Genomic DNA, 144,179 nt, shown 5'->3' with positions numbered 1-144,179 from the left:
CAGCGGGTAACGTCCGACTTCTCAGAGGCAAGCCAGAAAGAAACTATATGTATATATACCCTCGTCTCGAGAGCGTTTGTCTTATCGCGTCGAAGACGTCGCGCGCGGATCTCTATTTACCTGCGTCGCACGTGAACGTACGGCGTGATTCAAACGACACACACGGTTCGAGAGATGCGCGAGAGGTCCGAATTTCAGGAGGATGGCACGTTTTTATCGATCCCATAAACGCACCGCGTGGGCAGGTACCTCCTGACGTCCGCGATTCGTTGCCACGTTGGAGATGGAAATAGAGAGGCGCCCAGATAGAATCCGGGGTGACAATGAATTCGCCATGGCGACCGCCCGCGCCGCCGTCGTCGCCGCCGCAAGTCGCAAGGTGGTGGAGGAGGGTAGAGCGCCAGCGCGGGATGATACCCTTCCTGCCGTCCCTCGTGAGGGAAGCTTGGGCCCCACCAAGCGGCCGTCATCCGTTCGCGTGTTGGACATGGTGTGTGTGTGTGTGTGTCGCGATTTGTGTTGCACGAAAGTCATTCACTCCCTTTTCTCGCGGGAGTCACACGCCGCTTCCCGCCGGTTTTTACCGGATGACACCGGTGAAGCGAAAACGAGGCGAGGGCGAGCGCGGATAAGACGCGGTCCCTCCCCCAAAAATCGCCGAAAGAGAAAGGCACGCGCGCGACCTCCGCCGCCGACGGTCTTCTCTCCTTATTTGAGGACATTTGTGTGCGCGCACGCACGCACGCACGCACGCGCGCGCGCGCGCGTGTATTCAGCATGATTTTTTGCCTCATCCCGTCACGTCGATTTATCTCACTCCCTCTTCCTCGTCCGCGCTTTCCCGTCCCGCCAACACCACCCTTCTCTCGCGCGCTTTTCGAACGCGCGTGGTACGAACGTCGCACACACGCGCACGCGGATCTCCTAGCCGTCCACACCGCGCTATAAAGAAGCAACTTTACGCTGCGCCGCCACAGTCTCGCGATCGTCGCCGCGCCGCGCGCAGAAACGAGATCCTCGTTATCCAGGAGCGCGACCCGATCGCGACACCGACGTACGTATTAAATACGCACGCATATATATATGTCCGTCCGTTTATTCGCTCACGTTCGTTCGTTCATTCGTATACGTCCGTGTCCGCACGGCACGCAGGCCGACCAGTTGCGCGGACGTAATCGTTGTCGCTTGGTGTTGTCACTTCAACCGTGCGCCGAGCGTTTTGCGACGCCGTTCGACGCGATGACACTTAGGGTGCGTTCCGCTTCACGGAACGTGAGGCGCGTGTAAATGTGTTTATATATATTTTTTTTTTATCCTTCTTTCATTTTCGGTGGACGACCCCGATCTGGGGGGTTTTTTTTTTTTTTTCATTTCTACACTATGCCTTGCTCGCTTTTCGACAAAGATACATCTATCTTCTATTATATTCGAGTTCCAAAACTGTACACTAATTCAGAATAATATGCGCATCATGCGTGAACGCACTTTCGTAGATATACGCGCTCGGTCCGCGATACGTAACGTCAGATAAATGAAAGGGTGCCCTTTTACCATTCGGTCGACACTAATGTCATTCTGTCTCTATTAGATCCTTGTTAATTCCTGGAGAAAATATTAAGAATAAATGTTAAGATTTTAACTTTCCCCCCGATAGATTAAAATCTTAATATTCCTGATTCTCATATTTCTCTCTCTTTCATCGCGCGCAGCCTCGTACTCATTCAATGACAGAATGATGTCTGTGTCTCATCTCGTGTCACTAATAGCGAATTCGGTTGGACGTACTGTATGTATAGTGCGCTCTAGTATATATGAAAGCCGATATACACTAATCTAATTTGTGTAAAAGTAAAATGCAAATATTACAAAAAAAAACAGATTTTATTGAACAAACGTAATAAAATGTATTAAGGATTTTATGGTGTTCAGTTAAGCGTATATTTATGCATCTATATATTTGTTTTACGTCAATTTGTGTACGACATTTAAATGTGTATTAGTGCATCCAATCGAATTCGCTATAAAGCCTAATTGCAACGTTACTTTGACTTTAAGCTCTTTAAAGCCGAATGAGTGAGTGAGTGAGTGAGTGAGTGAATATGTGTGTGAGAGCGAGAAAGGTTTTAAAATCGCTTTAGGTCATTACTTAAAGTCATTGGCGCAATCAGGCCTAAGAAAAGCACTCAAATCGGCTGATAGAGAATTTTCTACAGTGGAAATGTGAGAAAAGGTTAGGAAGTTGTATTTCTTTAAAATTATGTACGAGACATGTAACGGTGAGCCACGCTTATGCATGGTGCGTGTATTGTCTTGATTACTCTCTTGCCTCTCATATGTGAGCTCGTATCGATTCGTGAAAAGATCCCACATGTCTAGTCGCGTTAAATCAAGTTATCATCCGAGCGGCCTTAATTTACTTCGAGCTTAGTTACACACAGGTGTTTTTGCAGTAATTGAGTGTCGTTTATCACTCAAGAAACGACTAACAGTTCAGCACAACCGTCTCATTAAAATTCTTCGCTAAGTAGATACATATCTTGTATGAAGATATCGCTGATGGTATCTCGCTTTTATCTATATTTTTTACACAATTCAAAGTTCTTTTTTATACATTCATCTTTTTTTCCGAGGGAAAATATAAATGACAAAAAGTTCACGAAGGCCGTGCAAACGTTATGTACAGTTCGGTACCTCGATTAACGAATGCTCGTGCAAACGATTATGAGATCCGAAGGTCGTCGGAATTAATCGACAACGAGGCAGCATCGAAAAGCTTAAATTTGGAACGAGGGCACCGTAAGGTACTACTTAGGCCCTTCCGTTCGTCCCGCGCTCGATTGCACGCCGCGTCAAAGCGGTAATGTTCTATTCTGCAGTAGCGTCCTAAAACGTAAGAAATATGTATACCAATCGCGGTCGAATATCAAAAAAATAATCGACCATGATTGGTCAATTTTTTAAGGCTTACGTAAAGATCCTATAACGGAATCTGGTTACGAGTAATTTTGACGAAACGAGAGTGATAAAGAAGGATATACTGTCTCTTTCTATATATACTATCTCATTTTAACTTATCGAAGTTAATACAATTTACGGAGCAATCAAAAGTTCGTTATCTCGTGGATAAACTCTGTTAAGCGGCGTCTACAATGAGATTTTAAGACATAAAACTTTTATGCTTTAAATAATAAGAAATTGATTAATCACAGTCAAATAATCAACTATAATTGGTCAACTTAATGACTTAAGATTTAAAGATTAGTGGATTGTAGAAAACATGAAAATAATCGACAACAGCTGGTGGCTTTTGAAGCTTAAATAATGGCTTATTGAAGAAAGCCTCACATCCGACTATGATTGGTTAATTTCTTGCAGCTCGATACTTTAAAGCTTTTTCGCCTTAAAATCTCATTGTAAACGTTTCTTTATAGGGTTTCTAAGCTTTATGGCTTGCGACCTTATTGTAGAACAGGCAGTCAGGCACAACACCGAATCGACGAAACGTTGATTGTTGGTTCGTGAAACGAAGCTATTTCGTGCGATTAACTCACGAGTCAATCTTTTCTATGTATTTAACCATAATTAAAGCTGTCAAACCACTCAACGCGCCTTGCAATCGTCAGGTCCCCAAGCCTCTTCCGCTTCTACGCCGTCGATGCTAATCAAATTGGATGTATACGATACGCAAACTTGCTCAATAACAACGATCGCGAATAAATTACATCATGCCTGAAGCGTTGGGCGTTTTATAATCTAATGCGATAAATATCACGTTCTAAGCAACTATCAGTTAATTGTAATTGTTGAAATTGTACTACACTGAAGAAAAGCTCTACCAAATTTTAATAAATCATATGTTTAAATAGTACGAACTAAATATTTACTAAATATAAAGATATTTATTTCGTATAAGAGCCATTAATTTAATTTAACTATTTTTGTTGAGAAAATATTTCTTTATTATAAGTAAATACCTATAGTTGACACTATATTCAAATAAACATTAATTAAAATCTAGTACATTTTTTTCAATGTACAATGTTACTAACAATTCGATGGAGAGGGAGAGAAAGCGTATATTTTTATTTTAAACGTCTTGAGATATGATATTTTTCCAAGCATATAAAATAATATATGAGATATAAAGACAATAAAACATAGCAATAAATGTTCAAAGATAATCAAGAAAATTGAAATATGATATAAAAAAACTCGTTTAAATCACAATAAAATTGATGTAGATTTTGTTACAATTAATTTACGATATTGTCTTATATCAACAGCTATTTAACTTTTTTACGATAAGTGTAACATGTTATGTAACAGATTACACGCCGCGCACGTGTTGCATCAGTTGCGTTGGCTAGAATTCATCGATCGATTCGTTCAAAGGGAGAGGGAGAAAAGAAGAGAGGGAGAGAGAGGATGGAGAAGTCTCTCTTAAAGTAATACTAAGATATGATGAGAAATTGGAAAGGAAAGGAAAGAGATGTTAAATCTGATGGGCACGACACTTCTCATTGACGGGATGACAAGTGTGACAGCTTAATGACCGACATCTGTTTGCTAAGCGCGCATACCGAAAAGAGTAAACATCAATGAGACCGGATTACGTATTCAAACAGATTTATTTGCACTCGCAAAGAACACTCGTTCCCCGATGCGCGTTACGTAAAAACACGATCGGCGATTATTGCTCATTAATATCGTGCGTCCGATCACAAGGTGATCATCCGTACTCGCGGCGGTGTTAAAAATAAATGCTAAAACACGTCGATAGACAGAGAGTCCTATAGTGCGGATTTTGAAAAGAGCTTTAGGGATATCAATTCTCTAAATTCTTTGGAGTGGAAAATCTCATTGCGGATTCGATTGGACGTACTCAGTGCGCACTGCTGGTGCATATTGAAGTTACACAAATTGATGTAAAAAAAACTATGTATTTGATACACTGTGTACTGGAGTGGAATCTCACTTTAAAAAAGAGTAAGAATTGAGTCAATCCTGAAAAAGAATGGCTCAATTTTCAGTATTTAAGATCGGTATTCATATAGTCGATTCTTATCTTTGAGACTGTCTTAAATACAGTCTTAAGATGTCATAAGCCAATTACAGGACTGTATTAGCATCTTAAGGCATTACTTAATAAGACGATCCTAAAATAAGAATGGATTATGAATGCTACTGTAAGAGTGAGATTTCACTCTCCAGAGTGAGGTCCACTCTAAAAGTTTTAGAGGGAAAATTTAGCGCGTTATATTAATATTACAATGCATTGTAAATGTTCTGTTGCAGATAACAACAAAGGCGACTGTTTGCTCATCGATCGACGCGATATCGTCCTGCGAATCTTAAAGTGCACTCGCGGTTATTGCATTCCCGAGTCTCTCGCCACTTCCGAGGGCTACCTCTGTCGTTATTTGTCAGAGTAGCTAAAACGATTCTCGTGTCGTCGAAGGGTTAACAACGGGAGCGAGATTCGCATCGGACGAGAGAGAGAGAGAGACAGAGAGACTAGAAGTTAGCGCTGAGAAGTCATTCTCGGACGAGGAAAGGTTTCAAACTTTCAGAGCAAAGAGCACGTCGAGTGCAAGCCTAAACGAGTGAAGAATTCGCCCTGCCGTGTGCGGTACCGGTGGATCATCACAATCGAGTGGACAAACCGCCGACAAACAATAGGGACCTGGCCGGTGGCTTTCGATGGGGTCGTAGTCGCCGTACACAGCGCTCGCGTATTCGTGACAGCGATGATAGACTAGCCGGTAGCGGCAGGAAGAGATCGCCGTAGGGGGAGATCGCCATAGCTAATCGTACCACCCAAGGTGGCACAGATTGAGAGCCCCATCAGCATACATCCTCTCTTGGCTAACGAGATACCCAGCGTCCATCCAGTTCGCGCGCGCCGTTAAGCCGCTCTCGCGTCGACGACGTCATCGTGCGTCAGCTTCCGATCGGCCTGAACCGATTCCACGAATTCTATATTTGTGAACACAGAGAGAATTCCGTTTGTCACTTAAGTGGGAGAGAGAGGAAGGTCTGAGGAACAGACTTGGGATTAGCGCTAATCGACGTTGGAGCATTTAATCCTTCATCCCCGTCATCCACGCGCGCGTCCTCGACCTCTTTTATCTTCGTCCTCCATCCGCGTCTCATCCCTCTCGGCTTAAATCGCGCCGTGAGCGTCACCACTTGAACGTGCCGTTTTATTCACGAAGAAAAAAAAAACCGGCGACGTGAGAGGGACAGAGGGGAGAAGAGAGACAGGCAAATTCGCTCTTAGTGCCCCTCGACGATCCAGCTCCGGCGATTCTCCTCCCCATCGGGACGTCCGCCGCTTCCGGCTAACTGGAAGTGAACGCTCTATGTAAACGATTGCCGAGCGCGGTTCTCATTGAAACACGCAGGAAGCGCATCATGGAAGTGGCAAGCGAGCTGTAAGTACGATCTCTCTTATCGCGCGAGATATCGCTATTTCTGTTTATTCTCAGGTTTTAATAATAATCCACATATATTTGTAAATAATCAAATGGTTAATGAACGGCCAAATCCCGATCGAGTCTGCATTCGTGTGCAGACATAGAACATCTTAAGATGCCTAAAAGATGTCTTAAAAGACACTTTTTTAAAATAAGACATCTTAAAGACGTCTAAAAGATTTTGGACTCTTGTTATCTAGGCAAATACTCTTCTCGACGATTTGTCCTTATTTCGACGCAATTAGTTGGTCATTTGTTTGTACTAAACTTTTTATGATAATGAACTAACATCATTAGATTGCTGATAATCAATGTAAGATACGTATATCGAATAAACTTTGCCCTCTGCCATCTTCTGACACAATTGTTTTTGGCATTTGGTGTCTGATGTCATAAGTGTGCAATTTTTGATAACAATTCTAAGAACCAATTCAAAAGACAGTTTCTTAATTCACATAAACATGTTATTTATTCGAATGTATTTTTTAATATTTAGAATATAAACACGCTCTAATTTTGTAAAATGTTTTTTTTTTTCAAATTTGTTGATTGATATTATTTTTTCATTTCCTTAAGTACTCTTTATATAACTTATAATTCTAAGAATTATTATTGTTTTGAGCGTGCATACATTTGCATGGCAAAACAGCAAAAAATCATTCATATTGATTTACATTTGTTGCATGTTCACATTATTTTGTTAATAAATTATTATATGTTATGTAGGAGGAACAACCTCAATGTTTCCATTCCATAATAATACCGCGTGGATTGCATGTCTTTTTTCTTCTCTCAAATTTTATTTTTTAATTTCCGCGGTATGTTTTGCTCACGCGACAATCGTGTGATAAAATATGCGTCAGTTACGACAATTTTAATCGCCTTTGAGCTAATTATGGATTAATATATCATGTACTTCCGTATATGGATAGGTTGTAACTTTTTATTTGCAGTTTTGTGATTAAATCGTAATGAAGAGTTATGATCTAATCATGGTAGAGGCTAATGATATACAAATTATATATCACATAATGATTATAATTTAACTGAAACATGTAAATGTCAAGCATTGAAGCGATTAAAATCGTTGTAACGCATACTTTATAACTTTATCACAAGATACTTTTAAACTTCTAATAACAATCATTCAGACGTTTTTATACTCGTACATAAATCTAATAATCTAGTCAATTTAATACTGAAAGATGGATTATTTATTTGAAGTATGAAAAGTACTGTTTTTATACTTAAAATATATATATATATATAAATAACTAATTACTGTCTTTCAATATTAAATGGGGAGACAATTCTGTAAGTTTTCATAGCAAAAATGTCGCAGCGAATAGAAAATAAACATTTTAAGATAGGAAGAGAGGCATGTAATCGCGTTTATCTCATAAAATAAACCGTGAGCTTCTCAATACAAATACACAGTGTATCAACAGTTCGATTTACATTTGTAAAGTTTTAGTCAGAAAATTAAGATGAAATAGTTTACTTAATTTAATCATCGTGACCTTATCGCGCTTCGCCATTAAAAATCGCAAGTCGTATTTCTACGGCTGGTATACTCGCGTCGTGAATGGAAGTCACTCTGCGTGTGTATGCGTGTATCTATATGTATGCGGTTGATCCATTATACGCCGCGTCATATCGTATTCAGCGGTAGCGAGATTCATTGGCACAGAATTCCATAATGGCAACAGCGGGTACTCGGCGGCTGCTCATTAAATCATTGTTAAACCCGTTCTTTGTGATAAGGAACAGCGGGGAGAAGACGACGGTATGCGACCACGCGCGCAGCGCATAAGTAATCATTGTCAATTATAATGAGAATTGCAGGCTGTAGATGCAGCTTCTGCAGCGGTGTCGCCCGTTGACGAGCTTCTTGTTTCGAAGGGATGTGCCTCGCGATTCTTTTAGACAATTACAATTCGCAGCAAAATTTTATTTATAGTACATCGTTTATTTTTATACGTACACGTAGACTGCGTACGTGTTCTGTTTTTTCAACTCTTCTTGCGTTATATGCCGTAAAGATAATAAGATTATGAAAGATTCCGTTGTGTGAATATATCCAAGCAGAATATAAGTCATTGACATTAAAATGTGACGTTAAAATGTGGCCCCAAAATAATTACTAAAGATCATCATTTAGTAAATGGTATATTTTAACGTCATTTTGACGTGAGTCGTCCTGCTTGGATCATTTAAGTTGTATCTTCAGAAAAGTCTAATGATGAAGACAGTGTTGGAACAGATATCGTTTGAAAGATATCTAGATATAGATATAGTATTGTGTGGGAAAAATATTTAGATATGAGTATAGATACATTTTTTTTATTACCTAGGCATAGATACAGATATAAATAAAAAGTATCTGAAAATTTAGATACTTTTTAGGTACTTCAACAAAAACAAGGGGAAAATAGGGGAAAATAGGAAAACGGAAAGTAATAAGTAAATTAAATATCACATTTAGTTGCTTATTTTAACGTATTAAAAAATGTCTCGATATTTAAAAAATGTCTCGATATAATGTAAAAAAATAGAGACTACAAAACATAACTTTACAATGTTGTACATCGCAAAACAATTTATAGGAAGATCTACATAATGTTACAAATATTTTGAAGTCTTTCCCACGTTTTTTTTTAAATTAATAAAGTTTCAAACATTGTGTCGAACAATCGATTTCTTGTTGGAGTTAAAATTTGGCCACCTGCACTGAACAGCCTTTCAACAGGTGCTGAGGACGTCAGAATAGTATTATACTGTCTAAATACCCCTTTTGAATAAGATTGTAATTAAGTAACGAATCAACAGTCTTGCTTTTATCCTGAAAGTAGCGTAAACATTCCATTTGTCCAACGTTTTGCCTTTCTATTGAATTATTTGCATTGGAATTCTTGATGAAACTATGAAAGAAATTTTCATCATCATTATTCGTTGAAGACTATTTTACCCCTTCAAACCGCAACTGTTTTCTAAATTCATCCCTTTATTATGTAAGCTGCAAGTTCACAAAGTTTCATTAAAATCAGAATTTGACACCTCGAGAAGTTCCCTTGTTAGTGAATTTATAGTATTGATTTTAATTTGAAGTAAGGTAGGAATTACGTAAATAGCAAATGTCCTCACAGGCAATCTAAAAATTTTGCGATCGGTCCCATTACTGTGACATATTCAACTCAATTTCAGTGCTTTTTAATTTAGGTTTCTGGAGTTTCTTGCAAATTACTGATAAATGATCTCTTAATAATAGCACTCTGTTAATACTATCATAGAATGAATTCCAGTTTTACATGCATATGCATATCCACAAAATTCATAAAATTAAATCATAAAATTAATACTACGTTATTAATTTCTCACCCTTAATTATATAAATTTTTAGTTTTAAAGAACAGTTTTAACCGTAAGAATATCGGTCTTTAATTATTATATGTAATATATTAGCGCATAGGTACTAGTACTAGATTACTAACTTCTGAATTGATTTAGTGTGCCTTTCAACAAGCGACACAGATGACACGGTGTGAGGCACAGTGTACCATTACGTCCTTGTTGTTCGTCAATGTTAAACAAGAATAAGATGATCACTGTGTTGTACTCTCTTGTTGGAAGACACACTTAATGGCAGTGACAGTATTTGTGTATAAATATCTTGTATCTATGTATCTAAAACTTAAAAGAGAGATACCGTATTAAAAAATAGATACACATATATAAGGATCTAGGTAAAATGCACTTAGCTAAAATATCCAGGTACTGTATCTAGATACTTTTACCTAGATACGTTCCAACACCGGATGAAGACTTCTCAATCACAAAAACATGAAACAGAAGAGAAAATCCCCCTCTTTAAAAATATAAATTTCCAAAGAAATACACTTTTAAAAAATTTACTAAATCAGTACATATTTCTTTGAATGGTAAACATTACTTACAGTAAACAAATATTTACTCAATAAATTATTCAATAAAAAAAATCAAACTAATGATTTTGCATTAAATAAAAATATGTTTAAATTTAGTAAATATTTACTTATTTAAAACGATTCAAACAAATATTTATGAAAATTTAGTTTTTTTCAGTGTATAGAGACAACGAAATATTTGATTAACAAAATTTATATACTATTTATTATAGATTTATAATTAATAAAAAATGGAAACTTGAGACATATCCGGTGGGAATACACCAATGAAATGTTACTACATTATCACGAATGCGAAGCTGTACGACAGAGAGATTGCATACGTTTATCCTTATTGCTGATAAGAAAATGCATGCTTCGTCTTTATCGCACTGAAACGTTATAATTGCAAATTTATTCCTAGTATCTCATGTGATCACCGCTGTCGCGATAGAATTTGATTCAGCAGACTAGGCGTGTGTCGTTTACGCTTATTTTCACATCGCGTGAGCAATCTTACGCAGAATTACCATTGCTTTTAATAAGCTTCGCATTCGTATCGTTATTAATCCGAAATAACAGATACCATAGGTGAACAATTTTTTCAATAATTCGCGAGATTAACGAGAAAGAAATTCTTTCACTTCTATGATCTCACCTTCGTCGTTTCTCAACGAAGCCTTGTGTCTTCCGATTGTGCGTAAAGATGTCGGTCACAATGTACACGCGTAATACGTGCAAAACCGGTTATCGTAGTTTACCTGTTAATTATTCAAATATAGAAGGTTAGGCGGTAAAGACAAAAGACGTTTTTACGGGGGTTTTTATCTGTCGACCGCATAACATCTGAAGTCAGAGATGCTATTTTGACACGCGTTTAAGCTTTTTGCACGACAGTTAAGGCGCAATAATCACACCGAAGCGTCAAAATTCGAAACAAATATTTGCGAAACCACAAACTCTATCTTTGTTCATGTCTTTCCCTAATTCTATGTATTCTCTTTCTCTTTTCCTGTCAATGAAATATTATGCATCAAGAGAGATTGATATAAAGAATCCTTTCAGACTCACATCCAATGACGTAAAATTTTCAAAATAAACAGGAAAGAGAAAGAGAGAGAGAAAAGAAGAGAGATCTATCTGCATCGTAAATTTTGCATCAATGTGCAATTTCTTACGTAAGCGTATTCAACAAGTGTTTGCCGAAGATAATTTTGGAACTTTTAGCCGAGCCAACGACGTGGCATTGAGTATTTAGCACGATGCCACGTGCTATTCTGCGACAGCTCGAATCTAATTAATGTTTACCTTATTGATTTATTTATCCATTCATTGCTCCGCTTTATATTCGGAACAAATAAAAACTGGAGCATGAGAATGGCAGTACAATCGGTCTATTATTCCCGTTTCTAATTATATGCTTAATTCCCTCTTTCACGCTGATCTCATCTAACAAATTGCAGCTACTTATTATTTCCACTTATAACCGCGCCTAATCCTTTCGCGCTAATTCATTTTAATCGGTCGCGGTTACCTTAACAGCGTAGACTTCGCAAATATTCTTGGCTCTGCGAGCCGATCGCGGATTTTAAGTTTTTCTCGAAATTCGTATGGTGTAGCATTTGGTGTTCAAGAATTGTAAAAATTTTCATTTCCGTCATTCGTTAAATTAAAAAGGTTCCAATTGCACGTTATTCGAGACGAGCGCGGCAAGGCGATACTCTTTGACGGCTTTAACTTGGTATTCAATGTAATTTGTGAGCGCCGTCGATTAACTGTAATATAAAACTGCGCAAAAAAAAAAAATGTACAATGCAAAAGTATACATGTATAGAACCGCCGGAAACGGATGGCGCGAGTTTTATCGTTATATAGTCCGGTATTAATTTTCACGGACGATATTTTCTCATCTGTCGCCGCGGCTACGGATTGTTTTTCAACGATCACGTGAGACCAATCGTGTCACCCGGCATCTGCGAGTGACGTTATCCTCCGAGTGTTGCGCGCTATTGACGGATTAACTGGGACAATTAATATGTCGTCGCCGTCGTTCGTTTACCTCGAAGTTCTCATTCATTGCAGAACTTAATTACGCTCTCGCTGCGATGAATATATCACGTTGCGAAATCTAATGGAAAAATCCCGGTCCAGTACAGTTTGAAGTATTTACAGAATTCTGGACGATAAGATAAAAATATCGGTCAGTTTGTCAGTGAAGACGCGAAAGTAGGCCAAGATCTTCCCTCCTCTCCCTCTCTCTCTCTCTCTCTCTCCTCCCTGATATATCCGTATCGGCGCGGGTTCGCGCCGGAACTTCGGTATGAGAGATGGAATTAATGGAAACATCCGCGAAACGATCCATGACGAACACCCACGTCGCGTGCACACTATCGTTACTCTCCATCGTTACCACACAGCCGAAGGTTTCGTTAGTTTGGGAATTTGACATGACACTCCTCCTCCTCGTGTTAACTCATGTAAATTACTCGTGTTTTTTAAACGTTATTTTTCTAACGTAATTCATCACATGGGGTGTTCTCGACACAGTATATCTCTCAAATTCCATTTTTTTCTTTAATTGTTACAAATACAATTAGAACTGCAGTAAATAGAAACCAAGACACTACTCCGGATTGATAATATTCAATATATCTTTTAAATTTAGATGGAGATACAAATTTTTTTAATTGTGAATCAAATTTTGTACTAAATATATAATATTGTGTGTAGCATTCGTATATATATATATATATATATCATATATTTAACGAATAAAATCGACGTGTCCTGAATACTCCACGCTAGTAATAAGTTATGGAGAGATGGTTTCGATAGGCACAAACCGCGACGGACTTTATACACAATTGTAAAGCAAAGACAATAGAAACAAGGAATACGGAATTTTATTCTACCAGAAATCGTGCATTCTTCTATACTTTACGATTGCCGATTGATGATTCTACTTTAGCCAATCACGATGCAACGAGTACGGAGAAGTTGCATCGTGATAGGTTAAAATAGAATTAACAACTAGGAATCGCAACTAACAACACCAGTAGTGTGATTACGGCTTTACGTTTTCCGCTGTGATTGACCGATTCGCTTACTGTTTACCTCTTACTGCCTTACTTGCCGTTTTTCTATATATTTCTAGCTTTACGACCGCGCGTTATATCTACATATAACACACTTCACGACTCGTGCATCCGGAAGATCTTCGAGGTGCTCAGAAGAACTTGGCAAAGGGAACTAATCACCGAGTATATATACATACAACATTGATTTACACTGCAAGTCCGAACATTGCTCTTGTGAAATTTCAGTAATCTGACACTCGTTCCACATCAACAAATTTGTCGAAATCAAGTTTTAAGGCCGGACCACCAGTCCTTTGCATAACGCATAAGAAAATCAACCAATCAATCAGTCTTTTTTATTTCATGGAAAGCGAAGGAAATAAAAAACTTAATTCATTTTCTCATGCATTATGCGTTGTACGTTATGCAAGACTTTGTGCTCCCGCCCTTATCAGTGTTATGTTACATTAACTGTGATGACATCATGGCAATCATTAGCATGAGGATCATTAGCATTAGGACGCAATAGTGTCCTTCTACGATAGTATTAGATACATACGAGCCGCGTCCTTGATCGATGACGCAACCGCGGATAAAAAAATTCACGCTGGCGAGTGTATCTCTGACCGGTTTTCTGAGTGGCACGTGCGAGACGCTCGTCACCGAGGGTCGGTGACATTTTACAACGATAATAATTTTGTTTGTAAGCCCATAGCAGACGATTGACAGAGATTTTATGCGTTATGTGTTCTAATTACTTCTTTTAGCCATACGCAAATAAACTCGCGCTTCATCTCTTTTGCCTTTGTCACCTTTTATGCCGTCACGCATATAACCGCGTGGAACAAATTTTGTATTGAAATGGCACCATAAAAAAACTGCCGCACACTTAAGTTATTACTAAAGTCACGAGTTATTACGAAAGTGATTGCAGAGCGAGGCGTATTTATTTCTGCCACGTGGAAACACTCGATGAATACCGCGCGTAACGTGGTCATCTATAAATAATCAACGATTCCGCATTCCAATTTATTACGCGTTCTCCAAAAATATTATATAGGATAGAATAGAAATTAGCAATTTAAAAGAGAGTTTTGACTTTTAAGGGGGAAAAAAAAAAAAAAGAATAGTGAAAAGCGTATGCACGTTAATGCGACAAATTAATTTGTTTCCCACGTGTACTTTCGTAAAGCACCTGCGTTATGTTATCGAATAAGCAATAAGCGGAAAACAAAGCCTTCGCTTGTTCCGCTTAATTCCATAACAGCTTTGCACGAGTAAGCGCGTAATAAAGTAATAATAAAAATACATTTCTTAGCACACAAATGTACAGCGTTATCCAATGGGAAACCGACGTATCGTTATCCGTCAGTTGCAATGCTGTCAGTTGCAACTTGCAATATTAAAGGAGTCCTTGCGATAACAATTCGCAGTATAATTCTCTGTCTCTTACCAGCTGCATACGAATGCAGCTTGTGGATGCTGTCAATACTTCCGTGTATCTACTGGTACATTTACTGTATCGCGATAAAGGCGGTTCGTCGTAAAAGCGAATTTCCAGAGATTTTTTGCTGTCCAAATCGTTATCGAATTCTAATCGATCGTCATACTTTTCGTATTACTTTTCCAATTTCAAATCGAGGATATCTTGCATTGTTTCCTTACACTTACATGTGTATTGAGAAAAAGACTTTTTTAGACACGAGAATTCTATTTGCATTTGTTTCATTGAAACAAATTTACCTTTTTGAATAAAATATATTTTATTTAATAAAAAAATTAAGTTTTAATGCAAATAATCACATTCTTAATTTAAACATTTATTTGGTTGGACTATTCCAATGCATGAATTTGTTTAATTTAAAGAAACTTTTCCTCTGTGTACGATGAGCAGACTTTTTTATGCAATTAGGCTCTTATAGGTACCTCATGGATTCTGCTGAAATTACGTTTCGTGTGCTTCAGAGAATTGGAGGATTGGAACGTTGTCAGCTTGAAATAGTATGGTTTAGTTCACAGTTAACTGCAGAAGAGACCGGTGATCTCCGAAAAGTGCCAGATGCAATAAATCTCTTTGAAAAAAAATGTGTTATGGCAACGTTGTCGTGCGAAGTGCCGTTGCCAACAATTGAGAAATGTGCAAACTGAGCGTTAATCTTAGATCTACATACTGTAACGAAGTGTTAACTATTGAAATAAACAGTACGTTGTTCTGAAATTGAAAGAAGTGCAATGAAAATATTTTGAATGTCATTCGCAATACTTAACAATATTATAAGATATTAATTTCCTTAAATAACTAATACGAATACGAAGCCTATAACAGTCTAGCTGGATCTTAATTGCTTATATATAATTTCGCGTGAATGTATATAATATAATAATATATGTAGTCTTTCTAAACTGCGCGCCGAATAATTGTTGGTCTTGAAACGCAACTCTAATAAACTACCGCAGTATTATCACGAATTGAATTGATTGACAATTTAATAATTAATTGATGCTTTTTTGGCATCTTATATCGATAGTAAACTATATTAAAATCTGAAAATAATAATTCTTAATGAGAAAAATTTTACCTCGATGGCCGGATCGCTTGCTTTACCCGCAAGTGTCCTAACCAATTAGATTACCGAGGCTTTAGTAACATTTCTCGCAATATTTGGTATATATGAAGTGACGTTTTCTTTCAGGCACGTTAATAAACAATATTAAATTTTAAAGACCGTCTTTTTAAAGTTTAATTTTTGAAAATTTATTTCTTAAATAAATTCTAATAACTTTTATTTTATAAATCGTTTTATATATTCCTGGCGCGAGTATTATGAATGCTGACAGAATAGGGTAAGCAAAATTTATTTATGATTTTGATTTCATGCGCGAAAATAAAAATTCTTATGAGATAATTTATAGTAAAATCGAGATAAGAGTAAATAAATTCCGCATAAAGTGGATTTAAATTTTTAAAACTTACATTACTTTTTGTTTATTATTTTTTGCTTTGATTTTTGGAACATTGAGATAATTTCGATAAAAAACAAGGATTATATGGCCATAAAAGACTTATCAATTTATCTTCCATTGATTATAAATAAGCATACAATTTAGAAACAAAAATCTTATGTTTTCAAATCTGACGATAAGACTGATATTAATTGGAAATTTCTGTAAATATTTCGTAAATAACTGCACGATTACTTTGTATTACGAATAAGAGCAGAGCGATAAGCCAAAGAAACGTGTATCTAAAGTAATCTATATCTACTAATTGTGTAGAAAATGAGATTCCACAGAGAAAGAACGATTTTACTAAAAATTTCTGGGAGATTATATTATACGATCCTGTTAATATAATTTGGAAGAAATATGGCCTATATAACAGATGAAAAATTGACTCATTTGTATTCATAGTTACATTGTCTGTTGACATATATATAAGCGTATAGACATAAATTACGAAGAATTTACGTCATATTGTCTTATAATTTTCAAGGTTTAGAATAAACGTAAAAAAGTCACGTTCACTGCGAAAAATCTCGAAGCATAAATCTGGGAGCATCTGTTGCTGTTTGTTACAGTGATTGTCTCGAAGTCGACACGTTTACATGTCGCCTGTGCATGCAAAGTATCTATCTTTTAAATTAAATGTGTGTATACGTATATATATATCAAACAATCTTATCTTTTCGTGAGATACTGTTCTGTGTTCAAAACTCAGAATTAGCAAGTACGACAGAAATAATTTGTATGTTGATTTAAAAAATATATTAAGGCTTATATTTTTCAAAACCGATTCGTTATATCAATGAGTTATTCGAAATAAATTGAGACTACGGCGCAATATTTTTATGAACGTTTGTAATGGAATAAATTATCAAATCTAGAAAAGGAAAAAGAGTTTCATAAAGAGGAGAATAAAATGTTACCAATTTGTTCCAGGTCGCCGCTATCGGGGACGGAGAATCAGGGCAAGATCAAGGAGAGGAGTTCGTACTATCCCCAAGAACCCTCGAAAAGGCCGCAGACTGCAGGGCAGAGGGTGCGAGTTTGTCTGAGCCATAATGCGCTAACTATATTGACAGTCTCCGGCGTGGTCGGTGGAGTGATACTCGGCATCATCTTGCGAAGCACACGTGATAAATGGACGCCTCGCGAGATCATGTACATCAATTACCTCGGCGACCTATTCCTACGGATGCTCAAGAGCTTGATCCTGCCTTTAATCATCTCGAGTCTGATATCGGCCATCGGCTCGCTCGATCTGTCGCTCAGTGGCAAAATCGGTGCGCGTGCGATTGGTTATTACATGGTCACGACGATCTGTGCGGTTATTCTAGGTCAGTGAAAGTCCAATTTAGCTCGTCACGCTACAATCGGTACAATTATTTATTAACCGCGGCATGTCGCGTTTACTTCATATTACGAATAAGAGCAGAGCGATAAACCAAAGAAACGTGCGTCCGGAGTAATGGGATTTCACAGAGAGAAAGAACGATTTTACTGAAGTCTAAAAATTTAGCTAGACACTGATCTCCAAATCATTTTGTTGGTTTATCAAAATAATTATGTATAGAATGCTTAAGCATTGATGACAATGCTGCAAACAGTTTCAACATTTTAGTAAACTCATAATTCGAGCGTCCTACATAATTGTTTTAATTAGTTTAAATAAAATTATTTTTAGAGATCTCTGTATTTAGAAATCTATATTTTTTAGACTTTTCATCAAAATCATTTTTTTTGTGCAGTAAAATGTATTAATTTGTATGTATTGTATAATGTAACTTATAATGTGAACAAAAGATGTCACTCAATATTGGATAGTCTTCGAGCTGATCATTAAAAAATGTAAAATTTGTATTTATAGAGATATCTTCGATACATATCATAGCTGAACAATTATCTAATAGATAATTGTTGAGCTATGATATGTATCGAAGGTGAATCTTTGTAAATACAAGTTTTATATTTTTAATACTCCTTGTAAATTAGTCATTATTAAGTCTTGTCATCTTCATGTCAAGGTTCAATAATGACACATTATAATCGCTGTATCATCGCCGGTATTCATAGTCAATATTTATATTTAAATTACATTATGATTGGTATATTTATAGTTAATTTTTATTAAGAATTTTTTTTATATTTAAGTTTTGTATAATTATAAGATGTCCTAAGCCAATCACACTGCGTTGCATTAATATCTTAAGATATCACTTAAATTATGTATTTAAAACGATCTTAAAATAAGAACCGACTGTGTGAATACGAATCTATGGGTAAAAACAATAATTTATTTTACCGTGACCGAATTTTTCACATAATTAATGCGGAGTCTTTTAATTGGTACTTAAATTAAGTATGATTGCATATCTTTACGCACAGCTGGATGCATTTAACGTTTTAAATAACGTATCAAAAGGTTAAATGATTGCTCGCATCAACGGCGCAAATCGCGATTAAAGAATCGTGGCATCTCGGTCATCCCTACAGCGCGGGCTGCGCGGCCAATGAAACATTTCGCAGAATTGGTGAATGTAATGGCACAAGTGACAGATGCTACACAATAGTATCCGCCGCATTTACATATATCTGTTCGCGCGGAGGGAATGCGTCTGATAGCTCTGAATTCTCGTGACTCATCTCGGTTAATTAACGCGACCAAGCAGAGAATCAAGCGCGAACGACGTATCAGACAACACAAATTAGCGACAGATTACTCGGAGGCGTTATCGCGTAGAGTTCGCGCCATTTAACCATATTTTCCAACAACACAAATATGACGTTCTGTATTGCGTTAGAACGGAGATTATAGACCGGTTATAACTCGAAACTTTGCTTACGTATCGTACATCTAAAAATCGTCTTGGTCTTTTCTTTGCAGCATTATCGCTCCAGCTGAATTTCTATTTCTTGTCATAGTGTCATCGTGCTTATCTCGCCGGTTTTTTCTTTATTCCGATCGACGTATAACGTTTTTCTCGTGCGCTTTTTGTTTGCTTCCACGATTAACTTAAATTAAAATCGAACGAAAAAACAATATGGAATGTCTAATTGCTGATAGCGAGTAATGGTTGTCTGTTAAACTTTGACCTTAGGCATAATTCTGGTTGTCTCGATCAAACCTGGTTTCGGTAGTTCCGCCTCGGAGAGCAAAAGGCCAGCGCAAAACGTTTCTACCGTCGACACATTAATGGACCTAGTCAGAAACATGTTTCCGCCAAATCTCGTGGAGGCCTGTATCGCCCAAAGTCGAACGGAGCCTAAGCTACCTGAGAATGCCAGTGGTAATAACTTTTTTCTTTTTATAGAAAATTGTTTTTAATTCCTCGTTACTCGCATGGGATGTTTGAGACATTTAGCTTTATAAATTTATTAAATAGCTCTAAAACTTTTAGAATGAATTTTATTCTCAAAAGTGAAGTTTCTTTCTTATGCCTGTTCCCACCAATGCAGATTAACTTTAATCTCGGTTTAACTTACTGTTCTCATCTTTAAAATTTAAAAAATTAGAAAAAGATAAAGAGGAAATTGAACCGAGATTAAAGTTAATCTGCATTGGTGAAAATGGACATTGAAGATTCAAAATTGAACTACTCTTTTTCAAGAGGCTGGCTCAATTTTCAAAAGTTCCACTTCAAAAAATTTAGAAAATGTAAATGCCATTTTATACTAAAAGAACGATTTTGTTAAACTGTCTAAAAATTTAGATAGATACAGAACTGAAAATAAATTTTGTTGTACTGTTAAAATAATTATGTAAAAAATTCAAACTTGGTGAAAAATCCAGCAAATAGTTTTGACATTCTAGCAGTTAGTTTTTGCGATCTGTATAATTATATTTTGGTAATCCAATAACATTTATTTTCAGATCTGTTATAGCTATTATTAAATTATAATAGCTATAAATCTTTAAATATTTTAATAAAACCGTTTTTTTCATGTATATGTGTTATATTAAGCACAAATTGTTTCACTACTTTTGAATAAAAAGGTTTGTATTTATTTTTATCTAAGAAATATGTAAAAATATTATCAACCTTTATTTAATTATTAATCATTAAAGGAAAAGAGAGAGAGAGAGAGAGAAATCAAAGAAAATTGAGACATAATTCTAGAGTGTCAGAAACTTCTCAACATATACTTTCAGAATTAGTCATGTTAAAAATCCATGCAAGTAATATAGAATTAAATCACACAGCATCAATTAATTTTTTATTTTAATCAGTTCAAATTAGTGTATATTCTGCTTGTTTTTAGTTCCTATGGAGGAATGGGAACTGAAGGAGAGTATGGTCTCGGGTTCAAATATTCTTGGACTCGTTGTGTTTGCGACGGTGATGGGCATCACTCTCGGTAAAATGGGACCGCAGGCGAAGCCACTATTAAGCTTCTTTGACTCGCTATCCGGCGCTATGATGCTGATTACCAACTGGGTTATATGGTAAGACTCGCAAGTAATAATTGAGTGTCTGCCCCTTGTGACGCATATAATTTTCTCAAGGAAAACTCGCAGAACGTCAACCGTTGCATAACCATTGATCATGTAATTTTGTCGTGATAATTCTATCGTACTGTCTCGACTCGCATCGCATCTTCGTCGAATTACGAAGCCTTCGAATTAAAAATCTCAAGAATATTTTCGTGTGTTACATATGCAGGTTGTCGCCGATCGGCGTGCTCTCTCTGGTCGCTTCAAAGATCACAGAGATGAAATCGCTCGACGAGGTAGTCGGTCAACTCGGAATGTACTTCGTGACCGTGTTGATCGCCTTGATGATACATGGCTTCCTAGTGTTACCTGGGATATACTTTGCTCTCACAAAGAAAAACCCTTATGTGTATATATCGAATATGGCGGAGGCGCTTGTCACTGCCTTCGGCACGTCTTCGAGCTCGGCGACGCTACCACTCGCCATCAGCTGTCTCGAAGGAAAAAACGGCATTGATCCCCGTGTCACAAGATTCGTTATGCCAATAGGTGCTACCGTAAACATGGACGGTACCGCTTTATACGAAGCTATAGCTGCCATTTTCATCTCTCAAGTGCGTAAGGTTCCTCTTTCCTTTGGACAGCTGGTAGCAGTAAGGTGAGCTTTCCCATCTCTTTCTATTTATTACTATTCATTTCACAAAAAGAAATGTATTTCTACACGAAAAGTGTTTTGCTGAAGTGTTTAAAAATTTTCTGGATACAGATTTGTATATTCATATTGGACCATCAAAATAATTATGTAGGGAATTCAAACAATGAACAACGTTGCAAAAAATTCTAGCAATCATCTTGAGAATTCTATACATAATTATTTAATATTCTCTAAATTTTTAAAATAAAATCTCACTCAGTGAAAATTGAGCTACTTCAATGCTGGCTCAATTTATACTCATTAAAATAAGATTTTAATTTCAAAAATTTTGGACAATATGTGTACAATTATTGATTGAGTCCAATGAAATTATTTTAACATCTGTATCTAGCAAAATTTAATTTTATATACTTCAGCAAAATCGTTTATTTCACGTATCCAATTGCATCTATAATATCTTGTTCTAGTATCACGGCGACGGCTGCCAGTATCGGCGCGGCTGGAATTCCGCAGGCCGGCCTAGTGACCATGGTAATGGTATTAGACACAGTACGACTTCCGGCGAACGATGTCTTTTTAATCATCGCGGTCGATTGGTTACTGTAAGTTGCGTTCTTCCTTTCTTTACATTAAATTAAAAAAAACATATCTGTAGTGTTAAACGTGATGCGCTTGCATAATTTGCAGAGATCGATGTAGAACAACCATCAATGTCATCGGCGACTCGCTCGGCGCGGGAATCGTTCAACATCTCAGCAGGAACGAGCTCGCGACATTACCGCACAACACACAGCAAACGCAAAATGGAGCCGATTGTCACGCGACCACGTCGATATGAGCTGGGGTGTTTATCAATAGTTAAATCTCGCATCCTTTAAGAGCTTCGTGATCGAAAGATCGATCACCTACGGCAAACATATCGGCAAACTTATTACGCGGCTTATCGTTAAAATATTGCCATATAACTTCTTGAACTTGCGAGAGTTCGAGAAATCAAGAATATATATATACAAGAGAATAAATTAAATTTAAGGATTAGGATTAAAAGTATGAATAAATTTATAGACGACAACATGATGTTACTTGTTATAGCCGTGTCATGTATGAGACTTCTAATTTTTGAGTTTTTATATATATAAGTTATCATAGAATTTTGAAAAATATTATACGCCGTTGACGCGGGTATCTCTCGTACATTTTCAATCGTACAATATGGCAAAACGTTCGCGAGATGCGATCCTGACAAAGTGTTCTTGCGTACTCAGAGTAAGTGTTCTGTTTCTATCTTAGCCAAATAATCAGTTTAGTTATTAATTATCCTACATGAACCAGACTACGAACGAAGGGAGCAATCGACACTGTATATCATCATATCGTAATGCCATATCTGCAATACATGCACGCGGAATGCGACGAGTGCGCGAATATTTCCTTTCAGTTATCTGTATACGCAAGTACTGTAAAAGAAAAGAGGATTATTTTGGTAGTCACTTATTTGACATCCATTCCGCGATACAAAATATAAATGTACGTAATTGTAGGACACTGAAATATCGGTTATCAATGTGCAGCTCGCGGTGCGAGCGACAAGTTCTTTAGATGATTTTGGAATATATTATAATGATATGCTTGAAACACTAAATACTTCCTAACTTTAGTCATCGTAGGCCCCACTAAGCGAATTTGCTTGTAAAATGTATAAGTATATAGAACATATATACAACAATGCATATTTGTCTTCCATTTTTGCGTTTTACAAGAATTACGCTTACATGATACTGCAACGTGTATAGTACGTTACATTTCGTTTCAGCCGCAATTTGTAGTCCAGTTTTTCCTTGCGAGTTATCTCTATACGTTTTCTTTTTTTTTTGTTTCCTTTTCAGAAAATTGCATTTATGATTGCGAAACTCGTAAAAGATTCACGAAAAGCAAACTGTATTTTGAGAAATTGACTTCATTATTATTTTATGATGAAGAGTCTCAAAGTGTTTATTGTTATTTTTTTTTTTGTATGACAATAGAAGCGAGGATTACGTATGTAATTTTTGCTCGCGCATTATTCCGCGGCGATACATGTTAGAAAATAATATATCGTTGTACAGTTCGTGCCATAGATTATTGCCATCATATTTCGAGGGTAGCTTTTACACCTACTTGATATCCAGTGAATAAAAGCAGACTTAATAAGTTCGATGCCATTAGCAACAGTCAACCGCGGAACTTCACCCTTAAGTATGAAGCAAACATTGATCATTTCACAATCCCATGATTCCTCGATTGAGAAAACGGATATGCAATTTTCCACATTTTACATGCGTTTCTTCACGCGATGGAAAAACAATTCGGTTAATCGTAACACATGCTTGGCGAGAATAAAAGTCGAAGTGTGCATAAAGTTGTCCTTGTAGAAATTTATAATATTAATACTGTGAACAATTAATCACACATTTTGAGTATTGAGCACATTATTCACTTTGAATAGTACTTTTAATATATAAAATAAGAAAAACTGACAGAAAGTCTCTAACAAAGTAAACAAAGCCTTTAAGAGGCGAAAACTGAGACAACGAAAAAAAGTATGTCTTTCACGTTTTCGTTGTCTTAATTCTCGTCTTCTATGATAGAAACTCTGTTTACGCTTTTGTCACTTTTTCCATATATTCAATTTACGTTTCAATTATTATCTTTGCCAAGAAAGAAGATAAATTTTCGAAAAATATACTTCAAGTTCAACTGTGTTGAGCATATAACAAAATGACGAAAAGCAAAATCCGTACTTAAGGGTTGAAAGGTACCTTTCCTTTTTTTACAACTTTTGTCTTTCGGCACAACAAAAAGGACCATTGCTAAATCGTAATGTCTTCGCGTGATATGTAAAAGAATTATATGTGGAGAAAATAACAAAAACAAAAATTAATAAACATATCGTCTTTTATTCACGTAAATCCTTTACTTGAAGATCCTTTTGTTATTTTTCTATACAAAAACTTTCTAAGTTTCTGATTCTGCTACATAAACATTGATTTAAAAAATGCAAAAATTTATTAACTAACTCAAAGTATAGAAACTTTACATAAAAGCTTTACACACAACACGCATAAAATATTTATATAAATTATTATTTTAAAAAATTTATAGTAATAAATATTTATCAATTTAAATATTCTGTGCTGTATAGAATATAAACTAACAAAAAGTAATAGTTTTATAGAAAAAGTACGGATTTTTTAATGAAACAAAAATTTTGGATATCTATCTAGCTTTTTGGATGTCTACTTTATCAATTGTTACTCCATATTCTTCTATCTAACATGATATTTTCTTTCTATTTGAATTAAAATAGCGTATCAAAAAACAATAACTTTTTAACTGTGTGAGATTGTGATTGCAACACGTTCTTTTTGACACAAGTTAATTATATGTACAACATTTCATCAATTTAATAATAGTAATGAAAATATAGCGAATTTTGCGCATAAAAGGATCACTTCCCACATTCTAACACAATAAACCGCAACCACTTTAAAATGGTTGAGATCGAAGATTTTCTTCAAAGCATGGATACTTCACTATAAAGCGAAACCAAAATCGGAGTTTTATCCTGCAATTAAAATGACACATATTCCAAAAAATACACCGATAAGTTAAGAAAAAGTCAATGACGTACTTCGACGTTAAAATGACGATTTTGGATACTTACAAAATTTGACTGTTCAATTAATTTGAAGCATTAAAATAAAATCATTTTTAACATCATTTTGATTTTTTGTTGGAACAAAAATTAATCACATTAGAAAATTTATTACGACAATTATGAAGCTGCTTTTTCCGTTGAACACAATCGATTTCGACATAAAATTCGATCGCGTTGACTGTTTTGCTGCGTTAATCGTCGTTTGATTTTGTTATGTTTTCAACGGAAAGAAAAACAGGATTCTTATTTGATTGAGAATATCTTTAATGATGGGAATTATTTATGAGTGTGTTTCAAGAGACATAATCTAACAATAATTAGTTGGTTGCTAAGCAACTTGTGGCTTGTGGCTTCGTTCATGTCATAGACGTCGGTAACAGATTTGAACGCGCACAGCGCGCTTGCGTAGCCGCCATGTTTGCTTCGTCGCAGAACTGCGCATTGCATTGCGCAGAACGAGAGAACGTCGCAACAGTCGATCGGTCGGAATGGCGCCGAATTGCGCTGAATTCATTTCACTTTGTATTTTTTTCGCCGTTCCGTACGCGGGTGAATATCGCTCATTCAAATATGAACTGAATTGAACATTTGAAGTGAACATCGAATTGATACAAGTCGCGATATGCGAGGATCTTGAATTGAGTGAAAGTTGCAATCGTCGGAATGGCCATTGGCCAGCAAGATGAGCAGCGGATGGTGAGTCAATTCATTCATATTATTATCTTTATATATCTATCATAATCATGTCATTTATTCGCAGTTTCGTGTCCCGATTACGCTCAAGCGAGTTATCACTTATTTGTAAATGTAAAATTGTTCTTACTTGCGCGGCGCGATCAAGGCGATTGAATCGCACGAAAGTAGTTATAACAGGAACGATTTGAAGTTTACTACGCGTACGCGCGCGAAGTGCTCGCAATGAACGTCACGGCTTTCCAGGCGTGCCAATCCTTGGGCGACAAACTTTCCGAACTATAACCTCAATTCCAATGGAATAAAAAAATTGACAGTTAATTACATTGGACTCTAATCAACTCTAATCACTCTAATCATGTAAATATTCAGTACATCATATATCATTTTCCAACTTACCGACGTAAAAAAAAAACTTTGAAATTAAATAATTAAAAAACGAGACTTGAGCGACGATTTTTCTTTTCGGAATATATTATTCTATGAAAAAACACAAATATACAAAATTACAGGAAAATCGGAAGAGGGGCATTATTTCAATAGAAATACTGTGCTTCGATTGTGTATCTTGAAATGAGGTGAAAATAACAAAGAAACTTGCGCGCTTTTTGCTGAGGTCCAAAGTGATTGGTTATCATTTTGTGTTCTCCACTCTTATGCACCTTTTTTATTCTAACCTACTCCGAAGATACGTTTCACTTCTTTTTCTCTGGTAATTCTGGTATTAGCATTATTAGCAATCGTTTCGCCGGCTTGCTGCGGAGCCACACAGCCCACGTCACAGCTCACAGCTGCTCACAGCCCGACGGAAGGAACATTAGTTTATCTTACAGCGGAATGATTGGTTAGGTTAGCCGAAGTGTCACCGAAGTGTATCAGTCGTGAAGATGCTTGATGTGGCATTTTTATCACAATTTGAGTATTTGGATACGCTTTTGAAACAACCATGGATATTTTATCAGTATTGACTAGGGGCGGTCACTGGATAATTACCAAAACAATCAAGTGTCTCAAAGAATTCACAGCTTTGAATTACTCAAGACCATACAATGTGTATAATGAGATTAAGCAAATCTTGTTTCTCACATTTTTTTTGAGCATTGACTTTCTTTCCTGGTATTTGAATAATATCCAACAGGAATATTACATCGATGAGGCTTTCCACATACCTCAGACGATACAATATTGTGCGTGGAATTTTACAGAGGTAAACATTACAGGGACAATTTATTTTAATATCCTGTTGAGTGTACAAGTTGCCTATTATCTTCAACATGGTTTTTATGTAGGAGTAAGTCTTAAATTATTTTCAGTGGGATCCTAAAATCACTACGTTACCGGGCTTGTACCTTATTACTGGTGTGATAATATGTCCTTTACAACTTTTTCATCGTATCTCTTACATAAGAAAAATGCATGCATATGGGGCTTTCTTGACCTTCTATCTTTTGTTTAAAATTATAAAGAAGAATTGGAAGTCCCAGACGGATTGGTGGAATAAATGGTCAATTATTGGATTGACATATAATCTTATCCTTTTTCCACCATTGTATTTTTATTTCTTTTTTTACTATACGGACGTTACGTCTGTAAACATGGTGCTTTTAATGTTTTATCTGCACCAATGTAAGCACACGATGATGACAGCCTTCGCAGGTAATTATTCTGCAGTTATTTAAGTTATGTGAGGAATTACTATACAAATAAAGTAATAAATCATGCAGGTCTATTAGCCGTGCTCGTTCGTCAGACGAATATTGTTTGGCTCGGTTTCTTCACTATAGAACATGCATTAGACATATTTGATAAAAGGATAAACGAACCCTCTGAAAAACTGTGCACTTCATTGCACTTTCTTGTAAGTAACATTATATATTACCTATGAAAAGAAAGAGAGAGAGAGAATGCTTATATTAAACTAAAAATGGGATTAAGTTTAATCGATTGAAGTAAAGTTCACTAAATTTAGATTAGTTTTTTTTTCCTGATTGCTTTCCAGCAATGAAACAGCTATACACTGTATGACATAGTAATAATGTCAAATCATAGCTGAATATATTGCTTAGTTTTTTATTTCACCATCAAGGTAAAATAAAGAAAAAGCTCTCATATTATGTTGGTATATGAGATTCTTCTTTTTATTTCACTTTGATAGAAGAGCTAATCAACACTAATATATCTGGATATAATTTTGAAATCTGTTATTGGGCTATGATGGTTTTTTTATATGCAATTCTTATTCTACACGTTTCATACAAACATTGAACTCCTTCATATGTATCACTTTCAAAAATAATTAGTAATGAAATATTAAAATTTGGTATTTGTAAAGTAATGTAAAATGACGACACAGTTGAGCATGATTGTGTCAATTTGTATTATATTTGTATTGCATTATACTTAGAAATTATACTATATGTTATTATATTACATATTGTCACCTGTGTATATTGCTGAAAAGCATCCTTAATCTCAGTCTTATTTATATAGTCAAGTCTTAAATATTTAAGGCCTTCTTAAATTAATCTTCAGATACTCTATAGATTATTTTATTAGCTACAGATCATCTAAAGATGAATTTAAGGAAGCTTTAAATATAAGGCCTGACTAGGAATACGAGTGTTAGTCTTTAGTTTGATACGAGTATTATAGACAAATTAATCTAACAAGCTTCTTGAATCACTTTTAGTTAATTTGGAGGCAACTAATGTCCGAATTGCGCAAAGGTCCGCTGTCCTTCGTCAAGTTCGTTGCGCAGATATGTGATAACTTACTTCCTTACTTAACAGTATGTGTCATGTTCGTTGCTTTTGTCATATGGAACGGAGGCATAGTGGTCGGTGATCGTAGTGCCCATGTTGCAACAATCCACGTTTGTCAGATATTTTATTTCTCTGCTTTCGTTTCTCTGTTCTCATGGCCGTATGTTATACCTCATTGGCAAACGTGTTTGCGATTTCTTCGTCAGCATTGGATTTTCGCGAGCGGTGCTATTGCATTAATGGCCATGACGATATGTTTCAATACACTCGTTCATCCGTACATTTTGGCTGATAATCGACATTACTCGTTTTACGTGTGGAATCGATATATGGGCCGATACGCGGTATTCAAGTACCTACTGATACCGATTTACTGCGCTAGCCTGTTCGCCATGTCACGGAACATTGCTCATTTGAGATTTCTCACACAGATTAATTATGTTATTTGCGTGTGCATAGTGCTAATACCTCAATTACTAGTAGAACCACGTTATTTCATTTTGCCGTACATATTTTACCGTTTAAATATGAAAAGGCCAGAAAGGTGGCAGATTATTTGTGAAGCTTTCACGATTATCGTTATCAATTTCTTGCAATTTATGATTTTTTCCATTAAAGTATTTTATTGGAAGGATCAGCCTTATGCCCAACGAATTTCTTGGTGAAATTTACGACGTTAAATGTACAAAATAAATAAGAACTCCTTTTTAAATATAAAAAAAACTATTTACTATCGTGTCTATTTCTACGAATGGTAATGTCGATTTAGAAAGACAAAATTAAAGGGAAAATATTAAAAGAGATAATTTCTTGAAACAATAGTTTATTGTTCTTAACTGAAATTTCTGGCAAAACTGCTAGATTTTTGTACAGCAACAGCTTGTCAATTTATAATTTTACGGTACGATATTATCGTCAGCGCACAATATATTAAACGTATTCAATCGACGACTGAAAACTTTTTATACTTCCTATTACGTTTTTTTTCGTTATTTTGCTATTTATTATTGTTTCCTTATTGAATATAGATGTTGCGCGTAACGTTACATTGTAGTAAGAGGTACTGAGATGCAATTTGAGAATCTTCACTTATTCTAAATTTCTTTTTTCATTGACAGTAAGCATTATGTCTTGAAAAAATTAGACTTGATACAAAAATATCCTTGTAAGTAGATTCCATAAAAATGGAGAAAAGAATATTATATATGCATCAGAACAGTTTTGAGTATGTACTCCGAATTTGCAAAAATACTGAATTGAAAAAAAATACGAATTAAATAATTCTTATTATAAGACACAAAATAACGAGGGAAACATGTGTGCACTGTAATTTTTATTCCATCAAAGAGTACTCTTATCCTCTTCAATTCTTTCGAACCTGGGTGTGATATGAATATATGTGTGTGTTTGTGCGAGTGCACACGTGTGTGTATAACAAAAGATTGATTTTGTTAGAATGTTTAAAATTATTTAGAAAATAAAGATTTATATCTTCGTTTATAGAAATAAGGATTTATATATACAATTTCCGGCTTACGCAAACACACTCAGCCTCTGGATTGCCGGAAATTTGAGCATTACTCGCGATGGAGGCATCTTTATCCGCCTATATCACGTAGAACTGATATTATAAAACAACATAATCGTATATACAAACCATCTGAAATCAATGCGCTAAGTACTTTCTATAATGTCACAAAATCAAAACTCAGACGTGTCTTCCTACATATTGTGATAAAATAAAAATAAAATCGTTCACCTATCTATTTTTCTTCCTCTCTCTCTCTCTCTCTTTTTCTCTCTCTTTCTCTCTCTCTCGCACGCGCGTTCTCTTTCTTTCTCTCTTTACAATCTAACTGTGCGAGATTTGCACATATTGCTTATCGTAAGTTTATTGCGGACTGTATCCGTATAAATCAATTTAAAACTTGAATAACATATCTTCTGTACACAAATCTCCGCACATTTTGGCAGGATATGTGAATGAGGAAAAATTTAATGCCATTTCATTTTTTCGACATTTGATCAATTTCTAAATAGTGCAATTATATCCTATAGATATTTTATGTATATATATATATACTGTAATTTTTTGAGTATAGTGCCGTAGCAATAATATACATATACATATATTTATATATAAATATATGTACATTTATATTAGAACATAAATAATAATAAATTATTCATACGGTAGAATCACGCTTCTACGGGTTAAAGCGTCACACGTTAGATAAAAGTAGAGCACTTTCGGAAATTAATGTGTCGTAAGAAATTATTGGAAATTAAAAAAATATGTTACCCTGGGGGTCAATCATTTGCATAATTTCACGTGAAACTTTTCACGCATAGCGTGCTTGAATGCGCTGGCTTCTGGACCGATATTCATAGTCTGATCTTATTTTAACATGATAATTTATGTCCCGAAATAATCTATTGGCTGAACTACACTTCTTTTATAAATTTTTCAAAGTATAATGATTAATTTCCTTTCCGCCTTTTTTTTTCGCCACCACGGCGAAAAGATTCGCGTGAACAATTTCACATCTTTATGGTTGGAAATGTTACATGATCGATCTCTAGATTTAATTGATAATATTTAATGTTCTAATATTGATGTTAAAGATGTATACTCGAAAATATTACTAAATATACATATAATATACAAGAATAAAAAAAAATTTTATTATTTTTCCGCAGTTTTCCGAGCGTTCGTACAGCAGAACTCCTAATGCCCGAATTAAGCTGAGTGATAATTAATTAATACTTTTTTTTTGTTCCACACGGTTAATTACTTTATGTAACTCATTTTTAGCTTCGTCTTTTTTAAATACATAAGTTGCACAATTGAAATAACTACGTTATTCTCCGATCAAAGAAATAATGGTAACGTACGAAATATGTGTATACATATGAAGTAAGATCATAGAAAATTATACATAATATTTGATCCAATATTGGTCGAATTTTTAGCGATATGTTATTAGAGTAATGAAGACGTTCGGAATTATCAAGGTTCCACTGTACAATCCTGATTCGATACTATTCTGTCGATGTCATCGGCATTCAATCGAAACAGATTCTTTGGATTTCGCACACCTTTCTTATTTCCTATCTTTTTGTAGTACTACTCAACTTGCGCGAATCGTGCAAGAGGAATCAAACGTGGCATTAAATATTATATCTTTCTAGGAAGTACATATTTTCTACGCACGCAAGTACATTGGTAACAGAAACGCTCTATTTGATTATAATTCGCTATTTTGCTTATAATTTCGACATTATTTGATGAAATAAATGGATTATGCTGAATGAAATGAAAGAGCAGCGACGAGCGCAACTCGAGAAAATCAAAAGTATCTCTGTTCAGTCAGAAGAGGATGCTTGTTTCGGTGAATGCTACTAGTACAATATAGGCATTCCACGATATTCAGTGGTAAAAACAATTTTTCAGATTCTTTGGAAAACCTGAAAAATTTATTCGGACTAAGTTACGATAATTATGCGCATACTGCATGTTCAGCATTTTTTAAATGCTGATTTATGTTGATTTATGTTGAAGACTAAATAAGTCAAAGGTGCATTTCTACTCAATATTCTTCGATCGAAAATACCTGTCGAAGAAAATTTCAAATTTTAATCAGAAATCCCCGCGTAAATAATAATTTCTCTATTGTCGACAGAGCTAAACTTCGATTTTCGTGCTTCGACTTTCCGACATTTAATTTTGTCATTCGAAATCCTTTGAAGCTACGAGGAATTCTTATTAAGGACTTGCTCTAATTCTTTATCTTGCAATCACCTATACTTGCTAATCGCATTAAGAGGCAGGACAGGATTAAACGACGATCGTTAAACATTATACTTGGTAATTAGATTGACAAGCAATGTCAGGTTCATGATTGAAAGATCGATCGGCGTGAATTAAAGCGTAAAATCGCCCGGATATTTTCACTTTTCGATCGAATCATTTGTGACTTTGCGTCATACTAGAGCAAGTTTAGGAATAAAACTTCGCTATGGAATAGATTGGAATAGAATAGAGTATCTATTTATAGAATTCGGGACGTATCCCTCAGGTAGAGTAAAGTGTAAGAGTTTAACGTTACAGCGAGTGACTCATTTGTTTTCTTTGGTCGTTGATCTGCACAGTGCGCGACTTTAATATTTATACGCGTAAAGATGCTTCAAAACCTCGCCTCCATTTTCGCTTAACGGACATCATTATCTCACTATATGTATATCAATTGGTATATTATTAACAAGGAATTCATTTTCCTTTTCGCATTTATAGACAATATTGCTGAAGCAAAAAATTTAACTACACACAGATTTGAAAATAATTTGTTGAAGACTATCAAAATAATCATGTAAAACCTTGAGGATAATGCTGTAAATTAACATTGTAACCATCAGTTTAAATGTCTTGCATAATTATTTTGATGTGTGCGTGTGAGATTCAAGTAAAATTATCTTTAAATCTGTATCTTACAGCTAAATTTTTAGGTTTAGCAAAACTGTTCATTCCGTGCATCACTTCACAAAAGTGGGAATGCCAAAAAGTAAACGGTAATACGGTTTCGGACTCTACGCGTAAATTTTCTGCACTGTATCGAGTCATATAGCATTACCCCGAGAATCTTACTTTATTCTCTTTTCCCACCGCGGTATTCTTTCTCGGAGCAAGGGCGTCTTCGGAGCGACCTACTTGTTGCGGATGTGTAAAAGCTGATAAAAAAACGATTCGTTTTACCAACTATGCTTAAAGGTAACAACGATTTTCCCGCTCTCGCCGTGAGAGAGAAGGTAGATATACTTTTAGGCACTGAATCGCACAGTTTTCCGCACCTAGGAATTCCCCTGGAGTGACACCGATGAACTAGTGCGAAGGAGGGGCGGGATTACACACAAGATTCAGGTTCGAGTTCACGCATCTTCGTTGTCCCGGCCGACATCATACTATCTGTTGCTTGAGCTTCACCAGATTCGTCGCGCCATAAAGCTTCATGTCCAACGGCGCGCTCGGCTCATTCTTCTTCGTCTGTGTGTGCCAGGCTAGCACCTTGGTGCAATTGTCCGCCAGCAGTTGGGCTTCCCGCGGCTCGAATGGTGCCAGGCTCTTCAAGAATCCGTCCTCCTCAAATCCTGCGCGGAACGGCATGGTGGCGTTCGGCCGCTGATGCAGAAACTTGACGTTCACGGCGAACCCGGCCATGTCCACCGGGAACTTCCGTCCAGCTACCCAACCATCGTAGAACCCTGCGAATTTTCCGTTCTTCAAGATCGGCGAGCTCAGTCCGAACTTGGTGCATAATCCCACCGGAAACATCGACACTGTCTTTGTCTTGCGAATCTGAAAGAAAAAAAAAAACATGTTAAAGAATCTTTTAGAAACACATCTCAGATCTTCAGCGAAGTAAATACTTGTAATCACACACAATCGTACCTCGTCGAAAAGTTCAATATCGTAAGTATTGTCGTCGTCGGCGAAGTAGAACACACCTTTCGTGGCATTCGCCCTGATCCACCGTAAACCGCGATTTCTGTTCGACACCCCTCGCGGCTTGGCGCCCTTCTTGAGTTTGTATTTCTCCGGCATCGGAGCTGCGCAAATATAACACACAAACCATTCATATACCGAGAAAAATGTCTGAATTGTTTAATTGAAACGGTTGAAGACGAATCAGAATTTTCTAGATTATTTTAGTTGAGATAACTAGAATTCTGATGGATGTAATAAGAATCCTTTATTCATCAACCAGAACATTTTTTTTAGGCCGATATTCATAGAAGACTCTTATATATTTGACGATTGTCTTAAGTACGGTCTTAAATCCTATAAGAAACAAATCAGAGGGCCGTATTGTTATCTTAAAACATTATACTTAAGACAGTTTCAAAATAAGAACAGACTATGAATATCATACTTCGTGCATTGCTACCGCATCACAGTTATCACTTGCGATTTTGCAGCACATTTATAACTGAAATTCACTTACCGATTAAATGATCGAACTTCAAGCCTGTCCTTTCCAATAATGTGGTGACTTGCTTGGTAGCGACGCTAGCATCTTCGATGACGAGCCAATGTATATTTTTGATCAGCATTAAGGTATGGGCCATCCTCGTGAGTTCAGGGATCTGTTCGGGTCTTCGATATGTGGGCGTGATGATGTACAGGGGTTCTTCGGACGATTCCTCGGAAGGGAGCGACGGACGAGGCGTTACCGTCCTGTGTATCGCCGTCGCTGGGGGTTGCGATTGCGGCGGAGACTTGAAATTATTTCTCGAGGCCACCGAGGCGTTTTTGCTTAACTGATTGATGAGTTCCTGCACGAGCATCGAGCTTATTTCCGGACTCAGGCCGTTCGTGATTTGTACTCGGTAGACGGCGTATCGAATCTGCAAAAAAAAAAAAATTATAACTCGTCTGACAAAGTATCGTGTATAACAAATGTGTAAAATAAAAGACAATCGAACCTAATGGACGTGTACTCAAAACACCCAACATTCGCTGCTTGTAGGTAATTAAATATCTACAAATAATTCAATAAATAGCAGTAATAGCTTATACAGGTTGTCCATCTAATTTGATTGCATTTTATTATTCAATTTGTTCATTGTTAATAAAACAAAATATAAACTGTCGTGGTCATGATATGTAATATTTCGTAAATAAATAATTGTTTTCTGTAACTACCAAAAGATGGTTATTAATTTCAGTAATTCATGTTATTGTAGCCTTTGTATTCATATTTTACAATATTATGCATTTAGTTTATATTTTTGTCAGAATGTTTCGTTTATAATCAAAGAGAGAAATTTTTTGTAAGATAAACTCAATATGGCCAACCTGTAGACATACTGGACACATCGATTGTAATATTCTTTTTGTACTTTTGTTATTTCAAATTATGGATTCTTCACTTGTTAAACATCGTGGAAATAATGCAGATAAATAAATATTTTAGTAGTTATGCACTCCCCAAAAATGGACTTTGGTGGCTCGGAATAAGAGACTTGTAGTGTCTTTCAGTTTTTGAACATGGCCGGAGACACTATCGCGTCTCCTGATAAGTAGATAAGTTTATTGTTTGGAAAATAATTTTTTTGAGTCGTATTGAGCATATATGATACGATGTACCCAGTATACGGAATGTTACTTCTTTTTATCTTTATAGCATGTATATAAATATTTGAAAGTATCTCATATTTTATTAATATTCAGAGATGATTCTTTTTTAAATGTAACCACCAAAATTTCCAGTCTTTGAGCTCAACAAAGAATTAGAAAAAAATCGCAAAGCTCAGTAAGGACATACAGGATTGATATATATGGCACAATAAATATTAATAATTATTTTTTACCATTTCTTCGGCGAGCCTTGGGGTTCTACTGTCACCCTCCTCACCGATCGGCAAATCCCCGGCATCGTCCGCGGAAGTATCGGCATTGAAGGCCGTTACTTGGTCGAAAGTAACGCCGGTGGACAGGTGATATTGATAAAAGACTACGCAGATCCCTATCAAGGCGATCACTCCCATTTTCATGGACGGCTTCATTATACTGATGCCTGAGGTTAGAAAAAGGAACATTCACAGAAATAATAGCAAGAAGAAGAATAAATAATATATATTATCAATTTTAACGGAGTGTGTGACACGATAAAAAAGAAAACGAATGATTTTCGATTAAATTTTTTAAACCGCGCATTAAGCTATATATATTTAATGTTTTTAATCTCACTCGGAGAACGGGAGTGGAAGATGAATCGGACTGTAGATTAAAAATGTACTACATCTCAACTTGCTCCACCAAGTTTCCTGCTTGGTGGGAAAGCAGTTACTCTCTCACGTTCTATTCTCATATCTCCTACGCGGACTGTGAGTTTCCAATTTTAATCTGATTCACAGTTCAATCCCATTCCGGGAGAGATGGGCACTGCATTTGCCGAGCATTAGCGTTGTATAAATGTATATCATGCGAATTTTATACGCGTATAAAATATAAGTTTAACGGCGAACGAAACGAAACGCGAAGATTAACCGTTGGAGAGCTCCGTGAATTAAAACCCGATGTTACATTGGAACGCATTTCCCGCCTGTCCGTATATTAAAGCCCGACGCGCAGATGATCCCGTTTCCGCGTGATCTCGAGCAGAAAACGTCGGAGCTGTCATAATAGCCCGCCGGGTGCAGAAGGTTGAAACAAAGATGTGCTCACTCACCCGAATGCTACATGTGTCTGCTGTTCCGTCGTTTCCTCTGCCTCTCCTGAATCGCGAGCTGCTTCTTTCCCTGTCATAAAAGTAATTAGCTGTCGTAACGTTCTGATATTTCATGAGATTTTTATCTATGCAACCGCTGTAATACGCACTTAAATATTTGCTTTGATGAGAATTCACGACGTGCGTGAATGAACTTTTCGATCACTGTCTGCGTATACCAATAGTCACGATTATAATTGCGGCTATCTATGAGGATTTAATTATTATATATATGTAATTCCGTGACGCGCGCGTCCGCTTTTCGCAAACATGCTCAACACGGCTCCCGACCGGGCCGATTCTCGTATGCGATCGAAAGGGACGATCCTGCCGAGGTTTAATTATTTTCGTGGGTCATGTGGCATTTCCCGAAGGCCCGGATTCGCTCGGGGATAGCGAGGGAGGAAGAAGAAGAAGAAGAAGAGGAAGAGGAGGAGGGCGCAGGCGTAGCGACTAAGCTGATAGCGCGGTCGCCGGAAGAACATCCGTCAGGATCCCGCGGACTTTGGCGATAAAGCGAGCGACGTTTAAAGCGAAGGACCGTCGCCGTCGCTAACGAGCGACGATATAACGCGTTCGAGATTTATTTAACGAACGAGACGTGAGATACGTGGGTGTTCGCGGCTGTCCCCCGGGATGCGCGTGAAACCGGTGAATCCCGTGGGATAGAGTCGTAATTTCAGCCTGTCTTTCTAGCAAAACTCGTCTCTCTCACGATTACTGGACTCGTATTCTGCGAGAAAGATATAGAAGTGCAATCAATTGCCTCGCACTATTTCTTCTCCCCTTATATCAAACGGCCGGTAGTAACCGCGTCTATCATTAATAACCGCGTTGTCTTCCACCCGACGCGCGACGTATCGTCCCCTCGCGATTTTATAGCCTCTTTAGCGCGAAGAAACAATAGGATGTTCAACAGTGTTTACGACGTATGATAACGTGTTAGGAGCAACTCGTTTAATCCTTATCTCTGATATTTTTCAGGGGATCCTTTCTTTTGAGTATATAAATTTTATCTCTCTCTCTCTTTATCACCTTTCTTTATATTCAGCACTTCGTTAAACGAAGAATGCTACAGTAAAAGTATGCTCTTTGAAAGTTGATAATGACAGTCTTTTGAACGTTACACAACATACAGCTCGAAAATGCTCCCTTTTCTAATTTACTTTCAACGCGTTGCTATCGCAACGTTCTTACGTAAGCCACGTCATATGCAGGACGGCCGCTCTAAATTACACGACACCAAGAATTTAACGCCGTCTCTCCTATATCGTCCATCACAAACGCGCTCTTTCTCGCCTCGCCTGGCGACGTCAGCAGCAGAAAAAAAATAAAACCGACACTGATAAGATCTACCGTCCTTGTCTTGCGCAACACAAAACGGTGTTTTGCAGCAACTATAGGAATGGCGAAGAATGGCGGAAATTCGCCAATTAAGAATCGATTTATGTCACGGCGTTACTGATCGTAGAATCGATTACTAATGTGAAACCAATCTGGTCTTGATTCTATTCGTTGGGCTTTTTGGCATTACTCTGACATTTCTATTGTGGAACTTGAATAGAATGCATCCTTACTACGTACTATTCTAAGAATGTTGGAGTAATGTTGGAACGAATTGAATATTCATTTCGATGAAAAAAGATACCGTGAAATGTTTTCTTTCCTTTTTACATTAATGATAAGATGTTGAAAAATCTATTTAAATGTAAATTTCACTTCGCTCTCCTTTCTCTCTTACTCGAAGTCCTCTCAAACTTATCTGTCAATTTTCTAGATAAGATTTCTGATCGTCTGAAAATTTCGTGTAATCGATGTGAAACGACTTTCCATCACCGGTAATGATAGCTCTGCCAAAAGAAACGCGAGAGAATGATTACCTTTCGCAACCAGTAAAAACGGTAGATCGAATTGGTAAATATTAGACATGCAGTCAGATGAAAAGAGCAAACAGTTACATTTCAATTTAACTAAATAGCGGGAGGAGTGATGATCCGTCACTGATCGATCAACGTAATTAAGTGCCGCGGCAAATGCGTCTAATTCAGCGTGATATGGCTTCCTCTATAAATCATGAGGCGCCAGTAAGGTTTCTTAAACGCATCTATTTTACAGAGATACAATGTTTGATTGCTGCTAATTGTGAACGAATAGTCCAATATAAATGAAATTCACAGTATCATTAATATATAATAATAGGATTTACTCACGTCTCGATTATTTGAATTTCAATCTTCTACGTAAAAATATTTCACTACAGATGCCATTCAGATGTGTGTCAAGTTTTTTAAAGACATTTCTATTGTAAAGTGCCAACAAGGTCGTAAAGTGACAAGTGGCATGCAGTAACGTAAAAGCGTATCGATTGTGCCATCTACATAGTTTTAAAAGAATAGAGTCATTGTGTACTCTCATCCTAGTTCTATTAATATTTTTTTTTATTTAAATCTCAAATTATATCGCAACATTCACATATCATTTTCCAGAAGGGTAGTGTACAGTTTTGAAAATTAATACCAATTTGTTATTGATTTTAGTAAAAATAAATTGTCGTTTGTAATTACCCTGTTCGCGATATGCGATTTCGATGAAATAATAATTGATTTATGAGGAAAATAATTAAATATGCAGCTGTGTTGGAGAAAGAAAGAGAGAAAAGTAGAACAGATATTATATATTTTATTCAGCCCTAACGATTTCTTTTCGAGCATCCAATGCGACGATCGTCACGCAAGAAATTTCGCAATTGATTGATCTCCGCTTAGAATTGTTTTCGATTGGTCGTTGATCTCGTTGATTAATAGATGCAAGGCTATCTTATTCGTCAGAAATTTTCGTATTGTTACGCAAGTTTTCGAGATCAGAATTTCCATCACGGATGTGACAGATGCCATCGCGCCACGGAGAGAGTCGTATAAATTATTAATTAAAATGCGAGAAACGAGTGGCCCAGCTCGGGCATTCTTCTCACTTCGTTTCCATGCTTCGCTCGCATGAGAATTTCATGGTTGATCAGCTTGCACTAATTATACCGCTAGATAATCTAGATAGGATCATCGGTTTCTAAATCTAAATCAGTTTACAAATCGGTGCGGCATCGATCAACGAGGCAATTTGCCATTTGATTTAATCAGAGGCATTTATGTTATTGAATGTTCTTATACACCGATTGTAAGAATAATATTCTGGTTGTACTAATAAGAAGTACAAACGAAACTTTGATTAGGTATATGAATTAGAATTCTGGTTATCGTAATTGTCTCTTTGGTTATCTCGATTAAAATTTAATTTAATTATAGATTTAATTATAAGCATCTAACTTGTCTTTTTAGTTGAATTTACCCGAATTCCAATTAATGCAACATGACTTTTTCCAGTATAAAAACGAACGCAGCGTATGTTTCAGACTTGCATATAGAGGGTGTTCCATTTTAACTTTGTGATATTATTATAAAATATCTTGAGAAGATACGGAAAAATTCCAGGATATTCAAATAAAGTAATATTTTTTAAATCCTGACTAATATCTTTCGTAAATAAAATTATCTACAAATTTTAAGATGTAAGAACATCAGGTTATGAATATCTTTCTAAGATATCTGCCTACAAGAAAAATATATATTGTATGTAAATAATTATTTGTTTCATGTATTTCAAAAGATTATATATCCACAAATTTATCATAAATTTACAAGCATCAAATTTATTCAAAATATAAATATTTTAAATCCAAGTAATACATTAACATCAAGATGGAATTAAAATAAATTTGCTTATTATATAAAATCACGTTTTCGTCTAATTTTATAAAATATTTTTTGAAAGAAAATAAATTCTTCTTTTTAGTACTTTTTATATTAATGAGTTTTTCTAAAATTTGTAATAAGTATATATTTTAAGATTATTATCAAGGAAAAAAATTCTTTGTTAAAGATAACTGTTACTTAAAAGGAAGAAAATAAATTGAGAGTAATCAATTTTCTTAGTAGAATGATATTTTTTTCTGTATATGAGTATCAATATTATTAAATTGCTTGTCAATTTAATTTGTGATATTACTATTCTGTTCTATTAGAATTGCGTTTTAAGACTGAAAATTAAATTCGGCGCGGTCTTTGTAGGATTAGATATGTAAATATAAATTCACACACACACAAAATTATTTAAGCACTAAAAAATCCAGCTTGACCATTTTAAGGCTTTTATTTCCTAGTTGTTATGTGTGTATTCACATTTACGGTCTCAAAAGATACTTTGTCATTTAATATCATTTAAATGAAAAATGTTTCAAACAAAAATGATATGATTTGAAAGAGAACAAATAACTATTAAAATCAATGTTCGGAAAAATTGGTTTTTTTAAAATTAATTTTATCATTATTTGTTCTTTTTCAGACCGTACAATTTTTGCCTGAAATATTTTTCCATATTTTTTATATTTTTCGAGATATTTCGATGTTAGTATTAAAATGGAACACCCCGTATAAAAAGTCGTGACGTTAATAGGGCAAAACATTTATATTTCGAATCAGTTCGGTAATCCTTACTTTACGTTTCGTGCAAAGGCTATCCCATTATTAAGATTAAGGGTGCTCTCGCGCGCTATTAATGAGAAATGAGCTTAGTCAGCAAATCCCTCATTTGAATCCAAGTCACGATTATTATGCGGCGTTTTTTTCCTCTGTTCAAGGTACACGCGGCCAACACAAACGGCAGTGTGTAATGACATTGTGTTCACGTATCCCAGTAGAAACGCCGCGATATCGCCAGACCACGCCAACTCGGTCGGAACTTTTATATCGCGCACTTCCTACGGCATTTCACATCCTTTCAACTTCGATTAATTAAATCACTATACTTTAGAGTCAAGGAACCGAACTAACCGAAATTTTAACGGTTTCGACAGGAACGCGAACATTCATTATCGAGTTAATGCCCCGAGTTCTCGTTTGCAGCAATCTCGTTTGCATTAAACCGGAAAACTGGCTTTATAGCTACACTGAGAAAAATGCTCTGATTGTACAATAAGAAGTACAAACGAAACGAACTTTAATCATGTAAATCAGAATTCTGGTTATCTATCATATAAATCAGAATTCTTGTAATTGAACTTGTAGTTGTTTCGACTGAAATATTTGATACATGGGAAGAACAATTTTGCTAAAAGATATGTAAAAATTTAGCTAGATTCAAAACTGAAAATAATTTTGTTGGATCATTCAAATAATTATATACAATAATTATACACATATATTGTATAATATATGTATAAGCGTTGTTGACAATACTGCAAAATATTTTGATGATCCAACCAAATTATTTTCTGCATATCTAGCTAAACTTTTAAATACTACAACAAAATCATTCCTTCCGTGTAGATTTAATTATACAAAAAGAACTACAAAGATTTTCTAAATTAAAATATCTAAAAATTTAGCTAGATACAGATCTGAAAATAATTTTATAGGACCATCAAAATACACTATCAATTAAATGATAAAATGCTAATTTTAACTTAAAGACGTATAATGAACCTTCTGAGACATGCAAAAATGTTTTAACATCTTTATATTAAGTTTAACGTTTTACGTGTTCAGAAAGTTTATTATACGTCTTAAGTTGAAATTAATATTTTATTTTTAGCAATATAATTATATAGAACGTTCAAGCGTTCATAATGCTTCAAAATATAACATTCTAGTAATTACTTTTGAGCAAGCTACTTATTATTTTGATGGTTTAAATAAAATTATTTTTTCAAATTTGTATCTAGCTAAATTTTTACGGGTAAATATTACAGCGAAATCGTTTTTTTGTGATAGATTTAATTACACAAATAGGACGGTTTTGCTGAAGTATCATATCCAAAAATTTAACTGGATGATCTAACAAAATTATTTTCATATTTGTATATTTATATAAAATTATTAATAATTCAGCAAAATCGTCCTTTCTATAAGTGATTGGTATACCTTTCTAGTTGAATCTAAAATTCCAATTTCAACAAGACTTTTTCCAGTGCATGTATCTTCCTTTCCAAGTCTCACGCGTGTATTTAAACGTGTGATACATTTACACGCTTTATCGCGGTCTGCAACTTTACAACTATGGTTTTATTTGTGTTTCACCTATCTTGCGAATCTCCACGAGCTGTCGGTGCAATTTTGCCGTATTATTCTCTTACATGTGAAAATATCCAGGTGCGAATCACGGAATCAGTTTTTCGCAAGTAATAAACATGCCCATTACGAAGATATATATAGGTACGCGACTTTGGAATTACAATAATATGTGTGTTTGTTGTTATCGATAATTCCTTAACGTGACATTCTTGGAATATATATTTGAAATATATTTAAACTATCTGTTATGCGCATAATTGCCTGCGCATTTTCTTCAAGGTATAGAAATTAGCTTTAGAATACCGATTGCAATTTCAGTAAACGTTTCAGCCCGTAAATATATCGCACGCGGTAATCGCTTATATATTCAATCGTTTATACCAACCGGCTCGACTCGGTGGAGCACGATAAATGCATCGATTAATGCAGCTTCCTTAACGAGAAGCACTTATCACCCGTATATAGGTTTTTGCGTAGACAAATTAACGCACTCATCGTCGTGGCGCGATCAATTTTTCACCGCGACCCGATCCGCGCGCGCCTCTTCTAATTGCTCGCGGCTAAAAGAGGAGCACTCCGTTTCCGGAACCGGTGTCTTCGAGGCATTAATCAGGCCGCTCCGCTTCGTTTTCGGCGCTTGACCCAGTTGATCCACGGGAGATCTCGTGAAATCGGACGGGACGATTGGTGCGCGCATCTCGAGAACGTGTCTCAATGACGCCGTCCCATCAGAATCACGCGACGGAGACGACAATGACGACAATGACGACAATGAAAACGAGGCCGATGAAGACGAGGACGGCGAAACGGCGACGCAATCACGGCTGACTCGACACTGAAACGTTTCCTCCGATTTCCTCCTACTCGCGTGGCCACTTCTGTGTAACGTCGTTCGTATAACGTATGCCCCACCACACTGATCGAAGAACTGATCGTCGTACGAGAGAGAGAGAGAGAGAGAGACGCGTGTACCCACATGTGCGTGCTGCGCACGGTCCATGGATCCGATCACGTGAATCTATTAGCAGATTGCGGTAATTCGGCGCTCAGTAGCAGCGCAGTAGCACAGTTTTCAGGCTGGCGGACACTTAACTCGCCGCCCGACTTGCCGACGTCGATTTTCCACCTTGTTCGCGAGAGGTGTAGACATACGCGAAGGATTACCACGGAAAGAACAGTTGTTTTTTTTTCTTTTTTTCGAGAATCTGAAAATTTAACTACTTACAGATATACTGTTTTCACTCTCATATTTATAATTTTTCAATTTTATAATTTCACTCTCATATTTTTTGGCACAAATTTCAATTTTTATCAAACAAAAGTTTTAACATTTCAGTTAAGTAACTGTGTGGCAATGTAACAGAGATGTTGCAAGGTAATTCTGATTTTTTCTAAATTTTTTGATAGCCTGGAACAGTAAAAAATTTGGACTGGACAAAAAAGATTCAATGTACCTAACGAGTGGATAATTTTCTTTGGCTCATCAAAATAATTATATAGAACCGGTGGTTGGAGTGTTAAAACTTTTTTGCAGTTCACACACAAGCTTGAATGCTTCCTTACGTAATTGGGTTGGCTAAAAAGTCTTTTCGTTTTTTATTTGTGCAAGTGAATTTAGACACTCGGCTTGGATATATTCTAAGCTCTACTGCGATATCTCAAGTGATCTGATTATAGTGCGGATTATTTTTGATCAAGGCCTTGATTCGCTCATCATTCTATTCAACTGTACTTGGCCTACCAGAAGGTGGCCTGTCTTCAACGGAGAAATTCTCAACACGGAACTTTCCAAACCAAAATTAGCACATGAGATCATCCATACTATCTTCATTATACACTGCACATTTTTTTCGAGTTTACACAGCGTTTTTGCCTTTATGACGATACAGCATAATATGGCAAAAATGTGTCCTTTGATTTTTTATCCTTTACAACAAATGGTAAATTCTGTTAATCTTGATACATTTTTGTTGATTTATAAATCGTTAAGTTATAAATGCATTTGCTAAAACAAAAGAAAATATGTTGTAAGACTATATGTATATATAAAACGACGTTAATGTTACTTACTGGAAAACACGAGAAAACTTTTTGGTCGACCAATATTTTAATGATCCAACAAAATTATTTTCACATCTGTATGTAGCTAAAACTTTTAATACTTCGACAAAATCGTTTTTCTCCGTGCATAACCGGGTTAAGCGAACGTCGTTTCTAATTAGAGTTATTGGAAATAAGAAAAACCAGAGACACAAAATTTGCACGAAGTACATGGTTTTTCCATCCCGTACGATATTTATATCTGGTTGCTGCGCGAAGCTTTTCGTAAAAATATAAATGGCATATATTATTCGATGCAGTCTATTCCGTTTGCGACTACAAACGCTGAATATTTCTGAGCGTCGCGTTTTACAATAGAATTCAGATCGAAGCCGGACATCTTCGGAGAACTTCGCGAATAATACATGCGACCCACTCGCTCATATCAATGTTTCCAATCTCTCGAATGTTGGACGATTAGCCTCTCAAAAATACGGCCGCCTACGCACGATACTTAATATAGGAAATATGTCAAACAGCGACGCATGAATAATTCAATCCGAGAATTTTATTTTAGGAATTACTTCTATTGATGTTGCTTTTTTAAAAGTTGGATCGAAGAATATAGCTAATACCCACCGGGCACATTTCTAAAAATAGAAGTTCGAAAGTATTTCAGGATCCCCACGCGACGTTACTGTCGAGCTTTTTATCGGTTCTGTCACAAACGTACATGTATCACTTACGTTTGTACACGTCGTCGCCGGCAAATAAAGCAAATGTAGGAATAGCTCCTATACGTCTTTATTTTACAAAGCAAGCTTTACTTCCTCCAATGTCAAGCTCGCTCCGACATTCTCTTTTGCATGAAAGAGTATAACATGTGAAATATTACGTGCGAGAAATGTCGCAACGTGTGTAGTATAACGTCGCGCGTAAAGTTCTCGCGTATCGAATCGCGGAGTTTGCGCGAAATCGTGCGTTTCTCACGTCGCGGACGCGTTAAAAGCGCATTGTCAGCGATCTCGTTGAACGCGGAATATCGCGCGGGAACACACGAGTAGCCCCCCCCCCTCCCCCCTCGAAGGGGGGGGGGCGGAGGCGAGCAATTTTCGTCGTGACTGAAACGCGATTAGACGCAGCGCGCGCGCGGTTAATCTACCGAAATCGCGCGGAAAAAATTCATAAATTCCTCCTATTATTAATCTTTCAATTAGCTCTATAAATGCGCGACGTGCCGTGGCAAATGTATTCCACCCGCGTTTTGCGTTACGACGTTATCGGGTAACGTTGCAACTTGCATTCGCGTTGCCTCGGAAGCTTACGCTAGCAGCGAAAATGATACGATACCGTGCATGGCGGCACGTGCTTGCGATTGCCGGCATATGAAAGAGAGAGAGAGAGAGGTGAGGCGCATACAACGTATACCTCGTTGTATAATGATCAATAACACGAGGTAGAAGTGAGGCAGAGTGGTCGATGACGAAGGACGATGAGAGACCGTTCCCGAATAGATAAGGCGCCGAGTTTATGTAGTTTAATGCGGGCAATCGAGTTCTTACCCGATGCGTGATCCGAATAAGTAATTAGCCGGCATGTAAAATCACATTCGTCACCGGTCGTCGCGATCGATTGGTCAAATATTAACAACATGAGGAAATCCAGGATTGTTTTACGCGAATTCGTAAAATAATTTCTCTCTAATGTCCAGATAAAATTTCATGATTTTCCCTGATGATCAATAACATTTTGAAATTTTTTTGTAAATTCGTCTTGATTTTTGGAAATCGTCAAATATATTTTACCGAGGGAGTTTAACGTAGCAATGTAAATTGCTATCCCTTCGTAAGCCCTCTGGGTCTTTTTTGTCCGCGGTTCAAATTTTTTTACTGTTTTAAACTGTTTTTTCAAAAAATGTAGAAAAATTTAGGATTGCTTTTCAATATCCGTTCTACATTGCCAAATAGTTATTTAACTTAAATATTAAAACTTTTATCTAATAAAAATTGAAATTCGTGCCAAAAAATTTGAAAGCGAAATTTCGTCATTGGCTCGAAAAAGAACCAGTGTATCTACAAAAGTATTAACGTTGCTGACATTGCTTGCATTTGAGTTAAATTAATACGCATATTAAACTTTTTCAAAGTCAAGAATATTTATTTTTCATAAAATTTTGTAAAAATGACTGATTTTTCCCTTATTTCTCTGTTTTTAATTTTTCTTACGTATATCCTCGATCTTTCCGAGTTCCAATTTTAGAGCAAGCCTGAAAATTAGAGCTATTCCTTATAATGTAACGCCCTAATTTCCTCATATTGAGTTGTTAAACACGAGAAATTCAAATTGTCTTTAAATTGTTGATTAAATATTAATTGCTCCTGCCGCAAAGAGGATAACCCGAGGCGGCGGCGGTTTAATTTCATTAAAATTTCCGGTATTACGGATCGAGCTCAAGTGGATTGCAAATATCTGAATCATATCAATATATACGCACTGTGAATACTGTGCATATATATAGACAGCTTTACATAGCGATGTTAACAAACGGATGCTAATAAGCGAGGCTGCATCTATATAGTTATATAGATTGCGTTCGTTCGAGGTACGCAAAGTATTCGAAATGTTAGACTATGTCTGTAGTACTTATTCGATAATCATCCGAAAGAAAGTTTCGATGCCAGTTGGCTTCAAGCACAAAGTATCGCTGACATTTCCGGAGCACGTAGCTATATACCAGAAGTTATAAAGCACGAGTCTTGATTCGAATAAAAATCACGCGAATACAACACGACATTTCAATACTACCTAATCCGGTCCCTTTTTTTTTTTTTTTCCAATGTAATCCCCTACTGTGTAAACAACGATCGTGTTGCAGACGATGCGGGGAAGGATACAGTGCGGAAGTTTGATCGATTCGCATTCAAGCCGGGGAAATTTCGGGGTGGATATTTGCGCAAGCTACCCCCTTCTGCATTCACTTTCCGAGCACGTTGCCGGTCCAGACGGGATTCTCGAAGGCGCAATCTCGCGAGGTCGTGTAATTTGTAACGCAACTTTTCGGTAACGGGGTCCAACAACTAATAAGAAGTTCTTTCGCGCCGACCGGTGTGCACGGCTGTACCTCCTATGGCGCCCTTTGATTTGGAGGGCACATGGCCACCCTTCTGCTGGTCGATAACCGCTCGGCAGACAACCATGTGATTCTGTCTCTTCCCTCTCTCTCTCTCTCTCTCTCTCTCTCTCTCTCTCTCTCTCTCTCTCTCTCTCTCTTTCAGTTTTGATACCCCTTTACCTTCCCTCAATACCTCTTACCTACAGCGACCCATGGGCGTCGGCAGAATTTTTCACGCGAACGATAAGATAACGATAGTAATAGTGTTGAGTGCAATAAATAAATAAAATGTATTTGTCATGTTTGATGAAAAAAAAAAAAAAAGATAGATACGTATACTTAGAAAAGCAATAGCGAGATATTATAGTCTTTTAATTATATGGAAAGAACAATTTTGCTGAAGTATCTATGAATTTAGCTTATCAGATATGCAGATCTGAAAATAATTTTGTCGGACTATAAATAATTAAGTAAGAATCTGAAGCATGATGAGCTGCCAAAAATTCTGATATTTTAGCAACCAGCTTAAGCGATTTACGTAATTACACTTTGATGGTTCAACAAAATTATTTTCAGATTATATTTAACTTAGCAAAACCGTTTTTTTTTCCAGGAAAAAAAAGGGATTTATATATTTTAAAATTAAATAAAGTCGAAACAAAATTGCCGTCATTTTTAATATATTTTTTTTTAATTTAAAAAGAGATTTTTCAGTTTGTCTTCTTTCAAAAAATGCGAGAGAAAAAGAGATTTCTTCTTACTTTACTTTATCAAGATTTTTTCCACACACACAGGAAAAAAAGGGTTTTATATATTTTAAAATTTCAATAAAGTCGAAACAAAATTGCCGTCATTTTTAATATATTTTTTTTAATTTAAAAAGAGATTTTTCAGCTTGTCTTCTTTCAAAAAACGCGAGAAGAAGAGATTTCTTCTTACTTTACTTTATCAAGATTTGATGGAAAAACGATAAATTTTTTGCATCAATTTAAGTACACACGTATATATAATAATCGTGTGATGTAACCATACGTGTAACTCGCAATGAAGTCACGAATCGTACGAACTAAGTGAGGATAATTAGCGGTAGCAACGTAATAATTAAGTAAAACGTGCAATAACGTGGAGTGCGAGACGGCAATTCACCGAAGAAAACGGGGGTAATGGGTAGGGCGGATGTTAACGCATCAGGGTACTTGAATAGGAGAAACTTCGGTATGCTTGAATAGCAGGAACTTCGTTTAAACACGTTTATGCGCGTTATCGATTAGAGCACCTGCGGTCTGTCTAACAAAATAGTGCCTTTTAATGAAACTTTTCTTCACTCCTCGCCTTGATCGCGGAGAAGGGGTTGCTGCAAGGTGCATCCCCTTGGATTCCGCTCACGGCGCCCATGTGTCTCCCTATCTTCTCGTTTCCTCCTACTCACACACTCTCTCTCTTTCTCTCTCTCTCTCTCTCTCTCTCTCTTTCACTGCCATTCTCCATCCATTTCCGTCCGTCCTACCTCCGTCGTTATATTGATCGTGACTTATAATACTAACGTATGATGTATAATATTGTAAATCGGATATCTTGCCTGCTATCTCTCGACAGAAGCTTTCTATGACCGATCTCTCACGGGAGGGACGCAATGTGAAGATTACGTGGGATTATCAATAAGGAACAGTTGGCATAGTGCCCGCAAACGTGTACTCGGATAAGCTAACTTCCGATCGATCAAGGTCGTGGTCGATTGCATCTGTCCGACCGAACCGTTCGATCGAACGTCACCACTGCGTTTTTCTTCACGTCGTTATCTCTTCTATGGAAGAAAAAAGAATACCATAAACTGATACCATATACCGATAAACGTATTGAATCACGTTAAATGATATACTTATCAAAATACCTTTTTACGATGCCAAGGTCTACAGATTGATGATGATATAATACGCTTTGTACATTGTAGATCAGGCTATATTGCATGTATTTTTGTAATTCAATTCGTTCAATCCAATCCAATTACCCTTCAATACCCATCGCGCCCGAATACGTGGGTTCGTTCTTACGTAACGCCTGTAATTTCCTGGGGGAATTCTTTCTTCAGATTTCCACGACCTACTCTACTATTTATCGCAAAGGAAAAACGATCAATCTCTACTTTTCGCTAATTGCGATTATAGAGAGAGCTTCTCACTCGCCTCTCATCTAACTTTCCCTTATCTATCCCTCCCCTCTGCCCCCTCCCCCATAAATCTTTAGTTCAAATGAACCAAATGGCGATTTATTCGTTCTCCTTAGGACACCTCGACCGATGTCCTTACCGGCGCTCTCCAGGAGTTTCCGATAAGTTAAGCCGACTAAATACATTTCCACTTCCTTTATTGACCTTCCGGTATCATCCACCCCCGGCAACCCCACTCTCAGTAATCGGCACCACGTAAAGGTAGCGCTACGGTCGCGGTTGAAGACCATTCACCATCGCAAACGGATTTGGATGGATATTAAGGGTTATTCCAAATGGTTGGTACCGAACGCGATTGCCAAACACGCCGGTTGTCATTCTGTCGATTCCCATATCGAATCTCGTTCTCCCAGGTTTGAGATATCTAGCTGGGACAATTCGCTCTTGGAAACTGTGGTTGAGGTTAAGCCATCGGATCATTAATCCAAATTAATCCCGGCAATCTGTCAGAGTAATCAACCTTGAAACGCAAGACGTTGGCGCGCATCTATCTACCCTTAATAACGTTTCTCTTAAGAGGCTTTTTCGCGCGAGAAGATATACGAGTTTCTACCTAAATTATGGAATATATACTGCTAAATAATACAACCGTACGAGTCTAGCGCTGCAATGTAACGTGCAACATCGCGCGAATACGTTGTAAATAATTAAGACTCAATGTTGAACTTTGCGAAGAATTAAATGTGACATGGCCTGCGAAACAATATCGAGCACAACATGCACATCTGCATTTAGCGAGACGTGAATACCGTGCTCTGTCTCTGGGAAATGCAGCGCGCGAATCCGTCAGTCTCTCCGCGCGGGTTAATCGCGAGCAGATGTTCCTCAGCTTAACCCGCATTCAGCGTCGCATCCACTCGCCTAGCAAATGACACGCACCCTCGTGCATATGGTAAAATCGCGAATCATAAAATAGGGCATTTCCGATGAGAAAAGATAGAACACCGCGGTAAGAGTCTAGACACAATGCAAAGTACAGGGGAGTACAGAGGCGATAAGAACAGGGAGAATAACAGAGATGTCCCACTACAATTCTCCCAGGGACGTTTTAATACCATATCCAAAGAACGTACAGTACATCCTAATAATGACGTTCTCAGAACATTCCTTGAATAAGGTGTGCTGTATGAGTTCAGTCTATCAATATCCGATAAAAAAGGATTCTAGTAGATTGTAATCTATTACTCCCTCTGTGCTCCTCATTTCGTCCAGATCCTCTGAGAGAGATGATAGAGTCACGGGGGTGTTTGTCTCAGGGAGCTTCGCCTCTGGCTCAGTCTGGCTCAGTGCGGATGAATTCTTGTGTCGCGTCTCGGTGAATTTTCGCTTTCCGTGGCATGGAAACTTATCTATACAACGACAACGGCATTGCAGTACTCACCATAGTAACGGGGGTGTCCGTTCGCTGACCGCTTTTCGCCGTCGAGCCAGCCCGTCGATCGGCTACCGCGACAGCCACCACACTGCGGAGGAAGGCGCACTGCTAGGGGAACGCTACTACTGCCTGCTGCTGCTGCTGCTATCGCGGCCACCGCTGCTGCTGTTGCTGGTGCGTCCTGAAAAAGCGGGAGGGGGCAAATCCACCGTCGTTCCATGCTGCGGCATGCGAAATTCGCGCATGTACCCTGGATGGCAAAGGCGCCGAGCCGCGCCGCGCAGCCCGACTAGATATATATATATATATGTGTGTGATCGCGTACACACGCATATACACAACGCGCGCGCACGCCCGACATTTCGGCCGGCCCGTTCGCCGCGGCTGCAGGCTGATCGAAAGAGCTGCTGCTCTGACCCTTCGTCCGCTTACGGACGCTCGCTACCTTAGCCCTTTAGTATACCTAGTTCCGTATACACGGGGGTGTTCCATTAGAACTCCACGGTTAATCCTTCCTGCATTACTGCAAATCCCGTAGCAACACGCGGACGCAATTAGAAAATTGTATTCTTGAAGTCTCTACGTGGAAAGGATGATTTTGCTGTTTATTTCAACAGAATTGTTCTCAGATGGCATTTATCTAAGAGTTTAGCTAGATACTGATCTGAAAGTAATTACGTAGGACACTCAAACTGGTTACTAGAATATGTCCAAATTTTTCACTGTATTGCTCGTCTAGTTTGAAATTTCTGCATAATTATTTTGATGGTTCAACGAAATCAATCAGGTTTGTAAATTTTTAGCTAAATTTTTAGATAGTTCAAGTAAAAGCTTTCTATCTACGTATATCACGAAATTCTTTTACAAAAGAAAAAATACAGAAATTAATTGTGCAATGCAAGCAAGAATTTTTCGTTTCTGGATCGCTAAAAAAATTGATTCGTTACGAGATTGGTTTGAGATCTCTTATTGAAAAAGAGGCGATTTAAAAAAAACGGTTTGAATAATTCCTTTTGCTTGGAAAAATCAATTGTTCGCAAAAAAAAATCGATTTAAAATCGCCCTTTCCGTTTGGAAAATTTACATTTTAATTTTCTTTTAAAGTCAGAACATCTCTTAAAAAGCTGCGTTTTGAAAGAATATGGAAGTATTATAGAATGATTGTTAGAATCAGGATATGAAAAGCTTAAGACCGATCTATTCGTCATCGATCATTTCGCAGAAAAGAGATAGCATCTGAATAATATAAGAGATGAATACAGGTCTCGATACATACATTTATTGTCTCGTATATTGGTTTTCCGACCGGTAGGCACATGACCCTCCAAATACAATTAAGTGTATTTTGCACGTAAATCAATACGTTAGTATTGCATCGCTGGTCACCGCAAGCAAAGTGTACTTTAGACGATTTGTAATTCGTTTCAGGTGTCAGGATAGAATTCTAGCATTCACTGTTTCATGTTATTTTATGTTGTTTATTTTATGATACATATACGTTTGTTTATTTTATAATGTACACTCTATATTTGTTTGTATATATATTTATTAGCAGAGAAAAGCGTTTATATTCATATTATTTCATGAAATGCATCTTTTATTCTTTTTTATTTTACTCTACCGTTATAATCGAAAAAATTTATATTCTCTCTCAATACATCAGCATCGATCATTCAAATATCGACTTGTTGAAAAAGAACAATGGTTTATTTTTAGAGCATTCTTCTTCCTGTAAAGGACAAGTTGGAGTACCTTGTTCAATAAAAGAATAAACTTTATATACGAAAAAATATATATGGTATTATAACAAACTGTGTTATAATGTTTTTGAATATTTTTTGAATACTGTATTTTGAATATTTTATACACCTACATATATTTTAAAATATTATATTTTTGTGTGTATACGTCGCATTTTGAGTTTTCATTTGCTACAATAATATAACACGACTGAAAAAATCAAGTTTTCCAGAAAATAAATTTGAAATTATTAAAATAATATTAACTTTAAAATGCAATATATTTTGATATAACAACTGATTGTAGAAGAATAAAATAATATTCTTTTGAAATACGCGTTTTTTCTTTATATATATTTCCATACATTTTTTTGCATGCAATTAAAAAGTAACAATTTTTTAGTTAATGTAACAAATGAGCAACGAAATGCTGCTTGCATTGCGTGGTATACAAGATTGCAAATAGAATTTTATTCTGAATTTCGTTACGAATTATATATTGGCTGAATCAGGTTTCAGGCACTCCGGAAAATATCGAGCAGATCGGTGGCATGCCGAATAAGGATCGTTGATGGTCCTTTGGATCGTACTTGTTCTAAGCGTCGTGCGGTCGAGAGAGGTTGAGATTCGGTGAGGTTCAGATTCGAATACCACCGTTTCAATCTTCAATAAGCTGACTGAGCGAGGCGCAACGCGACCGCGTTTAGAAAGTTGCTTTGATCGGTCGAGCGTGCACGAGCCCCGCGATTTTCGACGCTTATCAACGCGATACGCATGTAGCAGTGAGGCGGATGCGACGATAACGGAGCTCAATTCATCCAGTGTTATCGCCATAGCACGAACGAAGATAATATCATTGCATTGAATTCATCTTTTGTATTTCGCGATTCATATACATACACATCTATATCTGCTGCCTATTCTTATGGAATATCGCGATGTATCTTTCGTGCTCGTTTCACAACGTACATTATTAATTTTAATCTCAGTACAATTTACTCTTGTGCCCGTTTCTAGCGATGTAGATTAAGCTCAATATTAGTTCAAAATTTACTTTTATTTACTTTTTATCTTTTTCTACTTCTAAGAAAAAATTGTAAAATTCGAGGATTGCGCGCGCTAATTTCAACAATAAGATTAGAAATTCGAAGAATTAGAAAAAGATAAAAAATAAAGCTTTTTCTAATTCTAGAAGAGTAAATTAATCAAGATTAAAATTAATCTTACGTTGGAATAGAACCGGGCTTAAGTAATTAATCCAGATAAAGGTATCTCTTGTCTGTGCGCACAGGATCGCGCTTGTTTCTCATTTCTCTGGACATTTCAGTTTGGAATAGAGATTCTAATTTCGCGAAAGTTTTAGATTAAAGGGCTGATGATTTACTTTGAAAGCTTTGACATTCGAATTTCGAAACTTCAAACATTCGAAGCTTTCGGCATTAAAATCTTTGAAAATCGAAGTTTCGAAACTTTGATACTTCAATCTTTGAAGCTTCAAAGAGTTAGATTATACAATTATTAATTTAATATAGTTAATAATAACGAATATATTTTAATAAAAGGAAAATACGAACATATTTACATTAAAATCTTCGAGGATCAAAGTTTTGAAGATTCGAAACTTTGATACTTTAATCTTTGGAAATCTTCAAATTAAAATTATATTAAAAGTATAATGAAACTCGACAATTAAAAATTATAGAAATTAAATGGGCTGAGTCTAAGCTAGGAGGTTGAGATGTTTTTTTGATATAAATAAAATGTAAAATATATGAATATAAATTAAAAAGACAAATTAAGAGTCAAACATTAAAAATTTCTTTAATCACATAGTAAAAAGATAAAATTAATTAATATAAATTAACATGAAAAACAAGACTAAATACGAAAGTATAAAAATATATACATAAATATGAAAAAACAAGAACGAACTTAATACAAAAATAAAAAAGGCTTAATCAAACTTTACATGTTTCGACTCATGGATTGAATCTTCTTCAGAAGTAACAAAACGAAAAAACATCGTATAGATAAATCATTGGTGAAATAATGATGCATCCGACATCAAGGTAGAATATATGTATTTTATATGTTTAAATGTTGTTTAAACTGATGATGACTCAATGAAGGTAGAAACGTTTGTAATTTTTGTATTTTATATTTTATTATATTAAATATCATCTCGCATCCTTAGATAGTCTATTTAATTTCTATCTTCAAATTAATATTTATAATTACATCTAAAAGAAAAACTAATTATATAATCATTAATTAATTTAATATAATTAATATTAACGAATTATCAAGAATGAAGAAAGATACGGCGATAACCCGCAAACCTTCTGGTATAATTAAAGATAATATCCGTGAAAGCCTCAAATGCGTAATATTAACGAATATATTTTCGTAAAAAAATATGCAAACATATTTACAAATATTTATTACGAATATATTTTTACTTTTTTTTTTATTCACATATAAATAGCTTCAAAGTACAGTCTTAAAATGTTATAAACTAATCACAAACCGGTATTTATAATAGATTTTTATATTTGAGACTGTACTTAAGACAATCTTAAATATATATAGTGAACCGTATTATCAAGTCGTTTACGTAAGACAGTCTTAAAATAAAAACTAACCATAAATCAGCTAGAATTGTATTAGTCTTTTTAAGACTTAAAATAATTTTGAAATAAAAATAGACCACGTTAGTATATTTATAATTAGTTCTTATATTTAAGACTATCCTAAGTGACGTCTACAATGATATTTTAAAAACGTAAAATTTAATCTTTGTCATAAAAAATTGACCGATCATAGTCGATTGTTCTCCACACAAGTCCATTAGGAATACCATCTTACGAATACTGGCTTATTATTGTGATCAATGATTAGCAAAACTGGCGGGAATCTCTTCGTTCGAACGCCAATACCGGCAACAATGGTGGCGGCTGGTCAGCGACGCTGACAGCGAATTTGCACATCTACGTATCCGATGAGCCCAGGGTGGAAATGGCGGGGGCGGTGGCGACGGCGCCGTGGAATATTCTCGCGGGGCGTCCGGGGAACGAACGGGACGAAACGGGGCGCCGCGCCGGAGCAAGCGAGGAGGCGAGAATCGGCGCGATTTCGCAGCGCAGCGCAGCGACGGCCCTGGCCGGGGGTTGGTCTCTCTCTCTCTCTCTCTTTTCTGTCCGAGGAGGTGTCGTACGTAACTCGCGGTAACGACGGCGGCAGCGGCGGCTTTTGTTTCTCACGCGAGTGCTGCGGCAGGCGCGAAGAGTGGAGCGGCGGCGTAACGTAGAGTAGAACGTTACACGAGAGCCACCGGCAGAAGTAGAAGAGGAGTAGGAGCAGCGGAACAAAAGAAAGAGAGAGACAGAAGAGGGGAAGGGGACGGAAAGGGAGAGAGAAACAGCGTCGGGAAGCGCTGGCACGCGGTGTAGCGAAAAATGGCGAAGACGTTTCGCGCGGTGACGGTCTCGACTCTGTCAAACAATGGACAGTCCACGCCGAAGTACAACAAACCGGTCGCGCTCAATATCAATTACGACCCACAAGGCCTCAGCGTCGAGCTTGTCTCAGGTATGGACGCGACGATATACCCGCCCCAGCGGTATCCGTCATCGTCTCCGACACGGCCGACGGCGACGCGGCTGATCGATCACGCGACCAACCGCGACCCGGACGACATAACCACACTTCCCGTCGCCGTTACGCGACGAATTCTTACTCCTGGCCCGACTCGCAGCTTCCCGGAAGAACTCCCGATCGATTGCCCGGTCGATGTCGCGACATCATCCTTCACCGATTCGCGTCCTTCCCTCCTTCGTCAATTTGTCTTCCTTTTTTTTTTCCCCTGCTTGTGTGTACACGCCTCTCGGTTGTTGTAGAATGAATTGTACTTATTATTCTGCTTCTCGTCATTTGTTACATTACCGATACCGATAATGACGCTATGATAGCTCCAGTCGAATTCTATTGTTTACGTGATATTGACGCTTGTTGTATCTTATATAAGGAAATTTGTCTTATTATTGTTTATAAGAGAGTAGAGGACGACGTTTAGGAAGTTATTGATCATTGAAAATGTTGTTTTGAAAAATCAGAGAAGCGTCTTGATCATTTTTGTCACTGTTCTTCTTATTATTAACGCGCGATTATATGTTTTATTGAGTATTCTTTCTCTTTGATATATATAATAAGACATACGGAGAAGAAATAAAGGTTTTGAACGTTTGTTTCAGATGTTAGCAGCAGGGAGAAAGCGACTCTACTGGAATTCCCAGTGACTCCCAGTACCGAATGCTCTCGTGTATCATCACGGAGTTATGTTTTTACACTCGATACAGATAGCTTACTGATTACATTTGCTAATGAAACAGGTGAGCCAGCAATTTGTAGTCCAGTTTTCACGAATCTTTATACATCAAGTTTAAAAGATTGTTTACAATAAGAGTAGTATGATACAGTCAGTTGTAAGTTATAAGAAATTGATTGATTGCAATCAATGAGAAGAATAATTGATTATGATTGATCATTTTCTTATAGCTTATTAGGCAATATTACTATTGTAGACAGTTTATTATGTGGTAGAAATCAGAAGCATATATATATTTTTGTTTAATGACAATGACTACATTTACACAGACACCCTTAATCAGGTTTAATAACATCCGTAGTTATGAAATTAGATAATTATAGCTATTCTTCTGAAGAATGAAATGACTCTGATTGACCAGTTTTTAATTACGGAATGTTATTAAACCTGATTAAAGCTATCTGTGTAAACGTAGTCATTATCTCCCGTACTCTGATCCTGTAATTTTTAATAGCAGTTTGATATTGTTATGTCGTTGTGCAATTTTTTTTACCATATATGATGCAACAACAATATAATGATATCAAACTGTTGTTAAAAGTTACAGAATAGAAAAGTGTCCATAAGAAACACTTTAACATATATATTACATTCACAGATTTTCGCAATTTTCACTCACACATAGCAAAACTCAAGATGGGAAAAGGAGTGTCGGCATTTAATGAAAGAACGGAAGAATCCTCGGCGATGCAATATTTCCAATTTTATGGTTATCTCTCGCAGCAACAAAATATGATGCAAGATTATATTAGGACTAGTACATACCAACGAGCAATTCTGGGAAATTTATCTGATTTTAAAGATAAGGTTGTATTAGATGTAGGTGCTGGTTCTGGTATATTATCGTTTTTCGCTATACAAGCTGGTGCAAAAAAGGTATACGCAGTGGAAGCGAGCAATATGGCAAATCATGCCGAGCTTCTAGTTGCAGCTAATAATTTATCAGATAAAATAATAGTCATAGCTGGGAAAATAGAAGAGATCGATTTACCCGAGCATGTAGACTGTATAGTGAGTGAGCCTATGGGATACATGTTGTATAATGAACGAATGCTCGAAACTTATCTTCACGCGAAAAAGTGGTTAAGTCCAGGTAAATATCTTGAAAGAGAATTCATGACTTACATGTTATTCTTTGTCTTGCTGCTGTTTTCTTCTTTAATCAAACTATTCTTATGTTCAGGCGGGAGAATGTTTCCCTCCAGAGGTGATCTGCATATCGCACCTTTTTCCGATGAAAATCTGTATATGGAACAATTTAATAAAGCCAATTTTTGGTATCAGACATGTTTCCACGGAGTAGATCTCTCTGCCATGAGAAATAATGCCATTAAAGAATATTTTAGACAACCGATTGTCGATACTTTTGATATTAGAATATGTATGGCGAAATCTGTGAGGCACATAGTAGACTTCCAAACAGCTGATGAGACTGATTTACATAAAATAGGTATGGAATGAATAAAAATTATATAACACTGTGTTTATAAATGAGATATTACGCGATGCTGTCGCGACAAATAACAATTCTACAAATTGTATTTCTTTTAGAAATAAATGTCGATTTTCATATATTGGAGAGTGGTACATGCCATGGTTTAGCGTTTTGGTTCGACGTAGCGTTTATCGGATCAACACAACAAGTTTGGTTAAGTACTGCTCCTACAGAACCTCTTACACACTGGTATCAAGTACGCTGCCTCTTAGAAAACCCATTGTTTTGTAAAAGTGGGCAATTGCTCTCTGGAAAAGTCATTCTTATAGCAAATAAAAGGTGAGAGAAATGTATCTATTTCTAGTGTCTCTTATTTGACACAGTTACAATTTCCATACTTTGTTACAGATCTATTTCTCTACATTTATGTCATTCTCTTGTATACATACATATATATATATATAATAAATTTGTTTCAGACAATCCTACGATGTAACAATAGAACTAAAGCTTGAAGGAACAAATCTAGAAAGCAGTAACAACACCTTAGACTTGAAAAATCCTTACTTCCGATACACAGGCGCTGCAGCACAGCCACCTCCTGGTTTAAATAATACTTCTCCTAGCGAATCCTATTGGACGACTCTGGATGCACAAGGTGCTCGACAAGCGGTGAATATGGTCAACGGAATGTCAGTTAATGGTCTTGGCGAAGTCTCGATGGATACAAGCGCGACAGTAAATCCAAATAATTTGCTGGCAATAGGTAAGGTTTGGTTTGACTCTTCAGTGTATCATTATATGTATTAAAATTGTGCCGTGTGGAATATATAACATTTGTAATCAACGTTTTCTTGCCACATGCATCACGTCTTGGTGATTTTAATTCTTCGACATCTAAATTTCATACAAAACATATTTATGAAAACGTGTGTCACGAAATGTATGAAAGGGTGCCCACATGGTCGTTGAATAATCGGCCCACATTCTATGTATTCGCTATATGCAATATTTAAAACAAAATGTCTAAATATAACATTTCCTCAATGATAACAAATGACCATTTTTATAATCTGAGATATCCTAAAATTCCAGTTATTGCTCAAAATAAATCTTTTTCCTTTATCTACTATTTTTGCAGTTTATTTACCATAATGCATTTTACATATTGTATCATACAAAGATATTATAATTTACGCTTCTGTCAACGTTTTAAAATTTTATGATTTTACTGTTTTACTTTTAAAATCTTCTATTTTAACAGTTTTTCCACGTAAATATAAAATTTAAAAAAATATTAGCATGAAATAGAATATTTCCAAAACTTTATGTAGTACAAGAATGATTTAAAGTTATTAGATTTTTTAGTGTAGAAAATTTTTCTTTGTGTACACATTGAAATTGTGGTGTAGAAATTTCTATAGTTAATAATAATTACAGCGACGAACATTTAGATTAAAGCTATTGAATATTTTTGATTATTAGGTGCTGACATTATTATAATTACAGATTAATTCTTTATTACGTAAATGTCAAATTATCAAATTATTGCCGGACCTTTTTATTGTACTGGTACTTACGGGGAATGGACACAATATTTTATTATTCTACATCATGGAAGACATTTGTACAAAGAAGAAAAAGTTCCTTCTGATTGTTCTAATTTATATATATTTTGTAGAATCTGCGATTCATGTAAATAAATATGTTTTAGTAGTATGGATTTATAAATATTTAACTTTACTCTTTAAAATCCCATTTAAAAATAAATATATTCTTTTCCTCCCAACATTTAGATTTAAGTTATTATTCTATTATTTACTGTAATGAAATGGCGATAAATCGAGCAAATACCAAAAAAATAATTAAAAATCTATTGTTATCCGCCAATAGTGATGAATACAATAATGTAGTTTATATCTTTTTATTAAAATATTTATAAAAACATTTCTCTAGTCGTTTTACATAGTGTGTTAAAATTTTTTAAAATTATTATCTTTTTTAAAATTATTGACTGTTTCAAGTACATTTCAACTATTCTTTAAATCATTTTTATTTTATTTAATATAATCTTTACTATCTCTGTCTCCCTCTCTCTCTCAGTAAAAATTCAATATAAGTAGATCAGTGTAACTTATTGTTTTATTTTATATTTTTAAACTGTACTTTTTACTCATTTTATTCGTACATATAAAGAAACTGTACGAATTTTTATGTAACAGGAGGACAACCAAACATTCATCCAGGTTCCATTTCGAGTACAGGACGGGGTCGTGTGGGAGGTACAGCGACGAGCACACAAGCAGCACAATTAATAGGCGGTGGAATAACTCCAAATATGTTTACGTCACCTGCCACTGTAAGTACAGTTCAAAAATTGATATTTTCACAATAAGTTGTCAAAGCAATAAAGAATATATTTTATTTACAATGATGCTCTAGACAATATCACACAAGCATGAAATAATTATTCCGTTGAAAAATTGTTACAATATGCGTGTGTAGATAATATATATAGTTTACTATATATATACACATTTAATAAAATTTACGTGAGAGACGGAAACTAAAGCAATACGTCTGCTTGCGTGACTTTCGCGCTACAGCTTGGTGTTACTTTCCAGCAATCGCTGGTCCTCGGCAACACTTCTCATTACCCAGTGAATCCCAGCCTGATGATTGGTGACTACGTGACTCCTGGGAACGGCATATCGCCGCAGGCGTATCGGCAATGATCTATGGCGAAATCGTTTCTCGCCGAGTATTCCCGCAAAGTAAAACAATTACAAAACGATCGTAATAATAGTAGCAGTATTGGAGACATCAGCAACAACAGTAAGCAAGGCCGCAAACTGGTATTTAGCTCCCCAACCAGTAAGCTTCGCCTCTCGTCCGCCGTACGAATTTTAAGTACCGTCGACCTGGCTAATTTCAATTCAGATTTTAGCCACAACAACGTTGCTTATTCAAACAGAAGTACAGCCAGTCCTGAGTTTGCGTTCGATTGGAATCCTATCAGGAATAAGTCTCAATTGGAGGCACGTTGGAAAAGACTGCGAGCCGTCCTCTCGTAGTTGTCATTAGCTCTCATACACTCGATTTTTATTTGGTCGTCACTTAGAAAAGAAAAGGAAAAAGAAAAGATCTTCCAAATCGACGTGCATGCTTGCCAAATATATCCACGTGAAAATATAATATTTTTAATGACAATATACAGTCTCGTCGCTATAGTATAGGCATCACTATTTTACGAAGTCTTGACATAAATTCGTGAAACGATAACTTATAATAAATGAGAGAATCGGGAATGATCGCGCGTTGCGTGATCCGTTTGTTTTACTTCAAATTGAGATGATTTAGAATCGACTAAATACTTGAAGACAGTCATATTTTACTAAGCTGTGTCGTTGGCTTGGTTGGGTTTCGATATCAAGCAAACTTTTACACGAGTTTTTAGAATAGGAAAAACAGCGACGTTTCGAACATTTTGAGAAGTGCAAAGAGCAATAATACATTAGGATCATATGTTGTAAAGCACTCTGTGGCATTACCTGTTATTCAGATGTCTCTTGCGCTTGTTTTAATCGACATGTTTTTATTTCGTTAGCATGACACAATATGCGAGATAGTACAACTTTGTATGAGTATTAGAGCTATATTGCCGCATATACTTCAATCCTGTGTAAATTCGTATTGAGACGTTTTAATTGTTTAAAGGGTGTGAGGCAATTATTCATCAGGTGATTATGTTTCGTAGATAAATTGTATATATATCTAAATGTATGATGCAAACATAGGTCGTGGGATACTTCATCCAGAAAAAAAAGACGGCTATTAATAAAAATTATCCCAAATTATGAACGTGACATGTTACATTTCCATGATATGTTCATGTAGTTGCAGGTTTATTACAAACCCATTACATATACTGGAAAAGAACCGCTCGAATGAAATCTTATAGGTTTATATAATATGATTTATAAATCGTAAAGCATAGCTTTGCGTTATACTTAATTTTTTATATATATTTTGTAATTGTGAGAAATGTCTGTTTTGAAAGATCCTTTGTAAAAACTCTAATCTGTGTGTGACGTTAAGTTTCGAGTTATATCGTTCACAAATTAAAAGAAGTATGTATATATCATATGTGTGTGTAATTATTTATATATATATGTAATTACTTATAAATAATTATGTGTATATGTATATAATTATATATATAATATAATTAAAAATTAGTTTTGCGTTATTAAATTTTATTTCACATTTACATATATAATTTGTACATTATAATTTTAATAGAATAACTAATAATGAAAAGTCTTTGAAAATGGACATTTATTTGCATTCATCATTTGTACACATAATAAATAGTGATATTTGGAAACACGCATACTTTCTGTATTTATAACATGAAGTATAAACAGAAATTTATGGCTATAATGACTTTCATCGTTTTTAACCCTTTTCATTCGATAATACTATAATATAAAATTCATTGCACAATTATTTATTGTCTATTGTACTTCTCTCACAGTTTAATTAATCGAAAAAACAATCATATTAATATTCATTAAAATAATATTTAATAAAATTTTTATTAAATTTCTAATTTTTTATTATCAATGATAACACAAAGAGTGTAAAGGGTTAAATGGTGAAAACATTAAACTATACAGTACATCGAAAGTACAGTCTTGTGTAAGCAAAGTAAATATGTGTTGGATGTGTTACATCCCATGTGCTTAATAATGCTTTATTCGATTAAAAAGTTTTCAGCAAATAAGTGTGAGAATGAGAGAGACTGCCAATTGTCACTATGGAGAATACTGTACATACACATATATTCTCAATTAATTTCTATATATTGTTTAAGAATAATACCAGTCGATCCACCAGAAATAGTACAACTGGATAATATTTTTAGATTTGAAGATGTAGACGTCGTTTTGAGATATTGACATAATTAGAAATTATAAATAGTCGAGATATAGTTTAGTAGTACAACAGTTGTTTGTGAGGTGAAAAAGATGATTTTCAATCGTGTTATCCTGTAAAGAATTTTGCGGTAGAATTTTATTTTTTGAAGAAACAAAAATCCCACGGTAAAACTAGACAATAAATCGTGATTTATTGAAAAAAGAAGACTAAATAGTCTATATACATATTGTAGATATCTTCACATCTAGAAGAGTTATTCAAACGTCCTGTTCCTGGTGAACTGTACGCGTACAACACTATCCTAAGATCTCGAGAGGACTCTTAAGTTTTATTAGGTTTTAAGGAAGTCACACTTTATTTGTTATCTACACATACTTGCCATTTGAATGCACCTCTCCTAGTTACCTCATCGCCGGTGAATGAATATGACGATAATTTTACACAGCAGCTTTTCACGCGTTACTTTCACGGTTACCCTTTGAATCGAGAAACTCGATGCGGGAGGCGATCACGCGATGCACTGGCGCACTTCAAGAATCAAAGCTAGATAATTTGTACTTATTTTTTACAGGATCTTTTCGTACCTTGCGTGCACTTGCGAATAAATATGCGCGTCGCTATTTCTCGATGAAGTATTTCCCGAGAACAGAAGTACCATATGCTTGTTAATACGCGCCTTGGCACATATACAAACCAATCTCGTGACAGGCATTCCACAAGTGCTACTAATATTGCATGGTTTGTTGTAATAATTAATATAAGGACTTGCTTCTTCCATCGTTTCTTTGGGTTAGCAACACCTAGAACATAATTTCGTCTTGTTTGCTTATCTTTTGTATATCGGAGTCATCGAAACATCAAAGATTTAATCGCAATATTAAGGGCGACAAGACTTTAATATCGACTACGTTTCTAAGTGTTGCTTTCGGCGTTCTCTTACATTGATGTGTGCGTTTTTCATTTTGTACCGTTAGAATATCGAATATATAAGACTGCTACACCGCTTGGAAAAACATACGCGATATTACATATCTCATCCCAGTTACATTCTTTGCAAATTTTGTCGTTTAATTTTTATACCGCTCTGAGTTTTTTGTTAATTTTACGCAACACTGATATATAAGTATAATAATATTTTGTTGGAAGACACGCATATCGGCTTCTTCAAGTCACATTTATTTTTCAATTGGATTTCAAACATTTTATTCCTAAACTGGGGTACACTTCGTTAGCTAGCTGTTGCTCGTGTATGTTTTCTGGCGGTATATCCGAGTATTAAGTAGTCCAGCAGTGTTATATAGGAATCTGTGCGTTTCAACGACTGAAAACTATATAAGATATCTCAGGTAGTTATGCGAGCTCGAAGAATGCCTTTACTGCGCTAAATGTTTGGATTTAATTCGGTTCTTTAAGTTAAGTTTGTCGCAATTCGACACTATGATAACAGATGCAGTGCAGGTGTAGGTTTCCGTTTACGATTCACATCCTAGTAAAACGTGGCATGACTTGACGAAAACATTGTATAATCGCATAAAATCAGATTATATACAAATATAATCTATAATGTAACTGTGTAGTAAAATTGATCAGTCATGTTTAAAATAAGTTTTTCTCGAACTGATGGTTTCCTTCGTTGTACCTGTGGGACTACTCGTTCGTGATAATTCTTCAAGGAATGTTTTGGCAATACATTTCTGCGTTTTTTTAGCAGATAACATTTTGAATGTGTCTATACATTTAATTTTAATGTAAAAATGACGGCTTATTTAAAGATTATTTTGCAGATTACCGAAGCTTCGAATTCCAAAACATACAATTTATATAAAAGTATGTCGCTTCTGCCGTGCACATATGAAAATAAAATTCTACGTAAATGGAAGAGAAACAATTTGACGACGCATCATTTGAAATTGTAGTACTTACAGATAACAGGATTACAGTAAAGCAGAGATATCGTTTTTAACATGACATTACTAGTATGTTATATTCATTGTAAATACGACAATATTTTTGCAGCAAACGCAGCCTTTTTTACCATTTATAAGAAAATTTTTTTGCTGCGCACACAATTCTAGATTCGTTTGTTGGATGCAAACAAGTTTAACAAATCACTCATGATGTACACGCTTATATTTTAATAAGTTTTAATAAATTTCATGTAACGATGCATCACATCATGATAATTTACTGTCAATTAATTATTAGAATTATTTTTGTAAGCAATAGATTTTGACGTATAGTTTATTTCGACTGTATTAAGCTGAATTATGGAGTATGTTTAATTAGGAGGATACAAATATAAGTTTATGATAAATTATTTGATTTTAAAATCCGCCGAGCAATTTTTGTGTGGAATTGAGATCTTTTCCTCTTCTCTCCGAGAGCCTCATTTTTAATAAAAATATTTCAACGAATTGTCTAGCATGTATATGTATTTTATGTGATCATTAAATCTTTTTGCAAATATGATCTGTCAATTGTAATCTTTTATATTAATACTTAATGTTATCATTGTGTTTCAGCATTAAAGGAAAGCAATTGAGAAAATAATATTTATTGTAAGTAATACAATTATTTATAATATATATACATATATACTTTATACATATATATGTATATACAATATAATAATATGATTAATTTCACATATAATAGCAGAACTCTTTTATGCTGAAATAGCTCTATTCCTCTGTAAATAGAAAATTTTGTTTAGCTTTATTGCATATTTGCACATGATTGTATATGACCCACGTGCACAGTTTGCTTATAAAAGCGAATGAAAAATAAAACGCGTAACATTTTCATTTTATGCGCATCATTAGAGTTATTTTATGCACGTTATTAGAATAAGAATAACATTTCAAGGAAGAATAAAGTTCGGTTATATTAAAAAAAAATTGGGCAAATTTCTTTCCTTGCTGTTTCATAGAAATATATGCAGAAATATTGGAAGTAAAACGAGTTTGTGTCTATTAATTATGTTCTTTCTTTATATAATATTTTACAAAAATATGTTTGGTAATTTTGCATAATGGGGATATTGTGCTCTTAAAAAAAATTATATAACAAATACATTTATGAGTATTATTGTTTCTTGTCCATTAAACAGATCCTCACTCGCATGTCTTCTTTATTTATTTTCCATTCCAGCCGAAGACAACATGAGCAATCATTAGATATACCATAATTGTTATGGTACTCGTTAGCATGATAGGACATCCTACCCTGCAATGCAATCGAGACAGTCATGCAGCTTTTAATTACGACAGGAAGTGACAGATGTCCGAAACACATTTTACATCAATTGTAACGTCACGGTTTCACTTACTTAAAGAATTGCATGAAATTGAATTTATAACCATGTTGTTCCGCGAGGCCCATGCAAACAACATTGGCAGTAGCTCCAATCAAAGTTCCATTTCCTTTAAATGCAACTATTCAGCTAAACAACTATTAGTTGTTACATTCAACTATTACATGTAGCCATGTAAAAAAACTGGCGCTCTTCGTTTAAAAACGCCAATTTTCAAGGCATGACCTTCGACTATTGTTAATTCAACGCGATCATGTGAACATATTGTGACGATGCTGTACAAAGCTCGAAAGATGATTTTTGTATTCGAGACAAACTTTGCAACTTTGGATCAATTCAACTTTCGAGACCATCGAAATCTCCATCTAATCTAGAAAATGTCTTACCTCCCATACAAGCTCCGAATGTTAATGCCCATATTAGAGGCTGCATAGGCAAACTGAGCTCGCGATTTTGGGCAAGATTCGTCGCGATTCTCACCATCATAGTGGTGAGTGGTACATTGTCAACAAAGCAGCTAGCCAAAGCCGATACCCAGAGCATCAATAAAATAGCAACCGCTAATCGGGACTCCTCATTGACCGACAGAATGAAATCCTCCGTTTTTTGGCCGATCCAGAAGATAAGGCCTAAACGCGAAAGAGCCTAAGAAATTTTTTTAAATACTATTAAACTTTCCAACGAATTCCTTTAGTTAAGAAAAAAACTATTTCTAGAAATCTATATTAAAATTGGCAGGAATTTTATAGTTTTTCTTATGAAAATACCTCCATGAAAATAAATAATGATGCAAAGAATAACAAAGTGCTCCATTCGACGCGCGCCATGAGACCATCGAAATCCTCACTGTCTACCAGTATCAAAAGCAGTAGAACGCCGAGCAGAGCGATCCAGCCCAAAGTCAGTTGTAAATGAAGCAGACTGTGTAGGAAGAAGAGCATGATCACGAGAGCCAACACACATCCCGATTTCGTCAGCAACCACTTATCCCTAATAGGATACTGAAAAAAAAAAACACGAAATACTACGGTTAATAATTGAAGCGCAATGAAGCTCGCGAAAAATTAAGGATTATCCAGCGTGCCTTTTCTTGTAATTCTTCGAGCGTGGTCTTATACTTTTCTAACGCCGCACTTCCTGTCATTAGCTTCGTCTTTAGCTGCGACAACAAACGTTGCACTTTCTTCAGTAACGTCTCCCTTACCAGATTTTCGTCCTTGCTATAATTGGACAGACTCGCCGCCGCTCGTTGCCAAATAGCAATTCTGTGTCTCAGTTCCTGTGAGTAGGCAATCATGTAGATCATCATAAATTTTTTAAAATAGAATCTTACTCTGAAGAATGTGAAAATTAAGTCGAGCCTTTTTGAGAAAGAGTGGCTTAATTTTTTAATGTGTAAAAGTGAAATTTTATTCTTCATTACTGTAAAAGTTTTAAAGAGTATATCACACAATCAGAGAAAAATATAGTAGCAATTATAAGAAAAGAACGATTTGCTTAAGTATCTAAAAACTTAGTTAGTTATAAATATGAAAATTATTTTGTTAGACTATTAAAATACAATAATTATGCTGGATAAATTAAATGTCAAAACTTTTTGCAGCGTTTCTCATATATTGTGAATTTCCTATATAATTACTTTTACGTTAAATTAATGTACAATCGAAAAAACTTTTATATGTATAATTCTAATAAATAATTCTATTAAAATGTTTTATGTACTATTTAATTCTACAATAAAACTTGTATAGTTGTCACTTTTATAGTTGTTACCACTGTCTTTAAGTTGAACTTCTTGCACGTTTATTTTTCTTCTTTTTTTTCGCATTGAAGAAGAAAAAATTAACCGTGCAAGAAGTTCAGTCCTGGGATTTATGGAAAAAAAGGCCTTTTTTGTCTGAGTGTAATGTATGAGAAGTTTTTGACGTATACCTGTACGTCTTGCGGCTCGTCGAATCTAAGAACTGCGACGTCTCGAAAAATATAGCGGATTTGCATGCTGACCACAATCAATACCAACATCACACCGATGCTCATGTGCAACACAAACGTACCAAAATCAACGTCCTACGATGCGGTAATTATCTATTAACTATCAGATCGATTGAAGACATTATCTTCTATTTTTGTGCAATGTGTAGCACATCATATAACTCACGGCATTTTTAACATCTCGATTGGAAGCGATGATGACATTCGGTGGATCGCCGACCGGTGTCATAGCACCTCCTATGTTGGAATAAACTACCATAGCAGTCAGGATTGGTATTGGGTTCAACTCCATTACCTCGCATAATCTGATAGTTACCGGCGTCATTAATAGCACGGTCGTTACATTATCTAGCAGTGATGACAGAAACGCAGTGAAGAAACAGAGGGCCATTATCAACGGCCACAATCTTCCGGCGGTTATCTAAAAATGAAAGATGAATAAAGGTATCTTAGAGTCAGTTATTTTTTTTTTTTTACTTTAGACATTATACCAATTTCTTTTTCTCACTTTATAAGCGTAAACTGCCAGCCAGTCGAACACTCCAGTTTCAGCGATGATGGCAACCAGCACCATCATGGAGAACAATAGCAGCAGCGTGTCCATGTCTATCCAAGAGATCACTTCGCTCATACTCGGTCGCTAAAGTATAAAATGCCAAACAGAAAAAATGATTTTGTTGAAGTGTCTAAAGATGTAACTATATAGATACAAATAGCTGAAAATAATTTTGTTGAATCATAAATATAATTACGTGAAACTCTCAAGCATAGGCTGCAAAAAGGTTTTCTAGCAATCATAGTTCGAGTGTTCTGTAATTATTTTGCTGATTTAATGACAATTATTTTCAGATCTATATCTATAAGTTGTTAAGTATTTCAAAATCATATCCTTTCAGTGCACTTTTTATATTTGTTTTTTTAAAAGATTCCATCGTGGAAATTAGAAGGTGTATAGTTGCGCCTACCTCATTTAGAGCCGCCAGTGTTGCGACGGACATTGTGGATGCCAGCATGGCAGCCAGAGTTCTGTGTACTACCTGATTCGGTCAAACATATGATGAAGCATTTAGGAATTGATAGGAATAAATATATCCTAATTTGCAATTTGCATATATCACTTACCTCAAAAATTATCAGGATGTATAAGCCAATCAAGATAACAGCGGCAAGCGGTATGCCGATATCGGCATTTATTGATGACGGATCGTAGCTTATCGAAAACGATAGACTGGATTTCGAATTCGTCCGTATATTGATGAACATTATGCCTTGCGATAGGGTCCTATAAACAAAATATCGCTGTTAAGAAGTTCTGAGATATTTCTATAAAACTTTTAGATATATTTCTGCTGGCATTTTGCCGACAAAATTTGTAATAAATATTTTGCAAAATTCGTATTGTCGTTAGATTTAAATAATAATAAAAATATAAGCTAACGTACTTTCTGTCAGCTTTTACATGGAAAGTCTTCCGAAGCTTCTGGTCGGGGAAAAGAGTTACCAAATTTTCAGGTAATACCGGCAAAATCCACACATCGCTTACGTTCTGCAGTTAACAATTGTAAAAATATAGCATGGTGTACAGTTTATAATTACCCAGTAAATAATAATCCAGTCGACACCAATTAAAAGTAACATAACATTAGTGTTATAATTATATGGCTTTGACGAAAGGAAATGTACGTTAGGTTTACTATTTAATTACGGCTGTGATGATATAAATAAGATAATGAATAACAAGAAAGTACACGGTAGAGAAAGGTAGATAAAGACAGGCATTAAAATTTAATGAATATGAGGAGTGCGGCGGAGCAATGGACGGATGAAGTATGAAATATTTGTGAACTAAATCTTCTTTTTAACTATTCTGTATAAGCGCTGAAAAATTTTACATACTCATTAGTTTTATAACTTTGCATAATGTAACTGTCATGTAATATACCATGTACGTGTTATATAACATTTATATTTTTAAGTACAAAATTATAATATTGATATTACTTTTAATTTGTGCTGACTAGGCATTTCAGTAAAAGTTATCTAAATGAATACGCGCAGTATACGTTCAATATAATTAAGATTGATTATTTTTATGAAATACGTATAAAAGAATGGCCGAAGGAAGTTTAATAAGCAGTTTGTTAATATATGACTGATTCCTTTTCTTCCTTTTCTGTTTCAGGCTTGGCTGGATTTGATTTCGTGTTCTTTCGATGCAAACATAAGTGTATGCAGATGAGAACAATTTTGTACACGTTTAAAGGTATAAACACCTTCAAGTTCTTCAAATCAGTAGTGGAGAGACGTGAATTGATTTTTCCGCCCACCAGAACCTGCAGCCGTACCATTAAATAGCACGTGGATAAATTCGCAGGTAAATGCTGCTCGTTTTTTTGTAATGGCACCAATGGTCCTTTCATCGTCACGCTGATCAACGTACTTATAATATGTTCGTTGATTCGATAATCTATATATCGTTAAAGAAAGTATTCTGACTGATTTATATACATTATACTGTCTATAAAAATTTCGTCTTCTAAAATCCCATTGAGTTTTCATAATTGACAAGATGAAGGATACTTTTACTTTCTCTGCTAGACACAGAAAGCTGATGCATCGTCTCAATCCTCTCGTTCTTGAACATCAGTATCATCTGCAATTTGAAGCCACGCACTTAAGATTTATCAATTGACATCGGTCCGATGATTTTCTTACTGTGAATAGTAGCCAAGAACAGAAGAGTATGATTAACTTTATGTAACGGTAAAGGGGCCTCTGTTTCTTCTGCATTTGCACATCCTGCCCGTCTTCGTCGATGTTCTGATTTTGTATGCTGCGAAGATACCAGAATCTTCTGCATTTGCACATCCTGCCCGTCTTCGTCGATGTTCTGATTTTGTATGCTGCGAAGATACAGAGTTAATTATTTATACATTCTGAGGTCTTGTAAGATCTCGTTAAAGTTTTCCCTTAATCACGATATGTAAAAAGGCAATTTAGATGTGGTTTACTTAATTGATGTCGAGACTGGTTGTATCCCAAGAGACATATTCACAACCAGGCATTCTTTCTTCACGTAGTCCAGAGATCTGGAAACTCGTTATCTTTCATTACGTAGAAATCCTCTCTCATCGATTTCTAAACTTATTTCGCTCACCTCGTTTCCGTTATTCGATCACATTCCTTCTGAAAGATCGCCAAACTCGGATCCAGGCGGATTGCCTCTGGTAGTTGACTCCAGGCGCGGAGCACTTCGTCGGGAATTTTTCCGAATATTACAGAGCTCGAAACGGAGGAAGAGGAACTAATCGGGCTACATATAACTTTAGGAACATTTGTTACAAAATTATATCCAAATTGCAATTGATTCTAAAACTATAGACGTGATTCTCTAAGAGAGAGATTCAAAAATTTTAAACTGCTATAATAACGTTCTTAAAAATTTTAATTGTTTGTCCTTTGTGTTTAACAAGTGGAATTTGAATGAAAAATTAAAATTAATAAAAACATTAAAATTTTATTGAATTTTAATTTATAATTTTTGTTTTGCGATGCCCCTCCTGGCATTTGTATGCAAAACAATTATAAATTTATCGAGAAATACATGCATCTTTACTAGAGTTGTGCATAGGATAAATGTCCATTGAAAGATTCAGTGTGTGATTTGCGTGTGTAAAAATACAACGTGTAGTTCTAGGATTGATATAAACAGATTTCGTAATTCTTAAGTGTACCTGAATTGTTACGAGTGTCGTGAGAAGTCGTGTTTAGGTATACCCTTGGTTGGTCAAATTCATCATCACTCGTATCGTTCTGCGACATTATAGTAATTATCTCAATTTGTCTGTTATTATCTCTTAATACATACAAATTTTTAGTCGAATTGAAATGTTAGTGTTTTATTAAATCCGCACGCATTTTAATTTATACGAATGCCGCACGGTATTTCGCGCCTCTGAGAACACTGTGACTATAGGAATTGCTTCACTTGTGTTCACAAGATTCTCAGAGGTCACTTTATAGATTATTTACTATATCTTGTATTTGTAGATTATTTACATTTACAATATAAACATGGGATGTATATAGAAATTGAAATTGCATTATATAAAGTGTATCTATTATAAAAGCGTAATACAGGAAATTATTTATCGGAATGTAATCTTTGCTCTCTAAATCCTGGAAGTAGAATCTAATTTTAAAAAGTAAAAATTGTAAGTCAGTCTTGAAAGAATGACTCGATTCTCAATCTTTAAGAGTAAGATTTCACTCTTTCATTAATTCTAAAAATTTTTAACAGTACACAGTAATTAACAAATATAAAAATTTTTATATTTCATGAAAAATCGTAGGATTATATATAAATTAAATAAAAATGTAAGAAATAGCTTCAAGATATTAATAGCTTCAAACAATCACACATATGTAGGGAAAAATTAATCATATGTTTAAAAAAAAATTTTATTATACAGAAATTCATTATAAATTTAATATGCAATTTTTTATATATTGACACATTATATCAATTAGTACTTAAAACAATCATTATTTTTAACGCTATCAATTAGCTGAAACAGTATAATGTAATTGTGTGGTTATATACACAGTAGTAGTTAAATTATACAATTATTTATTCTGTAACTCTTAACGATTGTAATTGTAATGTTATGGTAATATTGCGCAGTTTTTTTTACTATGTACAAAACCTGAGTAACGATACTGTAAAATTACAGTTATGACAATAAGAGTTATAGGATAGGCCCTTAACGTTAAACTCTACAAATTCATACATTGAGAAAAATGTATAGTTAAAAATAAAAACAAACCAGAAAATTCTGGTCACATCAATCAGAATTTTGATTGTATCTCAACTAGAATTACATATATATATATATAGATATAATAGATTCAATCAGAATTCCAATTAACGCTTTCTTTCTAGTGTATAATCTATCGATACTTTAAAAAAATTATTACACTTTTGAGCACATAATTACAATCGAATTAACAATTTCACAGATATGAAATAAATATGTAATATTATATACAGTTGAAAACATTAAGAATAACTCAGATATTTGTCAAGCATTCTTTACAAACATTTTACAAGTATAATATACAGTAGTCTTAATTACATATATTATATTGTATTATGCTACGATCGCACAACGCATCTCTTATTATTGTCGTATATAATTTTAAAAGTCTTTCGCGACAGAGGAACAATTTTCATGTATCAGTTTTTCTCTGAAGCTCCTAAACGCTTTCCTTGGCCTTATCTTCGGGGTTGATCGACCTTTGCCGAAAGATACTTTGCAGGTGCTGCATTTCGTATTTTTCCATTACGTAGTTGTATCGACAGTAGAACCAGTAAACTACAGTGACACCCATGTAGGATCCCAGGGCCATGTTCGCCGATAGATTCGCACGACTGGTAAACATGAAGGTGACCAGGCCGGTTGCGAGACCGCTGTAGATGCCGTACAGCAGGCTGTGCTTGAAACAGGGGATCTTCCTGATGTCTCGGCCGAACAACATCACCGCCTTGGACTCATCGTTCTCGTCCACTTTTTGGACGGTCGCGTTATCCATGTTAACTCAGGATAATACAAATGTGTTTACGTAATCTTCGAGCAAGGCGCAAAGTAAGGTTAAGCTGGAATCGTAATTCCTTGCAGCTGCACTCTCTGCACTTTGTGTCCCTATACCTCCTCTTTCTGTAGGTCGGACGCTGATTGGCCACAGCGACTTCGTGCGGGGGGTACAGGCCACCGGGTGACGTCGCACGACGCATGTTCCGTGCTATCGAATCCGAGTGACAGGTGGTGCGGCTCAGCTCGGCTCAGCTCGGCTCTCATTGCTCTCAATCCCGTGCGGTGCACACACTTGATACGTGAACGCTCGCGTGAGTAACACGGTCCGTGTCGTGAACGTTTGATGACATTACTGGCAGCCGAAAAGCGTGGCGCCCTGCTGCATCTATCCCTCGAAGGGAAATCCACGAAAGAGAGGAGCGATACTCTCCAGGATACTCCACGGTCGTGTTACGTCGCATACGTCGTCGCGAGGACGCGAGTTGTGTGTTACTCCGAAAACGGCCCTCCGGACACTCGTCGTCATCCGTCCAAATTGTGCAAATCGCGGTGACATGCACGCACGATCACCCGTGCGTCGCTGCTCGTAGGTGCTCCACCCCTCCCCCGTGTTCAGTTCCTACGATGTGTACCACGTATCCGCGCGATTTACCCGGGAGAATCAGCTGCAGAAGAGGTAAGAGTCGTCATTTTTGCGTCGTGTGTCCCTCTGGTACGCGGACACCGTGACACCACGGGTCGATTAACCTGTGTCCCTTAACCTTACCTTTATGAAAACAATCCGGAGTATAATACACACCGCGGGAATACAATTTTGAAGATTGAGGAGATTGCGAATTAGAGATATTAAAATTCAAACTGTTAGAACAAAACGGATTGAAATTCAAGTTATTCTACCGGTAGAATTCCAATCTTTTCAATTCATAATCGTTAATCTCCCATGTATAGTGTAAGGCCGGAATCAGACTGTACATTGAAGATTGCAGATTGAAGATAAAAATTTCACCAATAGGGACGAAGAAATTTTGGGTCCTTTTGTTTTGATTGGTCATACTTCAATCTCATTCTTTAATGCGTAGTCTGATTCCAGCCTAACAAAGGTTCTATATATATATGTATATATAGCTCTAGCAGTAATATTGCTGCAACGTTACATTGTTAAGTCTATAGTGTCAAATTTAACACAACGTGGATCGTCACTGCTCTTATACTCAATTATATTGTTATTTCGCACTAAAACGATAATTAAATTTGACGCTACAGTGTCAAATGTAACCATTGTCATCAAATGTAACCATTGTTTTTTATTTTAGCATAAAATAACGATACAGTTGAGTAGAGGCAGAGCTCACACACATCAAGTTAAATTTGACTCTGTTAGATTTAACAGTGTATAATGCAATGTTGCTGTAATTTTGCTAGACTAATCCGTGCTGTATTCATAGCACAGAAACTTGTAGTAATATTGCTGGAACGTTGCAATATTGTTTATTTGTGTTGTATTCATACGCACATTGTTTTCAACGTTACAATGTTACTGCAATATTGCAGTACAGAAGCTTACAGCAATATCGCTATAATGTTATTGAAATGATCTGTGCTGATTCACTGCTGTTTGCTGCAACATTGCTGCATTATTGAAGGAATGATCTGTACCTATATGAGTATTGGCCTCACATGCAGTCTTATGGATCATTTTAACAATATTGCATCGATATTGCAGCGTACCAGCAATTGTATCAGCATTATAACATTCCATTAACATCGCAGTAACGTTGCAATCAAGGAGAACGAAACGATCAAAATAATGTCAATTTGACGTCATATTGACCGAATATAGTCATTTTTTGATCATGATAAAAATCTCGATCTCGTATGATAAAATAAAAAGGATGACAATAAAAAAAAAGTCAATATAAAGTCATTTTTAAATCATTTGAGATCGAGATTTTATCATGATAAAAAAAAAAATGACTAAATTCGGTCAATGTGGCGTCAAATTGATATTATTTTAATTGTCTCGTTCTCACGTTGCAGCAATGTTGATGCAAGTTTTTCTGCTATATATGGTTTCGGAGCTCGCAGTTCTGAACTTTCGAAACTACTGACTGTATAAATTAAATCCGCGTCATATAAATAAACAGAATATGTGTATGCTGCACGTACGTGTTCAACGACGCGTTACGTCACCGAGTCGTGAAGCGCTTTTAACGGAGCTGCTCCGAGATAGTAATAATTAATGGTTAGAGATAAGACGCGTGTTCACTGACGACAATTGTCTTGTCACTCGTGAAATAAATTGCCAGGTCATATAGATTATGTTTCGCAGTATACGCATTTACATGTTGATTTTGCAATATTTATTTTTGTGATACTTTTTATCGAATCCATATCCTTTGTCCGACGATAAGGCTGGATAAGATTCACTTCGGAAGAACGCGCATTCGAAAACGAAAAGGTGGTGAAATTTAGAGATTCTATCATGAAGCTCGACGATTTTATTTTCTTTTTTTCCAGTGTATTCGAGATTACTCTACGGCAGACCAGGCATAAAACCGCCTAAGGGATTTTCGTTTCTGTGAGTAAGGAATCGCGGAAACGCGGTGACATCATCTATATAGGAATTCGCATACGCTTCTAATCTACGGGAGGGGAAGAGGTGTATGCACGTCATTTTCTCGCACTATTAACCACGTCTCGCTCTCTCTCTATCTTTTCTCGCAATCTATCCTTTTCTGCTCCTTTTACTCTCGATCTGCGTGGGAAGTATTATATTTCATTCGCGACGGAACAAAAGTCGAGATTCGCAGAATCAAGGAGAAGAATTCACGGAAGCGAGAGAAGCCGCGAGTCGGGGAAATCGAGGAAGGATTCTCGAGGAGAGATTCTCATCTCTGGAGATTCCAACATACTGAGACGGTGCTTCGTTCGCCGTTTTTCTAGGAGGCTATTGCGAGCTTAAAAAAATTGGCAAGTAATGCGAAAGAAACGACCTGAGTCAACGGGGTTATTGTTCCGTTTGTGTATTGTGGAAGTTCCTTGATCCCGTGATCTTTTTTTGCGACGAGCGCTGATCGATTTTGCCTCCCAGGAGGGACTAACGTAATGAAATCGTCGCGTCGATTAAGGGAATTACCTGCACCTGCGAAGGCAACTCCGGTGCCTGCTAACATTCAATGCTAACGGTAAGCCGAGATTTCACGCGAGAGCCGAACGCGGCACAAGAAAGGTCAGATTCCATGCATTTACAGCGCGAGAGGCACCAGCTGCGATCGTTTACCCATTGCCTCGTACGGTGAACCCAAAACGTTCTGAAATCATCAGATTGTTGCCAACAATTTTGCGATATTTTGCCAAATGCATTGACAGATCCGGACGGTCCAGAAATTTGTCAGGAGGAAGGATCCATTGGCGTACCATAAATGCAATTTTTTTAAGTCAAATACGAAAAGATAAACTATTAAATTATTATGTAAATTATTACATTGAAAAGTAACTTATTTAACTTTATAAAAAATCGTTATATTTCAAAAAGAATATTTTTTAAAAATCGTCAAAATCGTTACAACTAAAAAAAGTAATTTTAAAGGATTGTGAAACGCGAAAATAACAAAAATAACGTTTGATTATATTCTTGTCGTTAATAACATACTTATTTTACTAATATTATTCATTGATATCTTACTGATATTATTTGATTAATCAATCATTTTCTGTCCAGTTAAAAAATAGCTTTCTTCCTTTTCCGAGAAACTTAATTTTTTGAGTTATGTGTCATCTTTGGAGTAAGGAAGTTATGTGTTATTCCGTATTTTGTACCTTATCTTAGGTTTTGACGTCGTTATGTATAGGTAGTTTTTTTTTTTTAGAAGATACAAACGTTGTTCTACAATATCTTTCTTAGCATTCCATAAATGACGAAGATAGAATGACGTATACATCGTCCATATCTGTTAAAAGGAAAGCAGTTATTTTACACTATTTTAGGTATTGATGACTATTTCATGTCTCTGTGTATTTCTAACAATGAACCCCTTACTTCTTCGCTTCGGATCTTGGAAAATCTTTCCGAATTATTCCTTTTTATTTGGCAATCCGGCGAGACGTTATGGAACGCGGAACACGAACTAATGTAATCCGCAATGCTCTCTACGACAAATCGGGCCAGTGCCATTTATTGTCCTACATTTGAAGATTGTAGTATGTGCTGGTCACCTTTCACCATCTATGCGATGCATTTCGAATAAAAATTCTCAGGCGCTCCCTGCGATATGTTTTTCGAAGTAGTCTTAGGTACTTGTTATTTCAAAGAATCATTCGTATGTAAACGAAGCTAGGTACAGATAGTCGCTACAAATGTTTTTGTAGTAAAAATTAACTACATATTTTAGACATGTCTTCACGTTGATAAAGAAGTAATAAATAACAGAAATAAATTAGCATTTTTTACGTAGTAAAAAGAAATCAATTCTTAAAGACTAATATATTTTTATAGAGAAAGACGACACATTTGTCGATACTTATACAGAAAAAGTGTCACGAAACTTTAATTGGGAATGAAATTTACACAATCTTATGTGAATTTTGAACACTCATGATATAGTTTTAAAGAATATGCAATATTATAATTGAAAGTATAACATGGAAAGAAAATTAGTATAACATAGAAAGGAAGTTATGTATTAAAGAATCTTACAACTGTTGCAAAGCTGCTTTTTCTATTGAACGCAGCCATTGCTATCACGTTCCGCGCTTGTGGGTCAATACCCATCTGCGTTCGATCTGTGCCGAATTTTCGACGAAAGCGACGCTCGAGAGATTCGGATCTTTAAAATCCGTGTCCTATTTTCCAGTTTAGCACAGTCACTGCTCTTATAACATATCTTGCCGTGATATTATCGATAGTCAGATGATCCCATTAGAAGGATTATATTTGATTAAACGTTTCTCTTCCATGCATTAAAGTAATTTATATATTTCTACCTAACTTTCTTTTTAACTATTTTTACAAGATCCTTTGGTATACCGCAAAGGAATCCGAGTTTCAAGGAAAAGCCGCGTTTTATATTTCTTACAATGTTTTTTTCCTTCGCGCTTCGCTGCTAATGTCTCTTCTTCGGAACATTCTGTATATCGCAACGCTGGCGTATCTAATGGGGACGCGAGTTCGGTTCGTGACCTGCAAGATTGAGAACCGGTGCCGTAACGCGAAAGGATAATCATAGATGATGTACCTCGGCATACCTCGACCGGTGCCTCTGGTTAAATCGCGCATTTTCTCCTTTCGACAGAGAAATAGGCTTTATCGATCAGCGCGAAACTTTTCCCGGACTTGCAGGTATAGTGGTACTTCGTCTATTTCTTGGTACCCTATGGCTGCATATCTTTCCGCTATTTATACTTTCTTTTCGCTTAATGATTCTCATTTCTATCGAACGGAAATTCTCCATTGATCAACTGCAAACTGAAATATTAATGAAAGCGAATGGGAAGGCAGGTGCGCAATCAGAATAAGGACTGTTATACGCACAGTTTAACTTTCCGCTATACGTGTCGTCGTCGATGGTATGCGGGCGTATAATAACGCAAAAACTCTAGCTTACTAATATAGACGGGGGTATCTTGGTCTCTTCAACTTTACGTGCTCTCTACTAAATGGCTTTAACAATTAGCGTAAGCGCACGACCGCGTATTCACAAAGTACTTGTATATTTTTACTAATTTATACTCTCTTATGTGAATAGCATTCGGTGTTGGGACAAGGTTGGCGGATCTATATGGGGCAATGCGTGTCTCGTAAGGCGGGCGCCGTCGTCGCAGCATCCGGTCATCACAATTCACCCTCGTACCGTATCATGGACAAGGCCCAGAAACAGGTATGAGCTTCGTCGTCTCAACATCTGTTCGATATCATTGCTGTAGAACCACTCCAAGTGCGATAAAGGCTGCTCTGTAAAGAGTGAATCTCATTTGAGTGAATCAAGAGTAAAATTTCTCTGTCAAAGATTAATGAAAGTTGAGCCGCACTCTTCTTCAAGACTGGCTCAATTTTTATTCTTTAGAATAAGATACCACTCTAAAGAATTTAGAGTATACAAGTTATTTAAAATTAGTGTTTTTTCATAATAAAGTGAAATACTTAGAATGAAATTCCACTTCTAAGAATTTAGAGAGTACGCTCAGCAGAAAAAGCAGTTTTACCATTGCTATAAAATTCTTTAATCAGGATTGCTACAAATCAAGGAAATGTTAAGAGAAATCAGGGAAATTTTGTAAAATTTTCAGAAAAATAAAATTCTTAGTTTTAAAGAAAATTAATATGCATACCTACGTAATTTTGGAATACTACCAACTTAACAATTAAATGCAAACAGTATCAACAACGTAATTTATATTGGCATATTAAATTGTTCTTTCAACAAAAGGTTTGACGATTTTGAATCTCTCTCAGAGTGAAAATATAAATTTCAAAATATTATTCATTGGAAGTAGGGAAAATCATGAAATTTTATCTGGAAGTCAGGGAAAAGTTATGAACTTTTTGGATGAGGAATTTGTAACTATCCTGTTTAATATGATTGGTCTATATTTAGTAAGCAAACTGTCCAGCAGATTGGCAGCAAATCCGGTGAGAAAAGTATAGCAGATTCAATACCATCTGTGTTTGCAATTAAATTTGTGTTTAGAGCTAATCGATATAACTTGATAACATTTTGACGGCAAAAATCGAGCAGAATTTATCAAATGTAGATTAATATACTAACGACAAATATACTAACTTATTCAGCTTTTACCTCGAATCGTCAAATCACATACACACACACATGTAAACAAATTTTAGTTTAATATTTTAATATTTTTTATAGCATTCTGTTGTTCAGCATTTTATATAATAGATCCTTTTGAAACTTTCCTGCTGACAAAATTTGTCGGTAGACGCTTTGCAAAACCTATTCAAGCAGACTCGAGCAGGCAAAATTTAGTCAGAACCTTACGGCGGTTGCAAAGCTACTTTTTCTACTGAGCGCAATCAATAACATCGACTGTACCGTCGATGGACGTTGAACTTCAAGGTCCACGTTCACCATCGATGTCGAGTGTGTCCATGGCTTCCGCCGTTATTGCATTTACGCAATATCCGAGAGGTCGCTTATGTACATATGCATTCATGATACCATATATGTATATGTATGAATGCGCTATGCCAAGTATCGTGTGTATACTCAATATGTACGCATATAGCGGAAAAACCAGCTGATCGCGCGGACGGCTAGGCTGAAGGCCACGTGGAGGTTCAACGCCCTTTCTCAAATGTGTTTCCACCCGCAACGGGATATCGCGCTTCACCCGTGAATAGATCATTCGCACGCATCCGTGTCCGTGTCGCCAAACCACTCTACAACCTGTTCAGTTCCTTTCCGTAAAAATGGTAGTCAGCGACGCGTGACCGAATATTGCATTCGACGTTTCACTGCAGCACGAAGGCGTTGAATAACAATAATTTCGCTACCTTTCGACATTGTATCGAACATCAATTTCATTTCACACGATTTAAGTGCTCGAGCAACAGTTTCGAATATTACAATTATTATCGTCAATTCTTTTTTCTTACAATTCGCGATTGAAGTCTACGCTTTCATGTATGATGTGCGGATAAGCACTGCGTAATCGCTCGCATGCTTGAATGCCTCCTTTAACGACGAAAGAGAACAATTCGACTGTCGAACGTATCTCGATATATCCTGTAAGTTATATCGATCTCCACTTTCGCAGCTCGCATTAACTTTCTCATGCACGAATCGTGACGAATTAATTATCTTTGAACGGACGTGACATGATGAAACGTCATAAATCGCTTTAAAAGCGATTACGTTGCCTAGACTTGCACTTCATCCTGTCGATGCACTGGAGTAGATAAATACAGTCTCATAGAAAATAGCCTTCACATGTTTGAGTTAATTGATAATACCTTTAAGGCTTCCATAGGTATCTTTTTCTCAAGGAGCTACCTGACTTGCTTCGTGTCTTGATACATTATTAAACGCCAATGTTTCGTGAACAGTGCAGTTCATTGATCCTGATACTGATCAGTATCAGATTGCTTCTCATCCTGATGAAGTGAACTAACGATGTATTAACACGGAAAGAACGGTTTCGCTGAAACACCTAAAGATTAGCTGGATACAGATCTGAAAATAATTTTGTTAAATTGTAAAAATAATTATATAAGACGCTGAAACTGATTGCTAGAATGTAAAGGCTTTTTGTAGCGTTTTACTTAAGATTTCTAACAATAAATAATTATTTTAATCGCCTGACAAAGTTATTTTCAAATCTGTATCTAGCTATAAATTTCTAGATATTTCTAGATTAGTAAAATCGTTTTTATGTGAAGATATGAAGATAATTCACAATCCGCGTTTTTTTTTTTTACATAAGTTATAATCGTTTACGAAGATGCATTAAAAATTTTAAAAATAATTGACAAATGCTGCACGAAAAGAACAATTTTGTTGAAGTACCTAAAAAATTATAGCTGAATACAGATTTGGAAATAATTTTGTTGGACCATTATCAAAATAATTATGTACGAAACTTAAACATAATAAGCAATGTTGCAAAAAAAGTTTTGCTATTCGAGCTGCCAATTGGAGCATCGTACATAATTATTTGAATAGTTTAATGAAATTTTATTTTCTACATCCAGTTATAAATTTTTATATACTTCAGCAAAACCATTCTTTCCGTGTAAAGAGTGTCAATTCGCGCCTCTTAGCAGCTCTAGGAGATCCGTTAACTCGTGCGAATTTCAGGATCCTATTTACTATAATTCTTTCTTTTATACGCACGCGAATTAACCAATGTTTATTCATTAATCGTCGCTATAGTTTTCACAATCATCACGATCCCGCTTCTCGAACGATTCTATTGAAGTTTATCCTTTTAACCAGCGATTCTCGCGTATGCTTCTTGTGAAAACCTTTATGCTTACTCGGAGAATATGCCGCAGTTCACGCGACCGATCTCGTTTCGGCCGACGACGACGTGCTTTCCATTGTTCGTCGTCACGCGTGCCGGTTCTACGGCAGCCTCACGCCGGAAATCAAAGAAGCTGGAGAACGTCGGAGCGAACCTGGCGCGCCGTGTGCACGGTTCAGGTGCGAAGAAGGAGAAATCGCGGAGAGAACTCTCATCTTTTCTCCCCCCCCCCCCCCCCCCCCCCCCCCCCACGTGGTTTCGCCTCCTCGCGCACGATCGTGCCGATTCGCACGGCGAGATCACACGCCGGATCAAATGCCGCTTCTTGCTATTGTTTCCCCGATGTCCTCTCGTTAAAAGCTGGCGTTATCAGGCGAAGATCTTGCCGAGATGTCTATACGCTTAAAGCGGAAACTCCTCTTTTCCTTCGGTGAAACGGTTGCGTGCGTGTATACGTTGTATGGATTTTGATGAACGATGTGGATAAGGAAGTTCGGTCGAGTCATTTCGATCACCTAAACTCTTACCTTTATTTACGGAACTTCCTTTGTCCGCGACGTTATCGCGACGTGAAGCGCAATAAATGCTTAATTATCTTATCAACAACATCGATTATGACACAAAAAGAACGACGTTGAGATATTGGAAATTAAACTGATATAGATCTGAAAATTATGTTGCTTGGAATATCAAAATATTTATATAGGACTGCTAGAATGTTAAAGCTCTTTCCAGTATTATCATCAACATTAAGCTTCCTACATAATTATTTTGATAATACAAAATTGTTTTCAGATTTTCTGTATCTAGCTAAATTTTTAGATACTTCAGCAAAACCGTTCTTTTTGTGAAAAAAAAGAGGAAGCGTGATAACAAAATGAAATTTGAATTTACTATAGGAAATCCCTATCATATTGATCCACCGATTGAATCTTTATTTTTTTCATAAGATCAGTTAGCTTTTATAGATATATATATATATATATTATATGGAAAAAACGGGGGGTTTTATGTGCTGATGTATCTAAATATTTAGCTAGATACAGAGTTGAATGTCGAATTATTAAAATAATTACGTAGGACAAACAGTTTGCCGAAATATCAATTTTTGCTATGTTGCTCATTATGTTTCCTACATACATAGAAAAAAAAAAAATTTTATTACTAAGAAAAAGCGATTACTTAATTTACTTTTTTTTTTTAGGTAAGTTACGGTTATCTTTAACAAACAACATTGACAATAATCTTATTTGTAATATAACATACTTATTTTTTAAAAACTCATTGTGTACTTAAAACAAGAATTTATTTTTTCTTATTGAAGAATATTATAAAATTGATCGAAGAAGCGACTTTATGTATAATAATAAGCTAACTGAATTTATTTTAATTTAATGTTCTTGATTCAAGTATTGAATTTACTAGATTTTAAACTTCAGTAAAATTGTTTTTTTTGTTTGCATTTACATAATCAAATCTAGTTTTATATCAATGTCCCTTTAAATTGATTGTCACCATTTCAAAGTAACGTTCTCGCGATTCTTTCTGATAAGATTCTTAAATCGAATAGGAAGTTATTTGCACGAATGAAATCGCTTCGCTTCATCGATTGTGGATGAAATGGATGAAAATTGGAATCGGAGTTCGCAAGTCATCGTGTTGCGAACTCCGAAAACCACTCCTGCTGATAACGAATACATTTGGACACGTTGAATCATCCAAGTCGTATACAGAGTGCGTTCATACCATATAAATGAGAACGATCAGTGGCAGGGATGTGAAATCGATTCGTGTTCAACGAAACTCTGATGGGAAAAGTGCGGGACGAACTCGTTTCTAGACCGTTAAGATTCTTTGTCGAGTCAGGATACACCTGACCAACGAAAATTAGACGGTCCGTTAGAGTTATCCATCTTCATCAAGCCTACGAATAATCTCGAGGTCAAAATGAGTCGAACGGAATCGGACACACCTCTCGCAATTCTCGAGGAACATCCTGTATACCGGGTAGAAGTTGGGACATGGGCGCATCCGCGAAATAAGCCCCTGGCTGCGTCGTCGTGAGCACGTCGGCGTCGCGACGCCGGCGCAGATGGCCGGATCGATCCCCGTGTTCGCTTTCCTTCGCTTCTCGAACACGACAAGGCCGAAGTCGCAGGGTAGCAAGCAAGACGAAGGAAGAGCGAGGAACGCGGGGGTGACGACGACGACGACGAGGTGGGCGACGTCGGTGCGCTGTCGCTCGTTCCCTCGCCGTCGTATGCCATCCTTACGATGTGACGGATCACGACGAGAGCTCTGTACCATCCCTCTCACGCGCTTCTCCCGTGAACACTTTCCTCGCACCGATTAAAAAGATATACATTCGGGACATGGCGACTTAAAACGACGGTGAGCGACCGTCAATCCCTGTGAGAAATCGATCGACGACCGGCCGTGTGACATTGGCCCGGAAGCATTCGTCATGGAGTACCGGTACAGCAGCACGAGATGCGAAGACGACTCGCTGGAGAACGAAAAGGGCATCGGTGTTGCGGTAAGGGATGCTCCGAACAAAGAACGTCTTTCTCTTCAGATCCTCTTCTTCACGGAGAACTTGTTTGAGGGTGCCATGATAGTGCGCGTGTCAATCGGGTGGGATTATTTTCGATAACATCACCAGAGTGTTATTTATCGAGATCTGCTGAATCATAAGCTTTTTTATGCCATTTAATCAAAGTCAGTACAGTTGAATTCAATTTTTGTTTTGGGAGTTGGAAATAATCCTTGATATCGTTTAAATATTAATGTAGATATGGTCGGAGAAGTTCTGGATACATTTGATACTTTCCAGTAAGCAACACATTTCCGACACTGCCTATCATCGTTAACGATCGCAAATTATTCGCGTCTGTTTATAATGATGAAATTAAAAGATAGACTATGATGTCATATTATCTTTGTTTAACATTGGCAAACAGCAAGGATGCAACGATTTGTTGTGTTGCAATGCCTGTGTCTCTTGCTAGAAAGAACTCGTAGTCTTTTAGTCTTTAACAATTTAGCTGGAATTTGGATTTTATTGCTTTACAGTTACAGGTGTAGTTACGACGATTTTATGCATTTGCTGTATATAACGTGTACGACATGCGTAATCATTAGAAACGTTTTTGCGGTCGATTTGCGACTGTCATGAGACATCTGTGTTAAACATAACGAGTCAGGGTTTCGAGTCTCTTCACGAACGCGCCCGAGGCGCGAATACGATCCCCGGATTTGTCGGATTGCCAGCCGCGGTTACGCTATTTCTGGAGTTCAAATGGGCCACCGCACGCGGTGACTCCTCTCAGACGACTTCAGAATCGCACAGAGGCGTGTTCCATCGTTCCTCAGTTGTTCCTCGATCATGGACAATGCGTTGCTCGTGTGCACGTTGTTCCGGAGAGCCTCGTTCGCGACGGGATGCACTATCAACATCGCGCCATTATATAATCCGCACACGAATATCGATTAATATTGTTGCAGTCGGGAACCACGCAAAAGGTTCGTCGAACAGATCCCGAAATCCCACGAGCGTGCGGTATGTATGCGCACTCAGCAGCCTATATAATGCTGAGTAGATGTTCGTAAAAAAACAAAATATAAGTCAAGAGTAAAAAGGCCAAGATCGTGCTCAAATTAAATGGCCAAGATTTATACCTAATACATCGGCTGAATGTAAACTTCACAATCTAATCGTCGAAATTCAATTACGTGGGATATCGATCTTCTTCTATACGGATAATCGCAGCTAATGCGCGACTAGGAACGATACGCTGCTGATAATCCCTGCTCTTACATCTTGATTATACGAAGTGCTTCGTTCGTAACGGCTGTAGAAACGCGATAGCAACCGTCAAGAACTTCGTCGAATAAACTATTTCTTGCATTCCTAATAAGCGATTCGTGTCAAAGGAGCTGAAAGAATCTCTGATAAGAATGATGTGTGCGTGTGTATGTAATTTGTTTTAATTCTATCTTTGCAATCTTTTTACGTTCGTCATCGTCTTATTGTGTTCTGCGTCCAACTTGTAATTTGTTTTAATTCTATCTTTGCAATCTTTTTACGTTCGTCATCGTCTTATTGTGTTCTGCAACCTTTTCACATATATACATCCTGTATTATACATCCTGTATGACAAATTTCTAATGAAGAATCTTCGTTTCAGGGCTCTTCGAAACGCGGCACGTCGCACACACGCGGCACCGCGATGTCCTTCGGCTTCAGGCGACGGCCCACCAGTGGAATTCCAATGCCGATAACGAACTATGTCACTGGTACCACCAACGAGAAGAGCCTGCTGCATCCACGATCAAAGTCGGCCGGCCCAGAGCAAGATCGCAGACGGATGATGGACGATGATAACAGTAATATGATTCATAATTCGTCATCCGGCCGGTCGACACCGCGACTGGCACCGCCAAAGAAGGATTCGAGTGGAATCGGCGTTAGGACGAATCGCTTCGGTTATCGGCAGCCGCAAGCGAGATTCACGAACAAGGTCGGCGATATCTGTAACAGCCACAGCATCAGCCACTACAATCAGGAGAAGCTGCAGCAATATTCGCAACAACAACAGCAACAACAACAAGAGAATTATTTTGTTAAACAGCAACAACCAAACAGGGTCGTTGCGCACGTGCCACAGCATTTGTGCAGCACGACGGCACCGGCAAAATCTCGCCCATCGCAATCGAATAACGTGGCTTATGGCGGCAATTCAATGATGCAACACACAGACGCGAACAGACGAGTCTCAGGCATTCCAGAACCCATCAGTAGGTACACGTTGCACACCAGTCATCTGCCGCTACCTCAATATGCCGTACGAGTAAACGACTCGAATTCCAAGATCGCCAAGACTGCAGCAAATCAAAGCAGAAAGATATCTACGTCGAAGGGCTCGTCCAGTTCGAAAGAAGGTTCGGTGACCGAAGATTCGGGTGTCAGCAGCCAGCCACCTGGTTCGGAAGATAACGATAGAATTAGGTCGATGGATTATATGGATGATGGTTCTGTGAGGAGACGCGGCGTCGGCAGACCGAGAAACCTGCGCATGGTGGTGTCCGGAAAAAGCTTTGACGTGAGAGATGTCCGTGACGACGACAGCACTGTCACAGAGATCTCGGTGATCCCGTTGCCAAAATCTTTCGCAACCGCTGCAGCGAATCTAAATACTGGCTTTGTGCGAGAGCGGGCTACGCAATACCAGCGAATCGTTAACAAGGACAATAGATACACCGACTCGACCGCGTCAATGTCCACTACGTCTTCGGAGGGCTACGACGAGGGTTGTCTGAGCGAGGAGAAGGTCTACAAGGATCGATCGCGCACAGAAAAAGTCCCGTCCATCAAATCGGATTTTAGCCCTCCCAGTTCGGACGATCCCGAATATGGACACGGCGAAGCCATGGCAGACGAGTATTCGTTGAGTTCCAGTGACGAATACCAGCGCACCAACTCCATTATCGTTCAGCACGCGCAAGCAATCAACGCTGCCACGAAAAGTGGCGCAACATCGAAGAACACTTTACGCTCGGTGTTGCTCACCATCGAGGATCCTGCATTTGCTGCCGCTGCTGCTACCACAACCACTTTAATAGACGATGAGACTTCACCAGTTGACAGTCTGTTTGACAGTCCTACCGCCAGTATCACGCAGTCGGATGGAAAGCCCTCGAAGAGAGATGAGGAACACGCGCACGAACGTTCGGATAACACTCTCGAGGATGATGGTCCGGGCACACCGACGAATGCCTCTAACTCGCTCAGCTTGTCCGAGGGTAGAGAGTTCTTCGATGATGAGATCGCGGATCAACCTGGATTGATCTTCGACGACAACAATCCGAGAGCAAGAATCGAAACGCAATCCGCTATGGGAGGTCAAGTAATCACTGAGAATAGCCACACTCTGGTTGAGACCAGCTCTAAGAGTGAGTACGGATTTGCTATTCTTAGAGTTTTTATTTTTCTTAAGTACATTTAGATGTAAATTGTGTTAAGTTTTTATTAAATTTTAATAATAATCTTAATAAAAATGAATATATTTTTATTAAATATACAGTTAGATATTTTTTTATTGAAACATCTTTTATCATACTGACAATATATGTAATTTGTGTTACAGATGCTCATATCAAAGGCGTAATAAATAGTCCTCATCACGGGCAACGTTTGCATCGAACTGGCAGCGTAGACACTTTATCGCCCTGCGAATCCATCGCGTCGGATGATTTAATGTTAGATTATGACGGCAGCGACGCGAGTTCTTACGAGGAACAACAGCGGTTAGCATTAAGCGATATATATCATATACATATATATACGTTTTGATAAGCGAGATATATACTTTACAGTTTAGCTTGAATATAGAAATAAACATATTGTTATTTTTTTTAGAATCAAATTATCATTGTTTGTCTGTTGTTTTCTTTCTCAGATTAAATTCCAATCCTGCGTTGCATGAGCTAGACGACGCAACTATAATTTCCGAGCTGGAAGCTCAGGGCGAAGAAGTGATGAGGCAATGGAGTTCGTTGCTGAACACTGCGCATATGGAGGAGACGAATTCCAATTCCGCCAACAACAATTCCATCAACAGCGGTAACAATAACAATCAGGCCGCCACCGAATCCGGGTGTGTATTCGCATTTTTCGCTACCTTTCATGCTTGCGTTGCTGTCGAATCATAAAACTCCGTGATGCATGATGCTTCTTCAAAATGATTAACGTAACATTATCCCGCAGTTAAATTTACAACTCGTGACGTACTTGCAAATGATATGTAAATCATACAAAGATGTTCCTCCCCTTTAAATCGGGGCAAAGGAATACTGCTTTTTCGCTGATGTTGTTCTTTCTTGATATTATAATATTATTCTTTCATGTATAGATAAAATCCAATCAAGTACAACTATCTCATTTCTATTTTTGTTTCGCATCGCTTCTGTTTTTATGTATTTCTAGATATTCTAATTGCAACATCGTTCTGTTTTTTGTATAATATGTTGAACGAATCTGTATACATTTGCATCAGTCATTTTCATTTTTTAGTTACGTAATATTGATTATAATTTTAAATATATAATTTTAATTAATTTTGACACGTTTATAGAATTATAAGTAAAGACTGTAATACAGTGCAGAAACTGTAGCAGGCTTAAAAGCTTACTAGAGACTGTGTAGGAAGATTGAAAAGTACCTGATCGATGTTATTATATAATATAGTTAGTCGATAAAAAGTATGCATACTGTACGAAGGAGACAAAGAATGTGTCATCCAACCATTAAATTGATGTATATCCGCTGTCTGTGTCCACTGTAGTTGTAAGTCATATTCTTAAACTTTAATCAGGATGACCTTTCGAATCTTTTGTATATCATTTCTATGGTGTATAAAAAATTCCGTAAAAGGTGAATACATTATGAGAAATTAGTGATACGTTGGAGCATTTAAACGTTTTTTATACTTAACGCCAATATTTTATCTCAGGGAAAATTGCGTCTTATGCACTATTTGAATTTTTAATACCATGAAAAACTTAACAGTACCTTTTGAATAATCCTGTGATGTTTTACTTTTCTTTTGCGCGCTATATTATATGTTCCAAAATTCCGTTCTTTTCTGTAACATGATTATTTTTTCATTCATAACATGATTATTTTTTTCATTTTGTTGAATAACAAAAGTTAATTAACAAAAGTCTTGGAGAGGAAGAGTGTCATAATATCCCGTTAGAACTTTTTTTGTATCCCATACTCGTATATTATTGTAGATACGATATATATGCAATTTTACAATTTTAGTCTACATTTTAAAATGATATTAATTGCAACGAAATCGCAGAAGTTATTAAGCATCGCGTGGGGAGATTGCACATAAAGCTTCGTCTTATCTGTCTCTTAATTAAAGGAAGAAATATTTTTCATATCGGGAGCATGAAGTACAACATTTCAGTTTGTGGTATCACATGCAATATCGCGCTACCGCGAGTCGCGTAAGTTTCGAGCACGTCATGGCCACATGCGCATAACAGCCTACTCTCTTTCACGTTGCTAGCTCCTTTTTACTCAATAGCTTTCTCGGAACGAGAAAAGAAGTGTACATTTTGTAAAGTATATGTTAGACTTGCTCTCCCTTGAATTTCCGTCCTCATCCCTGTCCTCGATCTCGTCTGATCTCAAGCGATACCCCTGAAGCTTTCAAGATGTAGCATCACGTATTCGTTTCGTCAGTCCGTTTTTCGTTCTGCTCCTCATTAACAGTGATAACAATCAGCAGAACTCAATGTGTGCGGTCGTAAAAAGATAGTATAGAGACTAATGCCCGTTTCTATAAAAGTATAAATTAACTTTAATTTCAGTTCAACTTATTCTTTATCTTATTCTAATTCTTAGAACTAGACAAAGATGATGAACAAGTTGAACTAAAATTAATATTAATCTACATTAATGTAAACTGGCATAAATATTTTCTTCTGCAAATTGTATTGTATAATATATGCGAGTCTATAGGGAAGAAATGTCATTTATACAAGAATATTGATTCATTGTTGATATTGAATAATATTTTTGTAGGTCTGCTAATTTGCTGAGAGCAAGAAATTGTCCTCTTTACAAAAATATTATTTTTAACAATGTATCAGTCGGATTTTTGTATCTGACTGTGTTCTATTTTTCCCTATAAGACTTTACCATACACTACGAGACGTATATTACGAGGTCTTTTACCTCCCTGTTTGTACAAATAAATAAAATGAACATGCCCGCACACATCCGCCACAGGAGACGCCACAATTCAGCGACAGTATTCTGTGTTCTAGCGCGCTAGTAAAACGGGTGAAGCAATTGCAAATCCCCGATGAGGACTCGGCGGGTGGAGACTACTACCAGCTGACATACCCTAACTAGCGAGCGGGATCCGCCGGTTCTCCCTTGAATGTCGACTAGGCAAAACCGATAACCGCACGCAGCCGATTACCGAGACACAGTAATAATAATACACGGACGCATGCTTAACGCGTGAGTGGTCGCATCTTGTTAAAAAAAAAAGATTAAAAAAAAGAAGACATTAAAATGAACACATCGCGAGGTTTCTTTGAAGATATACTAGTCGGAAAATGTGTGAGTTTGCGAGATAAGACGAGATATTTTATATCGCGGAGAAAAAGTAAAAAATAATGATCTTTTATTTGTTATGCTTTGTGATACTTACGGCGCGACCACTTGCGAGTTAAAGACAGACGTTGTCAAGAGTGAGAGAGAGGGAGAGAAAGAACTTGATGATTGGAAAAATCCGAGCGGAAAATAATAATGATACGGTGTTGCAACTGGGAAATCTAGCTGCTGGCTATGGTTGTGCGTCTGTGACTTTTGTTTAGGGTATAGCTAAATGAAAAAAACGGGATGACATGTCGTGGAAAATTATTTTCAGTATACAGTATACAGAGCGTTTCCAAGTTTATTCCAAAGTTAGAATATAGTTCGGTGAGTTTTTTTATTTTCGAAGGATAACCGCATCGCAATTGTTACTTAATGTAAGAACATTCTCTTACGCGCAATCTTCTAATCTAACAGTTTTCTAATTTTCTAACATTACAAAACTTGTAGGTATACTTTTTAAATCTTTTAACAGATTTCATGTAATTATTATTTGTCGTGCTATGTTACGTGTCTATCTTATTTTCGAGAAAGAAGTTTTAATTTGTCCTGAGGAAAATATTAATATATACAACTGATAACTATTAGCTATCCCATCCCGCCCAATTTCTTAAACCGGATGTAGATGGGAAATCTACCTCAAATGTTTTCCGACCTCCGCGGAGAGATCGATTGGTCTTGTTAATTTATTCCTCTCTTTTGTTTTTTTTCTTTTTTTTTTTTTTTTTTTTTTTTTTTTTTTTTTGAGGGAAAGCTTGACGTGATTTCACGATACAAGGCATCAGGTAACTTCTTTGAGATTACAGTGCGTCCTTATTATAATCGCAAAGATTACCGATTCTCTCAAGTATAGTCGAGATGTAGTCGAAGCATAGTGCCGAACAGAGAGTATAACCCGTCGACACATGTAAACCGTTCGCCGTTTACAAGTCGCCTCGTTGTGTTCTGGTTACAACGCTGCTAGGACTCGCTTAAAGCGATCTTTCGTCCGTATGGAGAAGCTTGCGCGAACTCTTAGCGTGTATCTGGTACTAAGCGAGCGCGTCTGGTGGCGTGGGTGATAGAGATTATTTTTCTAATTTCGTATTTTTCCAATAACGATGGTCGTGCTGACCAAATCCTTCCAAAATTGTCGTCCTGTCGGGACCGGTGATTTCTAAGCCGATTCCGATGTTCAATCCCCGAGTAGATGCACTCTAGTCCTCATCCTAGTCATCCCAACGGCCGTCAAGGCTTTTAAATGGTAACCGTTGATACTATTTAATACGTATTACTGGTACGTAGCGCAAAGGGTAATTCCTGGAACATCCGTTACAGCTATTAATTAATCGTATACTCGTGGCATTATAAAGAGCTTGTTAGGTGTAAACGCGTAGTTCCGTAGAAGAGGAGTTGATGAATAAATCAATTCAATGTTATCCTTCCCCTTTCCCTTCCCTCCTTCGAATTTACCGTGAAGGAGAGAACAATGCAGCTTTTTAAGCTGATTATGCGTTTAACAATACATGTGATAACGTTGCATTCCATTAGTTTAATCAATCAAATAATTCGGAGCAATCAATGCGTCCACATGCGACTTCAAACTGTTTCAATCTTTTCAGTTTTGGACGCTTGCTATTATATTATAGTAATATTATAATCAAGGTGCGTGTTCTCTTCGGTCTCTCATCTTTAACATGTCTACGAAATATTCCTTTATATTATCGTTCCTTTTTCGCCATGGAGATACTTATTTCTCATCTTCGATTTCTAGCATGAGTGAAACTCAATTGTACAATCATGAGCTTCATTCTTTTTTAAGTGGATCTCATTTTCTTAGAAATGAGGCAGGATATTGCGCTTATATAGATACTTATCTCAACGTAAATGCTCTATTTAAGTTTTACGCTTTATTGCTAAATAAGTGAAAATAACGTGTACTTTTGTTAATATTTTTTAGGCTTCCGCGAGTATTTTCTTTAAATTAGTTATTCCACGAATAGAAAATAACTCTAAACAATCAAGCTGGATCTTTATGTTGCGGAAACATTAAAAATTCAGTTTAACTTTTATTTGTTGTGTATTCACACACACTGTACGGTTTTAATAGATACTTTGTTTAATATTAGTTATTTCTCTTGAAGGAAGTTAAACGATTCACGGGTCATCTTCGTGTTGATCCATCATTAAATATCAACGTTTTGTGAAAATAACGTAATTTACTCAATTAGAACGAAGGTCACACACAGTTTGCTTCTTACTCTGATGAAGAGAACTGCAATATTTGAAACGTTATCATTTAATGATGTATCAAGATATGGAGATAACTCATAAAAGCTCATCACTTTCTTGAACATCTACCTTTTATTTCAACGAGAGTCCGGGGAAGTGCATTGAGAAGCCAGACGGCTTGAAGAGCTCGCATAATTCCGCGATCGCGCGTCACTTTAAGACTAGTGGCACATGTATACGAAGAATCGCGATTACGCGACGCGTAATAATGACACATATTAATGCAACGTACATACATTTATACTTAACATAGTACTTACGAGAAACATATTGCTACTATTCTGGACTTTGAATGGCAGTTCATTGAAGCCACCTCACTCCTTCCGCTTCTTCCTGCGTAGAGAGTCATTTCTCTTTTCCTTTACCTTGCTCCTTTATTTTCTTTAGTTTCAACCCTTTCTGCACGATATTAATTCTTATAGTTCCGATAACTTCGTGTTGTACCAAGAAAAAAATCAATCCGACAATAGCATTACCGGTATCCAATATATCTCGCAATATCCATCAGTAAGTTACTCTCCTTAATGAACTATCAATCCTCCCTAGAATTATATTAGCGTTGAATTGGCCGCCATCGCGTCGTGCCGAGCTACGTTTTGCGACACTTACGTCCGCAAATATTTGTATTCACAAGCGTGTACTCAGATGTAATTTGTAAGAATGGGCAACACAAGGAGAGAGAGAAAGAGAGAGAGAGAGAGAGAGAGAGAGAGAGAGAGAGAGAGAGAGAAAAGTGCGGTGTAGCGACCAGTTCTAAAAGATGGCAATATACGACGGCATTAAACATGACTATGTATCGTATTTTTGTCTTCCTCGTATACGTACTATTGTAAGCATATATATCGACCTCCTCCATTGCATTAAAACACACTTCCTCTCGTGGACTTGTTTTTTCTTTTTTCATTTCATCTCCATTCATGGTATATGAGATTTAGACTTATATGTACCTGTTTTTACCAATGCAGATTAACTTTAATCTCGGTTTAACTTACTGTTAATATTTTTCTAATTTTTAGAATTAGAAAAAGATGAAGAGCAAATTGAACCGAGATTAAAGTTAATCCGCATTGGTGGAAATCGGCATTAGAGAGTAAAATAAACCAAGTGTTAGAGCAGACTACAGACAAAGTGTTGGTTGACTGTTGTGTCGTTTATGGAAAACAATTAAAGTAAAAGCACACAATATAAATCTAAGCTTGTGGTATATAATTGCTTGTTTCCTTGCTAGATTATTTGTGTTTTGGTAGATTACTAGAAATTTTGCGTTCTGTGATGCAATTATAGTAATTTACTAAAACGCAGGCAATCCAGCATGTGTCGCAGGTTTAAGTATCGGCCGACTGTGTTTGTTTATGGAAAACAATAAAATTGTGTCGTACCTCCATATGCGATTACCTACATTCCCATAAATTTTCTATAAACGACAGTCGCCTGACATTTTCTATATCGCGTATGCTCCTGCTCTGAAAATTATCTAAAATATCTAAATTATCGTATCTGAATACTCGATTACATAATATATTACCAAGGATTTTCTATAAACGAAGCAACAAATGGCCAATATTTTGATATAATCATTTCTTATTTTAAAATTGTCTTAAGTAATGTCTTAAGACGCTAATACAGCTTTGTGATTAGCTTATGATATAACTTAAGACCGTGTTTAAGATGGTCTTAAATATAAGAACTGACTATGAATAACCAGCCTTATCTACCATGTCTCTTGACCTTACGGGGATGGGATTTGGGATAATCGGAGGGTTGCTAGTGCTACAAGAAGTTAGTTCAGTCACTTGTGACCTTGGCCGTTGCGTAAAACAAAAGAAAAAGACCGCGGTGTAATTTGCTCAACCGTGTAAACCGGTTTTCTCGGACCGCGTATGACAGACTTGTACTCACATGGCCGTGATGTAATGAGACTCGCCACTGCCGAATATAGCGATGCTCGCTCAAGGCTGAAAGATGAACGGAACGTAGAGCGGATGGATATTAATGAATCAATGTTCTTCAGCCTTCGTTTTTTTCATCAACGGCGGGGAATCAAAGATGGATAGCCGGAAGCCGATTGGCACGTCGAAGACGAGCCAAACAGCGTGATTTCCTCGTTAATCAGAGCGTTACTAGTTAGTCATGTATTTTTCTGCTCCTCCTTCGTTATTTGTCTTTCGTGTCGTGACGCAAAATTTTTAATTCGCGGCGGTATCGATCGCGGCCGCAAAAAGCGTGTATTGATTAGGCTGCGGCGTAATGTCCTGCGACGAAATGTATATGCTTGAAAAAAATAAGCGCATATCGCTTGAAGATGAAAAAAGGAAAATAAGTTTGCTAGATTCCTCGAAGTAGTCCGATAATCCAATGCTCATTTCCACCAATGTAGAGATTAACTTTAATCCTTGTTCAAATTATTCTTAATTTTTTTTAATTAGAAAAAGATGAAGAGTAAATTGAATCGATTACAGTTAATGTATAAAAAATACCTACACAGCATATGAAATATTTATGTGAATTACTATTTGAAATATTTTAAGAAATTGTTTCAGAAATACTTTGTAAACATTTGTGTAAAACATTTTAAAATATTACATTAAACTATTTCACAAAAATATGTTAGAAATTCTTTAGAAATACATATATTTATATTTTAGAAAGATTTTGTGAAAAATTTTTGAAATATTTTAAATCTTGCAATGTGAAATATTTCTAAAACATTTTATGCTGTAGATTGGAGGAAACAAGCATCATATCCGTTTCTACTAATGTAGTTTAATTTTAATCTTGGTTTAACTAACTCTTTATCTTTTTTTAGCGCCCATTTCTACCAATGTAGATTAACTTTAATGTCGGTTCTCAGCTCGCTCTTCATCTTTTTCTAATTCTCAGAACTAAAAAAAAACATGAAGAGTTAGTTGAATCAAGAGATTAAAATTAAACTTTGATAGCAACAAGCATAGTTCTAAGAATTAGAAAAGAATGAAGAGTAAATTGAACTGAGATTAAATTTAAAATTGGAGAGAACACAAGCATTAATCTTATTTTCTTGATTTTCTCCCTTTGTGTTTCGATGAAATAACGCGTGTCTTTTAAAAGTTCCTTATACGGCAACAATGTAATTCTTTCTTGAAGAGAAACAGGCGAGTGCACGGCAATTTTCATTTTCAAAGGTGTTGCTCTCTCGGATAAGTCGCGCTCGTCGTAGCGGAAACAACTTACGCGATATAAGTACGGAACTTCCTTGTGCAGTTTTACTGCGTAACGGTGAACTCTTTCGGTCTATTTACTAAAACCTCTCGGCGATAACCATAGTCGACAGTAAATAGTGCCACCAATAATCCCTGAGCGAGTCGTTTGCATATTGCAAACCTGCTATAAACGTGCGAAAAATATCTATCTCGTCGTTTCTAAGTGAATTAGCTAATTAACACCGTAAACATTTGCATACAAAAACGAATATAACAGCGTTGAAAAACATCTCAGAGAGCTTTCTGAGATTGATCCTTTCCTTATTCGGTTCGTTTATCACGAAACGTGAGCAGACTTGCTGGGTGCCGTGCTTGGCGAAAGGGAAAGAGGAATTCCCTAAGGGTGCGGGATTCCGGTAGACTGCTTGCAAAAGGACGGAGAAGTGCGTGCCAGCGGCTACCGGGAACGGAAAACTTGGCGGAGCCTCATAAATCCTGAATTCTTGCCTCCGCAGCCAAGTTCGGCGGAAAATCGCATCGAGGGGCGAAGTCGCAAAGAGGGTAGACGACGGTTGTAAACCGTGGTTTTAAGAGCCAAGGGACGGCCAGCTGGAAGAGTATTGATCGTTTACTTCGCCAGAGACGCGAACAGATATCCGCAAATTGCTCTCTCGGCAAAAAAGAAAGATCTTCTGGGACGTTGAAATGATATCTTGCTGTAACGAAAATATACCTCTCGATGGTTCGAAAACGGATTCTTATTGATTGTTACGATTTCTTTCCATATCGTATCGTTGTTGATCAGGCACTTGAGTCACAAAATTGATTCGTATATTAAATTGATATTGATTGATCAGATCGTGCCGCGACTCTTTACTTATACTATATATACGTATATATAAATACCTATATTAGGAGATGCGGAACGACCTAGTCAGGTAATATCGATTTATATACACATTTATTTTCTATATAAAAGCTATTTACTACCTCAAATAGAGCTAGTCGTTGACCTAGCTAATATGATATTAATTTTAACAGATCATTTCAGCTGTCCAATTAGGACCGACAGTTGATGGAATATCTATTGCGCCGTGGTTAATTGAATTGGACGAGAATAGCGCGGGAATTTAATAATTTGTTATTTCTTTATCGCTTTATTTTTTTACGTTGTTGCTTGCAGTCATGTCCATTTTTATATAGATTAACTTTAATCTCTTCTTAGTTTATTCTTTATCTTTTTTTAATTTATGGAACTAGAGAGAGATAAAAATAAGTTATAAACCAAGAGAAGTTAATCTACTTTCTGAATTATTCAGAGTGGAATCTCACGCTCAAGTAAAAACTGAGCATGTTTTGAAAAAAAGATTGATTCAGTTTTCAGTCTTTAAAGCCTTTAATCTCGGTTTAATTAATTATTGTTGTTATCTTTCCCTAATTTTTAGAATTAGAAAAAGATAAAGAGAAAATTGAGAACCGAGATTAAAGTTAATTTTACATTGGTGAAAACGGGCTTAAGAGTGGGATTTCACTTTTCAGAATAGGATGCACACTGTACAAGTTTTAGAGAAATGAAAACGAACATAAGTCTATTTCTAGCGAATTCCTGGAGATATTAGCTTTGAAATTCCGATCGAGGAAATGAAGGAATATTCCTTAAGTATAAAATTATGATTACGAGAGTAAAGCAATATATTTAGGGGAAAAGGGAAAAAGTCTCGGAAAACTCGATCACGAGTTTAGAAGTCCAGGTATCCCGTGGACAAGATCCGTATCGTTGACTCTGGTAATAGTTCCCGCAGCTTTTTGCATTATCACCCCCACCGTCCTTGCATTCACCTCCTCCCTGCTGTCTGCAGCTGTTCCCCCTACCGTTCTTCCCTACCTCTCCGACTTCTCTTTCTCCTCTCGTCTCGTCGTCTACCGCGACGATATCGAACCGCAGCTCATCGCCGTAGTGCGAGGTGCGCACGCGTTCCCTGTGTATACCCCCTCGCAGAGGGTATCCTTCGTGATCCTGATTTTGTGTCTACCTTGCCGGTGACCGCCGCAGGTCACTCCGGAGTCGCGGTTCCGTCCAGATACGGTGTCGTATCTCTCGCGTGGGGGGGACTTTCCTCGTGTCGCGTTCACGAGGGAGTCCCTCTTCGACGACGACGAGGAAAACCATCGAAGGTACCTAGATGCGACGCCCAGCAAATAGACGCCGCGCGTCTTGCGCGACGCACCGGGTTTCCTGACGCTGAAGTATCGCTCCGAAAAAAATCTACTCGACGTGTGTGCGTGTATGTGTGTGTGTGTGTGTGTGTGAGAGAGAGAGAGAGAGAGAGAGGGATCTAGTGGAGCTCTCGTTTCGCAGTGGGCACCGACAATTTCACGCCGGGAAGCGCGAATCCTTGATCCCGACCTGCCGTGAATTACACGAGTGGACGTAGCGTGACGTTGAGTTCGGTCGAGTCCAGGTAGAATAGCTTGGCACCGACGAGTCCTCCTTTGTTCGCGACCATTTCCGACCCATGTTCTTGGCCCTTATCGCCTTTCCCTAGCATCGTCGTTGTCACGTGAATCTTCCCAGTCCAAGATAAGTGCGATGATGGAACGACGCACAGTCGTACTGGAACACGCGAGGTCGCGGTCGTATATTTAACCGTGGCATTAAGATTCGCCGAGTTTATTAATAGTCATCTCATAAAATATTAACCGACGCTTTCCGAGTCTCTATAGTAAATCGATTAATTTGATTAGCAGAGACTCGCTCATGCGAAGCGCCGCTTTAGAGGTGCCAAAATTGCGCCGCGCGGAAGCTCCATAATTAATCCTGTGACAGGACAGCCTGATTTCCCCTTGGAATTAAAAATAATCGATGCATTTTGGATTTATTGAAAGAAAATCGTATTTTTCTGTGAAAAATATCAAGTAATGTAATTGGGGATCGCCACAAAATCGGAAATCAGAGAAAAAATCAAGGGATTTTGCAAAATTTTCTGAAAAATTAAATTCTTTAAAAAAGTGCAATATGCGTCATCACATATATGTACGTATTTGGAATACCAACCTAACAAATAAATGCAAGCAGTGTGTCAGCAATATTAATAGTAATTTACATTGCTGTGTTAAATTACTCTCTCAACAGAATATAATATTTCTAAATCAGGACAAAAAGATGCGAAATATTATTAAAAGCATTAGAGAAAATCATGAAAATTTTATCGGGAAATCAGGAAATGTTATGGAATTTTAGGATGAGGATTTTGCGACAACCGCACTTAGATAATCATTATTCAGTTCGATAAAACGTGCGCTCTGGTAGAAAAATAGCAAGCGCTTCGGTAGAGATTTCGGTAGGATAACTTTCACTCGACAGGATGACTCAACTCAACTTAACTTCCGAGTCTGAGATATTGTTACGAAAATGAAGAGAAAAAAAGGATAGAAAAGAATGGAAGCGCTAACGAACGAATTACTGTGGAGATAAATTGGCAATGAGATGATACGGCGAATGTAGAATAAATAAAAATTATTGTCGTTTCACGAAACTATACTTAAATAGGAGGTGTAATTTTCCAGCGCGCTTAACTACCATGTTCGATAATTTACAACGCAAATAACTTACGGTGTATCGAAAGGAAGAGAAAAAAAAAAAACTCGTTAGTCAACCCGCAAAATATTACGTTACCGCTATCCGAGCGGCGATCTAGATCGATCTATGTATATATCGCGTTCAGTGAATTTCTATTTCTTTTTTTTTTTAATTATTCTTTCCGTTCTCCCGTTCACCTGTCCATCGATCCGAGTCTTCGAGTTGCCATTTACGTTGCGTTTATCTCGTTTTGCAGCTTCATTCGCCGTGACATCGGCGAACGAAGTATATAACGTCGCATCCCCCATGCCGGGGCATCGCTCGAATTCGCGTAACTTAGCGTGAGGATTGCAAAACGCACCACGCGGAACGCGTGTAATTCGGCGCGTATAAGCCGGACGTGCAACTCGGGAAAGTGACCGCGGCAACTGCATGTCTACCGAATTACTCATCGTACTCCACACCAGGCTCTTTCCATTAACGTCTCTCGCTTCTCACCCTGCCGCGCGTTTCCCTCTTCTCGTCCTCCGTCGACTGTAAAACCACGACGCATTCCGTTTCATCCAGCTTATAAATATGCCCGTCTGTGCTCCATCTTCTATTTACATTATCCTATTCCTGTGGGTGAAGCTTTCCGACGGACTGTCACGTTCAGTAATACGATCAAAGCAACCACTCGGTTAGGTCGAGAAGACTCCGTGAGGAAACTCGAGGAAATTCACAAGGAAACTGTCCGGCCCTCCTTCTTTTGCTCAAGCCAACTGATAAGCCTAATCAGTTCCCGAGAAGTTCGACGTTGTCCTCAAGTTCGTTCAGCGAGAGACTTGGTGAACGCGCGGCGAGACCAGGGCCGATGACCCGCGCGCGATTGCCGGGAGACAATCGACGATTCGGTTGAGGGAGCAAGTCCAGGATGGCCTCCACGTCGGCCGAGAACTCGAAAGGCGCTCGGAGGCGCACCACTGGCCTGCCGACGCGCGTCCGCGTCCCCGCGAGTTTGGAAAACGGTACCGGCGGCGGCGGCGGCGGCGGCGGCGGCACCGAGGATGGACGCGACGACTCCGGCCTCTCGTCCGAGAGCTCGACGCCCACGAATGGATCGCCGCCTCCACGGCAGCCCAGGACGCCGACCAACGGCCAGACGATCACCTCCACGAGTATCGGCGTTACCGCTGCCTCCACCACCGCAGTCTCTTCGCGAGCCAAGAATAGTTCCGGAAGGTAGTGCCTCTCACTCTGCCGCTCCCATCAGGAAGAGCTACGCTCTTCCCTCAGATATTTCCGAGTAGCCTAGGAGAGATACAAGATAGCGAGGAAGCGTGGAGATTAGGCGCCGCACGCTCGTTTTCTTTTTTATTGGGATAGCGTGACTGCGATGAGAATTATGATAATGCGCGAATACACTACTTCCTGTTAGACCCCTGCTGCTTTACATTTATTCGCAGAAAGCTCTTTATCGTTTATGTTCAGCACGTACAGTTTTTTTTCTATATATATAAAATTTATTTTTCGATGTGGCATGATTAATTATATCCGTTCCGTCAAATCATATTATCACTTCTTTTTATTCTATTATAGAGAATAATTTAAGTTAGATGAGAAGATAATGAATAATTTAAATAGATACGTTTCTTTACAGTTTCTATATAGTTAACTGACTTTTTTTAGGATTTCTGTGCAGCTATAGAATGTCCTAAAATTTGTTGACTTGAAATATTACAGTAAGATAATTCTCGATAAATTAAATAAAGAGGTTATATATTTATGTATAAATTTTTATTTTAAGTAGTAATTCTTAAAGTAACAAGGATTCAAGTATGGCCAATTACAGACTATGTTTAGATGGCTGCATGTCCATGAGTCGCGCTAGGATTAGTAAGCACAATATTGTGACTTGGACTTTTGTACTAAGGACTTTTGACTTCGCTTCTGTCTTTATTTTATTCGTATTATGACCGTTTAAAAATTTTATTAAATTTAAATTTTTTATTGCTATATTTTCAATTTATTAATTTTGTTCTACATGACTAGCTATAGATTTTATTGTGTCTTTGGGATCTGAGTCACTCGGCCTTGTAATCAGCGTACGCGGATACACTCATTATTTCCCAATTTGGAGCTTAAGCGAAGTAGCTCTTATAATTTTGTTCACTGAGAATGGCTCGGAAAGAAGTTGAAACGTTTGTGAATCACGTACAGAGATTAAGAAAAATATTAAATTGTTAAATAATTAAATTGTTATTTTGAACTTTAATTAGCGCTTGATCCTCGTTCAACTTATAACTGGCCACATTTTAATCCTTATATCTCAAAAACTATTGCTTAGAATAAAAAAATTTACAAATAATTTTTTTACTTAATTTTTTTGAAAATTAAGTAGAATTAAAATTAAGATATTACCTGGCGTTAGTAGTTTGAGTCGTGAATTTTGGGACATCTTGTATAATTGCTTGAGAACCGACTCTTGTTCTCTCTTTAACAAAATTCTATAGAGCTCCCGGTGCAGTTCAAGGAGAGTTCTGACAATTAAACGCATGGAATTACACGGATTTCACTATTCTTGTTTCAGAATCGGAAGTGACAGGATGTCAAGGCTGTTACGCAGTAGATCGGGAACGGAATCGCCGCGTTCGTTAGACAATATGCGCAACCGTCAAGTTTCTAGTCCTATGAGAACGTCGGGAAGTGTAAGTCACAATTATACGCTTAAACTCGATTTGTCTGTAGAGAATATTTTGCTGATATCAGATATCTTGTCGATTATAGGTGTCATCCTCGTGCGTAGATTCCGGTGATGAGGCCAGCCTCAGGATAGACCGCGGCACGTATCAGTACATGTTCCAGGACATTGTCTCCATAAAGACGATGCTCCTGAAGCTCAAGCGAGTTCTTCAGGAGGTACGACAAAAGCATAACACCCGCTTGCATTTTACCTCACCAAAAATTGTGCACGTCACATCGCTTCTTGCGATCGTCCCCGTAAATATGTTTCACGCGTTTTAAGCGCGGTGCTGAAGCGACTTGAGTTTTAGCTCGAGGCCCGCCTTCGGTTTCCACCGCACACACGTTATCGACCACAAGCATTTTATTCCGTTACCCATGTACACGGATATGCGTTTATGTTTTTGCCTATTTTTATTAACACGATCTTTTTTATTTTTCATTTTTGTCGTCGTCCTTCCTGATTTTGCGTCTCAAGTCAGGAGAGAACGATTTGACGAGGGTACGTTGCATTGATTTTTTTGCACATTTTATTAATTTATGTCACTTTATTTACATGCATGTTTGTGTATTTATTTAATTATATTATATTACATATAATATACGTTTTAATAATATATTATATACTTTACGCGGAACCGAGTAAAAATTATATGCATGAAAGTTGCAATTACAAAAGAAAGCAATATGTGAAATTATAATTACAAGATATGTGAAAGTTATAATTGCAAGAAATAGACTTAATTTTCGCTCAAATTCTACTGTTTTACTCGGTCCTGACAGCAAATTATGAGAATTATCGCTAACGCTAAAAATAAATCTACCGTCTACTAATATCTGATATTGATTTTTAGACAGAAACTCTCAACCCATTCGATAATCCGAAGGTGAGTATACCTGGTACCTCCTATAAAGTGCTCAGAAAATGGATCTAAAAATAACTTAGACTTTCGTTTTTAATCCTACTTATGGTAATTGAGGTGACATTAAATTAGAAATGACGTTGTCGATATTATCGCAGAATGGCCTCTTCTGTAACCTGAATGAGGGTGGAAGTAACATGACTGACGTGAGCACATCACCGGGAAGTGGTGGTAGCAGTATTGCAGACGAACTGGCGGATCTGAGAAGGCAGGTGGTATTCCTTCAAGGCCAGGTGGAGGACCGAGATCGCACGATACAAGTGCGGGATCGTACCATTGAGCTACTTGAGGTAAATAACGAGGTAAATCCTACTCGCGATTAACTGTACCGCTCTCTGTACCGCGAAAAGCTCGTTCCGACGGAGCGGTAATCATCTTCAGAGCGCTCTTTATTAATCGAAGTGAATTGCATAGGAGTGATAATTGAATATTAACCCTTTGCAGCTCCAGATGTCGAAGCTTCAAGAACCTAAGAATGGCGATACTCAAAGCTGTACTTTGCCGACACGCAACATCAACGTCTCCTCTGGAGATACCTGTAATGCCGCTACGCAAACAGAAAAGGTATCACTTCGTCGAATTTTTCAATCCCTTTATCGTACTTCGTACCGTTTGTAATGTTACGATCACATTAATCACGTTTTGTTTTGTGATTGTGTTTCGTGATTCGTTATTGCTATTAATGTTATCTTATCGTCGCGCTCTCGATTAAAAGGAAATTGTTTGATTGTGGCTTTAGACACGTCCAGTGTCGGCGGGACCCTCGCTCCTACAGTCACTCCCACAGGATGGTGTCATGGGACCTCTCGTTAGGTGAGCATTTATCCTTTTTTAACAATTATTGTTACACGTTTAAGTTCTAATATTTATATGTATAGTCTTCATTCAACATACATTATTTTTTACAATTAATACCAATTGATCGTCAAAAATTACGTTTACGTGAATTATTCTTGTACCACTAACACAATCGCATTTTAAATATTGTCTCTATCATGTGCATCGTAAATAATAATGTTCTTTTTGCTGCTCTGGTCCCGCCCTTTTCTCGGGTGATTCCGCGTGATGCAGCTTCAGGATCGGGAAGGTAGAGTGCGTCAGTCTGTGTGACTTGTTATTGGGATATGTACTCCTATCTGCATTTAACGCCTTTATATTTATGCACCTCTTTTATTTTCGTATCACTTGTTTGACAACCCGTTATTAATAATTGCGTTCACATTTTGCATGCAATCGAGTAATCTGACTTCTTATTTATACTTCGCAATTCCCGGCTGATTGATCGAGGCAAATCCTGTCAAAGCGACACATAATCGAATTTGTTATAAACTGCTATACATTTTGTTATAACAGCTTAATAGACATGATTATTTTATAAAGTATAATAGCTTTATATATAAACTGTTGTATTTCTGTATTAAATTTTTGTAACAATTATTCAAACGCCACAAAATTGTAACGTTGTGTTCTACGTATTTTATCATTTTTCATGTTTAGCTTCATGTCATGTCTTCGATCAGTTTTTTTTTTATTTGCGAAAGAAAATAATGAGTGATTGCATTTTGATCGAAAGCCTATAATGATCGAAAAAAATCTAATCTTTGTAGTTTAGAAAATATCTTTAATTATTTGAGAATGTAGAAGGATTAATATATATTGTAGATTATTGTCCCGTTTACATTTATAAAACTAATGTTTCTGGCATGTTGTAATAACATAGTCCGTTTTTTATCTTGACACTCCCAATTTCTTGCGATAAGATACTAGATTTATAATTCGTAATGTTTCACGCTGCCTTGAATAGCCATGTGCGGTAAGTTTTGAGTCCTTTTCATTTGAGCAACTCAGAATTGTTACTTGAATCGAACTTTCATCATTTCTGCGATCTATTTCTCACAGCAACAACTTCTCTATTGCAGTTGGAGTGACTCGTTGGACCGTCAGCGACCATCACTGCTCTCCGAGCTTAATTCCGCCGGGAGCCATCGCAAGCCAATCGAACGTTTACCTCATACGCTAAGACTCCGTCAGGAACAGACTCCGATACGGCGCATCAATGTGCATGCGAGAAGACACTCGTCGGAATGCGTGTCCGGTTCGCCCATCAAGCCGAAAAATTGCGTAAAATCGCCATGCGATTTGAACGACGCAGAACAACATGACGCTAAGATAGAAGGAAACACTGTCAAGTCTCTCATTCCGACACCTAGGAAACTGCGACTTTAATGACATACCGGTTATATTAATCTTCTTTGCGTATAGCAACGTTTCTTTTCGTTCTAGATGTCCGCATCCTCGAAGTGCAAAAAATTTGAAAGTACATACTCCTTACGGACAAGCATTCTATTCACATGAAATTTATTTGATTTTTGTTTAATTTAATATTTCATTCAGTAAACTTGAATGCCTAAATCTCGAGAATGAGAGTTTATATAATCGTTCCAATTATGTTACAAATTGCAATAGAGCAATGATATTTGAATTGTATATCTGAAAAGAATTTAATTTGTATAATTATTCAATCGTATTTCTACCAGACTTCGATCGGTCTCGGACGTCCAAGATATTGTAAAATGATCTCGTTTTATCTGCTCGTATTCGTAATTAGTTCTCTGCGCGACATGTTCATATCATACGCATTAATAGCGTAATAATGTATGTTATTTGATATGCGTTCGTCCGATATAATTCGCCACAGTATTTATGTAACGTGGTGCAGAGAGTGTTGCGCGAAGCCATCTATTCCTGAGCGGATATTTTGGACCGTGTATAATTCGCGCCCGCGCGCGTTATGGGTACGGATACACTTAATCGTTAATATTAGCGGTAAATTTCATTTCCTCACTTAAACGTGATCTCAAGTGCAAAATTAGAGATTATCTGCTTATCACTACATTGTGGTCGCGTTTTATCCAGCGATCGATTTGGGACCTTCATATATGTGTGAAGTTTTCTTCTGCACGATGTTATCTTGGATGCCGGAAACGGAAGTCGAATCTACGTTTTTAGATCTACAGAAACCTTAATTACAAATATTTATCAAATGCAAATAATTTTTGTAATATATATATACATATATGTATAATTTATTGTAAATATAAATGCAAGAAATTAATTTTAAGCATGATATACAAGTGTAATTGAGAAAATTAATCTAATTGTTCAAAATTCAGAATCTATTATTTTCTTTGGACGCAAACGTGTGCAACGTTTCAGAATTTATGATCTTTATACATATACTAAAATCTATTTCCTCTGTAAATATAAGAAAGATTTGTTAAATACACATTATTTATTATTATACATTTATCTTTTTTAAGCCTCTGTTATTCCGACTCACTTATGAGGCTCACAGTACTATATGCTCTAAGATGGATTTATTGATCCAGTGTATGCCTCTTCTGGGACAAAGGCCACACGTAATCAACTTACAATTTTTGTCTCGTATTAAATCAAAGTGAATCTCACATAGGCCTTAAGCCTTTTTTATATCTTTATATATAGCCCTGACTGAATCAGGATTGCATAACATGTATTGGAGCAATGCTTCTTGGGTGAAGATACAATTTTGACATTTACTCGTAAGATGAAATGGTACTCTCTTAAACGTGAAAAATTACATCGATCGCCGGATAGACGGATATAGCGCGATTTAATAAGTAGATAATCTATTAATTTCTAATTTAGCACTTGAGATTATGTTTAAGTGAGGAATACGTTATATGGGGCGCAAATGGAATCGAACCTGGATCCCCGGATCGCGAGTCGACTATCTAACCATTCGTGCCACCATTGTAAATTTATTAAGCAAATTATTTTGCAGTTAATTCGCTGTAATCAAACAAAAATTAGATGCAGTTAATCATTGTTAATAATGTCACAAAAAAGCGTTTGTATTGTAATTTATTTATCGTCCTCGTCGTTCAAAAATATCGCAAGTACGTTTGGATAATTTTGAGAAAGTTGCACGTATGTAACTTCTGTTCGTGAATATATCTTGTAACAAATAGGCACGAATAACGATTATAATTAGTGAAGCCAGGGTATTATGTAAATTCCACAGGTAATTTTAATTTATTGTGTGCTTGGTACGTGCTTGGTGCTAGTAAGTTCGTATTCGGTATAAGTAAATTCGTATATAATATTTAGATTCTCCTGTTTTTCATAATAATCACACTGACAGCACGAATAAATGAAATTTAAATTTCTTAATGTTAAAAATTTAGCACTTAAGATTCAAGATTGTAATGTAATTCGAGTTATTCTTCCGAACTGTAATTTCACAGATTATATACCTATATAATTTCTACAAATTATATATTCTTCTGACAAATTTAATAATTCAAACAATGTGTATTAAAATATACATATTTATATATAATCCTTTATTTTATATTAAAAAGATATACGATGACAATAATTATTACTGCAAAATATAAACGCAAACGCAACTTTGTCTACATTGTATGATACTTTGCAGTATTATAGCAAAACCTCTCATATAAATTAAATAATATTTGAAGATTAATGAATGTCAGGAGAAACTAGATATTATATGATCATTGTATATTTATTTGTTTATATTTTTAATTTATATACTAATTATATTTGAAAATAAGAACGGAAGGAAAATGAAAGAGTGAGAGTGAGAAGAAGAAAGAGAAATATATACATATATATGAAAATATAAAATTTCATTAATTTTTTTAAGAAATATATATAATATAATAAAATGTGGAGATTAGGGAAATCTTAGCTTTTCCGCAGAATTATCTTCGCAAAATGCAGTCAGATATTTATAGAAAATATATTGAGTAGTTCAAATCCACTTATTATTAATAACAAATACAAATTGCATAGATCTGATATGGAATAAATTAAATGGCAATTTTATTGATATTATCGATGAGCAATCGACATTGATATTAATCGCCCGCCACGGCTTACTGTTACACCTCGGAGAGTGAGCTTGTGACTCATACGAACGATTTTGAAAACCAATTCTGTCGTATCGTATAAAAATTATGACAAATAAAAAGCATACGTAACATAATGATTACACGTTTATTCTCTACATCCGACGACTGTCATTACTAAATATTTTTATTTTCGCAAAAGTCATGATGCAAATCGACTTGCATATCGATAAGCAAACTTCTCTACGAATTCTGTCATTGTTTTAAAGTATACGTACTTCCCTTTGACGTAGCGACATACATTCTATACTTTCTCTCATAAATTTGATACGGCAGAAACTTATATTATACAAACTGACGAATGTCAACAACGAATGTGTATCGCTCTAATAGTAATTCTGTATATACATAAAAACAATGTGTACATTCGCAGAGGTACGTGCTAATATTTGATAATATAAATTCGCGGTGGTTGACTGAGTCGCGTGTATTGCAGGAGACTAGTTGGTCCTACATTTGGGATGCAATGGGAGACCTAAGCGCCGTGCCGCAGGAGAAGAGTAATGCGTATTTCCTATAATATATCTTCTTAAGACAAAACGTGTCGTAAGTTCGTTCGTTGTCAACTGGAAACGATTCTAACAGTCGTAGATTATCTTCTGGAGCGTTTGGAACGGGGTCATATTTACACATGGGTCGGCACTCTCCTCCTGGCGATCAATCCCAGCGGCGAAATTGCCACCAAAGATATTTACAATCTCTCGCAAGCTCACGAGTATGACAATGTATGCGATGTGACCTGTAAAGAAGTGTCGCCTCACATATTCGCCGTGGCTGCCCGGGCGCACTACAGGATAGTTCAGGGTCTCGGAAAACCTAGCCAGGTAAATCCAATTATATCTATTGAAGATTCGATCTGCAATCTTCTTCGTGCATTGAATTATCTTATCCTGTTTCTCCAATTCAGAGCTGATACGAGTCCGAAATGGCTTGTATCACCAGGAGGACCTTACAGAGAGAGAATAATTTTGCTGAAGTATTTAAGAATTCAGTCAGATGCAGATCTGAAAATAATAAATAATTTTGTTGGACCATCAAAATAATTATGCGGGACGCTCAAACGTTGATAACAATACTGCAAAAACTTTTCACATCTAGCATCTTATGCAAGTCTATATAATTAATTTGATGGTCCAAACAAAATTATTTTCAGATCTGTATCTAGCTCCTTTAGATACTTCAGCAAAATCATATTCTTTCCATATATAGTAAGGTCTAAAACTCCTCTAAAACTAAGAAGTCTCTTGGTGTCTCTGTACTCGAATTGAATATATCTCTATCTCTGAACGAATCAACTAGGTTTGAGTTCATTCATTTATTCCATTTCTCTATACATTTGTAAACGACGTTTCTTCGTAAAGGTGATAGTCTTAAATGGAGAAACCGGAACGGGAAAGACCTTCAATGCGTGGAAAGCGCTGGAATTCTTGACCGCATCTCCTAAAACTTTTGAGGCGCAAGGTGCGGTTTGCGATATCGTGCGGAGAATTTCGGTCGCTTGTCGTTTGATATCAGCCTTCACAACTGCGCCCACTGAAATTAACAAAGTCAGCTCGAGAAATGTGCAACTTGTATGGCTCGAGTACAAAATGGGTAGCATATGCGGAGCAACGATATCCTCCTACCTCCTGGAAAGAGATCGAGTCACGAAGGGCTGCTGCAATTTTCAAATTTTTGGACAGGTGAAGGAGACTTCAGCTAGCTGTGCGCATTTTTAAGAAATATAACTGTCAATTCGATCCTTTTGCTAAATTTCGCGAAACTGTTCCTTATAGATGATGAGCGCGATAGGAAACGTAAGCTTCGCGGACTTCAAATTGTCGATGGATACGCGATACTTCATGGTGAGCGACTTGGATTCTCCGAGAGTGCGGGAATTATGCGACGATTTCTATGAGACTACAAGAGCGATGGATGTACTAGGGTTTACAGGGAGTCAGAAGAAGGACATTTTCTTCATTCTCTCCTTGCTTATTCACATGGGTAACATACAGTTCGTGCAGGAAGACGATCGTTGCAAGATCGATATGAATGATCAACGTACGTAATTGACGGCAATTATCCTATGTTAATTATTTCACGTGACATGAATCGTGATAGAAGTCCATACAGTACTTTATCCGAGAGACATCCTGGGAACGTTCTTAGGAAAACAGAAGATACTGATATATATCCCAGCATGATATATAAGGAGCCATGGAAATTCTCCTCGTTTCTCATTTATTAAATATTTATAGCGAAATGTTATATACATATATTTTTAATATTTTTTAAATGCTTTATCACAATTTTGATAATATATATACCAAACAATATATTTTTAATTTTAAAAAACTTCTAGATATAAAAACCATGGATTCCATTTTATATTATACTCTTCTTTTGTGTGTTTTGATATATTTATTTATTTTAAATAAAACATTTTATGAATTATACATTTAAATAATTTTTTAATGTAATAATTTAAATAATCTGTCTTTTCATATTTGTGATCTTAAGAAAAATTTCGCTTGCAGCGAGCCAGTAGAAAACCGCGCCTTGATAAATTTCTGGATTTTCGCCGATATATGTTAGGAGACATATGGAATGCTTTTTAGGATATCTTTTGGAAGTTTGTACTGTATGGGAAACGCTTTTCATTGTTAAAATAAACGACGCAAGGGAAAAGCGAAAGTTCAACAGATATGCGATTTTCAGAATCTAGAGAAGCCTTGAAGAACACGTGCAGGCTAGCCTGCATCAAAGAAGAGGACATCGTCGAATTGCTCACATCCACTTTAATAAATCCTCAAAACACTCGGCGTCGACACACCATTTGTCGACGTAATCTCAACACGAGGGATGCCTGTCGCTACCGATTGCACAGCATCATCCGCCACTTATACGATCTTCTTGTTTGTTGGCTGATCAATTTCGTGAACGAAATTTTATCCGCTCGTCTATATAGCGAACGATTGGGTATTAAAGATTTTTTTTTCACTTACAGAAACCCCTAATTTGATACTAAAAATTGTTTATTTTAAATATTAAAAGTATAGACACCTAAAAGGGTCAAACATTTAGGAGCTACGTAGAATAAAAGGAACAGGGAACAGGGAATAAGAATTTCATCCTATCAGAAATCATATACTCTGGAATAAACAGTGTGTATTCCATAGTACCCTGTTCCTTTTATTCTGCGCAGCCCTTATTTGAGTAATAACTATGCAAAAGGATTTTTTCATCAGTAAATGCAATTAAGAGAAACGAGTCTTTAACTAATTAATGATAAAACAGGACACTCCAGCATCCCCTTAAAAGCACTAAACAACAATGCCTTTAACGCTTAAAATAAGTAATTAATCACTACCTCTCAGTGCATATTAAATTTCTGTAACAACCAATCGCTTGAAACGATAAAAGGATATCTTGTTGTTCTAAGAAAGAAATATAATTTTGCAAATACCGACTGATATTTCTTGCACTTCAGGAATATTGGACATTTTTGGATTCGAATGCTTTAATTCAAACGGCATCGAGCAACTTTGTATTAATTTTGTAAACGAGAAATTGCAGCAATATTTCGTAGAAAACTATCTGGTGTCCTGCCGAAACGATCTGCAAAAAGAAGGTCTCATTGATGATAAAGAATCGTTATTTATTGTGCAATTGTATGAAGACCGCATAAGCACGATCGAAAAGTATTTGTTTTCTGCCATAAACGATGTAAATATCTTACAGATATTTAATAAATAATATCTATTAATGCAGGAAAGTTAACGATAAACATTTTCATGTCATAGATGTGTTTATCGACTGTCCCGAACAACTCGTCTACATTAATACATCAAGTGAACATTAAGAACTGTCCTGCAACGAGACGATTTTTGAACGTAAAGAAAGAAAATTTTGTTATACATCATTACTCTGCTACCGTAGAATATTCCGCCTGTGATCTACTTTCTAAGAATACCGATAAGGTAAATCAATTATGAAACTTGTGAAAAAAGTTTGTCCGTTTTTCATGACCTTAAATAAAATTTAAAAATTCGAACTTTTTAAAAAGAGCGCATTTCTTTTCTATATAAAAAAGGATATATTAGAAAAAGATGAAAAGTAAGTTAAACCTTAAACTCTTAAAGATAAAATAATACCTGAGCTGATACTTGAAATAAAATCTGAATATAGTCTAACGTGATAATGCATTTACAGATTCCGGACGAGATAACGATAACATTTAGCGTGAGTACGAATAAATTTCTGCATTCGTTAATTGCCAATAATCCACATCAAGCTCAATTTAATGGAAAAACGAAGAAGCCTACGATGCTTTCCAAGCTCCGATATAATGTGGACTTATTGATACAAGAATTAAACAAATGTGACATGCATTACGTTCGCTGCATTAAGCCACAGTATAGTATATAATTTAACAATAACGCGAAATTGAATTTACTTTTTTATGCAATAAAAAATGCACCCTGCAGGAAACTCAACAGCCACGAGTGGAATCGAGACAATCTTCGCAAGCAATTGGCTAATACGGGTGTTCTTGACGCGTTACCACTGGCTAGATGTAAATATCCAGTTTATTTCACCTACTGGGATTTTTTCAAACGCTATAATAAAAAACGCACAGGTAAATTAAGAGATTAAAAAAAAATTTAAGTCTATTATATTAATTAATTATTTCTTCGTAGAAACATGCAGTAATTTACATATGGCTTGCAAAAACATATTGAAGTCGTTTTGCCGGGATGACGATAATTCATCGGTGTATTACGGGAAACGTTTGATCTTTTTAAAGGAATCTATATTTCTGCGATTAGAGGCTGCTAGGAGGCGATACCGCGCAGAATGTGTCTGCAAGATCGAATCTTTTTGGTTGAAGTATAGCAAGTATCTTTTTGCACGTATAAAAATTCACATCTTCATGTCGATCATAAACTTTAAGGCGTAACAGAAACTCGATTTGCTGAGAAAAATTAAGAGATAGCCAGTGTAAAATAAAAAATAAATAAATGCATATCACTATGCAATAAAAAATAACTTGTAATGTCGAATTAATAATAAAATATAATATACACGGTCCAACAAAATTATTGACAATTTTTTGACGAAGTTATGCTATCTTGAAATTTGCCTATTTTTGCAGAGTGAAACAGGTGTTACGTTAATTTTGTTGGCCAGTGTAATATGTAAATGATTTTCATGTTAATTAGACATCGAATCGATATCTGATTAAGTCAAAAATTAAAACAAAAAGTGAAAATTTTATATTATGTGTGTGTATAAAATTTTCACATTTCCGAGAGAAAAAGTTACATTCGATATTTGTTCGTGTTGCACTCTTTACATTCACAGTCTCTTTACTTTCTTTAACATCTGAATATTATATTTATCTTGTTTTAAGCGGACAATAATTTTGGAGATTTTAAACAATATGAACAGATCTATCTCGTCTTCACAAACTACGTTCCACTTAATGCTCGCAACGCTCTTGGAATCATATTTTATCTTATTTATTGAGTGTTAAGATACAATTTCATGCTGATAGTCAGCGATTATTTTTAGCGTCAAATAGACCACGAGATTAAAATTAACGAATGTTAAGGTCCGGTTCCACCAATGTAAGAGTTTCTAATTCTAAGAATTAAAAAAAGATAAACAGTAAATTAAACCGAGATTATAAAGTTTATTTTACATTGATGAAACCGGACTAGAGTCAATTTTGATCAAATATGGTCTGTTTTAACGTTAAAAATGGCATCGAATGTCGGTATAGAAAAAATTTAAACAAGGACAAATAATATTCACGTGTGTTGTGAACATCAAGTGGAACGCAGCCATACAATTTGTAATTAATTTATTCTACTATCTCTGCGCAGAGAATTATACGCAACATATGGAAGAGGACATAACTGATGATACGCAGGAAATTGTTAGCACCAATATCCAGAATGAAGTGATTGAGGAATCCCAATTGGAACTTAAGACTGTCGTGCCTGTATCAAGAATGAACTGCTGTGCAGAACAACATGAATCGCAAAATATAAAAGGAACTTCAGAAAATATGGAACACGATGCTCAAGCGATCGTTAAAAAAAATTTACACGAACAATCCCAATTCGAGAGATCCCTCTCAAAATACGAACGCATTTTACCAATACAAGATTACTTACGTTTCGTATCTGGAAAACGTGTGAAAATACTAACAAGACTAGTAAAAAGAACCGCATATGTATTGCATTGGCTGGATGACGTGAATAAAGCAAAAAATACAAAAAAGAATAAATCATCAATATTACAACTGTTGCGAGAAGATAATAGTAACAATGAATCAGACAGCAATTCAATTTACGAGGATATTCAATTACAAGACCATAAATCTTTAGAATCTTTAGATGATAAGTTTCATATGCAAAACAAACATGAGGAGAATCTTGGACATTATAACGAGGCAAGTAGCATTAATAATATAATATATTGTACTTTGCCTATTTTTATATTCACGGAAAACTTTTATTTAGAAAGAAGATTTGTATACTATACAATGTGGCGCTTCTATGCTGTTTTACAAAAATGGAATTTTGAGCCGACGACGTCCAGCAAGGGTAAATATAGTATAAATTAGAATTTATGAAAAAAGAAATACACAATTAAAAAACATGCTTTATTTTTTTCTTTAACTGTTATTTTAATTTTTTTCTTTTAGTTACCAATTAGAGTACATACTCGACTCAGATGTCTACCCAATTCACATTATTTGGTACATACGGAGCTACCACAGGGTTTACAAGATTGTCTTTAAAAAAATATTTGTACAAATGTAATTCGCGTAATATTTATAAAAGTTCCCGAATTTCCACTTCACTAAACACATACATACATATAAATAATTTTTTACCTAATCTACATTAAAATAAAAAAATGCTTTATTTTAATTTAAAGGATTTACATACGAACTTTCAGGAACTTCTTTCCTAATTGATGTGAATAGGAATTCACATCAGAAAATAAGAAAAAATTAACTAGATGTTGGTATCTAAAAATTATTAAAAGAAAAGAAGTTTTATGAAAGAAAAGCAATGACAATCTCTTTAAGTTTTAATTAATAGAAACGGTCTAAGCTACAATTAATATAATACAAAATGAATAATTATGACAATACTCGTTGTACATGTAACACTAAAATGTTCGAATAAAGCTTATACATATATTATAATCTTTATAGAACATTTACAGACAAACATTTGCTAAGTTATAAAAGTTGTAGGGACCCTTCTTTTTATCTTTAATTACAAGTAATCTACGCGATGCGACTAAAGCAAGAGTGGCTTGAAGGTCGCTTCTTAGAATTTGATAATTAGCTCTTAAACTGACACGTCTTAAGTTATTTTGTGGCACCGGACGACCACCAGCGAACGCAAATCTGTAATCACGTTTAAATTATATAATAAAAATTTTACGCATTCATGTAACTGTTAGCTTTATTAATATTATGATACACACCTTATTTCTCGTCTCGGCCCTCTTAGAGTGGAATCTGGAAACGCCGTTTGTCGATCCCATAGCATTCTGGTGTTAAGCAGTGATCTGACTTCCACGTACCTTATCTTGCTTTTAACGATGATAGGTAGTGTGCCAGTTTTCTTATCTCTTCTCTCTTTTGCAATATCATCACGATTAGTAGGTATATAAGGTAATAATGAATCTCCGTAATGTTCAATGAAAGGGGCGAGGTTCAAAGAACCCTGTGATTTCATAAGGCCACAAACAGCCAGCTATAATAATTACAAGAAAATTAATTAAAGAACCATATATTAAGGATTAGAATATAATATTGATACTAACAGCTATTCGCTGCCAAATAACTGAACCAAATGAAGCGTAATAATACAGAATATTTTGTATGGAAAGTATGTGCGTAGTATCATATTGAAAAAATATAAGAGGCTGAATACTCGCTAACAATTCCACCGCCATTATCCTTTTTTTATAGAGCTCAATGCTTTCCATTTCACTCTTTAAAAGAACATTCTCCAATGTTGGTACATACCTGATCATTAATATTCATAGAATCAATTTTTCATAAAAATTTTGTTTGATTATATTACAAAATTTGCTTAAATTTTCATATTACTTATCGGCAATTGATGGCCAGCGAAGCATCAATTTGAGCACGCACTCTTTAAAAAGTATTTCTAAATTCGGATGTATGAAACTCTGACCCAACAGTAATTCCAACAATAACTCCGTTAATTTATCCACCTTTAAATAAAGATTTAACATTTAAACGTTTTGAGTACACATTTATGTAAGATGTACATCATTATTTTGCATTTAATTACCGAAATTAAATGATAGGGGTAGACAGCTTCGCTGTTACTGGCAATGGCAATTATGAGTTGACACGTCCGTGTGGAAACACGTGTATATTGTGCATTATTTGAGATTACCATAGACCTAGCAATGGACATCAATTTATCGATAACTCCCTCATCGCCTAAATGAACATTAGTGGCACAGTCGTTAAGTAAGACCTGAAAATATAAAAAATAATGTATTTATATTTCATAATAATAATATTAAAACGTAATTATATATATACATATTTCTGCATACCTGAAAGGTTTTTTGCGAGCCATTAAACAAAGTTTTCAACGCACGTTTGGCATAATTATGACGTGCTTCTGTGAGCTTCAAATCACATATCTCAGATTCTAAAAAAAAAAAAAAAGAACTTTAACACAAAATTAACGGATTGGATGTATCAAGAAATTAACAGCAATTCCACAAATTAAAATTAAGTTTTATAAAATTCATAAATTAAGACTCATCTACATATAAATTTTGAAAGAACTTACCTTGCAGAAATGGCACATTAGTTTGTGTTAGACACAATGGATCATTCATTTGATTAACAAGATTAACAATAGATTCGCTAGGTACATACACCTTTGCTTCCGCATGATACTCTGGTAAGGATTCTGATGCACCAAAAACTGGATCAGCATCGCACAAGCTAGTGATTACTGCATTTACATCCACAGATGTAAGACGTTTCCTCTTACTATGTCTCAGTCTTGTAACACATTTCTGAGAAAGAATAAGCAACATTTTATAAGGATGATCAACATTATAAATCTTAAATCATTAATCTTTTGAAAAACCTTTGTTAATCTGAACTTGATATACTTTAAGGATAAAATTCTCAATCTTTGTTGAGAAAAATTCAAATTGCAAAAGCTCAAATATTAAATAGGAATCACATTGTGTTTACATGCAAAACTTCTCTTAAACGATAGGAAGCATCTTCGGCTAATCTTTTTAACAGAGGATCTGGTAAGGGATGCATGCCCAATTCTTCGCCGATAGCAGAGACCCATTCAGTGCTGAGCATAGCATATCTTCTCGAATTATTATCGTTTGTAATACTGCTGGTCCCTGCATCTCGGTTGTTATTGTTATTGACAAATGAACTACTGTACCCCACAGCTTGGTTCAAAAGCTCTTTCATGATTTCTACTTTTTTATATCCACGTAGAATTCACAACTAGAGTCTGTTAAATTTATTGTGACCTTGACAAGTTCCGGTCAGCTATAAACATAAGTAAAAACAATGTTTACAAATTACTTTCAGAGAGGTTAATATTTAGTCGTGAAAAAAAGAAGAAAAATACAGCTTAAATAATTGTTGTACATACATATACACGTTGATATATATTGATTTTATAATAATAACATTTTCCTATAATAAAAATAAAGACAATAAATAATTAACTTGATTACAACCGTTATGCCTATTTGTGTCCAAATAGGACAGTTTGAGGTTAGATAGCAAAACAAGCGACTATAGGAGTGACATCTACATCTTTCTGTAATAAAAAAAAAAAGGAATCTGTAATGTAATATACAATTATTCCGGCAGAGGACTATATACTGATTAATTGATTATCAATATGTGGCTAACTAGTAAATAACTAGAGTTATCGATTTTTATATAAATTTTGATGTTATTTGTATTGAGAGATGTAGCAAAAAGTAAATAAATGACTATTGAATGTGTTGTTTTGTGTATGCATTCCCCAAAACTCATTAGGACATTTTGTAATGTGCGATAATTCCATCTCTCTCTTTTTCTATTTTATCATTGAAACGTGACTTCATATTTCGATTTTTTGCCATTTTACTGACGGAGGCACGCGTGTTGTTTGTTATGCGTGTTTTCTTTGTCTATCTTACGGAAAAAAATTAACTCCCTAGTACTAGTAATAGTTGGTAATATTTAAAGCGGGAAACATTTCAGCAAGACGTTGCTGGAAGCAGAGGAATGCAAAGCAGAAAACAAAATACAGAATTTATAGGGAATGACAGGTTGACGATTTATTATTATAATATATACCATACATATAATGTTCTATGTTGCGTATTATCGTTATGTATGTAATACTTATGCATGTATGCAATTCCACAACTTATTGTAGATTATTTCTGCATGAGATTTATATATGTATATAAGAATGTTATTTTCTCTTTTTAGGACTTCACATTCTAAAAAGTCTTAAGGGAAACACAGAATGGAACCCCCACAGGAATTTCCATTTCCTTTCCCAGCGTACGAAATCCAGAAGCGATTTATGAAAAATCTCTATGATTGTTTGGAAGGTAGTAAGCTAGGCCTATTCGAAAGTCCCACAGGGACTGGAAAATCTTTGTCCCTCATTTGTGGTGCGCTTAAATGGTTGATTGATCATGAGAAATGGAGGAAGGAAGAGTTACTTTCAGCAATCACTAAAATAGATGATAAATTAAAAAACTGTGAGAAGCTATCTGATAATTGGTTTACTGTACAGACAGAGCAGATAGAGCTTAATGCTGAGAAACAACCATTACAAGCCAAGCTAAACGCATTGCTTGAGTATGAAAGCCAAAAAGAAAAGCTTAGAAAAATAATTGTTGAATCAAAAAAGGTGAAAACATCTGGAAAAATAAGGCAACAATTTACTAAAAGAGTTCCAGAATCGGATAAGATAGAGGAAATAAACACTGACGTTTGTGGTATCGAGAATCTTATCTTGGAAGATGGTTTGTCAAATTCAGAAAGTTCTGAGGAAGAAGATACAGATGAACCATTATTTAAGAGTACTAAAATCTTCTTCTGCTCCAGAACACATTCTCAGTTAACACAGTTCGTCCATGAATTGAAAAGATCTCCCTACTCTCAAGAGATTTCTGTAGTACCACTCTCATCAAGGTATTTCATTTATTTTTAATGTAATATATCGTCTAGCTAAAATTTATTAACATTTTATTTCATTCTAGGCAAAATTACTGCATCAACAAAAATGTCAAGAAGTTGAAGCATATCAGTCTGATTAATGAAACCTGTCTTCAACTACAAAGAAAAAAGACTACTGTTAAGAAAGAAAAGGATCTAAAAAGATCAAAAACCGCAAGTAGTTGCCCATTTATACCAGGTGATCAGAAACTGTTAATGGCTGAGGTTCTAACAAATATTCAAGATATTGAGGAAATAACGCAGAGAGGACAAGAAAGTAATACTTGTCCATATTATGGCTCGAGAAAATCTCTGCAAAATGGTCAATTAATATTAGTACCATACAATTCTATTTTTCATAAGAATACTAGAGCCAGTTTAGGGATAGACTTAAAAGGAAACATATTAATAATAGATGAAGCCCACAATTTGCTGGACGCCATCGAAAGAATGCACAATTCTGTAATTACCGGAAGAAATTTGCTCCACTGTTACAGTCAGCTGTCGCAATATCAGAAAAGGTATTGCTGCACTTTTTTTTATTATTATTATTAAGTTGCTAGATAAATTTTTGACTGAAAGTAATCTGATTGTAGATTTGAATCATTGTTCTCTGCTAAAAGCGTGATGTATCTAGGCCAATTGAGTTTTTGTTTGAAGAAACTTCTGACTCTCTTTGGAGCAACAACGAAATCTCATCCCAATGATGAGATCGATAAAACAATAGCACCTAAATTATATAAATTAGAAGATTTTGAAGTGCTTACAGAGATCGATACAGTAAACATATTCAAACTATTAGAATTCATTAAAACTTCAAAACTCATTCATAAATTACAAGGATTTGTTGAACAGTATGGCAATAATATTAAAATCAATGAACAGAAGATTAAAAAATCTGGCATAACGGAATTTTTAAACTCGATTAAAAACAATGATGTATCCTCTCAAGAAATTGTTAGCACTGTGGACACTCCAAGCAATAATGAAGAACAGACGAGTAATCCTTTGATGGCGATCTTAAGTTTCTTGGAGTGCTTAAAGAACAGCTGTGCAGATGGTAGAATATGTGTTCTACCTAACACTACTGTTGGACAAGGGATTATAAAATTTCTATTATTAAACCCAGCAGCACATTTTCACGACATTGGTAAGCAAATACTTATTTGAAACTTGTCATGCGTTCTCTCACTTTTATTACATTTATTTCATTGAATATTTTGAATGTTTTATTACAAATGTAGTGAAAGATGCCAGATCCGTGGTACTAGCCGGTGGCACAATGGAACCAATGTCCGAATTCGTAGATCAATTATTCTTAATGGCAGGTGCTACGCCAGATAGAATTATGACATTTTCCTGTGACCATGTAATTCCTAAAGAAAATATCATATCCAACGTTGCAACACGTGGACCGACTGGAATCGAATTCGAATTTAATTTTCATAATCGACAAGATACAAGATTGGTAATAGCATTTTTATCTCTTTAATTGTTATACTGTTTAAAGATGTATGTACTTAAAAAAAGTACAACAGAGACCGATTCTTTATTTTAGCTAGATGAATTAGGTAGAGCATTATTAAATTTATGTAATGTTGTACCAGCTGGAATAGTAGTGTTTTTCCCATCTTACAACTATGAGGACACAGTATTTAAGCATTTAAATAAATCTGGTATTATATCCAAAATTTCTACAAAGAAACGTATCTATCGTGAACCTAAATTAGCATCGCAGGTATTTTTGTTGAAGTTTACTAATAAATAACTAATACATTACTTACTTAATTTATTTAATTTAAATTAATTAATATTATCTGTGTATAGGTTAATACAATATTAGATCAATATGCACATTCCATCAAGAATCCACAATCCCCGTGTAACGGAGCATTGTTGTTCAGTGTAGTAGGTAAGTAAATTAAAGTTGTATCGGTATCATAAAAATCCTATTTGTATATTCTATTTATATTAATGAAATTTTTTTCAGAAATGTTGAATCTTATTTTAATTTATATGATATTTTATAGGCGGTAAATTAAGCGAAGGCTTAAATTTCTCTGACGATTTGGGCCGATGTGTCATAGTCGTTGGCTTGCCATACCCAAACATTAAATCACCAGAATTACAAGAAAAAATGAAGTACTTAAACGAAAATGTTGTACGTATATTAAGATGTCTTTATTACAGAATTTAGAGAATATAGTTTAATGTTATATATATAAATTTTAATACTTTTCATTTTTTTCTTGTTTTTGTAGAAATCAGACGCTGGAAATAATTTTTATGAAAATTCTTGCATGAAAGCAGTAAATCAATGTATTGGCCGATCTGTTCGTCACATCAATGATTACTCGACGGTTGTACTGTTAGATAAACGTTATTGTCATAAAGTCAAAGTATTGCCTCAATGGATTCAACGCTCTGTGACGATCAACGATTCATTTGGTTCTGTAGTTGGTAACATTGCAAAATTTTTCGCAGCAAAAAGAATTAAGAAAGCTTAATCTGTGATAATAAATCGATAGATTAATTAGGGAGTATTACAAAATTATTAATAATCGTTAATAATATCTGTAATAATTTTTCTAATATTAGATCGACTATATGATAATTTAACAAAAATGTTTTACTTAAGGATATATTTGTGTTTTTAGTTGATATACTTCATAATTATAATATCACGACCGAATTATTTTTTATATTAATACAAGTTTGATGTTTTTTAATTTAGAATCGCGTCACATGTAATTAGACAATTGGATGCCAAATTTGTAAATTATATCGTGACAATAGACTTCTCCGGGACGTAAAATAGAACAAGGAAAATGCGACTGAAAAAAAATTATCTTGTAATGACAAATACAGTAAGGATTATAATCCTGCAATGTGTCGATTTACTACTCACATAATTAATAGCATTTGGATAGTTTTGAGGTTGAATACTGAAAGCACAGTGCTTCACGTAGCGAGCACCTTGCTTCCCTGAAATAAATTCCTGCGATTCACCTTCAGGTGCCACATATTGTTCCATCTTATCAGTCGCCTTTTCTTCTTCGTATTCCTCTTCATGATTTGAGCTATCATATGTAGCAGCAGGGTTATTGGCAGTCTATGATAACGATATATTCTTTGTATTTTTTTCGAGGTGGATTATTATGTATCTCGATTATCATCGCATTTACAGTACCTCGGAGGTATTGCATAGACGACCGCCTGTGTAGAACTGTACGCCAGGCTGATTCGAATAAATCTCCAAAACGCTGCATATATTTATTTATAATTCCAGAATATTGCTACAGTGAACCTGTACTATAAATAATACAATTGTGAGCCTTACCGACCACTTTTCGGATGAACCACTTGAGCGACGTACGCGTTACCCCCGTGCCAATTTGGCGTGACGCAGAAGTTATGGTCGTACCCTTCTCCTGGAGGAACCTGCAGCTTACGCAAATTCATAATGTCTTTTTACACAATTATTAGATCATGATTCAACTATTGTAATTTGCATGAACTTCAATTTGATGCCTTCTCGATACAGCTTTCCAGAAATTTTGGTACACGCAGATCCATAATGGTTCCTCCAACCCCTCGGATGCTGCCGGTTGGTATTGGGTCCGTATAATCCGCGAAGGTCCAGCGATCGCAGTTCAATGAGATCCTATGCTTCATCAATTCGTTTTTACCAGCGTCCTATAATTACATCCAAATAAGTAGACCTGTTATATAATTCTTACTGAAACTAGAACCATACCTTCTTTGGTATAAAAATAAAAAAAGGAGAAAATATTATATTTATTAAATTATTCACCGCGATTCTAGGATGGTTCCAGCTTCAACTGTGCTAACATTGTACAGAATGTATATTAATTACATGTCCAGCGAGGTTGAATAAAGAACCATGCGAGATATTCACTATAGTGGAGTTCGTCGTTGTCGCTCGAATACCTATTTCTAGTCTATTATCAGGCATCAATCTAAATCTCACTGTATTTAATACTGCACCAGGATATCCTTCTTCACCGTCTTCGCTTAGATAAGTCATGACGACTGAGCAGCCGTCAATATGCGATTCCCACAATCGCTGGCCAAAGCCCTTTGTCTGAAACGAAGGGAAATGTTTGGTATAAGATGTTTAATATGAATTTGTTAATTCTTTGATAAGACGGACTTACACCTCCGTGCAGATGATGCTTGCCGAGATAGTTTTTCGTTAACTCATAAGTTTTGCCTTTAATGACAATACTGCCGTCTCTTATGCGATTCGCACATCTGCCTAATATGCATCCAATAAATGGATTAATGTTGGTATTTGTATAGCCTGAAAAAAAAAATGTGAATCGTTCCTATTAATTATTTATAAAGTTAATTAAAATCGAGGAGATTAAATGAACATGATGAATAAATATGTAATTACGTCAAGAGTTCGTACTCTTCAAATCATCGAAACCCAGCACAACATCTGCGACACACCCAAACTTGTCGGGAAATTTTAAAGAAACGATCGTCCCACCCCAGGAAATAACGATGACCTCTAGGCCATTCTTATTAATCATCGTGTATGATTTTACTGGCATTAATCGGAGTCCTTTACTTTCAGCATCCTCGTAATATGTTTTGTTGCCATAGCGGCGTATTTTATCCTCCGCTGATTCTGTAATTAAAACGGCTTTTACATTACTTTATCATCGACAGAAGTCAGGCTATCTTATGAAGTAACAAAACACCGGCATAAATTTCTCCAAATATTCCTTCTGTGATTGTAATATCCTTGCAATTGCAATCGTAAGTAACCATATTTCATTTCTTAATGTTATCCAATTTACTGTCGAGCCATTTATTACAAATGATATAATAAAAACGAAAAATTTTACTGTTATGACCTCGTGTTTATATTAAACAATTCGTGACATTAATTTTGTGACAAGAATAATGAAAATAGCGGTTACAAAATATTCTGACGTTTTAAATATTTTTCGTTGTTTTGACATCAGAAAATCGCATTTTTTACTTTCTTGTAAAATATATATTATAATTTATAATATATATAAAATATAATTTATGATTGCCTAACATAAAAATAATTTTATAGACTGAGTTATATTGTTAAACCATTCTAAATTGTTTAAGAATTATCATATTTCGTAGGAATGTGGAAGACATTAAATAATCGCTCAAAGAGCTAAAACTTATTGATACTGTTATTTGAAATTATTTATTAATAAAATTATGATCAGAGTAAAAGTAAAAATAAGAGTAAATATAACGATTTATAGTTCATAAAATGTTATCATAATAATACAATATATGCTAAAATAATAAAATAATAAACCTATTTTATTATTATTCTTATTATCATTTTTATGTATACTCCAGTTATTATTTATAATTTTTATATAATTAATATTTATAGTGTAATGTACAATACTTGGAAAAATACATGAACTTTTTTAGTGCAGGTCAGACATCATACAAACACTTTTTTTGAATTTCTCTCTTTGTAGTTATTAGGAATAAAGACAACACATTAAAAGAATCGAAGACAGAATATGTTATTACGATATATTTTTCGCTTTTAAACAATCGAGTTTTCGGGGATCCATCGTGAAATTAATATTCATTCGTTTATTATATAATAATCATTTCTCTCTTCCCGCTCGTAGATAAAAACCGATCCTGTAGGATCTCTTGACAATCTACGTTCGTTGCCTACATCGGTAAAAAAAAAAAGATTAGATTCCCGCGGATCGAAAGTGAATACTTCCGAACTTATGCAAAAAATCGCTGCGCAAAAGTTATATTACATTGAAGAATTTTCCCGTCGAAAGCTTTGGATTTTTGCGATGTTTCTCGTTTACTTTAAGGCGCGCACTGAAGCGATTCATTTGTCTCACTTAAATACACGTGGAACACATTGCACTTAGCTTAACATACTTATAAACTACAGAATTACTCCATGCTTAAATAAATTGCCTGTGACCTGATAAATTGCTGTTACATCCTACATTTTTTTACAGTTCATGTATTACAAAGGAATACTGACAGAAAGAAAAATTTTAATTTTGCATATTTATGTATATGTATGTACCAAACTGTGATAGCCCCGCGCCAATAAGTCGTTTTTATATTTATGAAATACATTAAACTTTCTACACACGCCAGAAGCGTACAAATAGGAGCTACCACAGCGCAGAATGTGTGTACATCGAATAGACAATTCGTTTACAATTAATCGTCTTGGTCGTGGTCGTTATTGTACAATTTGCTAAATCGCGCAAGCTGCATGCAATCTCGATACAATCTGTTTACGTCGTAAAGTATATTTACACCTTTTAAATGCGACATCATAAGAAACAGCAGTTCAGAGAGCAACGGGCAAAATCCTCCATCATATGTTTCACGATGAGTATTTTTTTTTTTATTTCAGTGTCTTAATGTCCACTCTCGTTAGATCTAACTAAACTAGTGAGGACTATATTGTAAATGTGAGTTGCATATTGTATATTACATAAAAACAGGTGTTAGAGAGAGTCTCGCGTTACGAACCACATTCGTATGCTATTTCCCTCACATAAATTTCATAAATTTATCTTGTACCAAAGTGTGTCGTATATGTAACAAATGGCAGAGAGAAAAGAATTAAAAGAATGAGAAGAATTGACTATTGTATAACATTAATTAAAAATGTTAATCGTTTAAAGGAAGAAATTCATTTCTTTTTAAGTCTGATAAATTGGAGTTGTATATAATAAGATATCTAAAAAAAATCACAAATTACTGTCATTGGTATATATTATTAATATATAATATTATACGAACGAGATACATGATAAATTTATTGAGTTTTCTTTACAGTGAAATATATTTATAGATTGATATTATATAAAGAGACCTCAGTTGCGTTTGATATGATACAACGTAATTTATCTTGTATGTATACATATATATATATAGAATTATTCTGAACACACGTTTCATATACACGTTTTGCCCAACGAGTCAAACATATTTCATAAATGCTCTCTAATAAAGTATAAAATCGGATTCTTATCTCCTTAATCTCTATGCTAAAGTGTTTGTTATATATATAAAAAATAAATATAGCTTAGACTAGCACTGTCGGCGACGGATACGCCATACACAATAATAGCTTATTATATATATATATATATATGAACAATTATTCTCGAATATCAGCATTCACTAACTTCATCCAACATTTTCTCTCTTTCACTCTTCCTCGCGTTTTCTCTCGATTACCTTGGAAGCATTTTGAATTTCTATGTGTCACTTATTTAACGTATTTAAGTACGTGATATTAGCACCGCAGAAATACCTTCGCACAGTGTAGAGAGATATATTCATTAAATGTGTTGTAAGAAAGAGATAATTGTAATAAAAAAGCCAGATTATTATCTATTAATTCAATAAAGTTATTGCGAATGTAAAAAGAGAAAAGTCAATTAATATTGCAAGTTTTATCATTGCAAGAACGTCAATTCGATGGATCCACATTTTTTAAAGCTTAAGAAAAATTTCATGCATCTCCATCGTTTGTAAAATTATTTGCTAGAGGATTTCTATTGGTGGTTGACTTTTTTATTCTTCATTATAACTATCTGAGCAATACAGTTGCGTTCGAAATATGTTTAATGAATGTATAAATTGAAATATAAACGTTTAAAATTTTATACGTTTTTACACAGTTTTTATACGAAATAGTTTAAAACTCTATTTCATATTTTTATAAGTTGTCCGCTTGGGTAAACGAGTCGTTCGCGATGAAAACCACCAAAGAAATTCTCTTTCCTCTAACACATTTCATGTACATCACACACAGCGTACATTTACAATACTGATGATCGTCATTCAGGAAAAATAGTGTAAACGAGAAGCGGCTTTCACGACGAAGAAGATAAAAGAATCCGTGACTCCGTTATACGCTACATGAGGTTGATACAGTACAAACGAGACGTTTTTGATTGCTTCGAATGCGATGTAAAGACAGTGTAAGTAACTTTGATTAAAATTCACAGATTCAAACTAAATTCGAGCGTTTCCCGTCATCTCGTAATGCTAATAAATTAAGATTACGTGCGTCGCGTTTTAATTCATTACTCAGCGATCCGTATGTACATTCAGGGCAAATACAGCACGCAGTACGAGGTACACGAATACTTCTCTCTTAATATCGCCTGAATTATATTATTTAAAAGAAGGTAGCAGAAAATTGCCCACCTTTTCGAATTGATTCGGTACCCCACATTGCGAATTGAAATGCTTACAACTCGTTATTGGTGCAATACGGCGCAGACATCCACGAAGCAAATCCAGATTTTTATGTGGTCAATATCTTTCGGAGAAGCCTCGTGGATATCGTATAACACAACATTAGCTGTATAAGGAATGTATGTGAGTAGTCGCTATTTAAACAGTAATAATGATTCAGCGCTTATTTTTTTTTGTCTATATGTACAACGATCATTAGAAGGATCTTCGTCCTACAACGATCTTACAGCGTATGCATCTCGCGTTTTGCGCAGCTGCATGTTGTGTATTCACTTGCACACGACTCACGCTTTGGATACTTTCTACAGACACGCTCATAGATTATTCATACAACGGTGTACTGTTTTCATAAGGTACAAAAGAAGCGTGACAGCTGCACAAGGCGCGACTATCTAATCACGTCCGTCGCTACGATACATATAATTCACGTTTAAACGTCGAAAATGTTAATTGTACATGTCCTCCGCATTTTCATGAGCGTATTTGTCGATCATACGCTTTGATTGGCATAATCGAGGCGGTGGAAGTACTTTGGGTCGATGTATTAACCGTGTACATCTCCAATTGTGCATTGCAACAGAACGACGATGAACGTATCATTGAGCAGAGGCACTATCTTAATAGCGGCACAGCAACGTTTTCCTTCTCTTCAGAGCACACGAATCTTTAAAGAAAGTTACAAAGACAAACGGAGAGATATCTGGAGATAGAAGTGTTGAAAAGGCGAGTGCGCTGATGGCGAAGTACGATGGAGAATTTTGTCCAATTTGTTAATTTTAGCACATCGTGAGATGAAGGAAAATGGAATCGTATCGCTATTAAAATGACAATGGTACAACTTCAAAATACAATTACAATGACTAGTTACACTGATTGCGATAAGAAAGAGAGAGATTATGTCGGAAATACTGTAGATTAATACATAATCGCGAGAAAAGTTCGGCTAAGTACATAATACTACAACTAATACTTTGTAGCTGTCCGTATTTTGTAAAGTACATAAAATTAGATTATAAATAGTGATTGTTCGTCAACTCGAACCGAATTGATTATCCGTCTAAAACAACCGTACGTCCCTATTAATATACAATACTCGAGCTGCCGTTGCGTATTTATAATTAATGCGAATTGCTTGTACAAAATTGCACAAAACGCACAAAAATTTATACAATTTCTCACAAGACTGCTGTCAGTACTTTCTAGTAGGAAAAAATTAAGATAATCACCATTACGCTATTTAAACGCGCAATACGTTATCTGATAAAAGTACAAGCAAAGAAAATCTATTCTTCTAACTGGACCAGTTTAAACAATACGGAAATGACGTTTATTTCGCCGTGTCTATCACAAACTCTGGGAGAAATAACTTTGGAACTTTCAAACATCGAAAAGCGCAAATATCTTCTAAGCTTACACCAATCCGACGAAATGTCAATCCGTATTGCGTGGAACAGTTCCTTACGTTCCAACAAATCTCTCTGGAATGTTTTATATGTATATTGCGCCGAGCCGAATATCACCAAAGTTACGAGAAACACACTAACGTAACTTCATATTAAATGCGAGAGATAACACTTTCGTTTCGCTGAAATACTGAATGTCGAAATTTCAATATCGAAAGCGAATATACCATGGCGTCGTTAATATGATAGTTGCCGAAGAAAGAACACACCTTTTCTTTAATCTTATTAGCGCAATGGAATTGCATATTACATGCATCCCGATAAATTCCCTCTATCGCGAACTCGACTACCGCTTTCCTTTTCACTCTTCAAATACACGCGAATCGTTCAGATGCTGATTATATAAATGCAATAACGTTTTTGGAATGTCTTAATAAACCACAAAGAATGTCAAATTGCATAGCTTCGAGTGATGATGTGTTTATTACTCAACGATATCGTTATATAGACTGAGGCAATTATCATCTTTAACATCTTATAAGCCATAAAAAGACATTTAACAAAAAGTAAACGCTGTACAAAAATCATCTTATGGTAATAATTTTTGTTTTTTAATGTATATTTCAATATTTTTTATCAATATAAATTAACTTTAATCTCGATTTTACTTATTTTTATCTAGTTCCAAGAATTCGAAGAAGATAAAGAGCAAGTCAAAATTTACTTACTTAAAATCCTAATTATTTAATTCTATAACTAACTCATTTTTTCTAATTTTAAAAATTAGGAGAAGATGAAGGACAGGTTGAATTTTAGATTAAAGTTAAATTACATTGATAGAAACGGATATTACAAGTGTAAGTTAAACCGAGATTAAAATTAATTTACAAATCTACTGAAATAAATTTGATAAAAACAGAAAGTTATTTTTTAAATTAGAAATTTATGATCTTTAAATAATTAAGATTTGAGAGATTCTCTTTAAATAATTAAATTATTTTCCTATTAATAAAACAGTTATTACCTCATTCTATACAAATTATCGTATTAATAAAAAAATATTAGTACACATAAAATGTATATCCATTACTACATTAAGTTAACCGTTATACAAATTAATGTCAATTGCTAGAGAAAATATGAATTAAATTTATTTAGAAACTCTGTCGTTAATGATTGAAACTGTAAAATACATTTTGTATTTTACAGAAAAATATCTTCTCTCGGAATAATATGCAATTTGAATATATATCACGTCACGTCGTAATCTTCGCTCGTGTGTAGTATATATATGTATATATTTCTACACGCGACATGTATATCAAATATTATTATGTTATCAAATTAAAAAGTTTCGCCCAATCACGTATTACGCTACGTTACATGAATTTCGCAGAATTGTATACGTGTTGTATGGAATGTTGATTCCCAGACTTGTTAATGTACTGCTACTATTGAGAATCGTCCGCGGGAGGCAGTGCTTCGATAACGTGCAATTCGTTTTACAAATTCTTCTGTCAATCAGCGATCATAAGATTTCGTAATCGCGATTGTATAATCGAAGGCGTAACGAGATCAGTCCTAGGACTATCATTCGCTAAAAATATGGATAAATAGATAAAATATCGACGAACCCAATCGATTCTGCTGGTTCTACACGAGAGAGAGGTGTGCTTAAATAAGCCAGTGCTATGACAAAAACTCTCTCTCAAGCTCTGAGATGCTCGGCTTTCTACTTCGATTGAGGCGCCGATTGGCCTGCAATGGTATTGTGATGTCCTGGCTCTGACCGTGAACTGGGATGTCCAGCAGTGTTTCTCTGTGAACGTCGCGTGCCGACATGCCATCGCGATCGAACGTAACTGGCGAGAAACGCACTCGACTGATTTGGCTATCCTTGGCGGAAACATAGCTCGAATCCTCGGAAGTGAGTGAATCCGGTGGCGTTGGATTCGTCGGCGTGCCCGAACCGGAGTTATTTTTGCTCACGCTTTTGCTGGGCGAGTTATACGGATTGTAACTTGATCGTTTCAGACTTGAGCGTAGCCGCGTGACTACCTCCAGATTACTCGGTCGCTCGCCCGAATTTGAGTTGGAATCATGAGAGTTCTGGCGAGTCAACAGCGGCGAGCCATACTCGTGATTAAGTACGCTGGCGCCATACGTCGTCGCCAAGTTGGAAATAACGTTCGATGGTCGTTGATAATATAACATCGGTGAATATACGTTATAGTCGTCCTCGTCCTCCAGCCGGAACGTCGGGTTGACATTGCTCTGACTTGATGTGCTGGCGTTTGAGACATTCGAAGAAGTGCGATGATGCGTGTAGGGCAGAAGTCTGGATACCGGCCTGGCTGGACTGTTCATGCTACTCGGATTGTCGTACGCGTGCGGGAATTCAGGACACTCGAGCATCCGGTCGCTAAAAACAACAAAAGATCCCTTATTAATCTAAAATCATGCTCCAATGTTTATGTCATATGATTTCGGTTTCTCCAAGTCGGTCGCAAAACTGTATCTACAATCTAGAGGAAATAATTGATCAAAAGTTCACTCATACATCTAAAAAGTTCTATTCATTTCATCGATTTCAAGATTATGCTGATATCCCAAAAGTGTGAAAATTCCGTAATTTTGTAAAAACGAAGATATCGGAAAATATGTAATGAAATACGATTCTTCAAAAAAGCTATTTTTTTTTTACATGGATGTTGATCAACCATCTCTCCTAGGACGCGAGAGATAATTCTAAGTAATGCCAAGCTTCATCTTTGTATGGCCATCATTTTGGATAGGATCGTTCGACGAATTGAAACTGTTAATGTTTTATCATCAAAAGTCCTTTTAAATAAACCTCCATTTGATCCTTAGTGCCATTTCTTCCTTCCTCGTGGAAAACTTTCAGGAAACTCTATATAATATATTTCATTAATACTTACTGATACTCTGTAGGTATAAAATACGGTTCGGGAGGTCGATAGTACTCCGGCGGTACGACCGTGTACATCGGCGGTCCATAATCGGGGAATGGAGTGACATTGCCCATGTATATCGTTGGCACCCTCTCCATACGGTCGACACGGGCTGCGTCGTATGCATCCTCGTTGCTGGTGCTGCTCTTCCTTCTTGGGCTAGGCGTTGGGGCGTTGGAGCCTGTCGTACTGTTCGTGTAGTGCTGTGGGGAATCCGTGAAACGCAGTGGCTTATCCGGCATCGCCGCGGATGGTAGACCAGGCGCTATCCCACCCATGTTACTCAGGAACGGCCTGTAATGATAATCACGTAAATGTATGTTAAATAAGATAATTATCATTCCATGTCTAAATTAAACCAACTACATTTTACTTAAGAATGTATTATACGTATTTAACAAAATGAAAAAATATAGATTTTGATATTGTATTTGAAATTAATGTAAAAAGTTTGGTAGTGATTCAAAATCTAGGTAAAACTGTTTCAACAAATAGCAGATATTTTAAAAAAATAAAAAAGATAAAACGAAAACATTTTTCATTTAAACTAAAATTGTATTTTAAATATAAATATTGACCTCATTAAACTGTTTCATATATATGCAACATTTATTTATGGAAAGTATAAATTTCCAATTTTCCTCTTTGAAAAAAAGTCTTTTTGTAGAGACTATACACCTGAGCCCGATTTCAAAACTGTAAGAATAACTTTAATCTTAGTTTTATTATTTATCTCTTTCTAATTTAAATAATTAGAATATTATGTTTTTTTTAATTCTAAGAATTAGAAAAATAAATTGTAAGTTAAACCAAGATTAATCTAACATTTGTGGACCAAGTCCTAATACACATCTTGAATGATTTTCTCTAAAAAAGTTTTTCCTTTTTGTCAGATTACCTGTAATGGTGTGCCCGTCCGTGATAAGTATTGTGCGGGTAGCCGCTGCTCGAGCTGAACTCGTAATCGGCACCGAGATAGGAGTTGCGATTCGATCCGGTGTCCGCTTGAAACCACCACCTCGGCGGATCTTCGTCGCACTCACCCAGCCGTGGATACAGTCGTGGATGTATCGGGGATATGTTCGACATTCTCACGTCATAGCCGGTGGCCACACCGGCTAGCATCGCCGCGATGTTGTACAGTACCAGCTCGACTATGCTTAGCTTTGGTTTTTTCGTTTCGCCGTTGTAGAGGGTGGGCATGGGAACAGGCATCGGCATGATGTAGGGCCCGGTCAGCCCGGGCTTCAGAGGGTATTCCGACGTTATCCAATCGGTCGACAGATCGGGCGGTAATGCTGTATAATCTATAAAAGATATTCAGGTTGTTTTTTGGACGACGACAGGTGTAGCACTCGCGCAATCCGCTCGAGAGTAATAGGATCATTAAAGCGAATCTACAAAGATAATTGACAAATTAATTACGGTTTCATTTATAAGCATAATATATACTTCTTTTTATTTTCCCCGTCTTGCAAATTTGTAAATACGGTCGGAAATTGCTTACCTTGTCCGCGCTATTAACTAAATCTTTAATTAATTTAATGTCTTGATGCATATCTTACGCTCAGAACTTTAATTTTTAGTAGTGCTACAGCTTGCAATTTATATATGCTTAATTGACTTATTAATTGTTTATTATTTTTACTCATGCACAAAAGCAATTAAAAAAGTAAAAGTTAAGAATGTAAATTAAGTATTATCTTCACGCATTAGCGGTTTCTACTTGCTATGAACAAACCCCATTAAAAGGTATGCATCCAAATTGTACAACATATAAGACATATATTAAAAATCGGCTAAGCCAAGTATCTATAAATTTAATGAAGTATTTATAATTAAATACACATGTGCATCATTTTTAAATTTATTTTAAAATGATGTGAAATATTCTTTACAAACTGCTGATATTGGACTTAGCCAATTTTCATAAATAGTAGCAAAGTTCAACGTACAAGATAAATGTTTCTACTGAACTACTAATCCTTATCGTAATGTATAGACTTCGTGCAATATATACTACGTGCAAAGTTGTTTAAAGATATATCCGAAAGGTATTGTGCTCCACATCTAAAACATAAAACATTCCAAACTCTATTTAGAATAGATAGTAATTAAACGATAAATTACTGTAGAGATACTGTCTCGTACACTTTTACTTATAAAGATTCTTTTTCTCATTGCACGCATAGACTTAAAATAAAACGACTTAGAACAAAGTCACATAAAGCCGGATTATATAATTGTAGCGGAAGCATTTAACCAGATGGTTAACGTTTGCAAGTCCCTATTTCTCGCAGCTGTCAAAATTGGCATGTACGGAATTAACACGCGAGTAATATTTATTCCTTAGCGAATCTAGGACCTGAGGAAGAGAAAGGAACCATACCCAAAATCGGAGTTAAGTTAGGATCCTACTGGAAGCATGCAAGGATTGTTTTTTTTTTTTACGCTCGGCTGTCTCTCGGCACACCGTACAATCCCGGTTACATGTAACGTTGGTAAGCGGTGATGAATATTCGTTAATTTGATTATGGACGAATAATATAATTGTTTATTTTTCTACGGAAACACCGATAAAAAGGACGATGTAAGAAATATATTATGCCGTTATTATCGAATGTAGCAAAGCAAATATCGCAAACCGAGCGTAAAAATTCAGCAAAACGAAAAAACAAAATTCAACGTGTCCAACTGAAAAGGTTTTATTGAAAAAAATTTCTATTTCTAAATACAAGTGTGTGCGTGTGTGGTTCCGTGTGTCGAATGTGATGTGTGCAAAAATCTTTGCTCTCGGAAACGTTGGAAGTTTGGCATAACAAATAGTACAGAAAAACGAACAATTCGCTGAAAGTTGTATTTAACAATTAATAAATTTGCAATCGATCTAAATGCACATAAGACAACGAAATAAGAAGGGCTAACAAATATATATTTCTCTTTTCGTTTTTCTCTCACTCTCTCTTTCTCTCTCTCTTTCTCTTCTCTTTCGCTCACTTTCTCTCTTTCTCTCTCTCTCTCTCTCTCTCTCTTTTCATATACTATACAATATATATGTGATGTAATTTTGATTTTTTGTTTCGTTTAATAAAATTATGACTATGCAGATATACAACCTTGACAACGCTCCAATGTAAAAGTACCGTTAAAGTTGAACTTTGCGGTAATAGACGAAGCGTGTGACTCTCTTTCGCGTAGTAGTGGGCTGTTAGATCTGCTTGTTAGAAATGTTATGTCTTCCAGATAAATATCAGAAAAGAACCAACACCAGAAAGACTGTGTGTATACATATACATATATAATATATATTTCTTTTTAATATTCTTATTAGATTTTAGCTTACTCGGACTACGAGTATCACATCGGCTTAAATTAGGATAAATAATTCGTAAATTATATAGCGCGTGAGGGGGGGGGGTGGGAGGGTACAAAAAAAGAAAAGAAACAAGTCCGTGCCCTATGTATAAACGTTTTAAGGATTTGGTTTTATCGCTTAAATATACCTTCAATTCCGTCTTTCGAGGCAACTTTGAGCCCTCGAATGCATCAGCTTCTTCGCGTTTCTCGTCGTAGAGTAGGTGTGGGGGGGGGAGGAGAGGGGAATTAACTTAAATTTCTAAATCTGGTCCCTTACCGAATCTAATCCAAACCACCTCGCAAGTCTGAATAAGTTCACGCTGCACAGGAGACCAAGTCCCATCCCGATAAAATGATCTGGGAATATACTACATAATGGACGCGAGACATAGCGGGGCAACAAAAGTATCGCTCAATCAGACGTCCACGAGAAGTCCGTACAGTTCATCCAGAACAAAATCTAATTGTGTCGTCCACAAACGAAATTGATAGAGACAATGAGAAAAGACACTATCGATTGGTGTACACATGCATTATCACTATGTGATCAACCACTAAGCACTAGCTAATAACTACATGATAAGGCTTCATAGCAAAAGTCCGTTCAATTATGAAAGTAAAAAGACATTGTCTACTTGAGATCCTTGCCTTAGCTTTACAATACGCAATACAAACCGTCGTTCGATAAAAAAAAAAAAAAGAAAAGAAAGAACAAAATTCGGAGTAAAAATCTAAATAGAAGGAAATGGGGTGGAGGAAACATCAAGTGAATACGACATAACAACCGTTGCGTGAAGAGAAAACTTACGGGTGTGGTAGATGCTTTCCTCAGAGAGGCCTGCGATAGAATAGAAACACACGATCAGTACGAAGTCATTCAAATACCATGTAAAGAGAAAAGTGCGGCGGATAGGAGGCATGCCATCCGAAATGCGTTTCGAGCTGCAGGCTCTACTTGCGTTCTCGTTAAATACAGGGCATTCGTAATTCGGCTGCGCTTCCTTTACAATGTGAATCACGGATACTATGCACGCGTGTCCCAAAAAGGGAAATGTATCCGAATTTTGAAATTAAAAGAAACAGCGCGGGCACGTACGGAACGCCCTGTATGCAAAAAGTCGCGGGAGTACATCCGTTTCGTCGAAGCCACGCGCGATTACTTGTCACCCTTTCTCGAGAATTGTTCGCCAGCGAAATTCTTAGACACGACGTCGGCATCTTCGGAGGTCGAGCGACAGAGACTGGCATGATCCGGAGGAGACGCGGGCAGACTTCTCTTTGGACTGTAATTGGCACGCGGACTCTGACGATCGTTTCCCTCTTGGAGGCCATCGGGCGACGTTTGCGTGACGCTGTCGCCATCGCAGCTGCGCAAGTATTCGTTACTTCTGGACTTGTGATGTAAAAAAGAATTCATCTCGATGCCGTGGTCTAAACGGTACGCGGTGGCGACCGGTTTCGCGGGCGACACGTCCAATTCGAATGCGATCGGTGATTTTTTGTGCCTGGAGCCCGTCGTCTCGTGGTACGGTCCCAACGAACTCTTCGACCTCGAACTGTCGTTCGAATGCTCCGAGTCGAAATTGCACAATTCCGATTCGAGACTCTCGAAGTCTATCCCCTCGCGTGAGTTAGCCGCGAGAAATCTAGGCACCGAGACACCGACGTTGCCCAATATCTGCTCGCTCGAATCGCGATGGCTTAGTTGCGGTATGGATATGACGTTTTCCAGGACGCTGTACTCCACTTTAACCGTGGCGGTTTTGTCGTCGAGCGCGTCCCGGCTGCCCCACGTCCTCATCTTGTTCAATACTCGCAGCGGACTCTTGGAAAGGCGCGACTTGTGCTGAGACTGTTGAGTTTTGCCGCCAATAGAATTCTCGGGGCTCGACTCCAAACCGTCGTAGTCGTTAATTTTGATAGTTACAGAGTTCTTTCTCTCGCCGCTACGCGGTGAATTCAGGGAGCTCTTACGCGAGCCGGATGGCGACCGGAAGAAATCAGCTAAGGATGCCAGCCGCGATTCCGAACTGTCCCTGCGCTTCGACTCCTTCGATTTACTTCTGTCGCGCTTCTTACTCTTGACCCGCTTCGCGGTACCTACCAGAGTGGACGCTACGTTCTGCACGAAATTCGTGGAGTACGAGAGCTCCCACTCGGGCGGCTTTTGGCACTTGGGCGACGTAGCTTTCGGAACCGTAGCGGCCGCGCGATGACCCACCGTTTTTAGATAATCGTCGTTGATTATCGAGGGCTCCTCCGAGAAGTGGGCCTTGAGATTATTCGAGGGATTTTTGTTTTGCACAACTACGGACTCGTATATGTCGTTGTCCAAAATAACAAAGTCCTCGCCTATGTTGCAAGGAGCACAGTACCCGCCCAGCACGATGTTGTCGAGCGAGTTTTGCATATCGTTATAGCTACTACATCCTGGCTGATTGTCTATCAGGTTATTGGCTGAGGAGTACAATTTTTTGGTGGTAGGGTTACCTATTTCCTGCAGAAGCGGGGAGCGGTGCGCGCTCGCCAACAGGGCTGTACGCAGAGGTGTCTTTTCGAGATCTGGCGCGGAACGGGACCAGCGTTTGCCGCCAGGAGAGGCGGGGTTCGGCGGCTGAGTGATAATAGCCCCGCGCTCACGTTGATGTAGCGTCGATGGTCCCCAAGTCTTACCCTTAACTCCATCCGCCGGTACTAAACGGGGAAAGAAAAAGAAACAAAGTGCTACTCACTACGATACTACTAACTACTCTTCTCATCTCCTTCGCTTATTCGGCGCGGAGGTAAAGCTTCTTTACGGATATACTCTTCGTAAAGCGACTGTCAAACGATATAACTGTGCACGCTAATTTCAGCAATTTATAAGTATATACTATGATAATACATTAGCTCAAAGTAATCGTGGTTTTTGCAAAGAATAGAAAATAAAATGGAAAATTATCATATATAAAAACAATAAAATTGTGCACACCATGCCGAAAAAAATATATATCGACACGAATAAAAATACAAAGTGTCTACCACGAACAAACAGTGTTACACTCAAATTGTTCGATTACAATTCCAATACGTTTGACTCGCATGTAAAGTCACTCATATTGCGCATAATACATCGTCATAATCACGGTACTACTAGAAGCGATATTTCAAAGTAAAAGACTACTCACATGCAATCGCTCTGAGCCTCGGAATGCTGGGTGAGCCTGGTGGACTATTCGGTCTCGATGGATTCCTCACTTTACCTCGATCTAAGGCCGTGTCCTGAACGGTGATCGTGTGACGAAAATCTAAACAATACGTCACCAAAATTAATTCACAATATTCCATTCTGATGTATGTTCCAAGCAGAGAATATAATAAATATTTATCGATAATATTTGTAAGAAATCCGTTAATTGTACGACATGAATAGCATAATAAAGTAGGTATTCTTACCCGAAGGAGCACTGATGTTGCTCCCAGGTTCTTTCTTATTTAATTTTAATCGCGACTTCTTAAATTTGCCACGTCTCTTGTTTGGCGTAGGTGTATTTTGCTGTTGAATGATCATCACGGTGAGCTCCCTCTCTAAAATAGCTATTTCGCGCGCAGCTAATTCCTGTTCTCGCTGTCTCAAATTTTCCTCGTGCTGTCTCTGTTGCACCTGTGCTTTCGTTAGTTCCTCTTCCCTACAGCGCAGCTCCTTATGAGCAAAAAAAATGTGTCAGAATTTAATTTATTTAAAACAACATAATTTTATTTTACGCTCTTTATCATAACTAGAGATAGATAAAGAAAACGAGAGAGAGAGAGAGAGAAAGAGAGAGAGAGAGAGAGAGAGAGAGAGAGAGAGAATGTATTTTTATTTAATAAAAAATAAAAAAAATAAACATATAATTCTTTCTATAACAATGATATCTTAATCCAACTCTGTTGTCTTACCTCTTCTAAAGAACGGCATGCCTTTGCAAAGCATTTAAAATAACGATTGGAAATATTATTCATTATGCATATTTATATATTAACAGTAATGTACACACATATATGTATATATACATATATATATATATAATGTAAAGATAATAATTTACACAATTATGGCTGTTAATATATGAAAAAATATATATCATGATTTAATATATACGAATGTATAAATAATTAGCGTGTCCTATTAAATATATATGTATATACCTTTTCCTTCATGCGCAATCCATGCAGAACTTGTTCGATCTCCAGCCTCCAATCTTCCTGCATCGTGTGAAAAGATTCGTGTGGCGTTGCCGCGAATGCACTGCGCACTTCATCCAAAGCGTTCAAAATATCCGTGAATCCTGGTCGAGCATGACTATCCGATGCCCAGCACGCTGTGATTAATGATCATTTTTAGTATATTTTTACTATATTCCTCCAAGATGCATTAATATTTCAAAAATAACAGCTTATTTAAATATTACGAATTTTTTACCTTCCATAAGAAGACTCCACGGTTGAGGACAGGTAGATGGGATTGGTAGAGTCAACTTATTGACGGCAACACCATACGCTACAGCCAGAGCATCGATACCCTTATACGGTGTTTCCCCAGTCAAAAGTTCCCACAGTAACACGCCATAGCTATTAATCAATATTTCAATACTTTAATGGAAAGTAAGCACAATTAAAAAACAATCAGAAACTTTTCTTTAATAATCAGAAGATTTTCTTTAACTCTTTATTACTTGCGTGAGATATTTCGGCTTTATATAAAATCGTTAAATGTATAATTATTTTTTTTTATATATATTATATTTAATATAAGTTGTTTCACAAATAAAATTTTTTACATTTATCTTTATCTAAAGGATGTATAGAATATTATTAATCTTTATTAAATTGTAAATCGTCAAAGAGAGAAAAATAATAATTAAAATGTAATATAGGAGTTAGAAGAGGTCATAAACATCCCACGCAAGTAAAGTTTAAAAAGAGTACCTAATATAGGGTACGTTTTCACGCTCACATACTGTAAGCATAATTTCATTTTTGTTGTCTATTAAATACAAAGAATAAATAATTGCTGCAAGTGCAAAGGAACGCACATATAGTTAAATACTAATTCTAATTTTTTAATAATAAATCTGATAGTTTTAGAACTGACCTCCATACATCACTGGCTTTGCTGAAAGTACTCTTTTTAATAACTTCTGGCGCCATCCAAGCATACGTGCCCGCCGCAGACATACGAGTCGTTTTGTAAACTTCCCTTGCCAAACCGAAGTCCGTGATCTTTAGAGTTTTGTATTGAAAGTCGTCATTTTCAATCGGTTCACTCAGTAACACTGTCGATATAAAAAAATTATTTATAATAAAAGTAATACAATTTGTTTATTTTATTGTTAAATACAATTATTGTCATTAATGTTAAGGTATCTTACCGTTAGAACTTTTTAGATCCCTGTGAATAAGACTTATTGGAGCTTTGTTGTGAAGATAATCCATCCCTCTCGCAATCTGTATCGCCCAATCGACTAATACATCAGGCCTTATTTTCCTACCACTGAGAACTCTGTTAAGACTGCCACCACGGGCATATTCCATCACAAGACACATATTGGGCATCTTTAAACACACTCCTTCCAATTGCACAATATTTTCGTGTTTTAACAACCAGAATAATTTTGCTTCCTGCTGTACATTTTCTAATGTTGCACTAGGTTCCTCGCCTGCATCTTGCCGTGCAGCCTTCACAGCAACTTCGCGTTTTTTCCAAAAGCCCCTAGAAAGAATAAACAAATTTATTAAAGAAGACTTTCGATGGAATATATATATATATCTTGAACTTATTTTTAGTGCTTTAAAATCAATATATCGGAA

At 36.2% G+C, this 144,179-nt stretch overlaps 12 protein-coding genes across 18 annotated transcripts in view; 6 read left to right on the top strand and 6 right to left on the bottom strand.

Moving 5' to 3' along the window:
* Positions 1–2,472: 2,472 nt before the first annotated feature.
* Positions 2,473–23,384, top strand: LOC108773025 (excitatory amino acid transporter 1). Of its 2 annotated transcripts, XM_018538721.1 has the most exons (9): positions 2,473–2,559; positions 2,631–2,801; positions 5,296–6,434; positions 17,416–17,813; positions 19,575–19,763; positions 20,737–20,920; positions 21,138–21,566; positions 22,031–22,165; positions 22,251–23,384. In XM_018538721.1, exons 3-9 carry the CDS (start codon positions 6,415–6,417, stop codon positions 22,399–22,401), a joined length of 1,506 nt encoding a protein of 501 aa, XP_018394223.1. In that variant the 5' UTR covers positions 2,473–2,559; positions 2,631–2,801; positions 5,296–6,414; the 3' UTR covers positions 22,402–23,384. The 2 variants fall into 2 exon arrangements, with proteins under 2 accessions (XP_018394223.1, XP_018394224.1); XM_018538722.1 differs by lacking the exons at positions 2,473–2,559; positions 2,631–2,801 and adding an exon at positions 4,934–4,986.
* Positions 23,385–26,747: 3,363 nt separating this feature from the next.
* Positions 26,748–29,410, top strand: Alg10 (alpha-1,2-glucosyltransferase Alg10). Its single transcript, XM_018538723.1, has 4 exons — positions 26,748–27,160; positions 27,267–27,609; positions 27,678–27,811; positions 28,643–29,410. Exons 1-4 carry the CDS (start codon positions 26,900–26,902, stop codon positions 29,378–29,380), a joined length of 1,476 nt encoding a protein of 491 aa, XP_018394225.1. The 5' UTR covers positions 26,748–26,899; the 3' UTR covers positions 29,381–29,410.
* A 3,757-nt stretch (positions 29,411–33,167) lies between these two features.
* GlcAT-P (Glucuronyltransferase P) lies at positions 33,168–52,003 on the bottom strand. 4 transcript variants are annotated; one of them, XM_018538727.1, is made up of 6 exons: positions 51,865–52,003; positions 36,944–37,013; positions 36,084–36,289; positions 34,715–35,117; positions 34,162–34,319; positions 33,168–34,068 (listed from the first exon to the last, which is right to left on the bottom strand). In XM_018538727.1, the coding sequence occupies exons 3-6, from the start codon at positions 36,276–36,278 to the stop codon at positions 33,670–33,672; spliced, it is 1,155 nt and encodes a 384-aa protein (XP_018394229.1). In that variant the 5' UTR covers positions 36,279–36,289; positions 36,944–37,013; positions 51,865–52,003; the 3' UTR covers positions 33,168–33,669. The 4 variants fall into 4 exon arrangements, with proteins under 4 accessions (XP_018394229.1, XP_018394226.1, XP_018394228.1 ...); XM_018538724.1 differs by having other exon boundaries at positions 33,168–34,319; XM_018538726.1 differs by lacking the exon at positions 51,865–52,003 and adding an exon at positions 42,955–43,003 and having other exon boundaries at positions 33,168–34,319.
* Positions 52,004–56,753: 4,750 nt separating this feature from the next.
* Art4 (arginine methyltransferase 4) lies at positions 56,754–62,513 on the top strand. 3 transcript variants are annotated; one of them, XM_018538669.1, is made up of 8 exons: positions 56,754–57,185; positions 57,848–57,985; positions 58,580–59,074; positions 59,165–59,431; positions 59,533–59,755; positions 59,896–60,182; positions 61,639–61,775; positions 62,041–62,513. In XM_018538669.1, the coding sequence occupies exons 1-8, from the start codon at positions 57,053–57,055 to the stop codon at positions 62,149–62,151; spliced, it is 1,791 nt and encodes a 596-aa protein (XP_018394171.1). In that variant the 5' UTR covers positions 56,754–57,052; the 3' UTR covers positions 62,152–62,513. The 3 variants fall into 3 exon arrangements, with proteins under 3 accessions (XP_018394171.1, XP_018394170.1, XP_018394172.1); XM_018538668.1 differs by having other exon boundaries at positions 62,023–62,513; XM_018538670.1 differs by lacking the exons at positions 61,639–61,775; positions 62,041–62,513 and adding an exon at positions 60,926–61,001.
* Positions 62,514–67,343: 4,830 nt separating this feature from the next.
* Positions 67,344–73,484, bottom strand: LOC108772989 (P protein). The gene is made up of 17 exons (XM_018538677.1): positions 73,397–73,484; positions 72,820–72,985; positions 72,674–72,751; positions 72,378–72,495; positions 72,243–72,315; positions 71,936–72,129; positions 71,105–71,208; positions 70,785–70,944; positions 70,628–70,699; positions 70,171–70,302; positions 69,829–70,083; positions 69,603–69,737; positions 68,755–68,949; positions 68,438–68,671; positions 68,057–68,315; positions 67,686–67,779; positions 67,344–67,582 (listed from the first exon to the last, which is right to left on the bottom strand). The coding sequence occupies exons 1-17, from the start codon at positions 73,482–73,484 to the stop codon at positions 67,492–67,494; spliced, it is 2,448 nt and encodes an 815-aa protein (XP_018394179.1). The 3' UTR covers positions 67,344–67,491.
* A 1,358-nt stretch (positions 73,485–74,842) lies between these two features.
* On the bottom strand, positions 74,843–75,306 carry l(3)87Df (cytochrome c oxidase assembly factor COX20 lethal (3) 87Df). The gene has a single exon (XM_018538702.1). The coding sequence runs from the start codon at positions 75,252–75,254 to the stop codon at positions 74,919–74,921; it is 336 nt and encodes a 111-aa protein (XP_018394204.1). The 5' UTR covers positions 75,255–75,306; the 3' UTR covers positions 74,843–74,918.
* A 254-nt stretch (positions 75,307–75,560) lies between these two features.
* On the top strand, positions 75,561–93,367 carry LOC108773018 (rhoGEF domain-containing protein gxcJ). The gene is made up of 7 exons (XM_018538710.1): positions 75,561–75,932; positions 77,774–77,834; positions 81,001–81,132; positions 88,423–90,187; positions 90,382–90,541; positions 90,694–90,891; positions 93,077–93,367. Exons 3-7 carry the CDS (start codon positions 81,034–81,036, stop codon positions 93,162–93,164), a joined length of 2,310 nt encoding a protein of 769 aa, XP_018394212.1. The 5' UTR covers positions 75,561–75,932; positions 77,774–77,834; positions 81,001–81,033; the 3' UTR covers positions 93,165–93,367.
* Positions 93,368–103,356: 9,989 nt separating this feature from the next.
* On the top strand, positions 103,357–117,920 carry LOC108773020 (myosin ID heavy chain). The gene is made up of 20 exons (XM_018538712.1): positions 103,357–103,664; positions 105,013–105,130; positions 105,210–105,341; positions 106,019–106,051; positions 106,186–106,377; positions 106,532–106,651; positions 106,827–106,900; positions 108,007–108,256; positions 111,687–111,887; positions 112,425–112,745; positions 112,839–113,103; positions 113,761–114,021; positions 114,533–114,768; positions 114,846–115,022; positions 115,255–115,457; positions 115,530–115,681; positions 115,743–115,937; positions 116,931–117,502; positions 117,573–117,656; positions 117,758–117,920. The coding sequence occupies exons 1-20, from the start codon at positions 103,357–103,359 to the stop codon at positions 117,851–117,853; spliced, it is 3,990 nt and encodes a 1,329-aa protein (XP_018394214.1). The 3' UTR covers positions 117,854–117,920.
* Positions 117,921–118,246: 326 nt separating this feature from the next.
* Positions 118,247–120,778, bottom strand: LOC108773019 (uncharacterized). The gene is made up of 9 exons (XM_018538711.1): positions 120,750–120,778; positions 120,326–120,643; positions 119,910–120,141; positions 119,668–119,765; positions 119,394–119,585; positions 119,186–119,313; positions 118,897–119,101; positions 118,555–118,826; positions 118,247–118,474 (listed from the first exon to the last, which is right to left on the bottom strand). The coding sequence occupies exons 2-9, from the start codon at positions 120,560–120,562 to the stop codon at positions 118,282–118,284; spliced, it is 1,557 nt and encodes a 518-aa protein (XP_018394213.1). The 5' UTR covers positions 120,563–120,643; positions 120,750–120,778; the 3' UTR covers positions 118,247–118,281.
* Positions 120,779–121,346: 568 nt separating this feature from the next.
* On the top strand, positions 121,347–124,881 carry LOC108773017 (probable ATP-dependent DNA helicase DDX11). Its single transcript, XM_018538709.1, has 9 exons — positions 121,347–121,419; positions 121,586–122,299; positions 122,368–122,844; positions 122,920–123,473; positions 123,568–123,791; positions 123,882–124,061; positions 124,151–124,235; positions 124,354–124,484; positions 124,585–124,881. Exons 2-9 carry the CDS (start codon positions 121,623–121,625, stop codon positions 124,828–124,830), a joined length of 2,574 nt encoding a protein of 857 aa, XP_018394211.1. The 5' UTR covers positions 121,347–121,419; positions 121,586–121,622; the 3' UTR covers positions 124,831–124,881.
* A 161-nt stretch (positions 124,882–125,042) lies between these two features.
* LOC108773022 (aldose 1-epimerase) lies at positions 125,043–127,194 on the bottom strand. Its single transcript, XM_018538714.1, has 9 exons — positions 127,054–127,194; positions 126,759–126,980; positions 126,502–126,647; positions 126,201–126,428; positions 125,855–126,019; positions 125,664–125,764; positions 125,514–125,586; positions 125,232–125,435; positions 125,043–125,157 (listed from the first exon to the last, which is right to left on the bottom strand). The coding sequence occupies exons 1-9, from the start codon at positions 127,121–127,123 to the stop codon at positions 125,065–125,067; spliced, it is 1,302 nt and encodes a 433-aa protein (XP_018394216.1). The 5' UTR covers positions 127,124–127,194; the 3' UTR covers positions 125,043–125,064.
* A 6,513-nt stretch (positions 127,195–133,707) lies between these two features.
* The window catches only part of LOC108772982 (mitogen-activated protein kinase kinase kinase 11), an 11,676-nt gene continuing 1,204 nt past the window's right edge, over positions 133,708–144,179 (bottom strand). The window contains exons 4-15 of the mRNA XM_018538665.1: positions 143,741–144,081; positions 143,464–143,644; positions 142,792–142,940; positions 142,518–142,690; positions 142,269–142,289; positions 141,783–142,029; positions 141,515–141,634; positions 140,838–141,041; positions 139,156–139,185; positions 135,889–136,297; positions 134,958–135,284; positions 133,708–134,440 (exon numbers count right to left, since the gene is read on the bottom strand). Of these exons, the coding sequence (XP_018394167.1) occupies positions 133,708–134,440; positions 134,958–135,284; positions 135,889–136,297; positions 139,156–139,185; positions 140,838–141,041; positions 141,515–141,634; positions 141,783–142,029; positions 142,269–142,289; positions 142,518–142,690; positions 142,792–142,940; positions 143,464–143,644; positions 143,741–144,081 (2,935 nt within the window). The remainder of the gene's footprint in view (positions 134,441–134,957; positions 135,285–135,888; positions 136,298–139,155; positions 139,186–140,837; positions 141,042–141,514; positions 141,635–141,782; positions 142,030–142,268; positions 142,290–142,517; positions 142,691–142,791; positions 142,941–143,463; positions 143,645–143,740; positions 144,082–144,179) is intronic.

This window comes from Cyphomyrmex costatus, unplaced genomic scaffold, assembly GCF_001594065.2.
Source record: "Cyphomyrmex costatus isolate MS0001 unplaced genomic scaffold, Ccosl1.0 scaffold196, whole genome shotgun sequence".
NCBI lineage: Eukaryota > Metazoa > Arthropoda > Insecta > Hymenoptera > Formicidae > Cyphomyrmex > Cyphomyrmex costatus.
Note: the sequence above shows the minus strand (reverse complement) of the source record. Positions and strands in the feature narration are given on the sequence as shown.

Coding starts and splice junctions, on each gene's coding strand:
- LOC108773025 (XM_018538721.1), top strand. CDS start 6,415: ATGGAAGTGGCAAGCGAGCT. Junction 17,814..19,574: donor GATCTGTGCGGTTATTCTAG/GTCAGTGAAAGT, acceptor CTTTGACCTTAG/GCATAATTCTGGTTGTCTCG. Junction 20,921..21,137: donor ATTACCAACTGGGTTATATG/GTAAGACTCGCA, acceptor TTACATATGCAG/GTTGTCGCCGATCGGCGTGC.
- Alg10 (XM_018538723.1), top strand. CDS start 26,900: ATGGATATTTTATCAGTATTGACTAGGGGCGGTCACTGGATAATTACC. Junction 27,161..27,266: donor GTGCGTGGAATTTTACAGAG/GTAAACATTACA, acceptor AATTATTTTCAG/TGGGATCCTAAAATCACTAC. Junction 27,812..28,642: donor GCACTTCATTGCACTTTCTT/GTAAGTAACATT, acceptor AATCACTTTTAG/TTAATTTGGAGGCAACTAAT.
- GlcAT-P (XM_018538724.1), bottom strand. CDS start 36,278: ATGAAGCCGTCCATGAAAATGGGAGTGATCGCCTTGATAGGGATCTGC. Junction 35,118..36,083: donor CAAGGCTCGCCGAAGAAATG/GTAAAAAATAAT, acceptor TTTTTTTTGCAG/ATTCGATACGCCGTCTACCG. Junction 34,320..34,714: donor GAAGTTCGATCATTTAATCG/GTAAGTGAATTT, acceptor ATATTTGCGCAG/CTCCGATGCCGGAGAAATAC.
- Art4 (XM_018538668.1), top strand. CDS start 57,053: ATGGCGAAGACGTTTCGCGCGGTGACGGTCTCGACTCTGTCAAACAAT. Junction 59,075..59,164: donor GAAAAAGTGGTTAAGTCCAG/GTAAATATCTTG, acceptor TCTTATGTTCAG/GCGGGAGAATGTTTCCCTCC. Junction 60,183..61,638: donor AAATAATTTGCTGGCAATAG/GTAAGGTTTGGT, acceptor TTTATGTAACAG/GAGGACAACCAAACATTCAT.
- LOC108772989 (XM_018538677.1), bottom strand. CDS start 73,484: ATGTCGCAGAACGATACGAGTGATGATGAATTTGACCAACCAAGGGTA. Junction 70,700..70,784: donor ACATCCTGATAATTTTTGAG/GTAAGTGATATA, acceptor TGACCGAATCAG/GTAGTACACAGAACTCTGGC. Junction 68,316..68,437: donor CATTATTTATTTTCATGGAG/GTATTTTCATAA, acceptor AAAATTTCTTAG/GCTCTTTCGCGTTTAGGCCT.
- LOC108773018 (XM_018538710.1), top strand. CDS start 81,034: ATGGGGCAATGCGTGTCTCGTAAGGCGGGCGCCGTCGTCGCAGCATCC. Junction 81,133..88,422: donor TGGACAAGGCCCAGAAACAG/GTATGAGCTTCG, acceptor TCTTCGTTTCAG/GGCTCTTCGAAACGCGGCAC. Junction 90,542..90,693: donor TCTTACGAGGAACAACAGCG/GTTAGCATTAAG, acceptor TTTCTTTCTCAG/ATTAAATTCCAATCCTGCGT.
- LOC108773020 (XM_018538712.1), top strand. CDS start 103,357: ATGGCCTCCACGTCGGCCGAGAACTCGAAAGGCGCTCGGAGGCGCACC. Junction 114,022..114,532: donor TCTATATAGCGAACGATTGG/GTATTAAAGATT, acceptor CTTGCACTTCAG/GAATATTGGACATTTTTGGA. Junction 117,503..117,572: donor ATCTTGGACATTATAACGAG/GCAAGTAGCATT, acceptor ACTTTTATTTAG/AAAGAAGATTTGTATACTAT.
- LOC108773019 (XM_018538711.1), bottom strand. CDS start 120,562: ATGAAAGAGCTTTTGAACCAAGCTGTGGGGTACAGTAGTTCATTTGTC. Junction 120,142..120,325: donor GTTTAAGAGAAGTTTTGCAT/GTAAACACAATG, acceptor ATTCTTTCTCAG/AAATGTGTTACAAGACTGAG. Junction 118,475..118,554: donor GGGCCGAGACGAGAAATAAG/GTGTGTATCATA, acceptor ACGTGATTACAG/ATTTGCGTTCGCTGGTGGTC.
- LOC108773017 (XM_018538709.1), top strand. CDS start 121,623: ATGGAACCCCCACAGGAATTTCCATTTCCTTTCCCAGCGTACGAAATC. Junction 123,474..123,567: donor AGCACATTTTCACGACATTG/GTAAGCAAATAC, acceptor TTACAAATGTAG/TGAAAGATGCCAGATCCGTG. Junction 124,236..124,353: donor ATTGTTGTTCAGTGTAGTAG/GTAAGTAAATTA, acceptor GATATTTTATAG/GCGGTAAATTAAGCGAAGGC.
- LOC108773022 (XM_018538714.1), bottom strand. CDS start 127,123: ATGGTTACTTACGATTGCAATTGCAAGGATATTACAATCACAGAAGGA. Junction 125,765..125,854: donor TGGAAAGCTGTATCGAGAAG/GCATCAAATTGA, acceptor CGTAAGCTGCAG/GTTCCTCCAGGAGAAGGGTA. Junction 125,158..125,231: donor ATCCAAATGCTATTAATTAT/GTGAGTAGTAAA, acceptor ATTTTTTTTCAG/TCGCATTTTCCTTGTTCTAT.